The sequence below is a fragment of the Entelurus aequoreus genome, linkage group LG04 (genome assembly GCF_033978785.1).
Source record: "Entelurus aequoreus isolate RoL-2023_Sb linkage group LG04, RoL_Eaeq_v1.1, whole genome shotgun sequence".
NCBI classification, from domain to species: domain Eukaryota; kingdom Metazoa; phylum Chordata; class Actinopteri; order Syngnathiformes; family Syngnathidae; genus Entelurus; species Entelurus aequoreus.
Window position 1 is genome coordinate 74,101,256 of NC_084734.1, and position 144,179 is coordinate 74,245,434.

Here is a 144,179-nt window from a genome sequence, read left to right on the forward strand (position 1 = left end):
TTAATGCAAAATGGTGACATTTGTCGTATAAAATTCTGACATGTATCACAATATTGCCAATTTTTCTGTTCTTGTAAAATAGTGACATTTTTTTTGTAAAATTATGACTTGTCATATTTTTCCCAAGTAAAATTCCGAATATTATTATAACATTGCCAAAATGTTAAAGTTTTTATAAAATGTTGACTTTTGTCGAGTACAATTACGACTCTTTTCATAAAATTGTCAGAATGTAAAGCTTTGCTTGTAAAATTGCGACTGTTATTGAGTAAGATTCCAACTTTTATCATATTGCACAAATGTTCAGTTTTTCTTGTAAAATGTTGACTTGCGTTGAGTAAAATTACGACTTTTATTATAATACATGCTAAACTTCTAAGTTTTTCTTGTGAAATTGTGACCTTTTTCTTGTGAAATTCCAACTCATTTTTCCCAACAAGCTTTTTTATATATTTGCGTAGTATGTATATATTATTAATGTTGTAAATACAAATCGTTATATGTCTAGAAAGGGTGGTCCTAAAGAGGTGGGCATTTTTCGGAGGTCTCAAAAAGGTAAGAAATGTGCATGTGTGTGTGTGTGTGTGTGCGTGTGTGTGTGTGCTTGTATTTCTATCCTTCTTGAGACACCGACAAGGAAAAGTACCGTCCATATGAGGACTGGTGAACAAGTTAGGACCCAAATCACGGTCCCAACTGGCAACACTAAAATGGTCCCTAGTGTGTGAATGTGAGTGTGAATGTTGTCTATCTATCTGTGTTGGCCCTGTGATGAGGTGGCGACTTGTCCAGGGTGTACTCCGCCTTCCGCCCGAATGCAGCTGGGATAGGCTCCAGCACCCCCCACGACCCGTAAGGGACACGCGGTAGAAAATGGATGGGATGGAATACGGAAAACCATTGCATCCAATAGAGAATGTCTCATTTGCACCCCCGGTGGTGAAATCTATCAAACTTAAGGTGGTCCCAAAAAGGAGGGATTTTTCCAATTGACTGTATGTCGGTTTTAAAAGTGCTCCCCCTCTGGTCAACATATGAAATAACAAGTGTGTGTAAAAATTTGAAGTGCTCCCCCTGTGGCCAAAATATGTAATAACAAGTGTGTAAGAAATTGAAGTGCTCCCCCTCTGGCCAACATATGTAATAACTAGTTTGTGTAAGAAATTGAAATGCGCCACCTTTGGCCAAAATTTATTTTAAAAAAGGTTTTATAAATATGTATATAGAGCATTGGTTCTTAACCTTGTTGGAGGTACTGAACCCCACCAGTTTCATATGCGCATTCACCGAACCCTTCTTTAGTGAAAAAAAACAAAAAAACAATTCTAATTCAAGACAAAGTTATATGTTTTTGGTAACACTTTAGTATACATATTCTAAGTAACAAAGACTTAATTTAGAGTTATTTGGTTAGGGTTAGGGTTAGAGGGTTAGGGCCAGGGTTAAAGGGTTAGGGTTATAATAAGGCCATGCCGAATAGGGCATTAATAAGTACTGAATAATGACTAGTTAAGAGCCAATATGTTACTAATTTGCATGTTGATAAGCAACTAATTAATGGTGAATATGTTCCCCATACTAAAGTGTTACCATGTTTTATTACTGGTGCACAAAATGAATCGTGCATGAACATCACCTTGTTTAAAGAACAAAACCAACACAGTGCATAAACTCACAACAAATTACACTTCTGCTGTTGCCGTATCCGTAATACGCCGATAGGGAGAAGTTTTTACTACACGATGAGTCGGGTGTGTCTTGACCTCCGCCGAACCACTGAGCCCGACTCACCGAACCCCTAGGGTTCGATCCAACCCAGGTTAAGAACCACTGATATAGAGACATACTGTAATAACTTGAAGTAAATAATGAAGATTAAAAACCAATTACAAACAAATAATTCAAAAAAAAAAAAAGTACTGTATTTTTCAGACTATAAGTCGCAGTTTTTATACTTTTTATACTTATACTTACTTATACTCAGGAGCGACTTATGTGTGAAATTACTAACACATTACCGTAAAATATCAAATAATATTATTTAGCTCATTCACGTAAGAGACTAGACGTATAAGATTTCATGGGATTTAGCGATTAGGAGTGACAGATTGTTTGGTAAACGTATAGCATGTTCTATATGTTATAGTTATTTGAATGACTCTTACCATAATATGTTACGTTAACATACCAGGCACGTTCTCAGTTGGTTATTTATGCCTCATCTAACGTACACTTAAATCATAAATAATAATAAATATAACTTATAAATAATTATAACTTATTCAGCCTGTTGTTCACTATTCTTTATTTATTTTAAATTGCCTTTCAAATGTCTATTCTTGGTGTTTTGGGTTTTATCAAATAAATTTCCCCAAAAAATGCGACTTATACTCCAGTGCGACTTATATGTTTTTTTCCTTCTTTATTATGCATTTTGGGCCGGTGCGGCTTATACTCCGGAGCGACTTATACTCCGAAAAATAACTAAAAGCTTACCTTTTTTTTATATTTGCATAGTATGTATATATTATTAATGTTGTAAATACAAATCTGTATATGTCTAGAAAGGGTGGTCCTAAAGAGGTAGGCATTTTTCGGATGTCTCAACTAGATAACCAATACAAGAATGTGTGTGTGTGTGTGTGTGTGTGTGTACAGCACACAGACCTCCTTCAGACAGTAGATAATTCCCAACCACACTGAATAATATTACTCTGCAGTCAGATGTATCTTTTTTTTTTTTTACCCATTAGGTTCAACTTAACACGCAGACGAGGTGCAGGTTTCCGTTTTAGAATCACATTCTGAGGAAAATGGATACGAATGACACCGAACGGGCCATTTAGGGAAGCCAGACGTCCGCATTAACGCCGGATACAAGCTGAAATAGCACTCAGATGTACAGCGCATGCTAATGACGTATTAAGTCATTCTCACCAACACGTACCGATTCACTTCAAGCGATGTCGAGGTCGGGATTAGTTTTAAGAACATTTTACGTGAATAACATGTTTTAGCAAAATCTACTAATCTACATTTCAACGCCAACACGGAATCAGCTCCCCACTTGACGGCGGCAGTCACTGCAACATCCAACTCATTCACACCTGGGTAAAAGAAGCACACACACACACACACACACACATGCAGACACACACTGTGCAGCACTAGTTACACAAGCGACAGATATTAAAACGGCTGCAGGAAGTGTTCAGCTGAAAGGTCAAGTAGGCCGCGGTTCTGCTAATTACCAAACCTTGCCAGCTGGCCGTTGATAGTCAGCTGGATAGGTTCAGTGAGAAAGTATGAATGAATGAATTGAATGAATTAATGTATTTATTCCGGCAGACATATATAGCAACACTTCATCACTCTTTCTAATTTGACAAGACATGCAACGGCACCCTCAAAAACAAAAATGGAGCACAACAGCGTTTTAACAATAAAGCGAAAATACACAAATGAGAAAGAATAAAATGTTTGTATGTATATAAAAAAAGAATAGATACAAAATATGAATCCTCACCCCAAAGATCTAAAACTTTTCCCTCAAAACTTGTGCTGTGTGTTAAAACTGCACATTTTAGGGTGACATTTTATAGTCGGCAGCCTAAGGCACACCTGTGCAATAATCATGCTGTTCAACCAGCATCTTGATATGCCACACCTGTGAGGTGGGATGGATTATCTTGGCAAAGAAGAAATGCTCATGAACACAGATTTAGACGGATTTACCAAATATACTTGAGAGGAATAAGTCTTTTGTGTACATAGTAAAAGGAAAATAAGGAAATGTTATGACTGGATTTGTTGCAACGGTGGAATCCTATGACAGTTCCATGCTGGAAATCGCTGAGAGTGGCCCATTCTTTCACAAATGTTTGTAGAAACTCTCCATGCCTAAGTGCTTGATTTTATACACCGGGCCAAGTGATCAGGACATTTGATTCTGTGCATTTGGATGTGTGGCCATATATATATATATATATATATATATATATATATATATATATATATATATATATATATATATATATATATATATATATATATATATATGTATATATATATATATGTATATATATATATATACATATATATATACATATATATATACATATATATATACATATATATATACATATATATACATATATATATATATATACATATATATATACATATATATATATATATACATATTTATATATATATATATATATATATATACATATATATATACATACATATATATATATATATATATATATATATATATATATATATATATATATATATATATATATATATATATATATATATATATATATATGTCTTAATTAGATTATCTCCCCAAAAAAAATAAAAAATAAATTAAAATAAAATAAATAGTGCTCGATACCGTGGTAGAGCGTAATATGTATGTGTGGAAAAAATCACAAGACTATTTCATCTCTACAGGCCTGTTTTATGAGGGGTTTCCCTCAATCATCAGGAGATTTGATGATTGAGGGAAACCCCTCATGAAACAGCCCTGTAGAGATGAAATAGTCTTGTGATTTTTTCCCCCACATACATATATATATGTATTAAAAAAATAGTTGCGCAGAAAGGAGTATGAAACATGCAGCTCCGCTAAATGATCTAAACAGTAACAAAGAAGAAAGTTGACCCTATTTGGCACTGTGCCACCAAAATGATCCCAGACTTCTACATTTCTTTTAGTTCCATTTAGATCGATGATGGAGACTAAAATTAATGTCATGAAGAAACACATCACAGTCTAACGACACAGCAGTTGTTTCGGTCACGTTTTTTTTTTTTTTTAAAGTGACACATCCACAGACACTGTATCACTTCCTGTGGTTCATAATGCATTGATGCTTCAGTATCGTTTGACCCATCACTAAAAAAGAGCAATACAATAATGGAGCTAAAAAAATAAATACAAATAAAAAGATTCACATCCAAATCGTAATTTTTATTTATTTCGATTCTAAATAGATTCAGTATTTTTGAAAATATACGGAGCCACTAAAGGGACATGGTTGATTTTTTATTTTAGATATGTATCTCGTGTGTACGCAAAAGTTTCTCGTACGCTCGAGATAGTTTCTTGTGCGCACAAGATGGGAAAACATTTTTTTTTAGATATAAAGAATTTCCCTCATGTCCCTTTAGGGGCTCCGTAAAAATATATATAATTTGTTTAAGACATTTTTTTTATTAAAAACATTTAACTACTATTGATATTAAAATTGATGCTGTTGCTTTTATACATTTTTGGTATTGCACTTACCAAAGACTATAAAAATGGGACCCATTACCTCCCTGCTTGGCACTCGACATCAAGGGTTGGAATTGGGGGTTAAATCAGCAAAAATTATTCCCGGGCGCGGCCACTGCTGCTGCTCACTGCTCCCCTCACAACAAGGGGATGGGTCAAATGCAGAGGACACATTTCACCACACCTAGTGTATGTGTGCCAATCATTGGTACTTTAACTTTTATCATAATATTGCACAAATGTAAATTTTTTCTTGTAAAACTGACTTGCGTTGAGTAAAATTACAACTTTTATTATAATACTGCTACAATTCTAAGTTTTTCTTGTGAAATTGTGACCTTTTTCTTGTGAAATTCTTTTTTATAAAATTGGGAACAATTTCTCCAATTCATTGTTTCTGTAATATTGCAATATTTTCTCATAAAATTATTACTTTATGTAAAATTATTACTTTTTAATGCAAAATGGTGACATTTGTAATATAAAATTCAGACTTTTATCACAATATTGCCTATTTTTCTGTTGTTCTTGTAAAATAGTGACATTTTTTTAGTAAAATTATGGACTTGTCATATTTTTTCCAAGTAAAGTTTTCTTATAAAATGTTGACTTTTGTCGAGTAAAATTACGACTCTTTTCATAAAATTGTCAAAATGTTAAGCTTTGCTTGTAAAATTGCGACTGTTATTGAGTAAGATTCCAACTTCCAACCTACTCAGTGGCCTAGTGGTTAGAGTGTCCGCCCTGAGATTGGTAGGTTGTGAATTCAAACCCCGGCCGAGTCATACCAAAGACTATAAAAATGGGACCTGTTACCTCCCTGCTTGGCACTCAGCATCAAGGGTTGGAATTGGGGGTTAAATCACTTTAACTTTAAAAAAAAGACATTTTAAAGCAAACACTGCATGTAAAAGTCGGACGTCAGCAGCCAAGAGCATTTGTAATTTATAACCTGTTTTGTAAAGGTTTTATTATAATTTATGTACAAAATAAGATTAAGAATCGTCACCCCAAGAATCGGAATCAAATTGAATCATGAGTTGCCCAAAGATTCCCACCTCCAATATAATCTTCACAGCTGAACTTAATTTGAGGTAATCCCTAAATTGACATGATGTAATGGTTATCATTAGTATGTTTAAGCAGTAAAACTTAGCTTTGACTTGCAATCGCTCACAAGGAAAGTGGTGACCTATGGCCAGCCATCTAATAACATTTTTCCCCAGAGGACCTTTATTATACAATCTCAAATCACGTGGAAAGTGAGACAATATTATGCAATCGGCAAGAGAACGTTCTCTCTCTCTTTCCACGGCCTCTGCGTTACGCTCGGAGAGTAACAATCAGTGGTGTCTTGCAATCATGAAACACATTCTTTTGTGTGCTGCTGCAGCACCGCATCCTTGAGTGTACTAGGAAAGAGCACTTGGGGAGGATGGGTTTTATTCAATTGTTTATTTATTGAGATAGAAAGCAGGCACATGATCTCGGAACAGTGTGCGCTAACAGGCTAGCTATCAAGAGCAAAAAAAACAAAAAAAAAATCCACAGCAAAGTTGATTACTCATATCTTTTCCAAGCATAAAACACTGATGGGGGAAAAAAAACATGAGCGAATTGGTTGTGCAGCGAAGAAAATGTATTATGTACTTGTCGTCGGTACATAAATGCCCGTATGGGATTATTTTACTAGTGTCAAACGGGCACAGAACCAAACAGGAACATTTCCAAAGACACATCATTTTACTGTTATGTCTAATGACATGTTTAAAGCTTTAATGATGTAGGTGGTGGAGTAGTGTTTAAGCATAAGGACAAGGGGAGAAACCCATTTATTTATTTCCACACCTGCCTCCAAGGCTGAGAGGAGAAAAAAATAATGATCCCTCCATTTGGACCCAGTCTTCAGTTGTGGAGGTTGGTCTCATTGACAGTAAATAAACGGCACCCGGTTGGACTTCAACTATGCGGCGTTATAGTACACGTATCGTTTCTACGGCCAAAACAAAGTCCGAGTAGTAAAATACAGCATGTGTGGTATAGCCAGATGTGAGCGAATACAAATATATACTAACTTTGGTTTGTCACAGCTGGTCCAAAACATATTCATATCTCACTTAGCCATACGTGTTTCAAACATTGTTGCAATAAGGCAGTTTGCATAGTCTCTATTTGTAGTGCTGATGTTACTTGGTCATAGTCAGACATCACGGGGGAAAACAAAAACCTCAGCAGAGTATTACAAAGTAGGTTAAACAAAAATACAAAAACGATCACATGAATTCATACATATAAAACTAATTTTCTACCATTAACATGACAGAAAAAAGTGGAAAAAATAGAGGAAAAATTACTGTGCCTGATGCTTCTCTATTTTCCACAGAAGACGGCATCAAGCTAACCAGATCTGATGAACTTGAGATCGATCACTCACTCACTCGTGCACACACACCATCTATGAAAAGATCTTCAAAAATATGTTAAAAGCTCTTTTAGATAAAATGCAAAGCTTGATCTCTATATAAACAAAAAGAGGAGGATTTAAATGCTATCCATAGCTTTGAACTCGCTCAGAGCCTGCACAGGGTTGATGTGCTTCTTTTGAGAAGATCTCTTGACCCGGTTTGTTTGGCCATCATCCTGCTTCTCCCTCTTCACCAGGGGCTTCTTCTCAGGTGCCTTCATCCTCCACGAAATGGCGGGCATATTTAGAGCCTCCATTCCTTTGTTCTTGTGGTATTTGGTGGAGGCGACGTAGGACGCTTTCACGGTGGACACCACTGTGTTCATCAGATTCTTTGCCGCCTGAATGAGGGACATAGCGCTGTCCAACTGTTCACGTGAGAGAGGAAAAGAGCAGACAAAATGTTTAGCCTGTGAAAACAAAGGCGTCTTTGTTTGTGTCCAATAATCAACAACCTTTCCACGTTTTGACATATAAACATATGCAGGAATTCAAAAAAAGGTCAGTCTAATTCAACCTCAGCGGTTTAAAAGCCTGGAGACGCTGGTGACACTTATGCTAAGTGTTGAAAGCTTGGTCTTCTTAGCCCTGCGGAATAGGGGGGAGGAATTCATTATTTCATGCACCCAGAGCGTGCTATTACAATCAGGTTGACTGGCAAGTGGCTAATTACCGGTAATGCTTTAACGGGCCTGTAAACATGGCCCTGATTGGAAAAAGAAAGTGGGCATTTGGGCAATATTTCAATCATAAAAATACATTATTTTTGTTACCAGGCAATTAACAAATATCTACATTAGAACTTCTGTACGGAGAGAACTTCCCAAACGTATTATATCATCTGATCTCAAGCAAGCAGCGCTCCCTATCAACAGTTTTGTTTACAAGTGTGCCGTGGCATAACCAACTTTAGAAACTCTCTTTTTAGGATTTAAAACCTCTGCTGTTTTCGCATCTTCTCCCACTCCTTCCCAGGATTCAGTCTCGTTACCTTTGAGACTTCAACGCTGTCATCTTATTCCGTCCCCTTCAGGAGTTGTCAAAACATTTCACCAACAGTTAGGCTTATTTCATACGTCATTTACCACCCCTTTTTCAACTACTCTACTTCTTCTGCCTTGCTTTGAAGAGACTAAATTATAGATGCCTCCCCGGTGTCCGTGATTAAAATGATGGTGAACTTACCCCCGAGACAACCAGCTCTCCTCCCAGATTCTGAACTTCAGCCTTGACTTTGCTACAAATGTTGAGCTGGTGGCAATACAAGGCAATACGCTCCAGGTAGGCAAGCAGGTCCTGCTTACAGGTCGAGTCCGGGCACTGCAAGACACAAAGACCTCATGTTAAACGAATCCATTTGTATGTGGAACAATGGGCAGTCGCAATTTGTGCTTGTGTTTTTTGAACAGCTCGTGGCGGCGCAATGAATCAATTTTGTCACTTGAATTATTTGCTGGCACTTCTCAAGCTGGATATTTATGTTATTATTCTTCCGACACGGTGATCTCGCACTTTATCAAGATGACTTAGCGACAGCATGACAGAGGTAAGGTAGACACCCACATTAGGAAGGTGCTCAGAGGCAAAATGACAAACACCCGCAATGATCATTGTTTTTCTCAGCGGTTAGTCAAACCACATTGAAATGCAAATTACATCACAAGGCAAACAGTACCACAAATTAGAGAGGTGCAAATAATATAGTAGCAAGTGGATTTGAATACAAATAATTGTCACTACAGTTTCGTCTGTATTTATGTACCATTCTGATAAAATGAATAGTTGTATTTGTAATCATGTTTTTCCCACAGGAAAATGCAACTTATGTACAACATTGTAGTAATGTGGTAGAATAAATACTAGAGATGTTCGATAATATCGGCCGATAAAAGCTTTAAAATGTAATATCTGAAATCATCGGTATCGGTTTCAACCTCCCGATTTTCCCGGGAGGCTCCCGAATTTCAGTGCCCCTCCTGAAAATCTCCCAGGGCAACCATTCTCCCGATTTCCACCCGGACAACATTATTGGGGACGTGCCTTAAAGGCACTGCCTTTATCGTACTCTACAACCTGTCGTCACGTCCGCTTTTCCCCCATACAACCAGTCATATAATACAAACCCCGTTTCCATATGAGTTGGGAAATTGTGTTAGATGTAAATATAAACGGAATACAATGATTTGCAAATCATTTTCAACCCATATTCAGTTGAATATGCTACAAAGACAACATATTTGATGTTTAACTGATAAACTTTTTTTTTTTTCAAATAATCATTAACTTTAGAATATGATGCCAACAACACGTGGCAAAGAAGTTGGGAAAGGTGGCAATAAATACTGATAAAGTTGAGGAATGCTCATCAAACACTTATTTGGAACATGCCACAGGTGAACAGGTTAATTGGGAACAGGTGGGTGCCATGATTGGGTATAAAAGCAGCTTCCATGAAATGCTCAGTCATTCACAAACAAGGATGGGGTGAGGGTCACCACTTTGTCAACAAATGCGTGAGCAAATTGTTGAACAGTTTAAGAAAAAACTTTCTCAACCGGCTATTGCAAGGAATTTAGGGATTTCACCATCTACGGTCCGTAATATCATCAAAGGGTTCAGAGAATCTGGAGAAATCACTGCACGTAAGCAGCTAAGCCGTGACCTTCGATCCCTCAGGCTGTACTGCATCAACGAGCAACATCAGTGTGTAAAGGATATCACCACATGGGCTCAGGAACACTTCAGAAACCCACTGTCAGTAACTACAGTTGGTCGCTACATCTGTGAGTGCAAGTTAAAACTCTCCTATGCAAGGCGAAAACCGTTTATCAACAACACCCAGAAACACAGTCGGCTTCGTTGGGCCTGAGCTCATCTAAGATGGACTGATACAAAGTGGAAAAGTGTTCTGTGGTCTGACGAGTCCACATTTCAAATTGTTTTGGAAACTGTGGACATCGTGTCCTCCGGACCAAAGAGGAAAAGAACCATCCGGATTGTTATAGGCGCAAAGTTGAAAAGCCAGCATCTGTGATGGTATGGGGGTGTATTAGTGCCCAAGACATAAGTAACTTACACATCTGTGAAGGCGCCATTAATGCTGAAAGGTACATACAGGTTTTGGAGCAACATATGTTGCCATCCAAGCAACGTTACCATGGACCATACTTGCCAACACTCCCGTTTTTAGCGGGAGAATCCCGTTATTCAGCGCCTCTCCCGACAACCTCCCGGCAGAGATTTTCTCCCGACAAACTCCCGGTATTCAGCCGGAGCTGGAGGCCACGCCCCCTCCAGCTCAATGTGGACCTGAGACTGAGTGGGGACAGCCTATTCTCACGTCCGCTTTCCCACAATATAAATATGCTTGCAAGTTCCAAAACGAATGGAAACAAGAATTTCAGTTCATCCAGGACAGTTCGAAGGGGAAGGTGTATGTTGCCTGTAAATATGTAGAACAGACTTCTCCATTGAACACGGTGGCCGAAATGATTTCTCAGTCATGAACAGAGAAGTTAAACAGGACAATACTGCCAACTAATGGATAGATAATTCAAGTATTTCTTTTATGTAAATAAAATAAATATATATATATAGCTAGAATTCACTGAAAGTCAAGTATTTCATACATATGTATATATATATATATATATATATATATATATATATATATATATATATATATATATATATATATATATATATATATATATATATATATATATATATATATATATATATATATATATATATATATATATATATATATATATATATATATATATATACACATATATGAAATATATATGGAATACTCCAGTTGGTGAATTCTAGCGGTAAATAACCACGCCCCCCTACCCCCCACCTCCCGATATTGGAGGTCTCAAGGTTGGCAAGTATGCCATGGACGCCCCTGCTTATTTCAGCAAGACAATGCCAAGCCACGTGTTACATCAACGGGGCTTCATAGTAAAAGTGTGCGGGTACTAGACTGGCCTGCCTGTAGTCCAGACCTGTCTCCCATTGAAAATGTGTGGCGCATTATGAAGCCTAAAATACCACAACGGAGACCCCCGGACTGTTGAACAACTTAAGCTGTACATCAAGCAAGAATGGGAAAGAATTCCACCTGAGAAGCTTAAAAAATGTGTCTCCTCAGTTCCCAAACGTTTACTGAGTGTTGTTAAAAGGAAAGACCATGTAACACAGTGGTGAACATGCCCTTTCCCAACTACTTTGGCACGTGCTGCAGCCATTAAATTCTAAGTTAATTATTATTTGCAAAACAAAAATAAAGTTTATGAGTTTGAACATCAAATATCCTGTCTTTGTAGTGCATTCAATTGAATATGGGTTGAAAAGGATTTGCAAATCATTGTATTCCGTTTATAATTACATCTAACACAATTTCCCAACTCATAAGGAAACAGGGTTTGTATATGCAGCTTTTACACACACATAAGTGAATGAAATGCATACTTGATCAACAGCCAAACAGGTCACACTGAGGGTGGCCGTATCAACAACTTTAACACTGTTACAGATATGCGCCACACTGTGAACCCACACCAAACAAGAATGACAAACACATTTCGGGAGAACATTCGCACCGTAACACAACAAACACAACATAACAAATACCCAGGAGCCCTTGCAGCACTAACTCTTCCGGGACGCTACAATATACACCCCTGCTACCACCAAACCACGCCCCCTCAACCCCCCCATCTCCCTAATTCGAATTCTCAAGGTTGGCAAGTATGCTCTAGTATACTCTGGACTGAAGCTGTGTGCCTTCATTGTTTTTGTAGCTGTTGTTTTGAGGCATGTTTGAAAAAAATATATAATAATGCACTTTGTGAAAATCAAAGTATAGTATTACCCATAGTTGTAATGGGTATTAGGATTATCTCAGGGAGAGCATGTCCCAAATTCCAAGCTGCTGTTTTGAGGCATGTTAAAAAAAATAATGCCCTTTGTGACTTCAATTATAAATATGGCAGTGCCATGTTGGCATTTTTTTCCATAAATGGAGTTGAAGTTGTTCTCTTATTTTGGAAAACCTTGTTTTTGATTGATTGAAACTTGTATTAGTAGATTGCACAGTACAGTACATATTCCGTACAATTGACCACTGAATGGTAACACCCGAATAAGTTTTTCAACTTGTTTAAGTCGGTCGGGGTCCACGTTAATCAATTCATGGTAAAGTTACATTGTTTAATGCATCCAGCGGGGCATCACAACAAACTCTGTATATATCACAACTGTATACATCGGTAGATATCAGAATCGGTAATTAAGAGTTGGACAATATCGGAATATAGGATATCGGCAAAAAAGCCATTATCGGACATCTCTAATAAATACTAAATGTTCCCTTAATTATGGGGAGGTGTTACGTTTCACGAATTATGGAAGAAAGTAGTTTTACAGTTTATACAATATGCATTTAACAAAAGCCCTCCACATATCTTTCACTTAAATACTTCTTATACTCTTAAAACACATCATACACTCTAAAACACATTTTAATTTATTTAATATAAACGTCAATGGGTACTCATATCTCAATGTAGTCAATTATATTTTAAAATCTGAGACTGACACCGCAGTAGGGGAATCGCAAAGTGGTGAGGGAACAAGCTATATTAGATTACAGCCTCTATCACACACTTAACAGTAATCTCATTCATATATTTTCTGAACACTAAATGATTGTGTTTGTCCCACATTAACATATATTTTTCTAAAAACTCCACTTAATTGTCCCCCCCTCCAGCAGATTGTGCACTCTTCGTGTGAGCAGACAATGTTTCAGCATTTGTCTCTGTGCTATATATTTAAGCATAAAGTTGAGCTTTACAGACTCCATGTATTAATAGTAGTGATTTCCACTGCCACGTGGAAGTAATGGCAACTTGTATATAACTGGTTGTCTGTATTTTTGTTGTTGTTGTTCTTGAGGGAGGTAATGCGCCAATCTGTGGTAAGGCAAGTATTTATTTAAGTGGATGGTGGACCTAGTGGTCCAAGTGTCTATTAGGAGCAGAAGCAATTATTTGACAATTTACTGTTACTTAAATTGGAACTCCCCATTTTTTTTGGAATGTTGCCTATTATTCACAATCATTGTGAGAGACAAGACCATGCGTCCTTTTATTATTATGATTTTAAAGATAATAAAAGTCACCGTTGTAGCCTTCAAAGCCCTCTAAGACAACTTAAAAACAATCCAACGTTTTGTATACACACTGCAAGTCTATACATAATGTAGTAACTGACACGTTCATAACATTATGTAATATGTTCAATATTTACCGTATTTTGGTCATTTTAATCAATGCCGGAACTAATTCTTCAAGACAATGACACAGTAGCAAGCAAGCAAAACCATGGTTCCAGACAAACAGAATTCAAGTAATTAAGTGGCCAGCACAATACCCGGACCTTAACCCCATAGAAAATGTGTAAACTGACATGAAAAAAGCTGTTCATGAAGCAAAACCAAGAAATGCAGAGGAATTATGGCGCATAGTAATTGTCCTGGGCAGCAATACCTGTTGACCGGTGCCAGAAGTTGGTCAACTTCATGTACCACAGATGTTAAGCGGTTATCAGAAACCGTGGTTATGCAATAAATATTAGTTTATGATTCTCAGGAAAGTTGAATCTTCAAGCATATCTTAGTTTATACAGTACATTTTTGAGTTTGTGAAGAAAGACGTCAACACTGCTATTTTTTGGAACGTATTTCTTGACTTTCTGTAAAATATTAGCAAATTCAATTACTTCTACCAATTTTCTTGCTTTGAAACAGAATATGCAGTGTCCCCGATGTATTTGCATTCATTAAAATACGATTTATTTGAATAATTTTTAAGGTTTACTTGCCTTTTTAAACACAATGCTATTATTATGAATGTAACTGTATATATTTATATACAGTATACATATGTACATAAAAAACAATACAAATATGATATAGTAATATATAATACAATATGACGAGTAAAATGCTAAAAATATTACAGACCACCTCAAAAAACTGAATGGAATTGAACAGCCTTTTTGCTGAATACAATAATGTACATGAAAATAATAACAAATTTCACCACATCTAGTGTGTGTGTGACAATCATTGGTACTTTAATCTTTAATGTAGGATGTGTAATATTAACTATGAAAGATAAAACACTGAATATTAAGAACATATGAACGTACCTCTCAGATGACCGTCTCGAGATCAATCTTTTACAATAAAGCAAAATGCATCAAATATGGTGAAACGTGAAAGCAAAGGACACATATGCATATATTAATAATCCATATAATATAAATTTTCTGCAGAACAGAACTTTGTTGTAGAAATCTGCTACTGTGTCCCTCCCTGACAGTCGAGTCTCAGGCTGGCTGCTGTAAACAAACCCCACCCACTTTGCTCGTCTGCTTGGAGCTGATGGGACGTAGGTTACCGTAATAACCCATAAATCACTCAAAAGCACAGATTCCAACCATTGGAATACTCTCTATAAAATATACTGCACATCATATTGGCAGCTCAAGTTTCGATGGTAAAGGTTTAAAAAATTATTTGGAGATGTCCGGTGGGCCGGGTTGAATTAAAGTGCCAGAAGAGTGGAAAAACAAGGTGACTTTATATGCTTAATTGTGTACGGTGTGCAAATGCTTGACCTTAAGTGTATATTCTCATGTCCTGCATTATTCAGGGCTTTATAGATGCCCTGTGACTAGGATTTAAAAGGAGTCTTTTATTACTATCTACTACTGATTAATAGAAATATGGGCCAAGTGGAGAGGAAGGATATGTAATAGTTGGCATTCCATTAAGTATAAAAGAAGATGAGGGGAAGGAGAGCTGGAGGGGATGATCATCGTACAGATGAGGACTAATACATAGAGGGTAGGGTGAGTAAAATGGGAACAAGAAAAAGGTTAAAAAGAGGAGAAGAACCCAAAAAAAACCCAAGTACTTTGAGAAAGGATAAGGATGAAGAGTAAGCCAGAGGGTAAACAGTATGGAGGAGTAAATAAGAGGGGGATAGCCAACTGGGGAGAAGAGAAACAGGAGGATTCAACTGCAGCTAGCACGAATACTGTGTGTGTATAAAGTTGTATGTGTGCGTGTGTAAAGATGCTCACATACACACTCGCGAAGACCTGCAATGAGGCTGAATGCAGCAGCCATGCTAATGAGGGCTTGAGGAAGAATTCAGACGGCTGAGAGCAGAGCGCTGTGAAAGCATCACTTGTGCTCGTGCTCAGCTGCTGACTTCACTCTGCAAGGCTTCTAGGACTGTGACAAGTGCATACATAAGTTGCGTAGAGAAGCGACAAGATCCTCTAAGATTGTTTTGATAATGCAAATACAGCCCTAATGTGATTACCTGTGCACTCTTCACAGGGCGTAGATAGTGGTCTCGTTACAACTATTTTATTGTGCTACATGCCTAGTACATGAATTTGCTTGATATAATTTCAATTACCATAAGAAACCTCTATTTGATCCTCATAGTAATGAATACAGAATAGACCAAAAATAATATTCCTAACAACTGGTATAGGTAACAATGGCTAATATCCTCCTGAAAACTAGAGTCCCCTGCAGTACACATTTGTTGTAGTCTATTTATTCTACCAAAACATATTTCAGAAAAATAGCCCTGTTGTGTATGTCCACAAATGCTCAGTTCTCAGAATGCTTGTTCTCAGGAGGATATAAGCCAATGTTAGTTATACCAGAGGGATGGAGGTATATTTTTCAAACGCAAAAAGATGAAAGCTATGTGGTCCACTTGATTGCTTAGCATCTACTGAAGGATGACAGAACAGGAAGCTGCACAGTAGAGACTGAAACTGAAATATATGTGTAAACCATTAAGCAAAAGATTGTTTGTCAATAGTTAAGGTAGTGCTGCCTACGGTGTATTTTAGAACTAGCAATAGTACTCTAGACCAAGCTTTCAAGGACTGTGCAAATAAAAACAAATACAACTGCATTTTTCTTGTTGTACAATAAAATGAGAGAGAGAACATGCGGTAAGATGAGAGCAGGATGTTAAACAAACGGATTCACAGTGACATACATTGGCTAATGTCCATGATGTAAATGATGATCAGGAAGGTCAGGTTCAATCATTAGAAATGCTAGGCAGTTACACTGAATTCTATTATACGGCGCAGGGAGAGGCAGAGACGCTGACCTTTCAGGATGCTTCACACAGACGAAATGCCAATTTCCAATATTTACTGACAGCAGCATTTTAATGAGTCACTGCCAACAAACTGTTGTCGAGTTCAACTTCGAACACTAAAGGGTGCTTCCTTGATCAGCTTAAAGTCAAATCAACGTAGAGCAAATGCAAACGAAGACTACGGCTTTCTCCCACCTCGAAAGACAGGCACCTGGGGACAGGCTGATTGGCAACACTAAATTGCTCCTAGTGTGGGAATGTGAGTGAGAATGGCTGTATATCTCTGTTGGCCCTGCGATGAGGTGGTGACTTGTCCCCCCGCTATCCCAAAAGGGACAAGCGGTAGAAAATGGAAGGATGGACTTTAGCCTAACCCAAATTTAATGTCTATTCTATGAAGATGTACCTACTTATGTGCAGAAAGCACTGCTTGCTTCCTCAGTTTTCCACATTAAAAAAGGACTGCAAGAAAAAAACAATTACATTGAACGCATTAGTAGTAATAATGTATCACACTAACAAACAATGGAGGATAACGGGACATTTAATTATTGGCAACGATTAGGAGAATGAGGACGGACAACTAAAAAATGACTGGTTTTGATGATGAAAAAATGTCAATGGCGAGTAAAGACAGCAGAGTGAATACCCTTCAGTCGAAAAAGGGAATAAGCATTAGGAAAAAAAATTCTGTTAGCAACAGAGTAACTCCGGGTTAGTAGCTAGTCTTATATTGCTCCCTAAGACATGTAAAACATTTGCAGATAGTCAACTGTGATATACATAAACAAAACAAGCTGCAGGGTGTATTTGATTTAGGGCTGGGCGATATATCGATATACTTGATATATCGCAGGTTTGTCTCTGTGCGATATAGAAAATGACTATATTGTGATATTCGAGTATACGTTCTCACGCAGTTGCTTTTAGCTGCAGGCATTACACTACAGACTTTTCCCACTCTTTCTAGTCTCTCCTTCTCACAGAGACTTAATAAACAAGCGCACCTTCTTACATACGTCGCATACGCGCTCGCGGAGCAGAGATGTAGCAGCATGGGTAACGTTAGCTGTGGTGCGAGTGGTAATACGAGAGAAAGAAGGTGCGAATCTGGTAACAAATGAAGGAAGAATTAATTCCCAAGAAAAACAACAAGGGATCCATCGTCTGGCGGTGGTTTGGCTTCAAGTGGGAATATGTCGAACAGACAACCGTAATTTGTCAAGTGTGGGGCAAAAGCGATGCTACAAAAAGTAGCATTACTGCTAATATGTAGCATCATTTGAAAAGTCACCTGCTAGAGAAAGAAGAGTGCTTACTCCGCATGTCAACATCTCTGTTCGGTGCCACACCAACAAAATGCAGAGGCAACCATTTCCACATCAAAACTGTATGAAAAAAATAGTCCACAACAGAAGGAGATAACGTCCGCCGGAGCCTACCAAAAAGCGAAGGACATACACTATTTGATTTCCTATTATGCAGCTCATTTTTATTTGACAGTTATTGAAATATCTTGTGTGACATCATGCACAAAAGTGCACTTTATTTGTTTTAAACTATCTTAGTGGCGTTCTGTACAAAAAGTGCACTTTAATTTAGTGTTTTGATTTGTCATCTTAGTGACATCATGCACAAAAGTGCACTAATAGCTTGTTTTAAAATGTCTCTGAAAATCTTGCACTTTCTGTTTTGAAATGACATGAATGTTTGTGCCACTGCTTAATAACTGTTTAATAAATACAGTTTTGGTCAATTGACTTAGTTGTGATTTCCCTCTCTGCATGAAAGTTTAAAATGAGCATATATTAATGCAGTATGAACAAGAATGTTTTAATGTAGACACATAGAATAATCATACTGCTGTGATTATATGCATCAAGTGTTCATTCAAGGCTAAGGCAAAATATTGCGATATATAGCGTGTATCGTGACATGGCCTAAAAATATCAAGATATTAAAAAAAGGCCATATCGCTCAGCCCCGATTAAACCTCAATGACGCCACAGGGTTGGCAAGGAGGATAGAAACAATGATATGCCTAACTAAAAAAACAAATGACATCTTAATATCAGTCAAACTTAATTTCAACAGAATGATGATCACCAGATCTTGTATCCACAGGGCATCTACTAAAAGGCTGCTACATAATGACAGAAGGTCAATTCAATCACGTTGGCACTTGGGAAAACTAATGTTGACATTGAATATGACAAGATGTAGGTATGACAGAAGAAGACGCAAGACAAAATGACTAACAGGGCTACATAAGGTCTAATCAAACAACCAATGTGTTATTTTTAACATTTATGCTGCTACTTTCAGGCATACATTTCACTAAACAGCAGCAAGTAGCAACTATTGGGGATGGCGTGGCTCGGGTGATAGAGCAGCCGTGCCAGCAACTTGAGGGTTCCTGGTTTGATCCCCAGCTTCTGCCATCCTAGTCACGTCCGTTGTGTCCTTGAGCAAGACACTTCACCCTTGCTCCTGATGGGTCGTGGTTAGGACCAATGTTCCCTCTAATTTTTCATGTGTGCGAGCAAACGCAAAAACTCCCTGAGCATTCAGTGGAGCCCATGTGAGCAACACCAGACGTGCACACTGTGGCTACATCAGCAGCACACCTGTCCCAAACCTGACTAAATAACAAGTTCAATCTCCATCCATCCATCCATCCATTTTCTACCGCTTGTCCCTTTCGGGGTCGCGGGGGGTGCTGGAGCCTATCTCAGCTGCATTCGGGCGGAAGGCGGGGTACACCCTGGACAAGTCCCCACCTCATCGCAGGGCCAAAACAGATAGATAAGACAACATTCTCTTATTATAATCAAATGACAGCAGTCATTTCCATGAGATGATTTTCTAATATAAGTGTTTAGGCCCACTTACAATGACAATAACAAAAAATATTGTTTTTCATGAACTGTGTACTTGTATTGTTTGTCTGGGTGGAGGTCCTGCTTTGGAAATAATTTGTACCCCTTTCAGACATTGCATTTAGTTTCCATTAAAACATTCACATGTTGCACAATGAGATGTAAGCAGGGGATCATGTGTACATTCCTGCAACTTCCTGTTTGTAAAAAATAGATTTTTATTAGTATTTATTTTAATATACTAACAGCATTTCATGATTGATATTTATAAATTAAGATCCCTAATAAATGACACTAGAATAAGCACACATTTGATTGGTAAATCATAGTGTAACAACCTGGAATGACACTTTATGTGTGGTGTTGGAGTTGTCCGACTTTTTGTGTGGCTGTAAACGCATCACTGGCTAATAAGTGCCATATGTGCATTTGTTGGCGCAAGTGAGAAAGGACAAGCGGCTGCTGTTGATATAACAAAGTTGCTTGTGGTCTGGTTTGTACTGCAGAAAATGACCAGTTTTGCTAGATACAATTTTTTTTACTAATGTTTTGGTGATGTGTTTGTGGCCGACAATAAAGAGTTTTGCTCAGTAAAATGATGGATGGAAGACAGACGTTACAATATTTGAACAATGATGACGAAAACAGTTTTCTTTGTCGTGTCCGTGTGTCGAAAATTGTTATGCGCTTATTTTTTTATTTGATTTTGTGCGTGGCATAGATTTGCCATGCGCAGAGGACGCTTGATAAGTGCGCAATTGCACAGGCGCGCACCTTAGAGGGAACGTTGGTTAGGACCTTGCATGGCAGCTCCCCCCATCAGTGTGTGTGTGAATGTGTGTGAGAATGGGTGAATGTCGTAATGGTGTCAAAGCGCTTTGAGTACCTTGAAGGTAGAAAAGTGCTATACCAGTATAACCCATTTACCATTAGGTACAATTTATTTTGGGCCCAACAGTTGTGATTTTTTCTACATGTAATACACGTCCTTGCGGTCCACATCACATGTAATCGTGGTTCTTTGGACAACATTTTGCATAGATTATGTTTTACATCTCTTTAAATGGCTTTCTGACCATCTCTTCAGAATGTGCAGTTTTGTGGGCAGTCTTATTTACATGCCTCCACTTCGACTGCGTCTTCTCCAAGTCAGCCATGTTGTAGTTTTAGCGCTTCCATATGGAGTCAAATATAAGTTCGAACTATATGCTCCTTTGTATTAGAAATGGCAAAAGTGGAGGATGCATGTGTATTTACGAGCCAGTCTAGCCCACAACAAGAGGATCGAGAAAAATAAGAAACGTATTGACATCATAGGACTACAATGGCAGACTTGCGCAAAGCTTTTACGGTAAAACTTTACTGTATATGGAGATATGCGCTGACGTCACCAATGGGGAAACATTACAAATGAGGCAAATTCCAAACGCCTCGTTTGGAGAAAGTATGAAAGTTTCCCTCATCGGGTGGCGGGGCCCTCCCTTAGAGATAGGGTGAGGAGCTCAGTCATTCCGGAAGAGTTTAAAGTAAAGCTGCTGCTCTTTCACATCGAAAGGACCCAGATGAGTTGGTTGATCGGGCATCTGGTCATGATGCCCCCGGACGACTCCCTGGGGAGTTGTTTAGGGCACGTCCGACCGGTAGGGGGACACGGGGTAGACTATGTCTAGCTGGCCTGGGAACACATCGGGATCCCCCGGGAGGAGCTGGATGAAGTGGCTGGGGAGAGGGAAGTCTGTGCTTCTCTGCTTAGGTTGCTGCCCCTGCAACCTGACCTCGGATAAGCGGATGGATGGATGGAATGAGACTGCCAACAAAAGGTTTCCGGACGGCGTTGTCGTCATCATCAAGGCTAACAAAGGGCTAGATGGCCAAGGACAAAATGAGTGAGTGGCTGAGAAGTTTGTCAAGAGACCAAATGGCTTTTTTCACAAATCTCCGTCCCTATTGATCAACGACTCCATGCGCTCGCATCCCACCGATACTGTCACAACTCAAGTGAAGCAAACTAATTCGGAGCTTGCCATCATTCCAGGTGGATTAACCAAAAAACTCCAACCGCTGGATATTGGTGTCAACAAGTCGTTCAAAGGTCAATTACGAGCTACGTGGGAAGATTGAATGACAGACGGCGAACACAAATTCACCAAGACAGGGAGGCAACACCACTATCTACCAATAGATTGTGGATGCCTGGTCTAATGTATCGGTCTCAAATGTCGTCCGAGCCTGCACGAAGGCCGGAATCATCACTGAACAGCTAAGAGCAACAGGACTGACTCGGATGATGACGACAGGAATGCTGGATGTCGAAATCGCCCAGCTGTTAAACCCAGACAGTAAAAATTAAGATTTTGATGGATTTGTTGAAGAGGAATGAATTGAAAAAGTGAGTTATTGTTCTGTATTTTATGTCACAACCAAATATGTTTAGAGCAGTGGTTCTTAACCTGGGTTTGATCGAACCCTAGGGGTTCGGTGAGTCGGCTTCAGGGGTTCGGCGGAGCCTCCACCACTGAGGTAAAGACACATCCGACTTATCGTGTAAATAAAAACTTCTCCCTATCAGCGTATTATGGACCCAACAATGTTCCCCCTAATTTTCCATATGATTTGCAGGTTGTTTGATTGATCGATTTAAACTTTTACTAGCAGATTGCAAAAGAAGAGAATACATTATATGAAACAGTACAGTTTACACAGTATACAGTACATATTCTGTACAATTGACCACTAAATGATAACACCCGAATACGTTTTTCAACTTGTTTAAGTCGGGGTCCACGTTAATCAATTCATGGTAATGTGTGTAAGGTGTGTAATTTGTTGTGAGTTCATGCACTGTTGGTTTTGTTCTTTGAACAAGGTGATGTTCATGCACGGTTCATTTTGTGCACCAGTAAAAAAACATGACTTTTTCTTGAATTTAAAAAAAATATATTTATTTTTTTTCACTAAAGAAGGGTTCGGTGAATGCGCATATGAAACTTGTGGGGTTCGGTACCTCCAACAAGGTTAAGAACCTCTGGTTTAGAGTTATTGTAAATGAGTAAAATAAAGTTTGTGTGCTTTATATTATATGAAAATCTATAAAATTGATGCGTTCGTCGACTGTGCGTGCGCCTTATAATCCGGTGCGTCTTTGAGTCCGAAAAATACGGTATATCAGCACGGGTGTGCGCCTTTCAAAACAATCAATTGTACATTGACAGACTTCCTCAACATGTAAGGTGAGCTGCTCTTAGCTGGAATGAACTTCAATTGGCTAAAAAGATTACCTTTGAACTGCAGAGCTGAGAATTTATGGGCTCATTGGGTGATTTTGCTTTTTCAGTGAAGTAGGTAATTTACAACTGTCTGCTGTTAAGAGTCTAGTGCCGGAGCCAGGATTAGACTCTGTCCAGCAACATAGCCCATGGATCACTACAAATCTCCACTGATTTAATGCAAATTGGAAAAGTACACTATGCATGTCAGTATACATCATTAGGATAAAGCTTGCTAGCGTGCAAACAAACAAACATTATTTCATGTGTTTAAGCTTATATGTTTACATGCATGTGTTTGAGCAGCAAGCAGGCACGAGGCAAATATTTATAGGTTACATAGCGACAAATATATTTGCGTTATAAATCTCAATTACATGGGATTATTTGTTTACCAGCCGGCTTGGATATATTTCTGAGATGCCCTGCATAGGGTCATAAATACTTAATAAACTGCATTGCAGACCCTTGTACAACACTGACCTATATAGTACAGCTCATATATAGTACATCTCAGTTATTCACTTATTTAATTAGTATTTAATGTTTCTCACAAACACTCATCTTGACCATATTCACCTACACGCCTCCAATCAAGGCGTGCACATGGAGAAAACTTGTGAAGGAGGATGAGGGGTGAGATGCTGTGCTATCAATCTGGGACCATCTGCTGATGTTTTATATGTGGAGTAAAATCTCATAGGCCCTCTATGCCAGAAGCACACAGCACAAATGATTAATATGCCTAGGTTAATGAGCAGTCCCAGCATTGCCTTTGCTCTGCTGTCAGTATGTATGAATCGTGGTGGTGATTCACTTAACTATTGCTACTGGAGTATGCAGACAGCAAAACACGCCATGCCTTTTGCTATTAGCAGGCCTAGGGCATCCCCATGCTTTGTTAAAGAAATGTCCTAAATATATACACTCTGTGAGTAAATACATGCAGCTTCTAAAGTGCCACCTGGCAATTATGCTGCTAATTAAAAGGGCAAAGCACGCTTAATGGATTCATCTCTCAAGAGGGATGCCCCTCTCTTTTCACAAATGCACTGCCCCTTATCTCAACATCTCCACCCATCAATCTCAAACATTTCCACTATGTGGTGTGTTATGGTTTAGCTTCACCTGGTTGCTAGAGATTTCATCCCTTATGAAAGTATAAAGGCTTAATGGACTGTTCAAAAAGCATTGCTAGAGTTCACATAACATAATAAACCCTATTATCAAAAATCCAAAACATACAGGCGGGAGTTACATCGATGTGCACACAAACACCTGCACAGTTGCCCATCTGTTTTCTTCAGGGGATAACACTGTTTTCATTAAAGTGAATAAGCATTTTCAAATTGTCAGAGAGGCAGAACAAGTGCTTGCAAAACACAACTCTTCTCTATACGGACGATTCGAATGCAATAGGGTCAGACGCATGTTAAGTAGATATTGCAGTAGATGTGGACCAACAATATTAGAGATTATACATCACAGTATTTAATATGATCAGGACTGTCCTTATGTCGGATTCTGTGTAAGACCGCTGCTAAAATATAAATGCATATGTTTATAATAAGCACTGGTAGGATTGAAACGTGACATCATGGCGCAATGGAGACAAATATTATCGCTATACTTTTACATATAATGCTTCCAAAGGAGCTAAAACTGTATAATAAGTAGATGATTTTTTGCCAAGTTTGTATGAGGAATGTGCCTCTCAAATGCTGTTCCCTTTTTAAAACAACACAAAGAAACATTGCTTAAATATTTTAAATTGGTCTGGTTTACATTCTATATTTGTTGTAATGTTTGCTTTCCTAAAATCACTGCTAATTTTCCCTGTTGAAATTAATTAAAATAATATGAATTTATCAAACATTTCCTAATGGCCAACCCCATTTGGTATTACATGATCTGGAACTTGAACCATCAGAACTTAAAATTAGAGCCTCTATACTGTGATTTATTTGTTGTGAAAACTGAAATACAGTGGCAGCCTGTTCACGCCGCCCACTTACTTCCTAAGTGCCTATATATTCTTGATAAACAGTGGAAGTTTGTACAGTGTACTCACTCAAGCAAAGTCTTGTAGCAAACATTAAAACTGTGGTGTAAAAATACAATTATATTGCAGACAAACAGAATGAGTCTCTGCTGAAGACAAGGCAAGTGAATAAGTTGGGGGACAAATCATGCACAGTGTCTCCTTGAGGAGTCGTACAGTGCAAGAATTTAAGTGAAATATGAAGCCATGGATAATTGAATGTGTGTTTCCCCTATGTCGAGGGCCATCGTCTCATGGGTAAGGAATATATGTTGAGAGATGATGGAACAGGGATTTGGGGAGTAATAGCAAAAAGCCCAGGAAAAGGAAATGAGTACATCGGAGAGAAATTGGTTAAGATTAGTAAGGATGTGTGATATATAATAAATCATGGCAACTGTTAACATATGTGTGAACTTTTTACTAAAGGTTAAGGCAAATGGTGAAAAGAAGGGCAACAATTAATGAAATTAATCAGGGTGTGAATGTTCGTCTCGTGAGCTACAGCGTCAGTCCCATATTCCGACAATTGAAATCAAATATTGACCCGACGAGCAGACGAGTTTAAATGTACATGAAAACCTTCGGGTTCAGGGGTTAATAGCAACTCACATTGTCGGCAATGGTGCGACCCAACTTGTCCATTCTTGATCCTGCCTCTGCAATTTTCTTGGCAGCACTGATGACATCAGATGTATTCTTCAATGGTCCTTTCCCCCTGGGGAGAAAATTGGGGAATAACTATTAGTTTTGTTCTATTGCAAAGAATTTTTGAAATAACAGGTTGTTTGGAAGGCTGCTACAAAAAAACTTCTGATGCCACAGGATGTTTATTCTATGTCATAGTACAAGTGCCACTTCTAAAAGCCTCGGTTCATGTTTGTAAACAGGTGAACAGTAAATCAACTTTTAAAAAGTTCTGCTATTTGAATACTGCTATAAGGTGATTACTAACAACTGAACAACTTAATTAAAAAAAAAAAGCGTCTTCTTTAAATCACTCAGAAATGCATTTGGTATTGTCCAATGGGACAATACCAAATGTGCATATGCTTTTACCAAGTTTGTTCTTGCAAGCTTTGAGGTGCACCTCATTCGTTAATTATTCATCTGAACGCAGGAGATTCAGCAGTGAAATCAGCTAAATAAAAAGACAATGTCACTTGAATAGAAGAACAGGCATCATTATTTTAGAAAGCATAATTATTGAATGAAGGAATTGAATGAGAAAAAAAAATGCTGGTAAATTTAGATTGGTTCAGTGTTAACCCACTAACAAAGACCAACAAAAGAGCCTTTTACATATCTTCATCTTTCACAACAATTCTTTACTCTACGAATAGGCAGACCTTACACAGGTGAACCGCAACATTGTGATCTAATTTACCGGAGCCATTTGCTATTTTCCTCCTGGGCCCACAAGGGATTTAGAGGCACAGTTGGCAAGAGACACAAACTGAAGTCAATGTAACTCTCGCTAGGATAAAAAAACAAAAAACATCTAACCCAGGACAGATGGAATTTTGTGTTCTGCTCACATGTTGTCATAGCTACGCTTCAATATGGGTCCCTCTGATGCACTGTCATAAAACAAGTCAGGGTCCTAGTGAAAGAGTCAACATGCCACAGCACTTAATGGCATTTGTCAAGGGATGAGACGGTTGCAGGAGGTATAGCTGCAAGATTTTAGAGGGCTGCTGTGTAAAAACAAACAGATATAGATATTTATTTTTATACAGTACATAAATGTGTCGAAATTAATGTGTGCATGATATCAGCTCTGTTTAGAGTACAACAATGGTAGCGCAGGAATACATGAAAACTACACCACAAATAATGCCTCAGTTGAAATAGCAACTTTGTCACAATGCAAACAGCCTGTCCCCCGATTGTGAAGATTTCCAGCCTCCGTGGAAATGTAAGCCTCTTGAAAAAGAAGACATACAATGCAACTGGAAAGTATTCACAGCACTTCACTTTTTCTACAATTTGTTATGTTGCAGCCTTATTACAAAATAGAATAAATTCATTTTTGTCCTCAAAATTTTACACACAATAAATACCCCATAATGACAATGTGAAAGCAGCAGCGCGAAGCAAGTGTGACGTCATGCTCGCTGCAGCTCGCTTTTCGTCGCACACATCGAGGCAGAAGTAGAGTCTCTAAACAAGAGTACATTCTATAATAACAGCAGGAAAAGATGCTAGTTTTGTTGCCAGTCGTTTTTAATTTAAAAAAGTCTCTAGACCAGGGATATTCAACTAATTTGTCTTGGAAGCCACATTTACAGAAAGCTAAGGACCGGGGGTCCGGACTTCAAACTTTGTATATTCCTGAGAACCAGCGTCTTCTGCAGAAGAGTTACAGGAGTGCTCTGTAACTCTGCAAAAATGCCGGTCAAAGATTATCTCTGTGACAGCATTCTAGTGTTTTTAGGAATCTGCTGGTTTTTTTTAACTAAACTCACAGACCACCAGTTATATAGCCCAAATTATGAAAAAGAGAGGACCTAAAATGGAACCTTGAGGAACACTACTAGAATAACTAAAGAAGTTGAACAAATGACTACTGACTGCATCTGAAGTAAACAAGTTACAGCAACACCTGTGTTACATAAATCACAATACGGGAAAAAATTGTAACTGCCAAAACAATAGAGGACTTAAAGCGGTGCCTTGAACGCCTCTGTTAAGTTTGGACCCCAATGTTCTGTTTGCTTGCAAGGTTAAAATGTAAATAAAAACATTCGCAAATGTGTTTACAGTGGTCCAAGCTCCTCTCTACAACAGAAGCTAGCTAGTGTTTTTAGGAATTTGCTGCTGCTGAAAAAATAGTTTTGAACTGACCTTGGGGCCTCCAGTTGAATAGCCCTGCTCTTGACACTTGAGAATTCTCAACCAAGTACATTGTACAATAAGCAGCAACAATTGAACATATAGCCAAATGATTTAATATAAATATATGGTAATACTAATCAATAACAAATTTGCTTTTAAATGTATGTATATATATTTCAGGCATTTTTAAAGAAAATTATATCATCATAGCTAATTATGCACATCATATGATGACATCATGGTAACCACGCCCCGTAGCCACACCCCCACCACCATAAGTATAGGATTGGCAAACTAGGGGAAAGCCTGTAGCTTGAAAGGTGCTGCAAAGAGGAATGGGCAAAACTGCCCAAAAATAGGCGTGCCAAGCTTGTGGCATCGTATTCAAAAAGACTTTTATGTAATTGCTGCCAAAGGTGCATGAACAACATATTGAGCAAAGGCTGTGAATACTTATTTACATGTGATTTTTTTTAATAAATTTGCCAAAAACACCTTTTAATATTGTCACTATGGGGTTTTGTGTGTAGAATCTTGAAGATACAAATGAATTAATTTAGTGTTTCCCACACATTCATTTATTTGTGGCGGCCCGCCACGAAAGAATTACGTCCGCCACAAATAAAAAATTAAAAAATATATATATATATATATATTTTTTTGTCCTGTCCAGGTTCTCAGGCAAATCATATAGTTGATGTAGATGCCCATATAGGCGGTTCAGATTTAATTTACAAAAGAGAAGTGTGGGATACTTCTCTTGTTGCCTTATTTGTATTTGACCACTACAGTTTTCTGTTTATTTGTTACTGACTGTGGCAGGACACCTCTGCCTCTGTTTCACTTTATGTTGCTGGTAAATAATATGGTTGTAGTAGTAGGCTAAAGTTAAATTATTTAGTATGCACTAATTAAAGGGGCAGAGCTTTAAGAGACATTTTAGCTTTTATATTTTATAAGATATATTTTTTGTAAGAACCACAATAAATATATTTCAATGAATAACTTATTGTTCAAATCTGTATATAAATATGTACATAAAGTGTTGTAATTATATTGTAAAATGGATGGATGGATGGATGGATGGATGGATGGATGGATGGATGGACGTTTAAAACAAAACTTGTTATTATTAATTAGTAAGTATACATTTTTTGAGCCTTTTTAGAGAAAATCATATTGTAGTGAATTATGCAAATTACTCAATGATGTCATGGTGACCACACCCATAGCCACGCCCCCACCGCCACAGGTATTTTGGCAGTTTATGGGAAACACTGTAATTCCATTTTGGAATAAGGCTGTAACATAACAAAATGTGGAAAAAGTGAAGTGGGACACAACGGTCAGATTTTAAGCCACACAGGACCGAGCCATCCAACAGGTACTTGGTGCTCTACATCAGGTGGCGCCCAAATATATTGCATGTCTCAAAGCCACAAATGCTTTATTCATAAGGGCCAACAGACAGCCATAAGCAATGCAGGAAGTCAACAAGAATCACTCTCACTCTACAGATTTGCCAGGAGAGAGGTCGAGATCAATTACCTCACTGAACATTAACCTTGGCAAGGCATTGTGCAAGTCCAAGGTTGAAGGGGTGATAATTTGGGCGAAGGTGGAATTAGCTCACAACTGACCTTCTGTATGCTGCTATAACATGCAGGCGTGAGGTAATAATATGAACATATATATTCATCCAGGCGATCGTTCATGTGTCCCCATCTGCTAGGTGATTCGAGTTTAGCTTTGTTCTCTCAATAAGGGACTTTGTTGATTTTCCGAGTACACCTGGGGTTATGTTTCACTTGTGTTCGTATGCAGGAAATGTCCCTGTTCGATTAAAAATCTATCTTAATATACTTAAGTCAGACAGACAATTTTGGGTTAATTGTCATGTGTGTTTTGGTCTTTCATGTTCTGTGAACCCTGTCTATAGAATCAACTTTAAGTTTTATTTTATCAGCAAAAGTATGACACTAATTTAAATCATTTCTGTCAATTTGTAAAACATAAGGTGTTAGGAGACTAAGTATTACGCTTATCTCTACTATAGATGCACAAAACATGTATCATTTGTGAATTGATAGATTTGAGTAAAACTCACCTGGTGAAGTCAGTCATCTCCATCATGATCATGCACATCTGCTTGGCCAAAACAATGATGTCATTGCCGCTGTCGTCCCACTTGGATACCTCAGCATCCAGCTTGCTCTTCTCCTCCTGGAAGCTGGCGACTTGTTCTGCAATCTTTGCCTTCTGCTCTTGTGGCAACTGAGCCATGATAGCCTAAAGCGAGAAAAAGCAGAAGAATTAAGGCACACTGTTGCTTAGGGCGGCAACAACTAATCGATTAAATCGATTAAAATTGATTATAAAAATAGTTGCCGATTAATATAGTCATCGATTCGTTGGATTTATGCTATGCGCATGCGCAGAGGCTACTTTTTTTATTTTTATAAACCTTTATTTATAAACTGCAACATTTATAAACAGCTGAGAAACAATAATAAAAATAAGTATGGTGCCAGTATGCTGTTTTTTTTCCCAATAAAATACTGGAAAGGATAGAAATGTAGTTTGTCTCTTGTATCAGATTATTAATCGATTAATCGAAGTAATAATCAACAGATTAATCGATTATCAAATTAGTTGTTAGTTGCAGCCCTACTGTTGCTGTACTTATCTTTACTCACTATGTATGGGTTATATGCATTTCTAAAACATTGCAAAGCTGCAAAGCTGTTTACAAGAAGGGCATGAGCAGACTCTTTTTCCTGAGGAAGCTTAAAAAAGCAAAGGCGGACCACAGGAGGTGCATAGAGTCCCATCTGTCCAGCAATAACTCACGGGAGGTGTGGCGGGGCATTCATGACATCACGAACTACAGAGGCTGCAATGTGACAACTGCGGATCAGAGTGCGACACTGGCAGAGGAGCTTAACTGTTTCTTTGCCCGTTTCGATACCCCCCAGCGACACTCATCTGCTCCAGCCCTGTCCCCGCCCCCACCGGGCTCCGGCACCACTCCACTCACTGTACAGGAGCACAGTGTCAGACGAGTGCTCCTGGCTGTGAACCCCAGGAAGGCTGCCGGACCAGACGGAGTACCTGGAAAGGTGCTCAGGGCGTGCGCCCACCAGCTCGCTCCCCCCCTCACCAGGATCTTCAACCTCTCCCTGGCTCAGGCAGTCATCCCATCCTGCCTGAAGTCATCTACAATAATCCCGGTGCCGAAGAAGTCTCCCATCACCAGCCTGAATGATTACCGACCAGTGGCCCTCACTCTGGTAATCATGAAGTGCTTCGAGAGACTGGTTCTCCAGCACATCAAGGACCATATCCCTCCAGACTTTGACCCCCACCAGTTCGCATACCGGGCGAACAGATCCACAGAGGACGCCATCGCTGTTGCTCTCCACTCTGCTCTGAACCACCTGGAGCAGCAGCAGAGCTACGTCCGGATGCTCTCTGTGGATTATAGTTCTGCCTTCAATACAATAATCCCGGACAGACTCTGCAATAAACTGGACACTCTTGGCCTCCCCCCTCTCACAAACGCCTGGATAAGGGACTTCCTAACGGACCGACCCCAGAATGTGAGACTTGGCCCCCACCTCTCATCCACCCGCACGCTGAGCATCGGCTCCCCACAGGGCTGTGTGCTGAGCCCCCTCCTCTACTGCCTCTACACCCATGACTGCAGTCCAGCCCACAGTGACAACCTTATCGTCAAGTTTGCTGACGATACCACAGTGGTCGGGCTATATCCAGGGGTGACGAGGCTGCCTACAGGGAGGAGGTCCTGAAGCTGACGGCCTGGTCTTCGGAGAACAACCTCGCTCTCAACACCAGCAAGACCAGAGAGATCATCGTCGACTTCAGGAGGAGCAGCACCGATCCTGCCCCCCTCTACATCAACGGCGAGCGTGTGGAGGGGGTCCACACCTTCAGGTACCTTGGAGTCCACATCTCTAACGACTTTTCCTGGACAGTCAACACCACAGCAATCATCAAGAAGGCTCAGCAGCGGCTACACTTCCTGAGAGTCCTCGGGAAGTACAACCTGAAGCCTGCCCTGCTGCTGACCTTCTACCGCTCGTCCATCGAGAGCCTGCTGACCTACTGTATTACAGTATGGTACGGCAGCTGCACTGCAGCAGACAGGGAGAGGCTGCAAAGAGTGGTCAAGACGGCTCAAAAGATCATCGGCCGCCCTCTCCCCTCTCTGATGGACATCTACACCTCCCGCTGCCTCAACAGAGCCAGTGCCATCATCAAGGACAGCACCCACCCTGGCTCTGACCTGTTCCACCTGCTGCCCTCTGGGAAGCGCTACAGGTGCATTAAAACCAAGACGAACAGGCTAAAAAACAGCTTCTTCCCCAGGGCCATAACCACCCTGAACAGACTTCCCCATTGACCCTCATAACTGCCTTCTCTTCGGTGCAATAACCCATTCCACCAACCACCCTGTTTCATGTAGATATTCATTTCACCCTCTGTATAGAGTGTACACTTGTTTTATCGCACTGTATGGAATGGCCTCAATCTCGTTACCCTGCGTAATGACAATAAAGCTGATTCTGATTCTGATTCTGATTAGGTCCTTTAATGTGTGCAGCAAGCTGTTGGAGATATTTTATCAGTCTGTTGTGGCCAGTGCACTGTACTTTGCAGTGGTTGGTTGGGGGAGCAGCGCCAGCAAAAGGGACTCAAACCGGATTGATAAACTGATCCAGAAAGCCGGCCAAACTATTGGCACACAGTTGGAGGCGTTTGTGTCAGTGAGGGACAGGAGGACACTGGACAAACTGCTGGCCATCATGGACAATCCTGCCCACCCACTCCACCTGACAATTAAAGGACAGCAGAGCTCATACTCCAACAGGCTCCTTCAACTTCCTTCCCGCACTGTGCGATTCAAGAACTCCTTCATTCCACACTCCATCCAGCTGTAGAATCACTCGCCATACAGCAATAGATGACATCTGCCTATTACCTGACACCTGAAATGTTAGCTACTTCTCTTTGTTTATAATGTTTATAATGTCTATTTTCTATTTCCTGCTGGATCTACTCTCTATTTTATGCTGCTGCTGTCACATATACTATAATATTGTACATGGTCATTGGTATATATTGTATATATGTTATAGACGTAATATATATTATTCTGTACACATATTGTATATATTCGTATATATGTTCGATTTTTTTATCGCTATATTAGTCTATTTAAACCTGCATTGTCCTTTCCATCCTTACACCTTCCATCATTGTAAGTGAGCTACTGTGTTGAACAATTTCCCTTGTGGATCATTAAAGTTTGTCTAAGTCTAAGTCTAAGTCTAAGTATGGCAGACCATAGATAAGATCCACTATGTCGAGATGGTTACCTACATTTTGTGTGTGCAGTGATTTCAGAGATTATATTTGCTTTCCTAAATAAGGTTGTTTTTTGTTTTAATGTAACATCCTAAGATCTCTGCACTGATTCAACGTTTTTGGATTATTTTGGCATTTTTCCCTACCAAAGATCTTGACCATAATTCTATATCGTATGGCGGGGGAAACTAACTCCTTGAAAAAGACTAGCTGCGACTGCCCACGATTGATAGCAAGACAAGCTAACCTCCAAACCATTAACCCCAACAACATGGGCAGAAAAATGGCTTGTGCTACAACAAATGCAGAGGAGGAGAATGTGGAAGAGTTGATAATCAGATAATCTTCAAAAAGTATTAATGTGAAAAAGACCTATGAGTACTTTACTATTTTTTTTTTTTTAACTTATAATGTTGTTACACTGTTGGATAAACAATGTGACGAGAAGCAAGACACGCGAGACTGCAAGCAGCAGTCTCGGCTCAGCAAAGGTAGTAGTCGAGGCTGGCTGACAGCATTTATGAGCTGGCCACATTATTACGTCTGTTAGTCTGTCTTGTCTCAAATGACGCACTGTTAAAAAAAAGACTGCAAAACACAGCGTTCACAGGCATCCAAAACGGCGTGGCATTGTGTGTAGAATATTGAGGACAAACATTTAATTTATTCCATTTTGGAATAAGGTTGTAACATAAAATGTGAACAAAGTGAAGTGGTGTGAATACTTTCCTAATGCACTGTAAGTTACCCTATTTTCTGAAGTAGCTGTATAATTTTCCACTAAACTAAACATACAGGATTATTTCACTGAAGTTACTTAAGCCCCTTCAACTAACAGAATCAAATATGGAAATACAAACAACACCTAAGATAAATGTGTGAATTGTTTGCAGGGTGACATGTTCCCCATTCTCCCCATTATCTGTTAACATTGCAGATTGAAACTCTTACCCTTGCACTCTGGCCAGCAATGAGCTGGTCATCTTCTGTCTGCACGCTGGTCCTGCTGCGAACATCAAAGTCTTCAGTTTCAAAGTCTGAGTCGTCCAACTCTTCTGGAGTCTGTAAAAGGACAGAATAGGAATGGGAATGCATAATAATAATGATATAGTGTATTTTTGCGATCTATTCCTATAAAAAGAGAAACTGTGGCATGTGAACATGTAGATAACTGCATAGGCCAAGTGGTTGGAATCATTTGGGCACCTCAAGATTTGATTACGATCAAGGGCTGCGATTCAATTATTATTTTTACATCTATAAGTATTATACTATATATCATATTGTATACTGTTAATATACTCTATTATTATTATTATTATTATATATTCTAAATATATTACAATTAATAATATGTCTACAAAACTCCTTTGGCCACTGATGTATGCATTATTGCTCCATTTACGGTTTTCAGATTTAGTGCGCACAGCATACATACATATATGGAAGACTGGATATGTTAGAACTGTAGTAGCCTAAATAAAAATAAAAAAATGGCCCCACTTGGCAAACAAGCATCTTAGAATTGTTTTCCCCTCTGATGTTCACTTTTGCCCCAGTCGCCATAAACTTGCAGCTCAAAGACGTGTCGTGTCGTCTCTCTGCTTCATTATATCTCCATGGCTGACAGTCGTGTTGCCGTACTGTGTAGATTTTATTGTCTCTTCTGACTTATTATTGTAATTGCTATTTTCGTCTTCTTAGCTGGTTATTTTCTGCTGTAACGTCGTTCCTATTAGTCTTTTGTTAAAATGTACAAAACATGTATTGTTTCACTACTTCACGTTCAAACTGGCTTAGCACTGCGGCCAGCGTAGCTTGTCCTTTCATCCTCTCCCCTCCGTGTGTGTCTGCGCTAACCCAGCTAGCATCCATCTATCCATTTTCTACCTCTTATTCCCTTCATGTAACGTTAAAAGCATGTTCGCTAATAGTTATTTCTTGGTTAGTTAAAACCAAACATAGAACCAATCCTGACAATAACTTATTTTAACATGAGCAGTATTGCCACATTTTAGAACCATCTGTATTACTTAATTTAACATACATAAATAATTGGACATTTGGCTATCGATTAATGAAATGCCCACGACCCAATTGTGATGTAGAAAATCGATAATTATCCCCCCACTTCTATACTTGAGCCTCCTCAATCCATTATAAAACCATTGATATTGTTCTGTATTTGCATGTGCTTTATCATATAATAGTGATCATTGAGACAATGTGCCTTCTTACAATGTATCCACCGCTGTTCACGCTTAAGTAATGTTCTCAATATTTTGCAAAACCATAATGGGTTTGGAGCAGTCCCATCTAAAACAAATATGAAATGGTCTTAGAAAATACATTTTGTTTTAAAGACTGTAAAGCTAGTTTAAGGTAAAAAGCTATACTGACTCACGGGCATCAGTTTCAAGTCAGACAATGCAGTCAGGCAAAGGTATCTTCTGCAGTGAAATGAGCAACAGATGAATATACAAGGCTTACAAATGATAACTTATGGTTGGCAGTCAAAAAACCCTATTTTTGAAAAACTTTGCTTTCTGTTAACAGAAATGGTTCTGGACTCAGTGTGTTGCATTCAAAACAAATAACACATTATCAAAATAAGTGACAAGAGAGCAATATATAATTCCACAGTGGTATTTAAGCTATATGAGATACTTCAAGTGTGACTGGAGTAGTTGACACTGGGAATTACTGGGAATTTTAATTCCTATCAAATACAACAACTGGAGCTCTACTTTTTGTCTGCAGTGAAATATAAAGATGTCTCTAAATAGTCAAGTGGAACAATGCTGGTGCTCTTTGTGCCATTTTTAGCATTATATAAAGTAAAGCAGCAATAGCTGCCCTACGTTTCTGGCTGTCAGCAGCTCTGCAGACTTATGATACTCGGATGTCTGGGGGGCATACTGTTTGATGTCACTGTAGGAGGGGAGATGGTTCAGTCCATCTGTCTAATAGTCTGAACTCCATCTCTTGTAAGGTACAGGTCTGTAGGGCAGAGGTGGCTAAGTCAAAGTCTGCTTAGCCATTACATTAGGGGGTATGGCTTCTGAATGTCTTTTTATTAGAGGTATTCTTATTATGTTTATTGCTTGCTTATATTGTGCAGGGACCTGAGTACATGTTATGTAATCTGCACTGAGGTGCGCACAATTAAGTTACAGCTCAAGAGCGCACGTCACGTGCAGAAAGCCTAGCAGATACCATGAAACGGCGAGACTCAACACCTCTGGCAGGTCACCGCAACAAATATGAGATATCCATCCATCCATTTTCTACCGCTTGTCCCTTTCAGGGTCGCAGGGGGTGCTGGAGCCTATCTCAGCTGCATTCGGGCGGAAGGCGGGTACACACCCTGGAAAAGTCGCCACCTCATCGCAACAAATATGAGATATTTGTACATTATTTTTAAACTCAACCCACACTTACATAGAGCTCCATAAACATCATGAATGCTTTTTCAATCGCCCATGTGTTTTATAAGGTGCACATTGAGTTAATTTGCCTCCTATATGTGACGTGAATATTGTACACTCAGATATTGCAATGCCAAAACGTATACTGTACACACATAGTTTGAAGTGTCTTTAAAGCAGAAGACAAATTGGATACAAAAAAACTAGGGATTTCTTTGAAACACCTAAATATTTTAAATAGATATTTACGCCATGGTTTGATTTAAAATCTTCCGGAGTTATGCAAATCCAAATATTACGGCTGTAATGGTATTGTAGATACCGTGGAATTGCAGTTTCAAAATCATCACAATAAAGCCGTGACACGTGACGGTATTAAACAAAAACTTGGTGAGTGTTGTTTTGTCTGGCACATTTGCTTTGGCGGGTCTGAAAATAAAACTACATCTTCCAGAATCCTCTGCGCAGCGCAGACCGCATTGTGGTGTTGTGTAAGCAAGAGAGAAGACGCAGGAAGTTATGTGTGTTCCACTTTGTAGTTGACAAAAAGGAATTGTTTTTTTCCAAATACATTTTTTTTTTAGTTATGTTGCTAACAAACAGACAAACAACGCCCGGCAAAAATATAACCCGTGTGGCGGAGTAATAAAGCGCCCCACGTCTGTCCCGAGTGTTCCAAGCCAAAACACTCTCGGTGAGGTCGCATCGTGCCAAGGGAAAGCACCGGCTGCACACCGAAGCTATTGGATAAGCTACCACCACCCAAAAAGGTTAAGCCAGCAAAGCTAAATGTCAATTTGTGAGGTATTTACAATATTAAAAGTTAAAATGAGAGTTAACTTTTCTGAGAAACTGAATTTTCCAAACTGTTAGAAAAAATGTGGCAATCAGCAAATATAGAACGTCTGCTTATATTCAGCGCAAGGATGCGGAATGGCAGCGGTGGAAATTGAACACATTGACTTGAATAAAGACAGAAACAGTCTGCTGCTGCTGGCGTCGCCGTTACGATGCTGTTACGCAACAAGTGGAAATCAAAGGTTACGAGGTGGCTGTCTAAGGCAGTATGTATTGTATGCAGCATTGCCAAGTATTTCATTATTTTTCCCTTAATCAAATGTAATAAACCATCCATCCATCCATTTTCTACCGGGGGTCGCTGTCCAAGGCGGGATACACCTTGGACAATTCACCACCTCATAGCAGTGCCAACACAGATAGACAAACAACATTCACACTCACATTCACACACTAGGGCCAATGAAGTGTTGCCTAACATGTATTAAAAAATTAAGGGTGTTAAAGGCCTACTGAAGCCCACTACTACCGACCACGCAGTCTGATAGTTTATATATCAATGATGAAATCTTAACATTGCAACACATGCCAATATGAATCGTTAGATTTGTAAAGTGCAATTTTAAATTTCCCGCGAAATATCCTGCTGAAAACATCTTGGTATGATGACGTTTGCGCGTGACGTCACGGATTGTAGCGGACATTTTGGGACACCATTGTGGCCAGCTATTAAGTCGTCTGTTTTCATCGCAAAATTCCACAGCATTCTGGACATCTGTGTTGGTAAATCTTTTGCAATTTGTTTAATGAACAATGGAGATAGCAAATAAGAAAGCTGTAGGTGGGAAGCGGTGCATTAGTGGCCGGCTGCAGCAACACAAACACGTAGCCGGTGTTTCATTGTTTACATTCCCGAACGATGACAGTCAAGCTTTACCATTGGCCTGGGACAACAGAGACTCTTACCAGGAGGACTTTGAGTGGGATACGCATGCTTGTGGAGATGGGACAACAGAGACTCTTACCAGGAGGACTTTGAGTTGGATACGCGCTACCGTGAGTACGCAGCTGCGGCTTCCAAACATTTGATCGCTTGCCCGTACGTGCGTGCCGCTATGTGCATGTCACGTACGTAACTTTGGGGAAATATATGTGCTCTATGAACTTTGTGGAGGTGAACGGTACTTTGGGCTGTGGGATTGAGTGTGTTGTGTGGGTGTTTGATTTGTATTGGCGGGTTATATGGACGGGAGGGGTGAAGTGTTTGTTATGCAGGATTAATTTGTGGCATATTAAATATAAGCCTGGTTGTGTTGTGGCTAATAGAGTATATATATGTCTTGTGTTTATTTACTGTTTTAGTCATTCCCAGCTGAATATCAGGTCCCACCCGCCTCCCACAGCATGTTCCCTATCTGAATCGCTTCCACTGCCCTCTAGTCCTTCACTCTCACTTTCCTCATCCACAAATCTTTCATCCTCGCTCAAATTAATGGGGAAATCGTCGCTTTCTCGGTCCGAATCGCTCTCGCTGCTTGTGGCCATGATTGTAAACAATGTGCAGATGTGAGGAGCTCCACAACCTGTGACGTCACGCTACTTCCGGTACAGGCAAGGCTTTTTTATCAGCGACCAAAAGTTGCGAACTTTATCATCGATGTTCTCTACTAAATCCTTTCAGCAAAAATATGGCAATATCGCGAAATGATCAAGTATGACACATAGAATGGATCTGCTATCCCCGTTTGAATAAGAAAATCTCATTTCAGAAGGCCTTTAAATTATTACATTAATTTCGATCAATTAATTACAATTATCTTTAGCACGTTATTTTTTTTAATTGCGTTAACCTATTTGTTTTTTAACTTTCTGTGTGTGAATTGCATTGCACTCTTCTTGTGCTTGACTTGTAGGGGGTGGAAATGGTCAGTCACACCCTGATGTTGACATTGATTGGCTGTTTTTGTGTTTGGGCGGGCAAATGGCAGAGTGGGGAGCAGCGGGGAGGAGACATGAAGAAGTTTGTCGGTCCAACAAATGTGAAACGTACTTTTTGAAAACGCCCCGATGGCACCATTGACAAAGGTAGAATTATTTGCTTTCTTTGAGAGGAGTTTTCTTACCACCAAAGCTGCTCGACCTCCACATTGCGAGTGTGGCCACTGCCAACGTTGGCAGCAAAAATATTACCAAATATGAAAGCCATACAACGGCTATTCAGCAGGCTTAACTGAAGGAGAACGCACCATGTATGACCAAGCACTCAAGAGCTCATGAAAAGCTGCCAGCCCTCAAATAAATAACCATGGCTTGTCACTGGAAGCGTAACAGCTCCGCTGCGAAACTTCTCCATACCCGGCTGTCCGTCAATACTCATCAGCTTTGTCTGTGATGTGCACTGACTGACTTGACTCGTGGAAACGTCCACTTTGCCTTGCAGAATGACTACTTTATTTTTGTATTTGTAGCAAGCAATTGCAAATCAGCAACAAAACTTCTGGCCAGCTACACACACTCAACCAATCAATCAAAGTTTATTTATATAGCCCTTAATCACAAGTGTCTCAAAGTTTTTAGCATCCTCTGCAGTGAACATTGTGGATTTTTTTTTTCTATCCATTTTCCAAAATTCGGAAACAGGATAAAATAACGCTATGTAACAGGAGCGCTGTGCTTTTTTAAGGACATACTGCGAAAAGGCTAGTCGAATATCATTAATATAACTCCGCTGCAGAAATTTTAGTCACTCCCAAGTTTTAGAATTGAACATGCAGGCTAGTCTGGTGTCATTCCCGGGCCGGATTTGGCTTGGAGGCCACTATTTGAAGAGCCCTGCTATACAGGATACCATTTTAACATAGGCACAAGGTACAGTGCAGGCAAAGTGTTCAATTGTATGAGGAAATCAATATGTGCAACTTACCCTGATCATGAGTACAGCTTTGCGAATGTCTCGAATGCCATCATATACGAGGCGGGAAGCATCAATGAACTCATTCTCATCGACGGGCTGCGAGGGGTTCGCGCTCAGGGCCTCCACTGCAGACTCAATTTGTTCTGTGAACCGTGGCATCACTGAGGGAGGAGATGAAAGGTGGGGGGAAAAACAATACTGAAAAAGCTTCTACACAGAAGGTGGGCCATTGCAACCACAGGGTAACCACAGACCAAACAGAATTACTAATCACACCCAGTGTCCACCAGTCACAACAGGAAAAAGACAAGCAATAGGTCACAAGTATATTTTAGCACAGGAGACGAGCTAGTAAATCTGCATCTATAAAAAGTTCCAATAAAAAGACAATGACACTCCACTAATTAATAATTGATAGTAAATCATCTTTCTCTTCAGAGATATAGCATTTTTTTTGGAGGAATCAGTCTTTACAAGTCTGTGATTTAAATGTTGAGACCCAGAGAGCTATCTAAATAAATGTTACAGTTCATGCTCGTCCATGTAAAAGATTAGTTTAAATGTTTAAGAGGAGAGAATCTTTGGGCAACTTACAATTGTTTTACCATTAAGGAGCTTTGATTTAATGGGGACGGCGTGGCGGTTGGGAGAGTGGCCGTGCCAGCAATCTGAGGTTTACTGGTTAAATCCCCACCCTCTACCATCCTAGTCACGTCCGTTGTGTCCTTGAGCAAGAAACTTCACCCTTGCTCCTGATGGGCCTGGTTAGCGGCGTGCATGGCAGCTCCCGCCATCAGTGTGTGAATGTGTTTGTGTGAATGGGTGAATGTGGAAAATAGGGTCAAAGCGCTTTGAGTTCCTTAAAAAGGTAGAAAAGCGCTATACAAGTACGACCCATTTACCATTTAATTAATTAATGATAATTTATGCAACTTAAATTGATGCCTGCATGGCGAACATGCATCCTTGTTCATTTATTCCAAAACCACAAAATGCCCAGTTGTCGATTTACATGCACCAAATAAACTACCATATTTTTTCTTTTTATAAGTCACAGTTTTTTTCATAGTTTGGCCGGGGGTGCAACTTATACGCTGGAGCGACTTATGTGTGAAATTATTAACACATTACCGTAAAATATCAAATAATATTATTTATCTCATTCAAGAGACTAGACGTATATCAGCAATCGTCACACACACACGTCAACCAATAAAAATTTGGCGGGGGCGGGTCATGGCCGAAGTGCATTGTGAAAAAAAAGATGCTACCTGCTACTACTTCCGTACCTTTGAAAATTGATCATTTCAACATTGGCGGTAACTTATAAAAACTGAGAAGGGCTGAACAAAAATGGCACCGAAAAGGAAATCATATACTGCAGGTTACAAGCTGGAAGTAGTGAAATATGCAGCAGAAAACGGCGATCGAGCAGCAGAGCAGAAAGAAAGTTTGGAGTAAGCGAGAAACTTGTAAGGGACTGGCGAAAAATTTCCCCCAAAAATGCGACTTATACTCTTGTGCGACTTATATACGTTTTTTTCCTTCTTTATTGTGCATTTTCGGCCGGTGAGATTTATACTCCGTAGCGATTTATAATACGAAAAATACGGTACCTGAAATAATGAACATTGCCTTAAAGCGGATTTGTAAAGCTTCTTAAATATAAAGTGTATGTGTTTATGCAACCCCTTTCTTGAGTATGCAATCATGTGAGATGTCAAATTTATTAGTCAGTACACTATGACATGTTTGTTTTGTACCTGTGTCAGTGAGAAGCTTGGTGGCCTCCAAGACCTTCTCGGTGTAGATCCCAGGTTCATAGTTGTCCATTTCAGAAGTGACCACATGGACCACTCTGGCAGCACGGCCTCGAATTGCCCCTGCAGTGCGATCCAAACCATCCACATCTTTCTCTTGCAAAGCGATGACACACTTGTTCACATCCTCCAAGATATGGTTCTCTGGGGGACACAATGTGGTTGTAGTTAGTGGAACACATAACAAATAGGGCAATATTTGTAATACCGTAATTTCCGGACTATAAGCCGCACCTGACTATAAGCCGCACCAGCTAAATTTAGGGGAAAATACAGATTGCTCCATATATAAGCCGCACCCGACTATAAGCCGCAGGGTTTTGATGTGTAATTACCGTAGTATATAGGGTTTCCTGCTACCACGGAGGGGATTGTCAGGACAGAGATCACTGTTTGGGAACGCAAAGCGTCCCATTTATTAACAATAAATCTTTCAATCATTCAATCAAACTTTCACATCTTTGACATGGCGAACAGCATTCGTGCAGAGTACAAATAATACAACGGTGCAGAGTAATACAAAGTGCTCGCCTGTACGTTATCAAAATAACCAGCCTACCGGTATATGAAAAGTCAGTCTTTAATCATTGTGTCATCATCTTCCTCCTGCGTACTAAAACCACCGAAATCCTCCTCGTCGGTGTCGGAGAAGAACAGGCCGTAAATAAGCCGCACCGTTGTATAAGCCGCAGGGACCAGAACGAGGGGAAAAAGTAGCGGCTTATAGTCCGGAAATTACGGTAGTTATCCCATATCTTAGTATAAAGTGTGACCAACCACTCACCAGACACACAAAGGAAGTCATCGATGGATGTTATGTCATCAACAGCATCAGTAAGGACTCTGACCTGCTTCTCCCATTGATCCTTGAACAAATCCATATTGTCTTGGGCAACCTTACTGTTGGGTTTTGCAGCTAGGGCCAAAGCTGCATTTATCACCTGCAATCATCCAATTACTATATTTTAACAAATCAAGTCTCAATTATTTTAATTCTGACCCATGTCGACTCAGTAGGCTTTGTCAAACACAGTTTTAAAACAACAATGGCTTTCTTTAAAAGTGTGTGTCAGCAGCAGTTGTACCTGAGGACAAAGAGTTTCCAGTTGGGATGCGGCCATTCGGACCAGCTTCACGCCCTCTTCGTTGTTAGAAATGGAGCATGCCAAGTTGGCCACCTTAACAGAAAAAGAGCACACAGGGAAAAATAAATTAAAATAAAATATTAATAAGTGAGAAAGTTAAAGGTTTTTCTTCAAGACTGCAACGAAATAGGCACCCACACAATAACTTCTAAAAGTATGTTTACATCTTTCAGAGAAACATTGTGCTTCCTCAGAAAAATGTAGGCCAGAGACTTTGTTGTTAGGCATATGCTGGCAACAAAGCAGAAGGAGAATGTCTGGGTTAGGAGGAACTGCGCCAAAGTGGGATTATCCAGAGAGTAGTGTGCTGAAATGTAATCTATTACAAAAGCCAATACGACCTGTTACTAAACTTGAACAACAGGAAGAGAGGTTACTTGTTTCTGAAAAAATAAATATACACCAGTTGAATTAATGAAAAGTAAATATTTTTGAAAAGATAGTGGCTTTGTTTAGATGGACTCTGATGAATGTGGGTCAGTCATAATGTTGCTTTTAAACAAATGTGTACAAACCAATGGAACATATGCCTTTGGGCCATTAACACGTGTGCTCATTATACAATACGAGTGGAATGGTGCAACGCTGATAGTGTTTTTGATCATAGACAATGTTTGGCGCATGATTTTCAATAATTAATTTTTATACACCTAACATACATTTTTATGGCGGTCTATTTTCGCTCTTAAATCCTCACTCTAAGCCAATCACAGTGAAGCTGGAGCCTATCCCTACAGAGAAACCTGTCTACACGGGGATGTTTTAAGTGGGAACAGCAAAGTATTGTTTTGATAGTTTTTGAGAATGGGCTCCAGAGTGGGAAAGTCTGATAATGCGACCTTGTCGTTATCGTGTGGACAAAAAAAACACTACTTTTTGATAATGATGACGTCCCTGTCAAGTCACATGATTGCAACAGCTGTTAAAACAACATATATGTTTCTGCTGCAGATGCTATTAGGACTAGGGATGTGAATCTTACAACTCACAATTTAATTTAATTCAGATTCTTGGGGTGACTGACAATTCCATTCAGAATTGATTCCTAATTCAAACAAATTCTCAAAATATATGATTTGTTTTGTAAATTATAATAAAACCTCATAGAACAAAGCCTCATTCATCCTTTATCAACTAAGTTGTGCAACAGAGACCAGTGCTTTAACCATTGTATGATTGATACCAGAGTGGTTAGATCAATATTTACAATTTTTGCAAAATCACATTTTTATCGTAATTACGAATGTTTACAATTTCAGATAATTCTCTGGAAACAGAAATACTTTGTAAAGGAGAATTAGATCGTTTGTAAAGGAGAAATAGATAGTTTTCGCTTTTGTTTAATTATTGTGCACTATTGACTTTATTTTGCTCAAACACTTGTATATAATTAAAGGGAAGAAGGAGCCAGTTTAAATATTGCTTTGATATTATTACAATGCTCTACTGTGTTTTTTTTCTGGTTATAATTATGGTTAAAACTTATAGGTAATACATGTCATCGGTATTAGTCGATGTCTCATGGATGCTTGGTATCGGAATCTGCAGCATAAACCCTGATTAGAACATTCCTATTTATAATCAGTTTTCTGATCCAGTCCTTTTGATTTTCAAATTAAATATTCAACATGTAACTCAAGTTATTTTAAACTGAACTGAACTGAATTTTCAATAAATGTATTTTGTTTATTTTTTTAAATTACAATACATACAAGTTATACTCAACAGAGGGGACAGCCGATGCAGCTTGACTCATGGTCATCCGCCCATGGGGAGACGTCCCATTTGAAATGTCAACGTTTGACGCTCAGACACAGGCATTCAAGGAATTGAGTGAAAGTACACTAATGAGGTCAACTAGTGCTGCCTCTGGCTTGTTGCTGCTCTTAAGTCATCACTTTGCAGTGTCTCGTCTTTTTGTGTTCTTAAGAAAGGTATGATTACTGAGAACTTGCTTCTAGAAGATTAAATACAAATTATTTCTTACATTTAGATTTTTTAGATAATTGATTACATGGTGTTGGTAAACAAGTAAAGGTAATGATATTTTGTAGCCAAGATAAGGGCCAGTTTTCTTGTCTTCCCTTATATAGGTAATTTGTTTCTTTAACTATATGTTACAACTGCTTAACAGTCTTAATTTAAAAAACATTGACTGTCAAATGTTGTACATTACCTCGATCAGCTTGTTGGCATGCTCACGGAACACCTGTGCATACTCCTTGACTTCCTTCTCATTGCCATTCTTTGCAGCTTCGATCAGAACCAGAAGGGGTACATTGGTTTCCAAGAATGAGTCGGAGACATGGTCCATTACAGCTTTACGTAGCTGTGGAATAAAAAATAAAAAAAATGGTAACATTTTCCAAGTGTGTATAGTATGCTTTGTATTTAACTTTTACACTAGGGATGTACTAGAAGAAAAATAAAGTTTGAAAACCACACAAGATTACATCTTTTTATAAAAATGTTTAAAAAAATGTTTTTTAAAAATACAATATATATATATATATATATATATATATATATATATATATATATATATATATATATATATATATATATATACACAGTGTTTCCCACACATTCATTTATTTGTGGCGGCCCGCCACGAAAGAATTACGTCCGCCACAAAAAGATTTTTCGGCTTTTTTTTTCTGTCCAGCTTCTCAGGCAAATCATATAGTTGATGTAGATGCCCATATAGGCTGTTCAGATTTACTTTACAAGAGAAAAGTGTAGGTTACTTCTCTTGTTGCCTTATTTGTATTTGACCACTACTGTTTTCTGTTTATTTGTTACTGACTGTGGCAGGACACCTCTGCCTCGGTTTCACTTTATGTTGCTGGTAAATAATATGGTTGTAGTAGTAGGCTAAAGTTAAATTATTTAGTATGCACTAATTAAAGGGGCAGAGCTTTAAGAGACATTTTAGCTTTTATATTTTATAAGATATATTTTTTGTAAGAACCACAATTAATAAATATATTTCAGTGAATAACTTAATTGTTCAAATCTGTATAAAAATATGTACATATAGTGTTGTAATTATATTGTAAAATGGATGGATGGACGTTTAAAACAAAAACTGTTATTATTAATTAGTAAGTATACATTTTTTTTTAGCCTTTTTAGAGAAAATCATATCATTGTAGTAAATTATGCAAATTAACTCGATGATGTCATGGTGATCATGCCCATAGCCACGCCCCCCCACCGCCACAGGTATCTTGGCATTTTATGGGAAACACTGTATATATATATATATATGTATATAAAAAAAACACCTGTCTGCGAAGGTCTCTTGTTTTCTTTGTCATCCTGTCAATGGCTGTGTTCAGAGCATCACTCCTGTCCTTTCTGCCGGCCTGAAAAGAAAATATGAGAATCATAGGCTGCATTGAAATGACTTTTGTTTTGCGAGATAATCCCACTCAAGAACAATAAGAACAACCACTAATTGATAAAACCCCTTAAGGACGATTATGTATTATACACTCAGGTATTGAACATGCTCCATAATCAAATCAGACGCACAACTTGGGATCCTGTCAGCATGCAGTAAGGAAGTTATGCGGAAAAATACCTCAAACTGACATCTTGGCAGTACTCGAGTACCCAACTCGTCCACATTATCAATAGCCTTCTGTCGCATGATGTGAAGAAAACCACTCTCTGGCACATGGTACAGGCAAAGAGTTCTACAACCATTACTATATAAAATTGTACATCCAGGACTATGCTTAGTTTTTAAGTCGTTTTAAGTCTACAGTCTTTAAATTATGTACAGAAACATTCCAACACTTTTGGCAGAAATTGCTAAGCAGTAGTCGTACTAACCACTGTTCCCCATAGAGCAGACATGTTCAGTCTCATTCTGCAAACTGCTCAAATGGAAGTTACACACACACACAAACACACAACACAGCAAGACAGAAGACAGAGGAAGAACATTAGTAAGGTTACAAGAAAATAAGATGGACACAAAAGGGCAACAAAGAACTAGTTAGGTTCCGTTCTTTTCACTTTATAATGTGAAAATCAGGTGCAACACAGCACCATGGACTTTCCCCTTCCCGATTGCCCTTTGCCCGTTGAGAAGAAGGGGGTTGTGTACACAGAGGCAAGGGAGCTCCCACAGCATTAATCCTCTGATTTTTTTTTTTACGGTTGGATGCAGTTCTGTGGTAGGCCTTGAGTCTGCTCTGCCGCTACTCTCGCAATCCTATTTCATTCATGCCTAGCCTATATTCAACTTCCAAATCAGAGGGTTCGAAAGCACTTCTTCAGGTGCTTATTATGGAGGCAGTTTCTCTATGGCATCTTTATGGTTCTCAAGTGACTCTCTATCCATCTCTAAAGACAGACTTAAAAACATCCCTTCTCCACAGAAACACTTCACTGCTGGATTACGGGGTAAAAAGTACGCTCCGTCAGTAAAAATCGCTTGTCTAAAAAAATGTCTTTATCCCTCAATGAAATGTGTAGCGCCGCATCTAGTCTTCTATTCTGCAGTGGCATCTTAGCGGGTGGTTATCACAGTCATTTTGAAGAGTGACAGTTACATGCTGGTCACCAGACAGGGAAAGCCACAGTAAGGGAGGTATTAAAATGCCAACACACACAAATGAAATCAAACTGACAAAAGGTTTGATGAGTACATAAGTTGTGTGTTGACATACAACTATTCATATATTTTTAGAGACAAATTCCTGAATGTTCTGAATTCCTGTTTTAATGTCGTACTGAGCAGATGACTCTGGTGTGGCGGACGTAGCTTGACTTCCCAAACCTGACATTCTTTAGACAGCAAACTAGTTTATCAACAACTTGGTTGCAGTCAGATAAACTAAATTTTTCCACACTTTGCGGGAAGACGTCCAATTTCACAAAATCCATCCATCTACTATCTATATCGCTTGTCCTCATTAGAGCTGCTGAAGTCTATCCCAGCTGACTTCGTGCGAAAGGCAGTACACTGTAGACTTATTGCAAGTCAGTAGGAGACCTAGTGTTTTAAAAAATCATAATGAAATTCTTAATGATTACGCTCATCTGTAGTGCTAATCGACAATTGTACAAAATGCTATAAAAATCTAGTTAAAGGGGATGTTGGCAACCTTATCTGTCTGCCTAGAGGACGCAAACTTTCAGAAGTGTTGAAAGCATTATATTCAACCCTCTTCCGGCTTTGTGCATGTAAAGTATGCCCAACGTAAAACACATGTGCATTGGTTGCATTGGTCAGCTAATCTAATGATAGCAGTTTTGTCAAAATGTAGCTACCAGCATTGGCTGTCATGTATTGCCCATCGTGACAAAAACATGACTGCAAATAGTTAGTAGCTTCGCCGGGACTGCTTTCGTCTATGTGCACGCGTTTTAGGTGTGCACGTGACAGCAGTAAAAGACAGCCTGAAAGACAGACTGTTTCCTTGGGCTACCAAGCAAGCAATTTTATTCAATAAAATTAGCAATTGTGAAAAATATAGATATTTAAATATATATATATATATTTATATATAGATATATGTTATGCTAAACCACTAATGGTACGGTATATAGGCTAACTAGTGGTGGTGGTAGGGCTGGGCGATATGGCCTTTTATTAATATCTCGATATTTTTAGGCCATGTCACGATACACAATAAATATCTCGATATTTTGCCTTAGCCTTGAATTAACACTTGATGCATATAATCACACCAGTATGATGATTCAATGTGTCTACATTAAAACATTCTTGTTCATACTGCATTAATATATGCAAATTTTAAACTTTCATGCAGAGAGGGAAATCACAACTAAGTAGGGGTGTAACGGTACACAAAAATGTCGGTTCGGTACGTACCTCGGTTTAGAGGTCACGGTTCGGTTCATTTTCGGTACGGTAAGAAAACAACAAAATATACATTTTTTGGTTATTTATTTACCAAATTTGTAAACAATGACATAACATACATATACACACAGGGTCCATTGCCAGGGTTAATGTGGTCAACATATATAAAATAAAAACTAAATAAGATAAGGCTCAGAATGGTTTCTTAACAAAACCTTTCTACATATAAAGTGCTTTTTATGATTGATTGAGACTTTTATTAGTAGATTGCACAGTACAGTACATGTTCCGTACAATTGACCAATAAATGGTAACACCCCAATAAGTTTTTCAACTTGTTTAAGTCGGGGTCCACGTTAATCAACATTAAACTGCCTCAAGTTGTTGCTCAGATGAAATAAAATGACAAAACTTTCTTCTTCATATAAAAAGTGCAACGTTAAACAGTTTCAAGTCAACTCAGCCTCAGATTAACCCTCCCCCCCCCCCCCCCCCCCCCCCCCCAGCGTGGCTAACTTGGCAGTAAGAGGATATATGGGCTCATTGTTCTTCCACCATAGAAGTGGGTCTAAATCTAGTTTTTAATGCAATATGGACTTATATCTGCTGCTATAAGAACATTTGTTATTGCTTTAGCCCTGCCTGACTCGCCGAGGACAAGCTGCTTGGAATGCGGTGGTGACGCTTCAAATGGGTTAGCGTGTGTTATGAGAGTAGCACATGTGTGTGTGTAGGCCCTTTAATATGTGACAGCATGTGAGGTGAGTGTGTGGGCGAGCGAGGTGAGGGAGCGGTAGCGTGAGTGCGGGAGTGGCTAGTGTTTTGTTGGATTGGCTGTGTGCAAGACTTTAATAAAGCCACGATTTTCAACTAATCGCCGGACTCGTCATTTACCCTGGAGTCTGGAGCTGTGGAGACTCACTGCCGGATAGAGTGAAGGGTGTTGCCCCCGAGAATACATCGGCCCTGGAGGAGTGTCTCCCATTGCGCTCCTCGACTACGGTCTACGGTCCGAAAGGTGCAAAACATGTTTGACGTGTTGTCAGAAGCAGCTGCTGAACAATGTCGGCAAACCTCCGTCCTCCATAGTTGTATCACGCAGCCAAAGTGTTCCCAAACGGGAGATCTTAACGAGGCAGGAGGGTCTTCCAGCTCTGGCTTTTACATGTTGTCTTAGCCCGGTCGCTGCTAGCATGTGTACTCGTTCGGTACACCTCCGAACCAAACCGAAACCCCGTACCGAAACGGTTCAATACAAATACACATACCGTTACACCCCTACAACTAAGTCAAATTACCAAAACTGTATTTATTAAACAGTTATCAAGCAGTGGCACATTCATGTAATTTCCAAAACAGAACGTGCAATATTGTCAGAGACATTTTAAAACAAGCTATTAGTGCACTTTTGTGCATGATGTCACTAAGATGACGTATCAAAACAACACTAAATTAAAGTGCACTTTTTGTACAGAACGCCCCTACAATAGTTTAAAACAACTAAAGTGCACTTTTGTGCATGATGTCACACAAGATATTTCAATTACTGTCAAGTAAAAATTAGCTGCAAATCAAATAGTGTATTTCCTTCGCTATGTGGTAGGTATCCTGTGGACGTTATCTCCTTCTGTTGACAATTTTTTTCATACGGTGTTGATGTGGAAATGGTGTTGATGTGCAGGTTGCTTCGGCATTTTGTTGGGTGAGGCACCGGCCGGAGATGTTGACATGTAGAGTTTCAAGCACTCCTCATTATCTAGCACGAGAAGCTAAAGCAAAAACTTACTTAGGACAGGAATACTAGAAGCTAAGGTAACTTTAGCACAGGAATCATGAGCTCAAAAACCAGAATGCCAACATAACTGTTGCAAATGCAAACAATGAAGCCACGACGAGTGTCTGGAAAAGGCAGGCTTATATAGAGTCTCTGATGAGCAACAGGTGCGCGTACAAGGCAGGTGAAAATCATAAGTAACCATGGTGACTAAAACAAACCCCCGAAGTGCACAAAACAACTAAGGAAGTCAAAACTAACAGAACATAACTAAACAAAACATGATCCGACCACATCATAATACATCACAGTTTCATATCATTTCACTTTACAGGAGTAGGAAGAAGTAAAGCGTATTTAATCCTACCCCTTTCCCACTTCATACAAATATATACATAATTTACTGACCTTTTTATAATAAAATATCTGTGAATTAGTATATACAACAGTTTTGTAATATGTCAATAATTAATTCAGTCATTATTAATATACTGAGATGAAGAATATCTTATTTTCAATAAGGTTGAAAGTATTTCTCATAATTCTTCTTTTTTGTACTTTGTAAGCAATATTCATTTGAACAACCTCTTAAACTGGATCATATCAGTACAATGTTTAACTTCTTTACATAATCCATTCCATCATTAAATTCCACATCATTTTAGCTGTTTGCAATTTCACCAAATCGAACTTTAATATTTTTGACTCAATAAATAAAGTGTTTGTATGTTCTCTATATCCAACATTATGTATCAGTCTAATTAATTTTTTTTGTAACACGGTTAACGAATGTAGCGCGCATTTGTAGTTATTTCCCCACATTTCTGCACAATAACTCAGATATGGTAATACTATAGTAGCGAGCAGTAGAGAATGTGAAGTGATTTGTTAAACCAAATATTGTGTTTTTTCCATATACCGGTACAACAATCTATCTGGACTCGATAAGAGAATCGATAAGGAATCGGTTCGATAAGAGGATTCGATAATAGGCTCGAACTCGATAATTTCTTATCAAACATCATCCCCAATAGTCATTTTCTATATCGCACAGAGACAAACCCGCGATATATTGACTATACTCGATATATCGCCAAGCCCTAGGTGGTGGTATATTTTTTTGGTTAAAGAACTGAATCAGAAAGTCTAACTTTGCATCCTTGGTCTAATGGCCAATCAAAAGTGGTTAGACTAGCAAACCGCAAATGTATTACTGTATGATAGCTGCAAAAAAATGTTTAATGGTGACGGTGTAAAATGGCTGAAGGAACTATTCCGGTGACAGGATAACGCCTGTCAACTTAGTTTAAAACCGGTGGACAACAATGAGGTTACAGCATGCGACAAAGGACGGTGTAAGCAAACATAGGCGTTATACACATAACCCCAAATATTTTTGAAAGTAGTTTATTCCATAATGCTGTAATGTGTGACAACTTTAGACAAAAATATGTTAATTGACAGTCTAAAAGTAACATGACTTCCTTAAGACATAATTTTAGCAGTTTTATGTATCGCAATTTTTGAAAAATTTGTTTTTACTTAAAATCGGGCAACCCTATTGTTGACATTCATGCTCTTGCCGTTATTTCAAGTGACGTAAAAATGATATATCGCAAAGCAGCAGCGTGTCTACACTTGCATTACCTGCAACCAGGATGTTAAAATTACAATATAAACAATAGATAATTATATCTTACATTAGACATTTTTTGTTTTACCATGATATATAAAACAATCAAACTATATATAAAACAAATCAATTTGTTGAACAGCATTTTAATTATTCGATGTCACATTGTGGTACTTGGGTTGTATATTTAGCAATGACTGGCACATGTTCTGGTCTTCTACTAATTATAGTTGTACACCTCATGCCAATGCTTAAACATTACAGCACTGTAATTCAAATATGTAAATTATGAATAAAAACTTGACATTCTACTGCTATAATGTACTTCAGTAGTGACATGGAATAAGAAAATCCTTGCTCACCCATCGTTGGTTTTTGTAGTTGAACGACTATATTTAGCATCAATGTATTTTTTTTTTATAGGTAGCAGACGTTTGTATACTATGGATCAAGACTTGCGATGAGGCATTACTTAGATTTACAGCTGTGGTTAATTTCAATACCAGGCTACTGCAACACGTTCAGGATATCAATATTCTGATCGTGACAAGCCAGTGGGAGGAAAGGGGGATGGAATAGGGAGTTAGAGGAGGACTGGAGGTACACAAGCGGTGTGGTGTGTATGAGGCAGAGTGCAACTGACTGAGCAAGAGAGAGCAAGAAAGAGGGAGAGAACGAGAGGGTGTTTGTGTGAGTGGGAGAGAAAAAGAGAGAGAGAAACAGTAGTGATGGTCGACGCCAGGCTGCCACCACTCTGTAGCAGTGAGTGGCTGCAACAAAAAGCACAGAATAACATCTCTGGCTCCCTGCTCGCCTTTTTCTCTCTCTCCCTGTGCGTCTCCGCAAGCAGATGAGAGCTCTGCTTACAGCTCTGCGGAGGCTATGCTGGGACTTAACCGGCATCAGAAGCAGAATCTTTGGATGCCATCAACAAGTTAGGGTTGGAAAACTATAGCCATGAAAGAGAAAACCATTGGATCTTCAAAGTAAGTGATTGGGTTGACATCTTTGCAGTGGAAAGAAAAGGGTAACGAAAGGAGGAAAAAGAGGAAGGAGGAGGAGGAAAACCATCGGAATCACTGTGACTGCACCTGATCAAGTTGGAAATTATATACGTTATACGTCAAGGATTTTTTTAGAAAAAGGAGACAATTCAAATCTATTCTGGATTTCATGGGACAGACAATGTAAACAAGAAAAACATCTTGGGACATGGAATTTTATATTTTGTTTCATTTGCGTGGGCTCACAATTGCTTCATTTCAAAAGCGACTGGTGTATTTCGGGCTTTTTCGAAGGGTTTTTTTCCCTTTGGATTTTTCTTCCATGTGGTTGCTCAAAAAGTCTGTGGAGAAGGACAGTTGAATGCAGCTTCCGATGTGCACAAAAGAATGGGTAAGTTCGCCTCTTTATATGGCAGGTCTGGATATGAATAGGCAAGACAAGTAGGAGTCAGTGAAGCAAATAACCGAAAGCTCTTTAGCCCAATCTACTGCAGCATGCCTCATTTTTCCTTCTTCACTAACACAGACTGTACTTGCTTGACAATTTATTGGTACGAACAAATGACCATCGTAATTGACATGTTATCCAATGACATCACAAAGATTATTCCTACATGAAGCAATTATTTCATGTTTACAGAAAGTGACATTGTATAAAGATTCATTTGAAACAAGGAGGAATTAATTAAATGGCTCTGTTTTCTGGTACTGGATTCCTTGTTTCAACAGAGCTAGGTGTTCCTTATGTTCTGAACACCTCATCTATTCTAATAGGTTTGGAACAAATATTTAAAATGTATTCCCACACAGCAACCTTCCCAACAAAATAAAGTAAAAATAAACATAATCTGCATGATGAAAGAACTTATAGCTGAGTGAGGGTTTGTATATTACTACATATGATATCTAAGGTATCCCTAAAAATAATAAAAGGTACAACATGAAATGCACATGTTGAATCTCTGTTGTGGAAATAACATACCTAATGTGCAGAGTGAAATATAAATTCATGAAAGAGAGTTCCAAAAGAAGTTATAATATAAATTAATTAAACATAATTCAGAGTAATGCAGCTCAATTATTGGCTTTAGATTGGATTCGCTTTCTCCCTATGTTCATTTTCTTATCTTTAAATCCACTCAGGTTTTCATTCAAGGTGGCCATTGGTGGGACCTGCACCAGCGGCTCTTTGTCTGTATTTGATCAGCATGCTCCTTGTGTGCCTGCTGCCTTCTGCATCATGCACAACCTGCCCTCAAAAATGCCGCTGTGAGGACCTGCAGTTCTACTGCGACACCCAGGGACTTCAGGCACCCCCAGATGGTGTAGACAAAGGGGCTCTGGGGCTTTCACTACGGCACAACAGCATCACTGAGCTCAGCCCTGATCAATTCTATGGATTCAGTCAGCTCACCTGGTTACATCTAGACCACAACCAGATCACCACAGTTCAAGAAGATGCCTTTCAGGGGCTCTACAAGCTGAAGGACCTCAATCTGAGCTCTAATCGAATCACCAAGTTGCCCAATACAACCTTCATCCACCTCATCAATCTACAGATTTTGGACCTGTCCTTCAATCAGATGACTGCTTTGGAACCAGAACTGTTTCATGGATTAAGAAAGCTCCAAATACTCCACCTGCGCTCCAATTTACTTCGTACCACACCTGTGCGAGCGTTCTGGGACTGCCGCAGCCTGGAATATCTTGGTCTGAGCAGCAACCGTCTACGGAGTCTAGCTCGAAATGGCTTTGCTGGGCTCATTAAACTAAAAGAGCTCCACTTGGAGCACAATCAGTTGACAAAGATCAACTTGGCGCATTTCCCACGCCTCGTTGGCCTCCAATTTCTGTATCTACAGTGGAATAAAATCAACAACATAACATGTGGGATGGAGTGGACCTGGGCGACTTTAGACAAGCTGGACCTAACCGGAAATGAGATTCGTGTTTTGACACCTGACATATTTCAAACGCTGCCAAATCTAAAAATTTTGCTGTTGGATAACAACAAATTAAGCAGTCTGGATGCCCAAGTGATGGATATGTGGCAGTCTCTAAGTACTATTGGGTTGTCTAGCAACCTCTGGGAATGTACCAAAAGGATTTGCTCTCTAGCCACTTGGCTGAGCACCTTCAAGGGAAGGTGGGAACATTCCATTCTCTGCCATAGCCCTGAATACGCCCAAGGTGAGGAAATACTTGATGCTGTGTATGGATTCCAACTTTGTCATAATTTCTCAGCACCAGTTGTGCAGACAATTAGTACAACCACAGACGCTACTACAGCTGCAGAGATGACAAGCTCCTTGTTTGGAATAATGCAGCCAACCCCTACACAGGACTTTGCAGAGGATTTTGGGAGCTTTACCACAGCCACAACCACAACAACCACAATACAAACACCTATTATTTCTCAAGCAACCACTACTGCAATGGAAGAGGCAGCAGTAACAGATGACTTTTCCATAATGGACAACACTATTATGACTCATAGGGTTATCATGGGAACTATGGCTCTTCTGTTTTCATTTTTTTTCATCATTTTTGTTGTATATATCTCACGAAAGTGCTGCCCTCCAACCTTGCGCCGGATACGCCACTGTAACGCTATTCAAAACCGCCGGCAGATGAGGACCCAGCAGCGGCAGCCTATGGCAGATCTAGCTACACAGGTGCCCTATAATGAGTATGAGCCGAGTCACGAAGAAGGAGCACTTGTGATCATCAATGGCTACGGGCAGTGCAAGTGTCAGCAACTGCCTTATAAAGAGTGTGAAGTATGAACTCGTATTTATTTTTAGGGCATATGGTTTGCCATGTGACATGATACAGGGTTTGCTTTTTGGATTATTTTTTCCAGTTAATGTAAACAAAAACATACGGTAATTTCTACTTTCTGGGATTTGTGAAAACATGAAAAATGCTTATTGCTCCAATGACAGAGTGGACATGGCAGTACCTGGAGTGTGTGGGGGTGTAGAGATAGCCATAAATTTATTTTTCTATGAATGGAAGTTTGTTCGTACAAGGCAGGGGCAATCATTTTAAACAAAAAAAAAAAAAAAGTGTTAACTGTGAGATCTGTTTTCACATCGTCTCAAAATTCTTCAGCACAGAGCAAATATTTAGCCTAATGACCCTGAGCTACATTATGTGGAGAAACATTATGACTTTCTTTTGAAGGTATTAAAAATCCCTTCTTACCTACACATGGGCACTGCAAACATGTCGGCATTCACTCATTTGGAACCACAAATTGACTAACATGTAATGTTTGGAAATATAAGTGAATTTATTCACTTCCAAGAAAGGCAGACCTTGTTTTGTCAGATTATAAAATTGTTTTTCCTGAGGAATTAATTAATTTAACAGGCATGAACCCATCTGTAAAAGTTTTTGTTTGTAGTCACGCTGATGTCCACTTCTAATTACTAGTCAGTATTCTTTTCTTAACAAAAATGATCTACATAAATGTTGAATACATGTACAATTCAAGGGAAGTAACCAACCACACCTCATGCCAGACATACTGTATATTAATGCAAAAGCATTTTCAAAAGATTAGCCTCTGACATTTTTCTTGCTTGCTGTTGTACAGGTGGGTGGTAAAGGTAACAAGGAAAGGGTAATGTATAGTGCAAAAGCCAGATTGGGGACCATTTCATTCTGAAAATAAAACATTTCCCGGTACTCCAGGCTTTTTACTTCTTACACACTAATCAGGACTGACAGCCAAGATTGAACCAATTAAGGCAAGGCAAAATAATCAAATATTCTGTCACCCACACCAGTGATCTGGCAACAGTTTGCTTGTTCAGACACTGAAATATAGTGCTATTACAGTCACCCTCTGTATCACAGTTTTTCTTTAGACATGAGATTTTTTTCCAGGCTAACAAAAAATAACACTATGACAGTTGTGTCAACCTACATTGCGGTCAATACTGAGAAAACAAATTGAGATCAAGTGATAAGCAAACAGCAAGCTTGGATTTGGATACATTTGTATGCAGGAGGGAGAAGATGTGCATTAGCATCAGACTAAAGCTGCTGCTGCAGCTCCGCACTTCTTTGTGCTCAGTTTGAGGGTGGGGGGCAGGGTTAAGGAGAGCACGATTGAGAGGAAAGACAACTAAGAAGCAATGTATTTGTTTATCATAACTAATGTGCATAATTCTGGTTATTTCAAGTAAATTGGACAAAAAATACAGAGTGACAACATATTTGATTTGCTTTTAAAACTCTATTTTCACTACTTTAAGAAGTAAACTAATGTTTAAATTTATGGAGAATTAGGGAATACATCTCAGTTCATAAAGTCAGGACTAATAACAGTCCAGTGTTCTAATACACTAAACTCAATCTAAGTCACACTAGAGACTGACAGGAGGCATCATTTGTGGCTTTGTGCCTGTCAAATTTGGGTTTGGTCGTTCCAAATAAATGTTTGTGTCAGCATATGGTCATGATAAGCCTACACAAGTCTTGAGTGTTTTTTATACACAAAAAATGGGTTAATTTCTTATTTGACTTAAAATGAGAAAAAATGCACTGCTCATACACTGATTTCCAAAGTTAAACTGGTCTGCTGTGTCTCTACTTTGGTTTACCTTCAGCTTCGCAATGTTATTACAAAAGCCCTTTTAACCTGTCTTGCATGTTTAAACGTCAAAATTTAGTTAACTGCTTTGTCATCCAGGAGACAGAAAGACATTTTTGATACAGCAAAAGAGGGGATTGATTATATGGCATTCCAACAAAGTTTTTGATCAATTATTTGACATCTCACTGTTAAACTATGGTTGTAACAAGTGACTGAAAAGCCACAACATTTGTAGAAATATGCATCCCTTTGCACTTTGGCTCTTTGTAAAATGTTTCTGTTTCCTCTTGTCATCCTCTAGCTCTGGTCCCTATCTTGCCTAAAAAATAAAAGGAAAAACAAGAAAACAGATCCCTTCCTCTCTTATGCAGCATTTTGTGCAAAATTAGTGGGGGGGGGGGGGGGGGGGTTGTATTGTAAATGTACAATTTCATATCTGTATAGTTGATTAGATGTGCCATCATGATATAAAATACTACTCAAAACAGAATATTTTATATTAAAATGGTTACAATTACAGGGTGTTTTGATGGACTGAAAGATGTAGCTGTAAACTGTATCACGATAGTGTTGACATCGGTCGATATCAATAATTTGATATATGTTATGACCTATTGTAAATAATGACTAAGGGAGAAATTTAATAAACATCCATCCATTTTCTACCGCTTATCCCTTTCGGGTTCGCAGGGGGTGCTGGAGCCTATCTCAGCTACAATCGGGCGGAAGGCAGGGTACACCCTGGACAAGTCGCCACCTCATCGCAAGGCCAACACAGATAGACATAATTTTTTTAATTTAAAATGTAACCTTCCTCTGATTATAATCCCCACAGCTATCAAGGCAGAAAGGAAAGGTAAAAAACCCCACTAAAAAAACACAAAAACAATCAATGTAAACAAAAATTATTTTTAAAATCACATTGAAAATTCTTAAAATGAAGCTTTAAAATTAAGGAATTCATAAGAAATGCTGAATACATCTCAGTGTAACAAAATAGTGCAAAGTGTGAAAATGTAAAAAATAGAGAAACCTGAGAAGAACTATTTTCTTCAGGTTTAAATGACCAAGTATTCAAGAGAACACAAACATATCAAAAGGTAAGTACAACTTGAATAACATTTTTCAAATCTCTGTACTAAATCACTACTGATGGAATTAAGAAACGTGGCACAGTATATGGAAAGAAGCATTGAATTAGTACAGAAACTACAGGAATCAACAGATAGTAAATTATCGTGTCTGTGGGGGCAACGTTCTTCTGTACCAAATTCCTTCACAAATGCTTTTTCCTGGAGGTGCCATTTGTACCGAAGCACGACACAGATGCCCAGTGAGAATGGGCCCCATGTCTCTCACATAATCCACTCTTTGGATAAACTTGCAAATAATAATCTGTATTTTTTGTTACTCTGATTCTCTGAATAATTTTAAAGTGCAATATTGTTTAGCATATGTCCATAAAAAAATTGCTGGAATATGCAAAAAGTGTCAGATAGACTGAAGGGAAACATAGTGCACATGGACAAAGGTCTGCAGGGAATGATCTGTAACCATTTGATCTGATTACATAAGGCATTAGATAGGGAGGGTGCTGCTGCCAGAGATAGTGGTTCATCCAAGTGCCAGCAGGAATGCCTCCCTGATCTCCACTGTAAAGTTTCCCCTCTGGAGTACAGAGAAGCTACAGTTAAGGAGTGTATACTGGTCACCTCTTGGAAGCTGAGCCAGGCAAAATAAGTAAGTATGAGGGAAAATTTACTTTGGCTTTTACCTTGGGATTTTGTTTACTAATGGCTGTAATTTTTTATATCGAGAATTGACTGAAAGTAACACATTTGGAAAAATGAACGTCCAACGATGAACAACTGATTCCAAAAAATGCAATATTTTATTCAATGATTCTAAGAACTTTAGTGGTCCATAAGTGTTAATTGAACTCCTGCAATCAAAAACATTTTGCACCATATACGAAATGTCTTGAGATTCAGCTCCCTATGTAAAAAAACACCAACATGTAAAGTGTTCATATGACAACCAACCTTTTTTTAAGTGATCTGAAAGTTCAGGTACACAAAATGTTTTGTTGTACCGTATTTTTCGGACTATAAGTCGCTCCAGAGTATAAGTCGCATCGGCTGAAAATGCATAATAAAGAAGGAACATTTTGGGGGAAATGTATTTGATAAAACCCAACACCAAGAATAGACATTTGAAAGGCAATTTAAAATAAATAAAGAATAGTGAACAACAGGCTCAATAAGTGAACGTTATATGACGCATAAATAACCAACTGAGAACGGGCCTGGTATGTTAACGTAACATATAATGGTAAGAGTCATTCAAATAACTATAACATATAGAACATGCTATACATTTACCAAACAATCTGTCACTCCTAATCGCTAAATCCGATGAAATCTTATACGTCTAGTCTCTTACGTGAATGAGCTAAATAATATTATTTGATATTTTACGGTAATGTGTTAATAATTTCACACATAAGTTGCTCCTGAGTATAAAAAAAACTGTGACTTATAGTCCGAAAAATACGGTACTCAAATATATGTTGCTGTACTTACAGTGAAACTCAAAAAAATGTAATGTTGTGAAATGGTATGTTGATACCAGCAAGTAAATTTACAAGGTGAAACTAATATGAAATAGGCTCATAACATGCCACTGAGGATATTTCAAGACCTCTTCTCATATAATTTGGATGATTATCGCTTACAGCTCATGAAAACCTCAAATGGAAAATTTCAGAAAAAAACTGTAAACCACAATAATCAAAAGTATAACAAATAAAAACTTGACATATTTCACTTTGTACAGTATGTAATGAATGTATATCACATAATAGTTTCACATTTGAAGTTGAATTGCTGAAATAAATGTACTTTTACACAATATTCACATATTTTGAGTTTCACCTGCAATCCAGATCAGGATCATCCCCAAAATCAAAATGTTCTTCATCCCATTACTGACATTTCCTGAACAATTAATCAAAATCTGTCCATACGTCTTTGAGCTATGTTGCTAGCTAGGTAGCTAACTAACTAAACAAAACCCAGCAAATACACAGCATCCTGGCTTTGTTGGCTGGCGGATTGATATTCTTTCCATAATCTATTCGGACTTAAGGGATAATGTAAAGATTTTGCACAGGCAAACTAAGAACTATAAAGGGTTTGCACTATTTTGGTACTAAATCAATTGAAGGTAAGTTTGCAGGCTGTAACAAGCAACCACACTGCAACTTTGAACAAGTAGAACAAAAACGACAAACCAAAAGCGAATGAACTGCTTAGCAGATAAGAGGCAGAGTGTTAAAGCAACTGAGACGAAGAAAGGGGGTCAAATTGCAAAGATCAGATTTGCCTTTTAAAAGTGATCGGCAAATGACATTTCTGCAGCTTAATATATAAACCAAAACATAACTTAAAAAAAACCTACATACACGGAGAGCTAGAGATGCATTATTAATAAAAAGTGACAAACATTTACACTCAACACATGCTATGCCAAACTGTCATGAAAATATGCAACAATTGAGGTCATACTATGTGGCATGCCAGGGCAACAATGCCTCTCACCACTTGTGGGTGAGTTAGTCACATTGCATAACCATCATTAACAATGTACACCATTGCATGGAAGCATCTTGTGAATCCAATCAATGCGCCTGCACCCACGCAAAAAGTGTGACAACTAAACACTTAACGTGCTTTAATATTGTGGTCAGAACACTGAAAATGTGTTGTTTTACCATAATTCCAGCACATTTGCTTTTGAAGAGGTAAGTAAGATATTTTAGCATTTTGTCCCTATGGTATATTTCCACAGCAGATTGGAAGTGCAGATGGCAAAAAGATGATGGGAAACAATGAAAAACAATGCTTTGGCTTCAATAAACACGCTGATGCAGTCAGACCGATTTAGGGAACAAGTGTTATAAATACATTTTACCAGACCTTCAGGATTGTGTGATGTTGTGCAAATTCAACCAATCCCTGTGAATTATGGGCAGTGTCACAACTCTGTTTAATCCTTGCAATTTCTCCATTTTGGCAAATTTGGCAACAGTCAGAATCAAATATGTCCCTGCATTGTCCACTAAGGTTTGTCAAAAGTATCGTAAGTATTGTATTTTAAAACGTATTCGGATAAAATACACATTTGTACAAGTATTGATATTATACACCTCAATCCCCCAATCACCAAAAGTACCCAACACGGCCAACGCGGTGCTTTACTCTCCTTTAGCAGCAGCAGGCAGGTATGCACGCTCAGTACTACGTGACGCAAGCAGTAAAAAAATAACTAGAAAAGCACTCCGATCGTAGACCCCTGATTACCACCAAATTCTAATCACTTGTGCCTCATCCAATTTCTACCAAACTGAAGCAAAACATACTGTATGAACTTGTAAATTGCTCCTTGTTTTACTGGGAAATCCATGTGAACACAGACAGAACAAAGAGTGTAAGAGTGCTGGTCTCTGGATTACAAAAGTTAAGACACATCAAGCAAATTGAAAAGTGCGAAACAAGATGCCACTGGAAACCCAAGCGCAGAAAGAGATGAACCCCAATATTAATAAACTAGGAATGGGTGTTTGACTTTAAATCTCCTTGATCTACATTTTAAAAAATTAGGACTTTAGTGGTGGGATGAGATTATCTCTCAAAATTAAAATGTTGCAATATTTTTTTAATAGAAACATATCCGTGTGGCCGTGCGCGAGGGATCGGAAACACACATTGTGTGTTTTGCCAACACAACAGAGAGCTAGCAAACAAAGCTATCCTTGGTGTTCTCCGTGGAAGCAGCACAGCATCTTGCCCGCTCACCCTTTCATTTGAATTCCACAGCAAACATGCTGCGCCGTGTGTATGTCCAAGCAGGCTTAACTGTCATGGAGGTCAAGTTGCGACAGAAAAGCACCCCTGACACATTGGATTGCTTCCCACAGCAGCAAGACACCACTGCAGCAGCCTAGAGATAAGACTAAACATCCAAATCATTGATACACTTGACAGCTGCGATATCAGAGATGCAGAAGACCAAGCAAAACGCCTAAAACAGCCTTTCCAATTTTGTCTTTTTAGATTTTAATGTGTTTACAACTTCCAAGTGTACCTGCATTATTGGTGATACAACCAAATAAAAACATGTTTCCTTCCCAGCCATATACCTTGTTATAGTACCGTAGTTGCCATTTCAATTGTCCTAACACTACCACACTAAATGGCACCCCTGCTTAAAATGAATGTTAAAATCTCGTTTTGTCTCGTTCTTGTAAACCCAAAATCGTGTATCGTCTCATGAGATGAGTGTATCATCACACCCCTGTAAGATTTATATTCTTGACTACTTGTTAAACAAAAACTGTGGATAAGGCTTTTAATTGTCATGCTAAAACACTATATAAACAAAAAATGTGGTGGTTAATGTAAGAATTAATTTACTTTTAACAGTGATTAGATTTGTAATTGGAGTATGCAACCATTTCTTTAAAACATTAGAACAGGAAAAGTGTAGTATGTCATAAAATGGTGCACCCGCTCTTTGAAAGTTACTTGTACCCATGCAAACAGTGGAATGATATGTTCTGGAGCCCAGTAGTGCTTGCAAGAGAAAGAAAGAAGACACTCACATTGCCCATGTACTCAGACAGCAGATCCTGAAGAGCCTGGCGCACCGAATTGCATTCAGCCACAATTCGCTCCCTGCGGTCATCACGTGTGCATGAAGAGTCGGCCATGAGGGCAGCACCACTGATGATGCTCTCAAGACGTTCCTCCAAGGATGGACGGAAGCGCTCCTCACTAAACGCCAGAGGGTCCACAATGATTTGTTTCTGCCGGGGAAGATCAGGAGGAGATTAAAAATGTTATAAAAAAAACAGTTATCAGAGTGCACTTGAATACATTTTTTCAGAATTGATGTTTATTATGCACAGCCACATCCATCTATTCTGACCTCTGGTTCTGCGTCATGTTGCCATGGCAACAAGCACGAGAGACACAAACAAGGGGCGAAAAAAAGAGTAAGATATAAATGGGCGTGAAGTGCTGTAGATAGGAGCACAGACTAATTTTGCCTCGCACTTGAGGCCTGGTTTCATTTCACCTTTCACATGCCACCACTGATAAATGGCATCAACCTGAACTTGTACATGCCAGGCAGGCATCAGTCCATTTCTGTATACAAACACAATACGCCGTTACAATGCAATAAACATTAAATGTTAAAAGGCAGGAACTACATTTATAAAAATCAGTGTCACTACTTCACAAGTGTGGACAGATCTATTCCAACTACGTAAAACGGCTACTCAAATAAAACTGCTGTATGTCACGCATTCAAATCTTTGGGGTACGCACATGCGCGGGAAAAAAAACAACAACGCCACGGAGCAAGGAAGATGTTTGTAATGATTTATTGTCTTACTCACCTGCTTAAACTGTGTGCGGTGACCATTGCATCCTTTTTTTTAATGCTTCGTAAAAAAGATCTCTCTTCTAAATCATCACCATCAGTGTGTGAATGTGTGTGTGTGAATGGGTGAATGTGGAAAATTGTGTCAAAGCGCTTTGAGTTCCTTAAAAAAAAAAGGTAGAAAAGCGCTATACAAGTACGACCCATTTACCATTTACCATAAATGTGCGCGTGTAAATGAAAACCGATCAAAGCCAACATTTAATTTGGACTGTGTGAAAGTGTTTAACAAAGTTTACAAGTTTAACTTCTAACTGTGACAAATATAGACATTTATTTATTAAATATGTTCTGTAAAACCTGGTAACATAAGCTAGCCGGTAGTGTTCTTGTTATATTTTTTTCATATAAAAAACGTAACTTTAAACAAGATTTTTCTTGTATATTATTGTTTTTACCTTTTTGGTGAGGCACACATTTCCAAGATAACTCGTAGGGATGAGATTCCTTTACTTGTGAAAGTGTATATTTTTTAGATCGCACAAAGAATAAGTTTACTTAACAGTTTAACAGTGATGTTTTACATTAAACCAAATGGCACATATGTACTGTATAAAGATGATAATAGACCAACTTTTGGTAGAGTCGAGGTACATAGGAGTGTATTTTATAATAGGAATCTGAAAACTGAACTAACTTCTTGAACATTAACAGTGATTACAGTTGTGGACATGTGAGTTATGAGTGCAACACGGCTTTCCAATAAACACCTCTGCAATGCCATAAGTAATTAAGCAGTTTGTCATATTATAGCTATGGGTATGTAAGCGACAAGCAAGCAGTTTAGATCAATCAAGAAGGTAAACAAATGTCCCAGTGGGAGCGCCTCAGCAAGTTGCTGAATAACTCAACATAATCACCACATGCAAAATAAAATGACTAAAAAAACCAGTAAAATTAATTAATTTTAAAATGCAATGATTATACAATAATTATCAGAACAACCTACTTTAAAAATACTGTGTAATTAATATAATGCCTGAGAATCGGTTGCAATTATCACCCCACACAACATTGTGATGATGTGTTATCCTGCTGTTTTAAGATTTAGTTTCATGCCAATATTTTGATTATTTACAATCTTAGCTTTGTACTATTGGTACTTTTGGAAAAAAAAGTTGTTGTTAAAAACAACACTGATGAACACAAGCAGATAAGGCTGTCAATCTGCAACCATTTATACTTACATCAAAATTGTTGAGGGCATATGCCAGTTCTCCGCCTCCCGGCGGCTGATTGAGTGCAGAGTCTTCAGTGGTTGTGGCCTGAGCAGCATTAGAGATGCCAGAAACGGCATGTTGCAGTTGCTTGTATATCAGGTCACGGTTAGCCTTGTAGGCGGCCACATCAGGGTGCTGGAGGCAGGCACGGGATGCCGTGTACAACATGGGAACGTTCTTCTGTAGAACGCCGCGAGCTGCAGCCATTTGGTCCTTGTGGTGGGAATCTTTTAGCTCCTTGATAGGTGCATAAAAAGTACAATTAAAGGCTGTGTGGGCGAATTAGTTAAAATATTCAGTGCTTATTATTGGTGATGCACTTCATACTGAATTCAAAAACAGTACTGTTGTGTCCTTACATTATGTGTGACATAGTTTGTTCTGGACGACCTAGTTTTTGTATGTCCCCTGCGGTAAAAACGCACTCATAATCAGGCCATTATAATACGCCCTTAAAATGCAATGTATTGCTATTGAGACTTAAGCCCCATGGTCAAGTGATAACAATCACTGGCATCGTTAAATGGAGCATCATGGAAATCAGAACAATTTCCAATATATTAAAATGCAGTTGACCATACAAGAACAAAAATTTTGTATAATAAGCATCTCATTTTAAATTGCGTCAACACATTGTATCAAGTTCACCAAGGTGTACTTTTTGGTTGTCACAGTCAGTATTTTTTCCATGCACTACATTAGTCTAACACTTTAGTTTCTTTTATTTTCACACCTATATGTGAAGTCCCAGTTTCCCTGCTCTCTACTGTAATACCATTGCCTTTTGTACCCTCAGGGGTTATTGTGGTAATTTCAGCTTGTTTAGCTATGTGGAAATGTAAGTAGAAAAAGAGAATTAAAGGGGTCATATTAGGACTGGGCGATATGGCAAAAAAAGTTCACGATTACTTTTTTCATATCAGCCGATCTCGATAAATATCAAAAACTTTTTTTAAAAATTATTATTAAAGCAGATTGTCCCGTGTTGTATTATAGCGAGTACCGCATCCTTACTGTTTACTACTGCAGTACCTTGTAACAAACATTTCCACCATGTTTGATGGAGGTAATATATGCTAACAGCTGACAACTGTAATTTTTTCCATCTGTATAATTGTGGTTACTAGAGGTGTAACGGTACAGGTAACCCACACTACGGTTCAAACCCGGTTTTAGGGCCACGGTTTTGCTTATTTTTCGGTACGTTTTGTGGGGGTAAAGGGAACGGGTTTTTTTTTTCTTCTCAAAGTTTTTTTTTTTTTTGATTGTCACTACACACATTCTGCAGTAAACAAAGTATCAGTGGTGTAGTGAATAAAATAAGACTTATTTCAAATTAACATTTACAAAACACTTTCAAATAATAAATTATTTGTATTCTTGAATTACTTGTATCCATCAGTGCTTCTCACCAGTGCTTTTTTAAAACTGAAATTCTGTATTTTATATTGAATGAAAATAAATTAAAGTGCAGTTTGAATTTGAATTACCGGTACTGTAAAATAATGTGAACCAACACTTAAAACAAATGTAATGATTATTTCAGGAACAAAATGTTTTTCTATCAACAAACAAAAGTCTGCGGAGGTTTTTTTGTACATTTTCTATCAGATTGGAATCTTTGCAGACACAATCAAAAAGTCTGATTGGAAAATATTTATGCCTTTTCTGACTAAATTAGTGGGTGTGTTGATTCTCCCAGTCGGCACCAATACAATCACATAAACGTTTTTCTGAGTGCCTGCAAGTCCGCATTCAGGGCAGGATTACTGGTGAGCTGCAGCAGAAGTAACTGCAACTAAAGTAAAGACTGTCACTATAGTCGCTGCTCCTTTTAAATGTTGCGTTTCAACGTCTATGCTAGTGTTAGTCATATTTCTTTATTTTGTTCTTTTGGGCTGCACTTCCAGCTGTTTGAGGCGGAAGAGATACAACGCTGATTAAACATTCATTACGTCGTGATGGGGCCGACTTTCACAACGGTAGAACGGGATGGTCGCACACACACCGAACAAACATTTTCACAAAAACACACGCAAACATACACAAGCACACACACACATTCACAGACACACAAAGGATTAAGGACAACAAAGGTGGATTGTTCCCTGAATTATAACAAGCATTGTTGCTTCCCTACTGCTTACTACTGTGATAATTTCTAACAGAAATTTCCGCCATGTTTGATCGAGGAAATATGCCAACAACTGATCACCGTGATCAAACTCAAATTAATCGCGATCAACGATCACGATCACGATCAGCCCTAGCCCAGTCCTAGGTCATATTATGCAAAAACAACTTTCCTTACTTATTGGCACCTGATTTTGTGTATATGGGATCCCCGTAACTCCTGAAAATTGAAATCCAAACCATGGAGGCATAGCGGAGATATTTCTAAAAACATTTTGCCTCTTTTGACAAGATTACATCAGAGGATATCTCAAAATATGGTAAGGCTATGCTCAAGTCTGCCATTTTTATTTAGTTGTAGTCCAAAGTTGTAGGCAACAAGTTCTTTATTTTTCTCTACCCTCTTGTTGTGGGGGCAGACTGTCTGCAGAGGTTTTTAATACAAATTCTCTGCTGTTGTCATTTATAAAAAGTAGCGTATAGTTCTAACTTATCTGTCAGTATACTGCTAAAAACTACTGAAGGAGTGGAGACGCAGTCGAAGAGGGCTTGGCCTGGAGGAGGGCTTCAACGGGTAAATAAGACCACCCACAAAACGGCGCATTCTGAAGACAGTCCAAATGCGGCTTAAAGATGGTCTGTAAAACAACATATATGCAACAATTTGCCCAAAGCACCGCCATTACATGTTATGTAGAACACGAGAAGTGTTTGAAATGTAGAAAAAAATCATATTATGACTGACCCCTTTTAAGAGAAATGTAGATTTTTATTACCAGACGGTAAATACATTTTGTTACGTTTATGCCATATTTCGGGGTTAATAGTAACTTAAGTAAGGAATTGTTTACTTTCATGTTAAGCGGAGAGCAAGAATGCGCAATATGGATATGATATAAATATTTAAATTTGGCCGATGATAGATCTTTTAATACTATCATTATATCGTTCGTAATATTGCATATTGACACACACACACACTCTTACATACACATTGGGGCTGCAACAACTAATGAATTAAATCGATAAAAATCGATTATAAAAATAGTTGCCGATTAATTTAGTCATCGATTCGTTGGATCTATGCTATGCGCATGAGCATTTTTTTTAATTTTTTTTTTAATAAACCTTTATTTACAAACCGCAACATGTACAAACAGCTGAGAAACAATAATCAAAACTATGGTGCCAGTATGCTTTTTTTCCCAATAAAATACTGGAAAAGATAGAAATGTAGTTTGTCTCTTTTTTACGATTATCAATCGATTAATCAAAGTAATAATCGACAGATTAATCGATTATCAAATTAATCGTTAGTTGCAGCCCTAATACACATATATACATACATACAGTATATCAATATATATATACATACATATACACATGCATGCATACATACATACATACAGTACATATCGATATACAAACATACATACATATCAATATATATATATATATATATATATATACATACACACACACACACATGTATATATACATACATATACAAATATATATATGTATACATACATATACACACACGCACCTCGATCAAACATGGTGGAAATGTCTGTTAGAAGATACCGCACTGGTAAACAGTAGGGACGCAGTGGTGCTCAGTATAATCCTGCACACATCAATCGACTTGTAAAATTGTTGCACAGCAGCTAAATTAACACTTAGCGTCCAACAATCTCTGTGAACCATTTCAGTCCGGTTTCAGGACAAATGACTCTACAGAGACAGCCCTCGCAAAAATGACTAATGATCTATTGCCATCTATGGATGCTGATGCGTCATCCATAGGGATGATACTCGAAACCGGTTTTCCCGGTTGTTTGATAAGAAAAGAACCGAGTCCTCGGACTCGAATCCCTTTTTGAGAACCGGTACCCGTTATCGAGACCACTATAGTAAAGGAAAAGAGTTGATTCTTTATTCGAATCCCGTCCTGACCAGAAATGCTCCGTAGGGACATCACAATAAATGACGTCACGTAGCTCAGTCATTAGGCGCAGATAGCGAAAGCAGGAAAACAATGGACGGGAAAAAGCGCTCCAAGGTGTAATAAAGTTAAAAACAAAAGCTATAATCCATCAAATAACTTTACTGAGAGATTTTAGCAGGGTAAAACACATGACGAATAACTTTACTGAGAGATTTTAGCAGGGTAAAACACATGACGAACACTTTTACGACCAACCGGAAACATAGCAACGCACCTCCTTTACGGCAGCTGTCGCAACGTTCTTAAAACAACCGCAGCACATACATATATATACAACATATCTCCCTTTTTTAACTTTTGTTTTTCTTTCCTTGTAAACAAAACAAAATCACACTGTTGATGTGTTGTCTGTCTAATTATAAATAATGCAGACGAGGCGTGTTGGCTGAGTTCTTGACGTTTACTTTCACAGCGTGGCAACATGCAACACTTTTCGGGGCTACCGCGCATGCTCGTAACTCCCGTTGCATGCTGGGTAGTGTAGTTGTTATATTCTCTAGCTCATAACATTGTTCCCCCATAAAGAAATAATGTTAACTCAATAAAGTGTATTTCTTTTTTTAGCTTTAACTTTTCATTTATTAGCATTGTAACCACATTTGCAAAGAACTTTTCTCTTCATAGAATGTTCTTTCAATAAAGAAATAAAGTGCAAAAATGTCAAAGCATCATAACAAACAGTTATGTCAAATAGCAGCAGAAGTGCACTTTTTGGAGAGCTGTATTATTTTCAGTTTTGTGCCCAAGGGACTGATTTTATTTAACACTATATTATTATTTATACACCTATAGTGATCACAGAGACAGGTTGTTTTTGTGTTACTGTATATATTTGTTTCTCTGAAAAATCCCACTTAATATACTTTGGGTAACAACAGTCAATATTTATTTATTTTATTTTATTTTTTTAGGTGGGTAACAGTCAATATTTATTTATTTATTAGATTTTATTTTTTTATTATATAATAAAAGTGAGCTTTTGTTAAACCAAATATTGTGTGTTTTTTTCCATATACAACAACCTATCTGGACTCGATAAGAGAATCGATAAGGAATCGGTTCGATAAGAGGATTCGATAATAGGCTCGAACTCGATAATTCCTTATCAAACATCATCCCTAGTCATCCATGTTGCTGCTACTTGATCTTAGCGCTGCTTTCGATACTGTCAATCATAACTTTCTATTAGAACGAATCAAAACACGTATTGGTATGATACTTAGCCTTTACTTGGTTTAACTCCTATCTTACTGACAGGATGCAGTGCGTCACCCATAACAATGTGACCTCGGAGTATGTTAAGGTATCTTGCGGAGTTCCACAGGATTCGGTTCTTGGCCATGCACTCTTCAGCATCTACATGCTGCCACTAGATGACATCATACGCAAATACGGTATTAGCTTTCACTGTTATGCTGATGACACCCAACTCTACATGCCCCTAAAACTGACCAACACGCCAGATTGTAGTCACTTGGAGGCTTGTCGAAATGAAATGAAACAATGGCTGTAGGGGTGTAACGGTACGTGTATTTGTATCGAACCGTTTCGGTACGGGGGCTTCGGTTCGGTCCGGAGGTGTACCGAACGAGTTTCCACACGGAAATATTAAGTAGCGTACCGCACGTTGTGTAAACAATGCACACCGAGGCACAACACACAGCATGCTAGCAGCGACCGGGCTACGACATCATGTAAAAGTCAGAGCTCGAAGACCCTCCTGCCTCGTTAAGATCTCCCGTTTGGGAACACTTCGGCTGCGCGGTGTGGAGGACGGAGGTTTGCCGACATTGTTCAGCAGCGGTAAGGCATGCTTCTGCCAACACGTCAAACATGCTAACCCATTTGAAGTGTCACCACCCCCAAGTGAACATCGCTTCAACAAAGAGAAAGTCGAGCAAATAGCTCCCACCTCTTACTGCCAAGTTAGCCAGGCTGGGGGCGAAAGAAAAGTTAATCTGAGGCTGAGTTGACTTGAAACTGTTAATGTTGCACTTTTTATATGTAGAAGAAAAGTTTTGTCATTTTATTTAATCTGAGCAACAACTTCCATCCATTCATCTTCTTCCGCTTAAACGAGGTCGGGTCGCGGGGGCAGCAGCCTAAGCAGGGAAGTCCAGACTTCCCTCTCCCCAGCCACTTCGTCCAGCTCTTGATTAACGTGGACCCCGACTTAAACAAGTTGACAAACTTATTTGGGTGTTACCATTTAGTGGTCAATTGTACGGAATATGTACTGTACTGTGCAATCTACTAATAAAAGTCTCAATCAATCAATCAAAGAAAGCACTTTATATGTCGAAAAGTTTTGTTAAGATACCATTCTGAGCCTTATAATATTTAGTTTTTATTTTATATATGTTGACCACATTAACCCTGGCAATGGACCCTGTGTGTATATGTATGTTATGCCATTGTTTACAAATTTGGTAAATAATCAAAAATGTATACTGTATTTTGATGTTTTCTTACTGTACCGAAAATGAACCGAACCGTGACCTCTAAACCGAGGTACGTACCAAATCGAAATTTTTGTGTACCGTTACACCCCTAAATGTATGTCCATCAAATGTTTGCATTTTAACGCTAAGTAAACGGAAATGCTGATTATCGATCCTGCTTGACACCGGCACCTATTTAATAATACCATCTTAATGTTTGACAAGAAAACAATTACACAAAGCGACTGTGTAAAGAATCACGGTATTATCTTCAACCCAACTCTCTCATTTGAGTCACACATTGAATGTTACTAAAACAGCCTTCTTTCATGTCCGTAATATCGCTAAAATGTGTACCATTTTGTCTACAACTGACGCTGAGATCATTATTCATGTGTTCTTTACGTCCTGTCTCAATTACTGTAATGTATTATTTTCGGGTCTCTCTATGTCTAGCATTAAAAGATTACAGTTGGTACAAAATACGGCTACTAGACTTTTGACAAGAACAAGAAATTTGATCATATTACGTCTATACTGGCTCACCTGCACTGGCTTCCTATGCACTTAAGATGCGACTTTAAGGTTTTGCCACTTACGTACAAAATACTAAACGGTCTAGCTCCATCCTATCTTGCTGATTGTATTGTATCATATGTCCCGGCCAGAAATCTGCATTCAACGAACTCCGGTTTATTAGTGATTCCCAAAATGACACTTGTCAGCTATTAGCATATATTACCTCAATCAAACATGGCGGAAATGTCTGTTACAAGATGCCCGGTACTCAGTATATTCCTGCACGGCACAAGCAGACTTAATTAAAAATAAAAATAAAATTGTAATATTAATAGTGATTGAATGATCCGAAAAAATTACTGGGATAATTTTTTTCTGCCATTTCGCCCAGGTCTATAAGCCAGTCTGCCACACAGCAAGAGGATGGAGAAAATGAAGGAGCTTATTGCCGACAGCGTCATACTACAATGGCAGACTCGTGGAAAAGTTTTCTGGGTACATTTCTATCATACTGTATAAGGAGATATTCGCTAACATTCTCTGAAATCACAGGTCAGAAAACGTCACAAGTCAGAGCAAATTCCAAAAGGCTCGTTTGATAGAAGTATGACGAAAGGCAAAATGATCTTATAAATATCTCCGCAATGGTATACAGCAGTGGTCCCCAACCTTTGTGTAGCTGGGGACTGGTCAACGCTTGCAAAATTTGTCCCACGGACCGGGAGGGGGAGGGATTTTTTTATTTTATTTTATTTTTTTCATAAAGAAATACAATCATGTGTGCTTACGGACTGCATCCCTGCAGACTGTATTGATCTATATTGACATACACATACACAATATGTATATATTGTGATTTAATTTAAAAAATTAATGTAATTTAATTTAAAAAATAAAATAAAAAAATTCTTGCGCAGCCCGGTACCAATCGTACCGGTCCGCGGCCCAGTGGTTGGGGACCACAAATTTTCTCAAAAGCTGACAGTGCGGCTTATAACCCGGTGCGCCTTATATATGGATTAATATTAATATTCATTTTCATAAAGTTTAGGTCTCGCAACTACGGTAAACAGCCGCCATCTTTTTTCCCCGTAGAAGAGGAAGCGCTTCTTCCTCTACGATAAGCAACCGCCCCCATAGAAGAGGAAGCGCTTCTTCTTCTACGACAAGCAACCGCCCCCATAGAAGAGGAAGCGCTTCTTCTTCTACTGTAAGCAACCGCCAAGGTGAGCACCCGCCCCCGTAGAAGAAGAAGCGCGCGGATATTACGTTTCATTTCATTTGTGTGTTTCTGTAAAGACCACAAAATGGCTCCTACTAAGAGACACGCGTACAAGGTTCCACTGACTTTTGATATTCCTGTGAACCGCACTGTGGATACAACAGGAGCACATACGGTGAATTCGCACCACAGGGAATGAGAAGTCGTCCTTCACTGTGGTTCTAGCTTGCCATGCTAATGGCCAGAAACTTCCACCCATGGTGATATTCAAAAGGAAGACCTTGCCAAAAGAGAACTGGAGCTGCGCCAAACGGAATGACAACAAAACAAATAGTGATTGTACTGACACTTCTACTTACTGCTCTCTGTTCAACAACCCACTGTTCAAGTTTGTCCTCCAACTGTAGCCATCTCGCTTTGTTCCCTCGGAAACTCTGTTTAGTCTTCTTTACTTGGCGCAGGTCATCATGTTGCTTCCTCCACTTCCGCAACATTGATTCGTTAATGTTAAATTCTCTGGCTGCTGCTCTATTCCCGTGTTCTACTGCGTGACTGATCGCCCTGAGTTTAAACTCTGCGTCGTAAGCGTGTCTCTTAATAGGAGCCATTTTTGGGTCTTTACATAAAGTTTAGGTCTCGCAACTACGGTAGGCAGCCGCCGACTTCATTTTCCCCCATAAAAGAAGAACTTCTTCTTCTTGTACGGTAAGCAGCCGGCGACTTCATTTTCCCCCGTAGAAAAAGAAGTTCTTATTCTACGTATGCAGCCGCCGACTTCATTTTCCCCCGTAGAAGTTCTTCTTCTACGTATGCAGCCGCCGACTTCATTTTCCCCCTTAGAAGAAGTTCTTCTACGGTAAGCAGCCGCTGACTTCATTTTCCCCCGTAGAAGAAGCAGCGCTTCTTCTTCAATCAATCAATCAATCAATGTTTATTTATATAGCCCTAAATCACAAGTGTCTCAAAGGGCTGTACAAGCCACAACGACATCCTCGGTGTCGAGTGGGTCTGACATAATATTGTGAAAGTCCAACACATCAGCGAAAGTCCAGTCCATGGTGGGGCCAGCGGGAACCATCAGCAGCGTAGAGATGTCCCCATCTGATGGACAGGCTAGCGGTCCACCCCGGAGCAGAGTAGAAAAGAAAAGAAAAGAAACGGCAGATCAACTGGTCTAAAAAGGGAGTCTATTTAAAGGCTAGAGTATACAAATGAGTTTTAAGATGAGACTTAAATGCTTCTACTGAGGTAGCATCTCTAACTTTTACCGGGAGGGCATTCCATAGTATTGGAGCCCGAATAGAAAACGCTCTATAGCCCGCAGACTTTTTTTGGGCTCTGGGAATCACTAATAAGCCGGAGTTCTTTGAACGCAGATTTCTTGCCGGGACATATGGTACAATACAATCGTCAAGATAGGCTGGAGCTTGACCGTGTAGTATTTTATACGTAAGTAGTAAAACCTTAAAGTCGCATCTTAGGTGCACAGGAAGCCAGTGCAAGTGAGCCAGTATAGGCGTAATATGATCAAACTTTCTTGTTTTTGTCAAAAGTCTAGCAGCCGCATTTTGTACCATCTGTAATCTTTTAATGCTAGACATAGGGAGGCCCGAAAATAAAACGTTACAGTAATCGAGACGAGATGTAACGAACGCATGAATAATGATCTCAGCATCGCTTGTGGACAAAATGGAACGAATTTTAGCGATATTACGGAGATGAAAGAAGGCCGTTTTAGTAACACTCTTAATGTGTGACTCAAACGAGAGAGTTGGGTCGAAGATAATACCCAGATTCTTTACCGAGTCTCCTTGTTTAATTGTTTGGTTGTCAAATGTTAAGGTGGTATTATTAAATAGATGTTGGTGTTGAGCAGGACCGATAATCAGCATTTCCGTTTTCTTAGCGTTGAGTTGCAAAAAGTTAGCGGACATCCATTGTTTAATTTCATTAAGACACGCCTCCAGCTGACTACAATCCGGCGTGTTGGTCAGCTTTAGGGGCATGTAGAGTTGGGTGTCATCAGCATAACAGTGAAAGCTAACACCGTATTTGCGTATAATGTCACCTAGCGGCAGCATGTAAATACTAAAGAGTGCAGGGCCAAGAACTGAACCCTGGGGAACTCCGCACGTTACCTTAACATAGTCCGAGGTCACATTGTTATGGGAGACGCACTGCATCCTGTCAGTAAGATAAGAGTTAAACCAAGACAAGGCTAAGTCTGACATCCCAATACGCGTTTTGATACGCTCTAATAAAATATTATGATCAACAGTATCGAAAGCGGCGCTAAGATCAAGAAGCAGCAACATAGATGACGCATCAGAATCCATCGTTAGCAATAGATCATTAGTCATTTTTGCGAGGGCTGTCTCCGTAGAGTGATTTGCCCTGAAACCGGATTGAAAAGGTTCACAGAGATTGTTAGACGCTAAGTGTTCATTTAGCTGCTGTGCGACAATTTTTTCGAGAATTTTCGAGATAAACGGTAGGTGGGACACCGGCCGGTAGTTCACCATGAGGTCAGGATCGAGGTTAGGTCTTTTGAGTAGAGGATGAATAACCGCTTTTTTGAATGCTAGAGGAACAGTACCAGAGGAAAGTGATAGGTTTATAATATTTAACACTGATGGACCTAATAAAACAAAAAGCTCCTTGATAAGTTTCCCAGGAATTGGGTCAAGTAAACATGTTGTTTGTTTTGTCCCATTTACACATTTTAACAATTCCTCCAATGTTATTTCATCAAAGAGAGAGAAACTATTTTGGAGGGCAATGTCCGTCGTATATACCGTCGTATTTGTGTTAATAGAACCCAGCTGTAGCTGAGATGCATTGTCTTTACTCTCTTTTCTAATGACTTCAATTTTCTTATTAAAGAAATTCATAAAGTCATCTGCTGAGTGGGTGGAGCTACTGGGAGGAGTACCCTGTTGGGTTAGCGATGCTACTGTACTAAACAAAAATTTAGGATTATTTTTGTTGAGGTGGATGAGATTTGAGTAATATTTAGCTTTAGCTGAGGTAAGCATGCGTTTATAAGTTATTAAACTATCACTCCATGCTTGATGGAAAACCTCAAGTTTAGTCGCACGCCATTTGCGTTCCAGCTTTCTACATGATAATTTCTGGGCTTTAGTTTCTTCTGTAAACCATGGGGTACGCCTTTTAGGGGCCCTTTTTAGCTTTAGCGGTGCTACACTATCAATGGTGTCGCGCAGGGCGTCGTTAAAGCTGTTAGTGAGGTTATCAATAGAGCCCACATAATTTGGGAATGGTGCCATTACTGAAGGCAATAGGTCAGTAAGAGTCGTCGTTGTGGCAGTATTAATGTTGCGGCTGCTATAGTAGTTATTATTATTATTATTATTAGTTTGTTGACAATGAGTCAGAACTTCGAATTTTATAAGGTAATGATCGGACATTACTTTAGTGTACGGGAGTATCGTAACTTTAGAGGTGGTGACACCCCTGACAAGCACTAGATCTATCGTATTACCGTTGCGATGCGTGGGTTCATTTATTATTTGTGTAAGACCACAGCTATCAATTATAGTCTGGAGCGCCACGCATGGAGGGTCCGATGGGGTATTCATATGGATGTTAAAGTCTCCCATTATGATTATATTGTCGGCGTGCGTCACTAGATCAGCAACGAACTCTGAAAATTCATTGATAAAGTCCGAATAGGGCCCAGGGGGGCGGTAGATGACAGCCAGGTGGAGAGGCAGCGGTGTGACAAACCTCACAGTAAGCACCTCAAACGAGTTATATTTATTATTTAGGTCCGAGGTAAGGCTAAAGTTTTTGTTGTATATTAGTGCAACACCCCCACCCCTTTTAATGGGGCGGGCAATATGCGTTCCCGCATAGCCAGGAGGAGACGCCTCACCCAGCGCAAAAAAATCGTCTGGTTTGAGCCAGGTCTCGGCTAGACCAACGACATCAAGATTGTTGTCTCTGATGACTTCATTTACTAATAACGTTTTGGAAGACAATGACCTTATGTTTAAAAAGCCCATATTATAGGTAGTGGGCTGTTTTGAGGAGTTTTTGTTGAAAGTATCCGTAGTAGCAATATTAATAATGTTACGTTTATTATGCATAGTGCACTTTAAATAATTTCGACCATATCTAGGAATTGATATGACAGGAATTTTTAGATTGTTTGCCACCTCAGTAAAATGCATGTCCACCTCTGACGCAGAAAAAACATTATGTGAGTTGTATATTATTCTAGAAGAATTGCTATGTGTGCAGGGATTATCCAGCCTGGCTAGTTCTATCTTAACAGACTCCTTATTAGCGCTTCTTTGTGGATTAGCATTTAGCTTTTTCGTTAGCCCCGCTAACAACAAAGCATTTAGCTTTGTTGTTAGCCCCGCCCGACACCCCCGCTTCTGCTTCCGAGCGCATCGCTTACGTCTCTTTCGCTGACGGTCTCCGCTGGTAGTCGACGCCGCTGCTTCAAAGGCCACTGCTGGATGTAGCTCGCGAAGAATTCCCAAGCTAGCGAGTAGGTCCATCGTACACGCATCTATCAGCCCAAAATGGCCCGATCTCTCCACATCCAGAATCGTAAGTCGGTCGTAAGTGATCACGGAGTGAACACGCTGTGAGCCAGCCATGAAATTGACTGAATTGAGGGGTATTTTTGCCAAATCGGTCTACACTTCCAGGAGCGCTCGCACGAAGCCGCTGCTCAGCAGCCGTAGAAGGGGGAAAATGAAGTCGGCGTAGTTACCGTAGTTGTGAGACCTGTTGTGGCTCAATATTGGTCCATATATAAGGCGCACCGGATTATAAGGCGTACTGTCAGCTTTTGAGGAAATTGGAGGTTTTTAGGTGTGCTTATAGTGCGGAAAATACGGTAATCATTTTCTTTGAGACACTTGTGATTTAGGGCTATATAAATAAACATTGATTGATTGATTGATTGAAATAATGTACCACAGTGTTAATATTAGAAACTTAATTATTAATATGTATTAATCTGCCACAAATACGCAGTCTTTCCCTCTCACATGTTTCCAGAATAACCCACACTCAGTACTTTGAAGAAAACATCACCTTATACTGATATAATTGGTATTGTTTCATAACTAAACCTAGTCAGAAATTTTTTTAAAGTTTGATAAACCATACCTGTTGCCTCTTGGCTGCCATGATGTTTAGCTTGTCTACCTCTGGTTTTAGGGCCTTATATTGGATCCCGAGGTCCTGTTCTGTTCCTGCATTGCGCACTTTCACAAGATTTTCCTCCACCTGAGACAAGTTTATGGACAAAGTTAGGCAATGCTTTTCAAATGTCTGTCAAAATGAAATATAGAAAAAAGGCTTTGTACAACACGTGGTCTGCCTACAAATCAATGTATTCCTTCAGACACTACTATAAATAGTTACTACTTTACATGTAAAAATTGCTTCATTACAAAAGACTCCTTCAAGCACCCTAAAAAACTAACCATAAAAAACAGCTTCTGCCTTAACAGGACATTTTTACATATTCAAATAAATACTCTTTAAAAACTATTTGAAATGAAAATGTAAAAATTAGATGTAAATGCAGTAATAATTGATACGTGACAATAACCAGAAGACTTCTAATATCTGGTGATTAAATATGCAATTTTTTCAAGGTCCTTTTCATGTATTTTTCAACAAACAAGCAATAAATCGATCTGTATTATAATAAACAATAATAATATTCTTTATAATTAGTTAATTCCTATAAAAAATACATTTATAAATGTTCTAAATACTTTGACTTGCAGTCTTGTCAGCACAGCGTTTTTGTTGTGAAGGTCCAAGGTGTGTTCGTGTTTGAGCTCTATTTTGACTGCTGTAGTGTGTGATGGTGAGATGAAGTTGGATGTTAATAAACTGACTCTCAAAATCATAGCTGTCTTCTTTCCTTCATGTTGAGCTTTCACAGCATCAGCGATCATCTTTGTAGGCCCTCACTTATTTAATACACCTGTCTGTGGTCGTGCTATGCTAGCTAGTTGCACACGGTGTGCACTCCTCAGCCACTCAAAGGCATAGAAAGCTTGCTGCCGAGGCTTTTTAAGGTTGTCTTTAATGCTGCTTCCATCACAACTTAAAGTGACACAATACAGTCGGACATCCATTTACGAACGCTTCTATTTGCTTCTGTTTGCTTCTGTTTGCGAACCTTTACATCATGCCAAACATTCCTCTGTGTGCGAACCATGTCTCGGCATACGATCTCTTCATTCATTGATTCATTTTGCATGCCGCTTGCAGCTATAGGGGGCTGCCATTTAGAGGACATCACTTACTGTACATGCGGGCATAGCCCTTTTGAAGATTCTGGCCGCCTACAGCACATCCTGTTTGCATCCTATACACACGGGCGCGGCCATTTCATTGGCGAGCGGCACTTCTGACTTGTTTTCACAATTGTCGTACCTTGCGCCGGTAAAAGCTTTGTCAATCTGTCTTAGAGATCACTTTGTATGATCTGAAACACTATTTTCACAATTTGATTATCAAACTCAGTTATTTAACCACACAAAACAATACAGTGTTGACGTCACTCCCTCCTCTGCTCACTAGTCACACGACCAGTCAAACTGTACAGTGGCTTTGCGGTTAGAAAACCGCGTTTTATCATATCGCGATTAAATTGCAAATTCAATCAATTGTTCAGCCATGTTACAATAGCAATGTAATACTCAGATTTGTGAAAGTAAGTATTTAGTAGATAGATTTATTAGGGGTGTCTCTCACCAGTTTCAGCTGCAGCAGAAGTTTGTAGACATCAGACATATCTGCCAGTACCAACAGATGTGTGACTGCTGACAAGAGGGCTCTGGCGGCACGAACCATATTACCCCTCTTCACAGACGAGCAGGGGTCTTCAGCAAATTCTCCAGAAGCCTGCCTCATTGAATCGCCTGGGAATGTAAAAAACATCTGTGAGAAAATGTTTACTTTGGTAACATTTTAATTACACTTGCCAACACAGTAATTGGTGCCATCACAAAGGTAATTGTACAAAATTGATATGAAATCAACCACAACTGTCTAGTCTAGTTAGGTCTGTCTTCAACTAAGGATTTTCATAATCAAATCTGATTTGTTTGATTTTGCCCATACTCGAGGATCAGTCATTCATGGCGCCACTGTTTTTTTAAAGATAGAAATAAACAGATTGTTATGATATGCAGTACTGTATTTCGACTGGGCACTAAGTGTCATAACATCAGATGGATGTATATCTAGTCACTTGAAGAAACTTATAAAATCAATTGAAGTTAACAAAAAGATCCAATTTGCAACTTTTTAAATAAATAATAAACCATGTTGATAAACAAACACAGTTCAGATTGGATTTAATAAAGTTATTGGCGCACCGCAAAGAAGACAAACCTGACTTAATAGAGGAAGTAAAAGTTGCAACAAAGTTCAGTATGTGAACCTGCAAAAAGTTAATTTCCTTTTGCAGAAGGAGAGCAACACAAAGGTTAGAAAGCGCATTCTCACGAGGCCCGCATCCACCACAGCGACCTCTCTGAGGAAGAATGACGAAACTGTAAGCACTTACTCTTAGAGTATTATATGTCTGCAACTCTGCACACAAGAATCCTTTGCGAATTAGTATAAAGACACACAAACGCAATCGATTTATCCTCTCAACACATCTGCTGTACGCGGGTGACCTACTTGAATGTTAGCATTTACCCAGCAGCATAAGAGTCAACATTTATCCTGTATAGTTGCGTTGCCTTTTTTTGTTACAAAGTGCAGCCTGTGTTACATTGTAGTGTTAAATAAGCAAAACAGCAAAAACTAGCAAAACTATAATATAACAAAAAAAATGTGTTTATAAGACCAACACAGATTTGTCTTTAAATACCGTAATATCTGGTCTATAAGCTGCTACTTTTCTCCCACACTTTGAACCCTGGGGTTTATAGAATGCTGCGGTTCATTTTATGTTTCCTTGTTCACAAGCTTCACATGCCACCAATAAATGTAGCCTTGTCACATCAGACCAACGAAATTGCAGAACTGGTCACAGTGGACCAATGAAATGGATCACATTAAATCAAACACCTTTACACAATAATTCAGTCATTTAGCGTATTGGACTCACTCTCAAAATTATCTTGGAGAGGACGCGACTGTGCACACGATGCAGCCTCGAAGCCAAAAACGATCGACCTGGCCATTGTGAAAAGGAAACAGCCATCGCACGGAACGGAAATCCACCACTACTAACGGGCCCTGAAAGGCCGGACTGCCGCACAGAAGACAGCGAAGACCGCTTTAGTGTGAAAGAGGAGGAGAAGGATAAAAACTGCGCTGAACGACCTCTTTGGTAGGCTGTACTGTATGCCGTGTTACAGACACTGTCTTTTGTTTAATGTGAAAGAACAATCACCTGCGTAAATATTTCATGTTTTAATGAAATGCATCTTTTAGAATTCAGGGCTTCCTCTACATGGCAACGCCATCGCAAGATAAAATGCCACCACACTTTCAAAATACATTTTTTTTATTTTATACATAACACTTTACATGAAAATAAATGTAAGTGATATCTTCTATGAATAGATATATGCATATAGTCTATTATTTAAACACTATTGGCCAAAATAAGTTTGAACAACATCTGAAATATCAAAAACCTTCCTCATTGCTTTAGTTTGGGGGAAAAATAGTGCATCTAAATCGCGAGCACGACAGCTGGTCACGCACCAAGGTGTGGGAAATTGTCCACTTTGAATGGACAGGTTGATCAAATGTGTGAGGGGTTTTGCGAGAACATTTGTTTCAGAAAATCTGCATTCTTTTGATAAAATATCTTTACTGTGACTTTAATTAATCTGATTTATAACTTGGAGCAATTCCGCCTCATCAGTCTGCTACAATGCAAAGGATGTGTCACATCCATCCATTTTCTACCGCTTGTCCTTTTCAGGGTTACGGGGGAGTGCTGTAGCCTATCTCAGCTTCTCAGCTGCATTCGGGCGGAAGGCGGGGTACACCTTGGACAAGTTGCCACCTCACCCTGATGTGTCACATGTTCCATGAAATTCAGTGTTACATTGACTTACTGCCATTTGCGGAGAGCAATTTGATGTTTTTGATTTTAACTGCTGCACTAACCCTTCCACTGAGAAAACAAAAACATTGTTGAACACTTTGGCTACTTATTTATTGTCTCTAATGAGAGTGTCATTATTTTTAAGCTCATACACCATTGTTGTTTTGCCTAATGGTTTTATTATACTATTTATTTGTTTCCCCAGTGTGAGAAGGCTTCCTTTAGCTTCAGTTATTGCTGAGATAATAATAATCTGCTTGTGCATTTCTTAATATTTTAATAACACGATTTCTTGGCTTTTAAACATTTTTTTTAATTATTATTATTTTTTTAAATCAACATGATACGAGCCCAGCCAGCAGACACAGCGATCTATCCAGATAAGGCCGCAGCTGCATCCTCTGCATCGCCGCCAACTGCAGCAGGGACTGCCTGCGCTACGTGCGCTCCCACCGCTGGCGGCGGTTCCTGGCTGCAGCTCAGGACTAGGCCGAAAGCACCTGTCAGCTCCACCCCATCACAGCCAGAGCAGTGGACCTTGGTCAGGAGATCCCGAGGACGCCGGCCCACAAGTTCCCCTCCCTCCATGTCGTCGGAGAGCGGATTCAATCCCCGGTTGGATCCTACAGAGTTTCCTCCTCTTGCTGGTGGCTCTGATCACCTTACAGTAGGCACTTTACCTCCGCTGGAACTTTCCCATTTACCCGAGTAAATAAAGTTCCCCCTGTGTTTCCACCAAAAAATACCCGGGTAGATTTAGTTCTTCAGGAACTTTTCCGAGTTCTTGCCAGGTAGAAGAGACTTTTGAAAAGCTACCGGAACCTTTTTGGGGGTGGGCTGTGTTGTCGAACGCTGATTGGTTAAACATAAAAGGGGGCGTTCCTAAAACTGTTTTTTCAAACACACACCCACCATTAGAATATGTGCGGCAACTTGACAACGGAGAGAAAAACGAACTTTCGACTTGCAGGAACTTTTTTGGGGCATCTGTGTGCTTAAGAACGCTGATCAGTGGCACTATCTTGCAGTGTTTTCACTCAGCCGTAGTCTTTAAACGTTTTGCAGTTTATTGTTTATTTTATTTATAAACTTTGAAAAATGGACAGACTCTTTTAAATGTATTTACAGAAGAGTATGAAGCCAGACTTTAAGCATTGAACTCAGCTGCTTACTACTCTGACTTTTTTGGATAAATGTGAAATAAAGGAGGCAGTAAACCAGAGGAATGAAAGTAAATTACGAAAAAACGAAAGTAAAGGCGTTCATGTCGGTGAGGGACAGGAGGACACTAGACAAACTGCTCGCCATCATGAACAATCCTGCCCACCCACTCCACCAGACAATTGAGGGACAGTGGAGCTCATACTTCAACAGGATCCTTCAGCTTGGTTCCCACACTGTTCGATTCAAGAACTTCTTCATTCTGCACTCCATCCAGCTGTATATTCGCTCGCCATACAGCAATAGATGATATCTATCTATTACCTGACACCTTCTATGTTAGCTACCTCTCTTGTTTATGTTTATTTTCTGCTGGATCTAGTCTGAATTTTATGCTGCAGCTGTTATATATACTGTTGGCACTCAGCAACAAAGGGTTGGAGTTGGGGGTTAAATCACCAAAATGATTCCCGGGCGCGGCGCCGCTGCTGCCCACTGCTCCCCAAGGGGATGGGACAAATGCAGAGGACAAATTTCACCACATCTAGTGTGTGTGTGACAATCATTGGTACTTTAATCTTAATCTTTAATCTTAATCTTAATATTGTACATGGTAATTGTTATATATTGTATATATTATATAAAAATATATCAGTATATATCATATACTGTATATATAATATGTAAATATTACATATATGTTATATTTTATATTGCTATTACGGTACATATTTAGTTTACTTTATACCTGCATTATCCTTTCCATCCTTACACTTTCCACCCTTTGTAACTGAGCTACTGTGTGGAACACTTTCCCTTGCGGATCATTAAAGTTTGTCTAAGTCTAGATGACATCAAACATTAACTATATACTTTATTACATTTTGTATAAGTAGTCAGTGACACTATTAGTGTAATTCTTAGCCCCTACCCGAATGAACAGAAAGCTAATGCTAACAAGCTAACAGTCAAGCTGATGTATTCGTGTTGTCGGCTGACATTTATTCTTTATATATTGTTATTTACAGCTGAAATTGATCAAAAGGAATAACCGGACCCTCATGAATTCATCACTTACCGAGAGGATGACTTTCTGACTGTTGGACATTGCGGACAAAAGCCTGACTTTTTATAAACATTTCGGTAAACTTTATTTTTTAAATCATATCGTTTTGTATATTATTACTTTGTATTTCATTTACTTAGACTTAAGAAAATTACTGTTCTATTTATTTACAATATATTTACTGTATACATATTTTTTATCTTTATAATGTTTTACTTTTACTTAATCCTTTATACCAAAGCTATAGAGAAGCCGCCACATCATAAAAATGAGAGTCTTACATGGAAGTAATACAGTATATTGTATGAATGGATATATAGCCTATTATTTATGCACAAATGACTAGTGATGCACAGAAAGCGTGGCCACTGAAAAACCTTGATCAACCACTTTGATCATGACGCACGAGAGTGTCTGGAGCCTTGGCTGTAATGAGGTTCCACCCACGCCGCCGCTTTGTGGAGTGAAGTGAATAACATTTACATAGCACTTTTTCTCTAGTGATTCAAAGCGCTTTACATAGTGAAAACCATTTCCTACATCTTTAAGCTACATTTAAACCAGTGGGGGTGGCATTGGGAGCAAATGGGTAAAATGTCTTGCCCAAGGACACAACGGTGGTGACTAGGATGGCGGAAGCGGGAATCGAATATGGAACACCCAAGTTGCTGGCACGGCCACTCAACCAGTTGAGCCACGCCGCACCTTGGCTCTGGCGGCTGAGGCGATGGGCCGACGACTCCTCCAACCACAGCAAACGCAGAGCCCCGCTTAGCCTGCAGCCAGACCCAACCAGCCTTAGAGGCAATCTTTGTCCAGAAGTTGGGGTGTCACCACCTCCAAAGTTACAGTACTCACGTACACTAAAGTAATGTCCAATCATTACCTTATAAAATTTTAAGTTCTGACTCATTGTCAACAAGCTACTAATAACCAATGCTTTAGTAGCAACATTAAAGCTCTCACAACTACGACTCTTGCTGGCCTACTGCCTTCGGTAAAGGCACCATTCCCAAATTATGTGGGCTCCATCAATAATGATAAATAATGATAAATGGGTTGTACTTGTATAGCGCCTTTCTACCTTCAAGGTACTCAAAGCGCTTTGACAGTATTTCCACATTTACCCATTCACACACACATTCACACACTGATGGCGGGAGCTGCCATGCAAGGCGCTAACCAGCAGCCATCAGAGGCAAAGGGTGAAGTGTCTTGCCCAAGGACCCAACGGACGTGACTAGGAAGGTAGAAGGTGGGAATTGAACCCCAGTAACCAGCAACACTCCGATTGCTGGCACAGCCACTCTACCAACTTCGCCACGCCGTCCCCAATAACCTCACTAACAACTTTAACGATGCCCTGGGCAACGCAATTGATAGTATAGCACCGCTAAAGGTAAAAAAGGCCCATAAAAGATGTAAAAGAAGAAAACAGAGCTCTCAAACTATCATGTAGAAAGCTGGAACGCAAATGGTGTGCGACTAAACTTTGTTTTCCATCAAGCATGAGTGATAGTTTAATAACTTTTAAGCACGCGCTTACCTTAGCTAAAACCAATTAGTACTCATCCACCTCAATAAAAACTATCCTAAATATTTGTTCAGTACAGTACCATCACTAACCCAACAAGTGACTCCCCCCAGTAGCTCCACCCACTCGGCTGATGGCTTTATGAAATTCTTTACCAAGAAAATTTTACTCATTAAAAAAGAGATTAAAGATAACGTGTCCCAGCTCCAACTGGGTTCTATTACCTCAGATACAAACGTATGTACGACGGATATTGCCCTCCAAAATAATCTCTCTCTTTTTGAAGAAATAACAGAGGAAATCCTGTGACTTTACTTGACCCACTTCCTGGGAAACCTATCAAGGAGCTGTAATATTAGGATCATCAGTGCTAAATGTTATTAACTTATCACTTTCCTCCGGTACTGTTCCCCTAGCATTCAAAAAAGTGGTTATTCATCCTCTGCTCAAATGACCTAACCTCGATCCTGACCTCATGGTAAACTACCGGCCGGTGTCCCACCTTCCCTTTATCTCGAAACAATGGTTGCACAGCAGCTAAATGAACACTTAGCGCCTAACAATCTCTGTGAACCTTTTCAGTCCGGTTTTAGGGTAAATCACTCTACGGAGGCAGCCCTCGCAAAAATGACAAATGATCTATTGCTATCTATGGATGCTGATGCGTCATCCATGTTGCTGCTACTTGATTTTAGCGCCCCTTTCGATACTGTCAATCATAACATTCTATTAGAACGTATCAAAACACGTATTGGTATGTCAGACTTAGCTTTTTCTTGGTTTAATGTGTCTCCCATAACAATGTGACCTCGGAGTATGTTAAGGTAACGTGCAGAGTTCTACAGGGTTCAGTTGTTGGCCCTGAACTCTTTAGCATCTACATGCTTTCGCTAGGTGACATCATACGCAAATACGGTGTTAGCTTTCACGGTTATGCTGATGACACCCAACTCTACATGCCCTCAAAGCTGACCTACACGCCAGATTGTAGTCACCTGGAGGCGTGTCTAAATGAAATTAAACAATGGATGTCCACTAACTTTTTGCATCTTAACACGAAGAAAACCGGAATGCTGATTATCGGTCCTGCTAGACACCCGCATCTGCGGTCCCTTCCAAGGTTTCTTGTCGTTCCCATTGGGTTGAGTTTTTTATTGCTCTGATGTGGGATCTGAGCTGAGGATGCTGTTATAGCTTGTGCAGCCCTTTGAGAAATTTGTGATTAAGGGCTATATAAGTAAACTTTGATTGATTGATAGAGAAATTACGGATCTGACTTGCCGACTGCTTTTACCCGCTTTCTTTTAACATATAAGGTGATTGGTAAAGACTGCAAGGGAAGTTCAGCCACGGCTAAAATATCACAAAAAAGTGGTCAAATATGTTCTTTTGTGTTTGCATTTCATTGACTAAATGCGTTCAATTTGTTTAAAATTAGCTACTTTGGCGACAGCTGGCGCAACTTTTTTCATTGATATGGTAACGTCACAGTGCTGCAGCCAAACTTCACAATTATTGGATAAATGCTTAACTTTGTCCCACCCATGATTGCTAAGCGAATTAATAAAAATGATTGAAAGGCGCTGGGCTTCCACATGATAATTGAATGAGCTGTCTGGGCTTAATCCCTTTTTGATTGACAACAAAATGAGCAAGTCAGAATTCTTGAAATATAAAGCATTGCCAAAGCATTTTTCAACTTTCATTCCGTTGTTTCTGTTGATAGAGAAATGTATAATTGTTAAGTGAAGTTTTACTCGTAAAATCTAGCATGTTTATATGTTTTATCTGTTATTTGAGACTGTACTCATGTTTAAAGAGTAGCTAAAAAATGTATTCCCTTCGTTGAAAGATTAACAGCTGCCACTGGTATACAGCCTGTTTCATTGTACAATAATAATTATACAAATGGAGCTGATATAGGAAAATATGTTAATACTAAATTACTAATAACACAGACTTGTTTTTAAACTTTGTAAATTAGTTTTAACATTCAAAAAATGTGTGCATTAACATTTAGGAAAATTTTATGGTGACGTCACATTAACCACACCCCTAGCTGCGCCCCCACCGCCACATCTATATTTGCAAGCTGGGGGGAAACCAGGTTTACGATGTCATTTTGACACAGCCCCCCACCACAAATTGATTGCCGATCTGTAGGAAACACTGCGTCATTATGTCACCTGCCTCCCTTCCCTCAAAACCTACCGCTGCCACAAGTAGATTGTGGAGTTTTGCGGGCACAATATATTTTACAATAACAAAGGACACAATGCAATATCACTTGAGAGTTTAAGTGTTCTCTTTTCTTATCATACATATACAGTTCCAAGTACACTAAGCAGAGCAAAGCCTTAGCAAAAGGACTGCAATCTTGTTTGTCCAGCACCATTATTTGTCCTACATTGGCCTATACGGTTGACTTGGCACATATTGACTTCGTCCGGCTCACATTATGAACATCAGCACATCGGTCAATAGGTTCAAGGACTAATAATACCTCTAGTGACTCATTTTATTAGGTACTACTACTTTCAAGTAGTCATAATATATTCCCATTGCCCAAAGCAGGTAAATATTGATGCCAAAATTGCCATAAAAGACAAAAATGGCAAAGGTTGAGAAGAGTTGTCTTAGAGTGGCAAACATATTTCTCTTTCAAAAATTGAAAAAAACATCACATCAAATCGCTGGTATAAATAATCAATGCCATTAGATGTGTGTGCACAAAAGGTGCACATATCGTCTATCAATTAAATATTATTTTAACATCCCACTTTGTTTATTGTAATACAATTCAATTATCCTTTAAAGCAAGAAATACTATCTTTTGGTTGACCATTACATCAATTACTGCACTCTAAAAGAAATTCTGCTTGGAAAAAAAAATCTACTAGCACATTAGATGATTAAATCAGGAAAAATATAAGGCAATTGGCTACTGAGTGAGTAGAGCTTCTATTGATAGTGAGGGCCATCTTACTCCCACAGAGTTAAAGCAGGTTCTGCATATGAGCAACACAGAGCTCAAACACACACTGCACCTTCAGACTATTATCACCCCCTGTGAACCAAACCAATAAGGCCATTTTCAAGAAATAGATGGCTATCAGTTCTCCTTTAATAAAGTTCTACCTTAATAATGCTCACCAGCGGCCAACCAAGTGCATGATGAACTGATTAAAATTTACATCACACAGTAAGCCTGCATAACAGCAGGACAGGAAAGACAGACAGGGAGAGAAGGGCAAGACAACAACAAGGACATTAGCAAGAAAAAAATGTGGAGAGGAAAGAGGTTTAATGTGTTAGCAAGGTACCAGCAATCATGATTAATCTTTAATCAATTATGATAAATATTCAGACAACTAGTGGGAAAGTAAGTCATTTTTAAGACGTAAAGTCAGAAAAAAGAAAAAGAAAAATATTAAATTGAAAAACCCTTGATACATGTGCAGAGGCATCACTGATAATGTCATAAATGTCTCCTTAAATTTAAACAGCTGCAAGTCGCAGGTGGGTGGAAAAGGTTACATGAATCCAGGGGATGGAGGGGATGTTAGCTTTCTCGATGGTCACATTATCAGTCCAGGCACGCTCCACTGAGCAGCATAGCATAGCTGACAGCCAGCACGAGGCACCGGCACAGTGCTCGCATTCCAGCCCTGTGACAGCCCTACTGCAACTACAGTAACAACAGAGTGTCGCAGAGGCTATCTAACCACATGTCAGAGTATGCGGCGCAGAGCTCGAAGTGGGGGCATCTAACTTGCTTGGCATCTTACGAGAGAAAAGAGACACACCAGCACAGCCGTTACCTCAAATGGTGACAGCAGCTGTCCACAATTTATCAACAGCAGCTAGTAGATAACCAGAGAATAGAGGATACATTTAAGTTGGAAGTGAATAATGCAACTTTCTAAATTGGCTTTCATAGATTGGGGGATTCCCATCTTCAAATGTGTGTGAAGCATGGAACTAAAAAATAAACTGACTAGTTGCACCAAGTGGGGTTACTATTTTTCTTTTCAAATAAGCTAAGGGGTTGTTCACACAGAAATGTTTTCAGGTCATAATGGTAAAGCGTAGTATAACGTATACTCTCACGTCACGTAACTTGCATAGACGACGCAGTCTTAGCCCCTTCCCCTGCGTAGCTTCCTGCAAGGCTTACATGCAAAAAAATCCTACGCGATGCAAAATGCAGAGCTGTGATTGGTCCGTTTTTGCAAAAGAGGGTCTCCAAACACACACGAGCACAAATTTTGTGCTTGAAATGCACAAATTAATGTAAGAAATAAAACAGTGATTAAACATTTGCATGAAAACTGATTTTGTGTACTTAATATTGCGGTGCGCTCTAAAATATTATGTATATGTCGTTTTTCATCTTATTGTGTTATTGTTGCGTCCTGAAGAAGTCACAAAGTACGACACTATTTAACATTTATTGACAATCTTATTAACACCAGGATATTGTTAACTTACAATAGTTATGTAACAGTTTTGTTTATTTACAATTACATGATCGCTCTTTCTTGTCCCATGTCCTGAACGTCAGAATAGCTTTGCCGTGAATAACTCTGCCGTGACGCATTCAGGCGTTGCATAGTCCATCTTCAAAGGTATTTTCCTCTAGTTTATAAGTAAAATGTCTATTACACGTAAACTGATCATGCTGAATGATTAGTTCCAGTGTAGAGAAATGTCGTCACTCTTCACAAGAAGGAAACAACTAAATATTGAGCACATCCAACAATATTATAAGAGTAACAATAACCGTGACATTACATTTTTATATTATTCCCTAGGACAATGACAACAAAAGTGTAGCTGAGTATGGGAACATTTCACTCTAAACACATCAAAGACATGAATAACTTGCTCAATTTGCACAGTGACCATTACTTTGCATGACAGTACGTCTATGATGCAGGATCATTTCAAAGCCAAAACTTTTCAGACATTTGCACAATATAGTCTCTGACACTCTTCTGTAAGATACTTACAGTAGCTTGTTCCCTAGCTAGCTAACAACTAGATTCTAGCTGTAACTATTATTTTAGCCAAAGTTTTCCATCTAAACACATCATCACAAAAAAGCTAGATAGTTTTGATTATTCTGAATGATGTAATCATCTTTGTTAGCACATGCCTAAAAATATCTTAAGCTGAATTAAAAGGTACATGGTTAAATTAGAGCCACTCAATAGGTGCACACTTCCTAATCCAATTAGTTGACAAATCGTTAAGATAGTCGCTGACTTGTCGACTAACAAAATAGTCTTTAGTTGCAGCCCTAATGGCAATATATTGTTCTATTCTTTTATTTATTTATTATTATTATTTAGAGCCGAATAGGGGTGTAACGGTACGTGTATTTGTATTTAACCGTTTTGGTACGGGGGTTCCGGTTCGGTTCGGAGGTGTACCGAACGAGTTTCCACACGGACATATTAAGTAGCGTAACGGACGTTGTGTAAACAATGCACACCGAGGCACAACACACGGCATGCCGGACATTTGAGGCATTTAAGAAACTCCGCCCTGACAACTCCGCAAAAGAGGACATGTCCGGTGAGAAGAGGACGTGTGGTCAGTCTATCGTAGCCCGTTAGCTGCTAGCATGCCTCTCACGGGCTGCGATAGACTGACCATACGTCCTCTTTTCACCGGACATGTCCTCTTTTGCGGAGCTGTCAAGGCGGAGTTTCTTAAATGCCTCAAAATTCCCGGCATTTTGAGTTAGGGTTGCGTGTATTTTCAATGTACGTTCAGGGTTAAGAAGGGGTTAAAAACAAAACAAATGGTGCGCACAGCAGCATTCGTGAGGGAGGGGCAGAGACAGAGAGAGTGAGAGAATTATGATAAAGGCGCATGCGTCGCCAGGCTCTGCTTTTCATCCATAGATTTATCAGATTTAATTTTTTATTATCTATAGCAGGGGTGTCAAAAGTGTGCCACGGAGGCCATTTGCGGCCCACAGCTAATGTTTTAAAGGTCCATGGTACATTCTAACAATACTATTAAAATAAACAAAAACATAACAAAAGTGAAATAAAAAAGCTTAAAGGTTAAATGTAATTTAGAAAAAGTTGCAATGTTGACTAATAAAACAAAGCTTTTTTTTTTTCTTTCAAACTGTCATTGCTCAAAACATAATATTGAATCAAAATCAATGTTATTATGAATTATTGACCTATCCAAGGTTCCGATTACTTTACATCAAATATTCCACTAAGAAAAATATTTTTGATGGAAGATTTTGCAAATTTGGTAAATAAATAACCCAAAAAATTATATTTTGTTGTTTTCTTACTGTACCGAAAATGAACCGAACCGTGACCTCTAAACCGAGGTACGTACCGAACCGAAATTTTTGTTACACCCCTGGAGCCAAACTATTTGGGTAATCGGACTAATATAGTGCATGGACACGTACTGAGTGCATGGCTGAGCAGTGAGCACAGCACAAGCTGCAGCAGCAACAGAAACACAGGAGAATCTACAAAAGTTAGTGAGAAAAAGAAAAGTTATCTTTGATGGATTTGAATGGGAATCTATTGATAAAAGCAGGCCAAAAAAATGGATACATTCTTGGGAAACAAAATATCAATATATCTCGCAAGATCAAAAAAATTGCCTCGCTCTACATGATACCAAGCTCAAAGTTATGACTTACATGGCAACTGGATTGTAAGGCTGCAGCTAACGATTATTTTTTTATCGATTAATCTATAGATTATTTTTTTCGATTAATCGGTTAATCTATAGATTATTTTTTTCGATTAATCTATAGATTATTTTTCCTTTTACCGATTTTTTTTTTTTTTAAATGAAGATGAAAAAATAAATGTAGGCCTGTTTTTTCAAAAGGCATGGCTTTTATTTACAAAAAAAAAGAAGTATGGCCACTCAGTCAACATTGACAACAACATGACAAAATATTCTGTAACAATGTAAACATTTAAAACTTTTAACATTTAACAAAATTAAAAGTAGCTTATTTGCTTTTTAATGTTCAAATATAAAAGTAAACATCCAGTGCAAATCTTAATATTCTGCAATAGTATAAGCATTTCAAAAGTAAAAGTATTGCTTATTTTGCTTTAAAATGTGCAAAAATAAAGATAAACATCCAATACAAAAAAGTGCCAATCTAAATATTCTGGAGCACTGTAAACATTAAGTATTGCTTTTAAAATGTGCAAAATAGACACCCAGTCCAACACAGTACACAATAACCAATTCTACTCATTCCAGTGAGTGACTAACAGTTGTAATGAAGAAAGGTTAGCATGTCTACATGCTCTGGTTCTTTTCTTGTTTACAATATTCCCAGCAGCTGAAAATAGGCGCTCAGAAGGGGTCGATGTGGCTGGAACTGAGAGGTAAATAGCCTTCACCTCAAGCCAGGACTGCGAGTGAGCTGAGCTCCAGTTTATATTTCTAGAAGGTCAACGGGCTCATAGTGATGTTACTAGTAGTTGACTGGGAGGTGTTTATTGTCATTTGGGGAGAGTCCGCTGCCTGATGCTCACCTGCTAAACACCTATCTGCTCGACGCTGAAGTGCTGACTACATGCGCTCTGAATACGCACTGCTGATTGGCTGATAACGCTTTGTGTGTACCAATCACATGGTTGTGTGGGTGGGACAATGCTGCGTGCTGAGACAGAGGCAGCCGCAGAAGGAGCAAAGCAGTTTGTTAACACTTTAGCAGCTAAAGTTAGCTTTAGCTTAGAAACTCGTTCGGTACACCCCCGTACCGAACCGAAAGCCCCGTACCGAAACGGTTCAATACAAAACACGTACCGTTACACCCCTGGCAGATACAAATGACACATTCATGTTTTTGTGTAATGATGACAACGTATACTCACGCGGACGATTGACTAGTTGATGGTTTTCTTTTCAAATGTTCGTTCATAGCCGTTGTGCTGCTATGATAGGCCATTTCCGCTCGACACAGTGTGCATACAACAACATTATTAGGCCGTGTATTGAAATACTCCCACACTTTTGACCACTTTTGGCGTGATTTTTTTCCCCCTCGCTCGCACAGTCTGCTTTGCGCTCCGCCATGACAGTGTGACGTAAATATGCGACGCGTCGACGCACAAAAACGGCGTCGACGTATTTACGTAACCGATGACGTCGACTACATCGACGCGTCGTTTCAGCCTTACTGGATTGCGACATATCTGCACACATTTTCACAATCAGTATTCACCACAGGAAATATTGCCCTCTGAATGTCTCAGGGTAGGTCAATGGTATAGTGTGAAACGTGGCAATGAGTGTTACGATCAGGTACTCAAAGATGAGCATTAGAACTGTGCTAAGTCCTTATTATGGTGTCTGTGTTTTATAGTGCTTTTGCATTTATAAGAGAATACTGCAGATATAACCTTTGGAGGATAATGTTGTTCTGCAAACCATGTTTAAGATTTATTTGACACACTCTTATCTTGTGGAGCATGCAGAGACAAGAAATCACACTCTGTGGCATTGAGTACTTCCAAAATACCTTGTTTGCGGACATCTTCCACTGCTGCAGTCAGCTCCTCCTTGAGGAACTGACTCTCCTTTGCAATCTTTTCTCCTTTTTCCAAAAAGTTCCGAGTCGCAGTCTCCACAGACGCTGCCAGGACATGAGCCTTCTTGGAACGTCCCTTCTTCTTGTTGGATGGGCCTTTGTTACTAGAGTTCACCAGAGTGGTTACCTATGGCAGGTAAAAAAAAAGGGTTAAAGGTGTTGTTTCCAGTGATTTAGCTGGTTACGATATAAGTCCTTAACTCATCATTAATTAGAACTTTTGTTTTATTTCAAATCATTGAAACATTTAAACAAACAACAGGGGGGCCCACGGTACTCAACTACCCTCCCTCCCTCAAAGAAATTAGGGGGGTTCAATGTCTGATAAAGTTAACTTCCATGTTGTTGTCGAATCAGACTTTTCTGAATCAAATTGTCGAATAGTTGACTATTCTAAGACACCCCGACAGACTACATCTACTTATGTCATTAATTCCATTGGAACAATTGTGAAATACTATCAACGTCCCAGACTGAACGGTGTTGGACCTCAGAAGTTCAAATTGTATAACATATGATACCAATACAGCCACCTAGATTTTCCATCAAACAAACAACAAAAGAGACAAAAAATATTACCTGTGTGACCAAGGGCTCCAGCAGCCTCTCCACTGCTAGAGTCCTGATCTCCAGACTCTTTGGGTCCCATTTGAAGTTAATGTTAGCCGTGTTGATGTTTGTCATTTCTAGAATTCTGGAAATGAAAACAAAAAAAAAGTCACTTCACAGAATGCAAAACTGCAACACAAGTCAGTGTTTCCCAAACATGTACTCATTTGTGGTGCCCTGGTAAAAAAAAACATTTGGCCTCCCACCATTCCGGGCATATTGGGTTGGGACTTATGAAAACTAACATTACAACTGTCCTGCAAATCCCACCCATCACCACAAAAAGAAGCGACAGAATAAAGCATGCATTTTCTAAACTGGTGTGCACCAAATTTTCGGCAACAAAGAAGGTTCTACTGAAAAATGCCCCTAAATTGCATTTTTGGCTTTCGACTGAAAGACTTTGATCATCAAAACAAAACTGCTTAAAACCGTCCGTTGTGATGACATAAGCAAAAAGTGTGTGCTTATATAGAGTGGACGCAACATGCCTGCGGTGTGGATGTACATATCCAAGAAAAGGCCGGCGGACAGTGTTAGTCAGTTTATTTCGAACATGCATTCAATTACAATGTAATACATTACATATTTGATCTGCAAAAACGTCCAAAGTCGAAATATCAAGAAGAGAATCTTCTGCAAATACATTTTCCACGTCGGATGTAATCACCTGAAATACAAACATGAAAGGGAAGTACACTCCGAGCGCGTCCACTACGTCTGTGGCACCCTTAAGTATTTGGCCTATACATTATTATTGTTCTAATACCAGTGATGAATCAATATTTGTATAAGTTTACCGCCGTTTTATTTTGGAAGGATAACTTAATTTGTGCAATTGAAATGGCTTAATTTTAGTGAGGTTATTACACAATCATAGCCATTTATGTAGATTAGATAAGAATGTCACTTAGCACCCCACCCTATAACCCATCACCAGAGGTAGACTGCAGTCCTGTGGGAAGCACTGCCAGTCACTTCATGGTAAACGGGCCCATTAAAAGAAGCTCTCAATCCGGAGAAAAACAAAACTGCAAAACATAGAATTCCCGAAGTGAATAACAACATTTTAACATCAAATTGAAACATCCTTGCAAAGAGCTTATATGCATGCCTCAGAAAATGTCCTTTCCTATTTCAATGACTTGCAACTCATTGATTTGCCATCAGACATGGACTGGCAACAGTCCGGAAGTCCTTGAGGCAAAGTAGCTTCTACATAAAAGTTTGTCACCTATAGCAGTGGTCCCCAACCTTTTTGTAGCTGGGGACCGGTCAACGCTTGAAAATTTGTCCCACGGACATAAAGAAATACAATCATGTGTGCTTACGGACTGTATACCTGCAGACTGTATTGATCTATATTGACATAAACAATATGTATATATAGTGTTTTTATGTTGATTTAATTTAAAAAAAAAAAAAAATATTAATTTTAATTATTTCTTTTTTTTTATTTTAATTTCTTGCGCGGCCCGGTACCAATCGGTCCGGTGGTTGGGGACCACTGACCTATAGCATGGGAACAATGTTATTGCCATTACCCTTGAATAACATCTGTATAATTACTGTCTAGTGTTCTGCTAGAGCATGGGTGTCAAACTCTGGCCCGCGGGCCAAATTTGGCCCGCCGTGTAATTTCACTTGGCCCTTGAGGCGATATCAAATTAACACTAAAGCTGGCCCGCTGATCCTCCCGGGAGCCAGCCAGCCAGCCAGCCAGCCAGCCCAACGAGTGCTGGCCCAGTCACATATCATGTGCAGCTTCTGCACGCACACACATTAGAATGCAACGCATACTTCATCAACAGTGATACAGGTTACACTGAGGGTAGCCAAATAAACAACTTTAACACTGTTAGAAATATACGCCACACTGTGAATCCACACCAAACCAGAACCCTTTGCAGCACTAACTCTTCCGGGACGCTACAAGGTGTGTGTGGGGTTGGGGGTGGGGTTTGGTGGTAGCGGGGGTGTATTTTGTAGCGTCCTGGAAGAGTTAGTGCTGCAAAGGATTCTGGGTATTTGTTCTGTTGTGTTTATGTTGTGTTACGGTGCGGATGTTCTCCCGAAATGTGTTTGTCATTCTTGTTTGGTGTGGATTCACAGTGTGGCGTATATTTCTAACAGGGTTAAAGTTTTTTATACTGGCACCCTCAGTGTAACCTGGATGGCTGTTGATGAAGTATGCGTTGCATTCACGTGTGTGTGCGTACAGAAGCCGCACACATCGTGTGACTGGGTCTGAACGATGTTAGAATGGATGAAAAGCGGACGTGACGATAGCTTGTAGAGGACGTTAAAGGTTAATTTGTTCAACCTTGGCCCGCGGCTTTGTTCAGTTTTAAATTTTGGCCCACTATGTGTTTGAGTTTGACACCCCTGTGCTAGAGTGTTACTTATCGGCAGGATATGATTTCAATGTGTGGCCAGATTAACTTATTAATACATTCATTCATGGGGCATGGCTCGGTTGGTAGGGTGGCCATGCCAGCAACTTGAGGGTTCCAGCCAGATCCCTGCTTCCGCCATCCTAGTCACTGTTGTTGTGTCCTTGAGCAAGATACTTTACCCACCTGCTTCCATTGCCACCCAAACTGGTTTAAATGTAAATTAGATAATGGGTTTCACAATGTAAAGCGCTTTGAGTCACTAGAGAAAAGTGCTATATACATGCAATTCACTTCATTCATAATAATTCACAAATGTATTGTTTAGGGCAGAGGTGTCAAACTCAAGTACAGAGAGGGCCAAAATTTAAAACTGAACAAAGCCGCGGGCCAAGGTTGAACAAATTAACCTTTTAATGGGGACCCAAACAAGTTTTGCATTAAATATTGAACAAGCAAGGCTTATATAACTTTATAGTGACATGCAAAATCGTGTTTCAAATAATAATAATAATTAAAAAATATCAATGGCATAACAAATACAATTTAAATAAAAATGGAATGTCTCTTTTCTATTTGCAGCCTTCTGAGGTAAATATCAACATTAACTTTTTCCACAGGCTCATACATTTGAAAATAAAATAATGAATAAACCAACCATTCAGGACTTTAAACGGCTCAGTTTGCAACACACTGATCTAATCTGATGTGGATTTTAAAGATGATAAAAATGCTTGAAAGATGCGGCTATAAGGAGTCACCGTTGTAGCCTTCAAAGCCGTCTAAAATAACTTCAAAACCCTCCAGTAACATTTGATATACACACTGCAAGTCTATATATAATGTAGTAACAGACACGTTCATAACAATATGAAATGTGTTCAATATTTACAGTATTTTGATCATTTTATTCATTTCCGGGATTTATTTATTCCGCTTTCCGCGCATTGATTTCTGTTTCCATAGCAATGCACGTCTGACTTCTGGCAACAAAGGTGTGTTCCTACTTCTGGATTCAAACACTAGTGTGTTCTAATCATGGCCGATTTGGTATTATTTGCACAGCTATGTTATTTATTTAATGTAGAAAGAATATTTTTCTATTTTATTTATGTTACGTAATTCTGTACTACTTAAACAGTTTCTTTTATGTGCTGTTAATACCGATCTTGACTAACTGGGTTAATAAAAAAGCCACTGACTGTTTACAGTAAAGTTGTCATTCACTTTAATTTTACTAAATATCGCTAAAAATTAATATTTTTTATATGTATACTTTCACTGAAAAATATATCGCGATACATGTCGAATATCGAGTTTAAGTAAATATATATTGAGATATACTTTTTCGTCTATATCGCCCAGCCCTAACATTACCAATTGTGCACATTCCAAAAAGCTCATTTGGTGGAAGTAAAGCAAGATTCTTTTATAAATTACTCAATGCCTCCAGGGTTTGATTTCAAATTTTGAGGACTTGTGCAAATCCTAAATACACAACGGAAAGTACCAATAGGTAAGAAAAGTTTGTTTTGCATGAGTTTGACACCTGTGCCTTTATGATTTCAAAGCGAGTTACCCATTAATCTTTATGTAAAACAATTTAATATTCAAACGCATAGGCAATTGTACATTATCAGGTGATCACTGTTACAAGCGGCCCACTGAAGGCAACCGTCACTGGGATGTGACCCTCAATTAAAATGATTTTGACACCCCTGCTTTAAGGGAATCTTCGTACTAATCAATGTGACCCATCTTAATCCAAAACGGGTGGTGGGGCTCTCCCGTTGGAAATAGTGTGAGAAGCTCTGTCATCCGGGAGGAAGCTGCTGCTCCTCCACATCGAGAGGTTCGGGCATCTGGTCAGGATGCCACCCGAACGCCTCTCAAGGGAGGCGTTTCAGGCACATCCGACCAGTAGGAGGCCACGGGGAAGACCCAGGACCCGTTGGGAAGACTATGTCTCCTGGCTGGCCTGGGAACGCCTCGGGATCCCCCAGGAGGAGCTGGACGAAGTGGCTGGGGAGAGGGAAGTCTGGGCTTTCCTGCTTAGGCTGCTGCCCCCGCGACCCGACCTCAGATAAGCGCAATAAGATGGATGGATGGATTAAAGTTATGGTTAAATATATGTTTTTGTGACCATGTTTACATTCTCTTACTGGAAAGTTATGAGTTTGCTGAGAGGTTACATTCCCTGTCAGTCCACGTCATTGCAGGCCTACAATATAAAAAAAACATACTAGATGTGTAAGCCATTTACGGTGAAACCGTCAGTGTTCGGGGCAATCAGTACTGATGCGGTAGTCGTACCTAGGTTCCATTCTAGAGGCTAATCTTTCCTGTGATAAAATGGCAACCAAGGTAATCAGAAAGGTCAACCAACGAACGAGATTACTCTACAGAATCTCCACTCTGGTCAACAAAAGCACCTTGAAGATTTTAGCGGGAACTCTTGTTCAACCCTTTTTCGATTACGCATGCACCTCCTGGTACCCTAGCACCTCCAAAACCCTTAAATCTAGACTCCAAACATCCCAGAACAAGCTAGTCAGGTTACTTTTAGACCTCCACCCCAGATCACACCTCACTCCAAACCACTTCTCCAAAGTGGGCTGGCTCAGGGTGGAGGGCAGAGTAAAACAACTTGCACTGAGCCTTGTCAATAAAATCCGCTACACCTCCCTGATACCGAAGTACATGTCAAATTACTTCCTTAACGTAAATGACCGCCATAACCACAACACCAGGGGGAGTTCCACAAACCACGTTAAACCCAGATTCAGATCTAACAAAGGTCTTAACTCATTCTCCTTCTATGCCACATCAATATGGAATGCACTCCCAACAGGTGTAAAAGAAAGTGCATCTCTATCCTCCTTCAAAACCGCACTGAAACAACAACTCCAGGCAACTTCAACCCTTGACTAACACCCTCCCCGGATTGTAAATAACCAAATGTAAATAATCAAATGTAGTTCTAATGTATATACTTGTTCTTATGCTATCTGAACTCACGTTGTTCTCTGCTCGCTGTGCATATCCTACCAAGTCAGACCTACACTGTTTCAATGCCCATTTCTCTGATGATGCAATTGTTGATGACTGAAGTGCTGTTATCAACCAAACCCTCCTCATCCCACCCCCCGGATTGTAAATAATGTAAATAATTCAATGTATATACTCTGATGATTAACTTGTGTGATGACTGTATTATGATGATAGTATATATTTGTACCATGAATTGATTTACGTGGACCCCGACTTAAACAAAACGTAATCGGGTGTTACCATTTAGTGGTCATTTGTACGGAATATGTACTGTACTGTGCAATCTACTAATAAAAGTTTCAATCAATCAATCAATCGATGGATGGAAATAAAACTTCAAGGAGTATATCGCAACATTAGCCTTGGAGTGTCCCCACACTTTATGTTTCTGTTCATTGCGTTCCCAGCCAATGCAGAACAGACGATACTCCCCGACACAAACGGTTTAAAAGCCAACGTTCTTTAGTGAGCAACAGGGTGGCCCAAACTACTAAAAAGCTAACAATTGGGGGAAAATAGCTTAAAGTTACACCTGTGCGACTTTCGAACACCAAAAGTGAGTTCATTTGGATTTCCTTTAAAGTGGATAATTTAACTCTAATACGCTAAAAGATAAATAAAAAAAACATGCTATTGTATAATCCCTGCCTACATAGCTTACCTGCTAACGTACTTTGCCGAAGACGACACCTTGCTAAAGCTAATGCTAACAGACGAGCCGGTAAAGTATTCCGAATTAAACACAAAAGTGACGCTTAGATGGTTACAACACGCTCTCTAACAGTATCGCAACAATTTACACGTCATACCACCAAAAAGCTCAATGGAGAAACAAAGTGTAACTTACCAATAACAATTCGTTCGAAAAGTTTCAAGATGGAGGAAAGAGAATGGTATGTTTGTCCAAAGTTGCCTTCACGGAAATGGTATTGTTCCCTCTCTAGTGCTAACTTGACCGGATGTCTGCCCTCAAAGAGAGAAAAGAAAGGATTTAGTTCAAAGAGCCTCGCTCTAGACAGTTTCGGTAAAGTTTGTTTCGGTGACGACGGCTATTTCCCCACAATAGCAGAAGCGGAGGAGGGATAGGGCGGTGACCAACTTCCTGAACTTCCAGGCAGAACGGAGACCACAGAACTCACAGCCGGGCCCGCAAATGACGACTTGTTTTGGGCGTGGCGGGAGCGGTGCCTGTCCATATATGGATTCTGGATCCCAACCTGCCAGATACTTTGTTTTCGTTTAAAACTAGAACATTTAAGACACGCAACAATCGATTTTAAACCTTCTATGTCGTTTTAAATTGTTAAACAAATATTTTATCCGCTGCATAAATTTGACCCATATATAAGATGACCCTACTGTAAGAAAACCTCTCTTTTTGTTTTGTTTTTTAAATTAAAGAAAAATAGATATTTGAAAAAAAACATGTTTTAAAACAAACAGGTTTAATAATAGTTAAATCACAGTGTTTTTTTCCCCTAAAAAGCACAAAGAATGAAAAAAAAAAAATCCTAGTGTGCATCGCCGACCAGGGCAAGTTGGCTTCATTGCCCTGGCCCACAATGCTGACAGTACTATCCATCCATCTATCCATTTTCTATCGCTCGTCCCTTTGAGGGTCGCGGGGGGTCGCTGGAGCTTATCTCAGCTGCACTCGGGCGGAAGGCCGGGTACACCCTGGACAAGTCGCCACCTCATCACGTTCACTAAGGTGGGCACTATGTTTGACACATCAACTTAATGTGTATTATATTTATCCATGAGAGCATTTTTGCTGTAAATTGTGAGGTGTGTCTGTTAAAATCATGGTTGTTTTTACAAATGATGACAGATGTGAACAAGAGCATGTATTGTCTTTGTGTGAGGATGTAAATGAGGTGTGGTTGTATTGTATTTTAAGTATGTGTCAATGAAAGGGCATTTTATGACTTTTCTTAATTTGATTACATGCTATAATATGATTTTATTGTCATAATTTTATTGCATGATTTTTGTATCCCTTTAATTTGCCAGGGACTGCAGGTGGAAATTAGCTATTTAGCTATAATCTGGTACAGAGCATATCTGTCTTTGAGCTTAATGTTTCTGTGCATTGTCCCTTCAAATAAAGACTAAACTAAACAGGGCCAACACAGATAGACAGACAACATTCACACTCACGTTCACACACCGGGGCCAATTTAGTGTTGCCAATCAACCTATCCCCAGACAGTACAATCGTTACAGAAATAGCGCTATACATTTTTATTTTGTCATCTAATATACATGTACACTACCGTTCAAAAGTTTGGGGTCACCCAAACAATTTTGTGGAATAGCCTTCATTTCTAAGAACAAGAATAGACTGTCGAGTTTCAGATGAAAGTTGTTTTTTTCTGGCCATTTTGAGCGTTTAATTGACCCCACAAATGTGATGCTCCAGAAACTCAATCTGCTCAAAGGAAGGTCAGTTTTGTAGCTTCTGTAACGAGCTAAACTGTTTTCAGATGTGTGAACATGATTGCACAAGGGTTTTCTAATCATCAATTAGCCTTCTGAGCCAATGAGCAAACACATTGTACCATTAGAACGCTGGAGTGATAGTTGCTGGAAATGGGCCTCTATACACCTATGTAGATATTGCACCAAAAACCAGACATTTGCAGCTAGAATAGTCATTTACCACATTAGCAATGTATAGAGTGTATTTCTTTAAAGGTAAGACTAGTTTAAAGTTATCTTCATTGAAAAGTACAGTGCTTTTCCTTAAAAAATAAGGACATTTCAATGTGACTCCAAACTTTTGAACGGTAGTGTATCACATTACAAATGATCAAATGTATGATTTATTAGGTTATTTTTTTGCTGGAAACTGAAAGTGTTACCAGCATGCCTTGCGGTGCATGCCTCGCCATATTTGATCTACAACATCTTCACATCAAACCATAACCTAATAAATTGCTTATTTGATCATTTAATAGTTTGTAGTGTAAAACGTGTATATTAGCAGCTCAGTGGCCCAGTGGTTAGACCACTCACGACCTCCCAGAGACTGGGAGGTCGTGAGTTCATACCAAAGACTACAAAAAAATGGGGCCCACTGCCCCGCTGCTTGGCACTCAGCATCAAGGGTTGGAATTGGGGGTTAAAATACCAAATGATTCCCGAGCGCTGCTCACTGCTCCCCTCACCTCCCAGGGGGTGAACATGGGGTTGGGTCACATGCAGAGGACAAATTTCACCACACCTAGTGTGTGTGTGACAATCATTGGGACTTTAACTTTAAATGATAAACTAAAAATATAGTGTACTCATGTGCAGGGTTGTAACTATAAACAGTAAGCCTTGAGGTTAGAGTGTCCGCCCTGAGATCGGTAGGTCGTGAGTTCAAATCCCGGCCGAGTCATACCAAAGACTATAAAATTGGGACCCATTACCTCCCTGCTTGGCATTCAGCATCAAGGGTTGGAATTGGGGGTTAAATCACCAAACTGATTCCCGAGCGCGGCCACCGCTGCTGCTCACTGCTGCCCTCACCTCTCAGGGGGTGGAACAAGGGGATGGGTCAAATGCAGAGGGTAATTTCACCACACCTAGTATGTAGTATCAGTGGTACTTTAACTTTTAACTTTAATAATGGATATGTTGATCTTTATTGTCATTGCACAAGTACAACAAAATGTTGTAATATAATGATAACCACGGTAAAACTGCCGACGGTTAGTGTTACCATTTTAAATTAAAATGATCGATGACTGATAACAGGTTGATAAACTCACAAACTGAGTGGCACCAGCTTTTGCTGTTGCTAATGTGGATCCGAATAAACAAACATAAATATCGGAATCATACACATGCACAGATTCAGGGAGCGCATGAATTCCAATGGAGAACATAACATATCTTGCCAGAACATTGGATGTCATTCATCAGTGATGAACTACACTGTTTGGTTTGTCTTAGAAGACTCTTTGCCTCTCATCCAAGTAGGCTTCATCAGTTCGTGCTCATAGACTTAGATTGGTCAGATCTAGTCTAGCGGCTGGTGCCAAAACCCCAAATATTTATACTCCAAAACCAGGAGGATGTGCCTGGGCAATGATGGTTTCACCCTATTGTGGTGAGAAAAACAACTAATTTTCTACTGTTTCCTAACAATCCTACTGTCAAAGCCAACGACAGTCGTTGAAGTGTAATTTCCCCTCGTGAACATTGAGGTATGGTGTGGCGGAATGATCGCTGTGGATCGACTACTACCAGTCCAAAATAGTCGGAATCCCCCACGTAAACATTCCATTCAGTTGTTAACAAATGGCATTCTAGTCTCAGAAGATTACCAGAATGTTTCTAACTCCTGTTATTTGTTGGAGACTAAATTGCAGAGTCTTTTAGGAATGGTTGAAAGGACAGTGTTGTATGTGGGAGACAAGTGGTGTCACAGACCACCTCCTCTGTTCAGGGATGTTTTTTGAACCTTGACATAGATGGCTTCCCTCACTCCTCTTTTGTACAATCCGTCCTCCCTCTCCAGAATCTGTGCATGTTTGTTCTCACAGAGTACTGTTTTTCCCTGAGGTGCAGGTAGACAGCGGAGTCTTGGCCTGAAGAGATTGCCCGTCTATGCTGTGCCGTACGTCAGCTTAGTGGTTGTTTTGTTTCCCCAATATATGAATCAGAATGCTATCATTACACTGAATAGCTTACACCAGATTGTTTTTGTGGGTGTGGGGGTGTCCGGTCTTTAGGATGCACTAGTTTCTGTCTCAGGGTGTTGCCTGGTTTGAAGTGTACTGGGATGTTGTTTTGGTTAAACATTATTCTCAGTTTCTCAGATAGACCTGATACATATGGAATAACAATATGTTTGCTTCTGTCACCTTTTTCCTCCTCATCCACTCTGTTCTTGTTATTTGGATTGTCGACAATAAACACCTGGATGACGTTTTCACATATAACCACAGATTTTGAGGGCTTCCCTCAAATGCTTATGCTCTTTCTCTAAAAAAAAGTCTCCCTTCAACTGTCCTTCCCAGACCTCCCATGAAGAACATCATCGAGACAAGGATGAGTCTCATAATAGTGAGCATTATATATTTAAAAAAAAGTATGATTTCTTTGAAACATATGATTCTGAACTTGGTGTGTGTTTTTTAGTCTTGAAAACATCATCCCATCAATTTTGAGCAATTTTAGTGCATGTGCCTCACAATACGAATTGTGATCTTTCTGTGTGGAGTTTGCATGTTCTCCCCGTGACTCTGTGGGTTCCCTCCGGGTACTCCGGCTTCCTCCCAACTCCAAATACATGCACCTGGGGATAGGTTGATTGGCAACACTAAATTGGCCCTCATGTGTGAATGTGAGTGTGAATGTTGTCTCTCTATCTGTGTTGGCCCTGCGATGAGGTGGCGACTTGTGGGGTGTACCCCGCCTTCCGCCCTAATGCAGCTGAGATAGGCTCCAGCACCCCCCCCCCCCTTGACTCCGAAAGGGACAAGCGGTACAAAATGGAAATTTGTGATTCCCATTTTTGCAGAATCGTGAACCCCTATGACTAAGTGTAGTTTTTGTTTCTCACGGCGGACCAATTGCAAATGCTTTTATGACAATAGAAAACTGTGGGCTTTGACCTTGTGCATTTTTTTGAAGTCTTTATTTTTTATTATGGAAAGTGATGGTTACCATTTATAATAGGCGCAGAGCGACAGCATTACAGTCATCCTATGACTTGGCTTTATTGCGTCCCTATGTCGGTGTTTCATTTTATTTTATGCGTCATATTTCTTTTTTTAACTTTGCCCTATTGGTCACCAATGTCTCAAATTTAGCATCAGAATTATCAGGGGCTAACTGAAGCTGCTTTCATCTTTTGTTGCATCGATAGAACTCTATAGAACCCGAATATAAGACAACCTGTCTTTTTATGTGTGTGTCAAATGGGTATTTTCTAGGGTGTGACGCGATCTTGTGCCACTATATTAAACCGTGATGATAGTTCTCTATTTTCGGGAAAAGCTGTCTCGGGTGCACAGTGCAGAAGCCTCACCCACTTTTCAGATCTCACAAAGGGGCAAACACAGCTGAGGCTTACAAGATAGATAGATAGATAGATAGATAGTACTTTATTTAGGAGTTTGTTTGGTGATCAGCAAATATTATACATACATGCTTGCAAACACAGCTGAGGCTTACAAGATAGATAGATAGATAGATAGATAGATAGATAGTACTTTATTTATCTATCTATCTTGTAAGCTTCAGCTGTGTTTGCAAGCATGTATGTATAATATTTGCTGATCACCAAACAAACTCCCTGCTGCTTTTTCTCAAAGCTCAGCATCACACAGTTGTGAACTGAATTCCACTAACGTTTTATAATGAAATATTGCCTGCAAGATTTTGACTACTGTACTCTTACGAATCAAGCATAAAAGCTGAAACAACAATGTCTTCCCTGAGGCCGACATCATAGATTGTTTTCATCCCCCCCTTCAATTCGTCTGCAATTGTTATCATACTGTTGTTAACAATTTAAAGGTACAGGAAGTGAACCTGGCCATGCTCTTTACACATCCATAAAGGTCGTTAGTGGAATTGTCTAGGTTGCAAGTCTGCTGCAAAGGTCAAAGATCTTAGGTAGGACACTTTATTTTGACCAGAACAACCAAACATATACTCTCAATGTATACCATTTAAACAAATACAAAAAAATGTCTAAAAAAGGAGAAGGAAGAAGCAAAAACAATGTCCTTCCCCATCACTCAGATGTAAAAATCTGATTCTTTATCAACAACAGAATACATGACTTTATGTAACTATATATATATTATATTATCACAGGAAGCATAACATATATGATTACATTCATGAAAACGCAAAATAAAATTAAGAAAATAAAAACACTCGTCATTTCATGAAATGTAGCTCATATAAATAAAATATAATCATAAGATATTTTATGTTTCCTTTTCTTTATTGTACCTATTTTTTGTAAGAGTTGTGTTTACACAAGACTGCTTTAAATTAAATGTACCCTTTAAATTATATCTTATATCTCTGTCTTTGAATTTTTTTTGGATATTTGGCGGCAACAGTTTATTTCTTGCTTTAAATATGTGCTTTTTAAAATTTCACCAGATCCATAAATGTAATGATTTTCCAAACAATTCTGGAGCCATCCCTAGTGTCATGTAGCAGGGTTGGCTACTGGAATAAACACTATATGCAGTTTGTTAGGGTCACAACCTCTAGGGGACCACTTGATTATGGCACTTTAGTAGTTGATCATCATCGTGGTGGTCGTGTTTTACGGGTGTTTGCATGTTCGACTTTGATGGACTGAATTGCCTCATGGCTACAATTATACTTTGTTTTGTCTAAACTTCTATTCAGTGGTGAGTCAACCTGTCCTTTGTAATAGTTTTAGTTTGGTTTAGCAGCATTTATTCAAATGCCCATAGAGATAATTGCTAATTTACCATCGTTTGAGACACCGTCATGAAAAATTTACGTCCGTTTTTCTTAAACGACCGTACTATTTTAAGTTTATATTGTAGCCAAACCTTTCCCCCCAAAGATATATTGTTTTACCATGAATTGATTAACGTGGACTTAAACTTAAAGAAGTTGAAAAACTTATTAGGATGTTACCATTTAGTGGTCAATTGTACGGAATATGTACTGTACTGTGTAATCTACTAATAAAAGTTTCAATCAATCAATCAATGACAAACATGAGTTTTTTTGGTAATTTTTGCCCATTTACTGTATTTTGTTTATTTTTCAATTAATACCAAAGCAGCACAACACTTTTGAAGTGGAATTGGTTAGATATCGAACACTTTATTTCCCCCTTTTGCTAATCAATCATCTTTTTTTTACATTTTCATATTAACTTTGGACATTAAATGGAAAATAAACACGACTATTGAACATTTTGGATTGAATTGTGGTTGTCATTGTAGTCTTTCTGTTTATTGCTCTTATGTGATTATCTATAGTAGATACAAATCTTTGCATAACTTGTACAATATTAACTACATTATTTCCATAAAACAGAAGAAGTTTGTTCCAATTTTCTGAACATGCATACGTAACCTAACCAATCAAATTGGGTTGATATTGAACAGACATTATAAACATTTTTCTGGTCATACTTTGGTGGCGCACGTTCTGCTTGCCCCAGTTGTGCTTGATAACACTTTTCATAACCATGTTCTAGAACCAAGTATGTACTGTAGTGGACCCAATGAGGTGGGAGAGCTTTAAATAGATTTATCTCAAGAGGCTCTCGCTCACCCAGACACACACACACACACACACACACACACACACACACACACACACACACACACACACACACACACACACACACACACACACACTCTTGTATTTGTTACCTTCTTGAGCCCTCCGAAAAATGCCTACCTCTTTAGGACCACCCTTTCCAGATATATAAAGATTTGTATTTACCACAATAATAATATATACATGCTATGCAAATATAAAAAAGGTAAGCTTTGAATTATTTTTTTTTATTTTTTATTTTTTGTTGGTTATTGGTTTTTAATCTTCATTATTTACTTCAAGTTATTACAGTATGTCTCTATATACATATGTATTTTTATTTATTTAATTAATGTTGGCCAAAGGGGGTGCATTTAAATTTCTTACACACACTTGTTATTACATATGTTGGCCAGAGGGGGAGAACTTACAATTTTTACACGCACTTGTTATTTCCTATGTTGGCCAGAGGGGGAGCACTTTTAAAACCGACACACCGTCAATTTGAAAAATCCCTCCTTTTTGGGACCATACCAATTTTGATAGATTTCACCACCAGGGGTGCAAATGAGTCATTCTCTATCGGATGCAATGGTTTTCCGTATTGGGACCATGATTTCGGTCCTAACCTGTTCACCGGTCCTCATATGGACGGTAGTTTTCCCTGTTGATGTCTCAAGAAGGGTAGAAATACAGGAACACACACACACACACACACACACACACACACACACACACACACACACACACACACACACACACACACACACACACGCACACACACACACACACACACACACACAGACACACACACACACACACGTTGTTTTACTTTGTGGAAAACAGAAGTCACAGGAAACCTCTTGATAATTTACATTTATTTTTGTTTTGGCACCTTCTTGTTGCTGTATGCGTTCAGCCAATTCAATCACATGTGGAAAGCAAAATTGCTCAACAAGATGTGGGCAAAGCTTTGCTGGCAATCAGCAGAAGCCCAACAAAATGAACATTAAACATAACTGCAATTTGTTTGGCGAGCAATGCAAATAAGAAAGTAGTTGGCTGGAGTAGGGTTAATTAAAAATCTCCACCAGGGCAGCAAGCAGGGCCACTCCTGGACTTGTTGTTGACGCTAAACAAGATTTTGGTCGCTAAACAAGATTTTGGTCGCTAAACAAGATTTTGGTATTTAATATTACTTGTGTAACACACTAGGGGCTATAAGGCTGACTGTAGCCTAGTGAGTTTTGTAAGACAGTGGTGCACATCGCGCTTTGAAGTTTGCGCCTTGTAAAGGTGACTATATGTTATTTCATGCCTAAAGCGCTTTCTTAATGTTAAAAAAAACATTTAAAAATTGTTAAACATTTGTTTATTGCCCTACCTAGGAATATATTACATTTACAAATAATATTTGTTTCCTGCAGCAAATCTGTCACGATGACGGCGTTTGAAGCTATGCTAAATAAGCAATTCATTCTATGGCTTTTGAATGGACGCTGCTATTCAGAACAAAAACTATTACAAGGCACATGTTAACAGAACAAAAGTTTATGAGAGACAAAGTGTAATCTATCAATGAGGCAATTCTATCCATGAAATCAGAACAAGCAAATACCTGCAGAACAAGACAAAGGATGGCAATCAGCTCCAGAAATTGCGTAATCATGTGGCCCCCTAATGCCCGAGGCCCTGAACAACCGCATTTAGTGTTTTTGCAAGGGGTTGGCCAAGACAGCAGGAATTATAGTCCTGAAAAGATTTACCTGGCGTATTATTCTTAAAGTTTAACATATATTTTTATCTGTAGGCTGCCCTTTGTCACCGATTCTGTTCATAACTTTTATGGACAGAATTTCTAGGCACAGTCAGGGCGTTGAGGGGATCCGGTTTGGTGGCGGCAGGATTAGGTCTCTTCTTTTTGCAGATGATGTGGTCCTGATGGCTTCATCTGGCCAGGATCTTCAGCACTCGCTGGATCGGTTTTCAGCCGAGTGTGAAGCAACTGGGATGGGAATCAGCACCTCCAAGTCCGAGTCCATGGTTCGCCCAGAAAAGGGTGGAGTGCCATCTCGGGGTTTGGGAAGAGATCTTACCCCATGTGGAGGAGTTCAAGTACCTCGGAGTCTTCTTCAGGAGTGGGGGAAGAGTGGATCGTGAGATCGACAGGCGGATCGGTGCGGCGTCTTCAATAATGCGGACGCTGTATCGATCCGTTGTGGTGAAGAAGGAGCTGAGCCGGAAGGTAAAGCTCTCAATTTACCGGTCGATCTACGCTCCCATCCTCACCTATGGTCATGAGCTTTGGGTTATGACCGAAAGGACAAGATCACGAGTACAAGCCACCGAAATGAGTTTCCTCCGCCGGGTGGCGGGACTCTCCCTTAGAGATAGGGTGAGAAGCTCTGTCATCCGGGAGGAACTCAAAGTAAAGCCGCTGCTCCTCCACATCGAGAGGAGCCAGATGAGGTGGTTCGGGCATCTGGTCAGGATGCCACCCGAACGCCTCGCTAAGGAGGTGTTTAAGGCATGTCCGACCGGTAGGAGGCCACGGGGAAGACCCAGGACACATTGGGAAGACTATGTCTCACGGCTGGCCTGGGAACGCCTCGGGATCCCCCGGGAGGAGCTGGACGAAGTGGCTGGGGAAAGGGAAGTCTGGGCTTCTCTGCTTAGGCTGCTGCCCCCGCGACCCGACCTCGGATAAGCGGAGGAAAATGGATGGATGGATCTGTTGGCTATAATTAAGTTGAATAAAACAGATTTCATTTATATGTGTTTATAAATTCAAAGTGTATGTTTTTCCTTGAATGTATTAAATTGTCTACATTATTTGAAAACGCGGGGGATTAGACGAGGTGCAATTGTGGACTTGAATAATGACTGTTTGTGTAAGTAACAACTAGCTGGGGGGTCAGGTGTCGGGGGGGTGGAGGTTCATGTCCTTGAACTTCATCTTTTTGTACCTGCTGGATTCAACAAATGGTGGGAGCACAGCATGATATAAATAATTCCTTCTAATTATGAGGATGCGCACATGTTTGTCACACACTGCATGTATAATTGAGTACATGCAAATGAGTGTGAAGATGTGGGAGATCAAAACAATGTAGAATATTTGTGATTATTCATTTTGCGATGATAGCATTTGGTGCTGGTTATCAAAATTGTGATGGTAGTGGTGCTAATATGTCAGTAAATTGTACATATTTTATTCAGGTTTTTCCCCCCTAGCATCATTGAAACGCGTGCTTTTTCATCCATTGGACAATACTGGACTGGACCGGCCTAAAGGCACTTCCTGCCTTTGTTTGGGATAGGCAGTTATCCATTCATCAACAATTTATTTAATTACTTATGTTATTTAGTGTAATGTGTCTATCCCAACTGACTTTATGTAAAAGTGGATGACCGTACACCAAAATAACTTACCAACAAAACAAGTCACATTTATGTGACCTGTGAGCAGATGATTTTGCTTATTTATAAATAATACAATGTAGGCCAGATTCCAATAAAATCTGTGTATAATTATTGTATTTGTTTTTCCATTTGAAATCAACATTAAAAAAAATAAAAATAAGATTTTTAAAGTAAAGCAAAAGAACGAATTCCATTTTTATTATACAGTGAATAATAATAATAATAGCAATAATACATGTATTATTAAATCATTCTGTATGTGAAGAAAATTGATAACACACGTATTATTTTCTTTGGCAGCTTAGTCACGGAAGACCATGCTAATTTACGCTCTTGGGTCAGACACTTATTTTGATTTGATGTTTAATGTTCAATTGTATTTATTTATTTTTTATTTTATAATGGTACTTTAATTATTATTAATAATTTATTTGTATTATTTAAATATTTTTTTCATCCTATTTTAGTCAATTATTAGCAATATATGTTCAGTTATAATGATTGTTGTAATTATACAATACACTTATTTAATGATCATTTTCACATTTTAACTCGATGTTTTGTTGATAGGGTACGTTCATGTTTGTTGACAACACTTAGCATGGCTGTACAAGCCAATTCTTGAGTGACAGTCCCTGTTGCACTTAGTGCAAACATGTGGCGAGACCTGCTGTGCGATGGTAGTTGCAGTATGTTTCATCCTGTCTCTCTTCTCCTCTGCGAGCTGGCCTCTCCTCAAATCAGCCTCTGCAATACCCCGTCTGACCGCTTAACGCCAGACATTTCGGTTCTCCGCCTGTATCTCCCAGCTGTCTAGAGGAATATTACACGCCTTCAGATCTCTCTTGCATGCGCCCTTGAACCGGAGGGAGGGACGACCAACACGTCTGGAACCAGCAGCCAGTTGTCCATACATAATGTCCTTGGGAAGCCGTCCGTCCTCCATCCGCCGAACATGTCCCAGCCATCGTGTATAAACAATTATATCTGTACGTAAATTCACATGGATTTGCAATCGCAGGTAAACAGTCATAGAAGACAGGAGAATTATGAATTGGCTCAATGGCCTGTTTGGAGGTTGTTGCTGAAATAATTGCAAGTGGCTTTGAAAGCGGCAACATCCTGTGAATACCTATTAAAAAAAAATAATTAAAAAAATCCACTAAATGGGTGGTAAAACTTTTTTTTTAATACAAACTACTTTTTATTATTTTTTTAGCATTAATATGCTTTTTCCCTATTTGCTTAATTTTTATTTCAATAGATAGATACCTATAGGAAAAAAATACAAGCGTTAACTTGTCTTTGTTTGATCCAACATCAAAAAATACATTTTAAGAAAACTATCTTTCCATATATGCACTTTTGACTTCGATTCCAAGTCTTTTGCTTACATTTCCACTGTTCCTCTTCGTAATGTCCTTGGGATTTTTGGATTTATTTTCAGCATGTTTGTTGACCACTGTAATGAGACTATTTCTATACTACTATATTATACTATTTCATACTATGTTTAAACTATTCAACAAGACTGCAGAGAGCAAAAATACTTTTAACATCACTTTATTGAAGACTCTTGTTGGCAAAGGTGGCGATGAGCAAAGAGGGAGTTAGAGAGAGGAAAGCCACAGGGACGCCAACTTACGATGTTACTACAAGTTCTTTCTTGAATTAATTTAAGCGTTTCTCACCTTCTTTATCAACTTTCTTTTCCCCCCAACATTTGTACACACGTACAACACTTAGAACTTTTAGCATATCAGTGTGTGGAATTCAATTATGGGTTGGATTAAGCAAATATGTCAAATATTGTACTAATATGATACACATTAAGTAACTGTTCAAACTACAAGTGTTTATGAAGTACAGGGAAGAATTATGACAAACTTATTGAACTTCTTGAAAATGATATGTTGCTCATCTCATTATGTGAATCATAACTGACTTAACTATTTATGTAACAAACTGTTGTATTCAGAAGGAATTGATGTAAAGTATGTACAAATGAAGAACAGGAAGTGAACATGTTGTTACGGGTGGGTCGCATGTTAATAGAGTTCTTGGTGGCGGAGCTAGAGTCCTTGGGGGAGGAGCTAGAGTCCTTGGTGGCGGAGGTAGAGTCCTTAGGGGAGGAGCTACAGTCATGAACGGCGGAGACTGACCTGGTGATCTTGTTTGTAGGAAAATGTGAAGGTAGTCAGCTATTGATAATTGAATGTCCTTAATGGGAGGCTGACAGAATGAATTAGAAAAAATGCTTGCTGTCTGATGTCATTGAAATGCGCCAGCAGAGTGACGTCATCGGAGAGCGCCGCCAGAGTGACGTCATCGGCGCACGTATCCAACTGGCTAAGAGCCCAAGCGGTGAAATGTTTGGCGAAATGATCGATGGATTACCAAACATCAGCAGCGAGGAAGACAGAGCTGTTTGCGGCTTGCTTCGATCCGGAAGAGAAGCTTGAGGGCAAAAAGTCGGAGCCTTCTTGGATGGCTTCCGCCTATGCTGACGCGTCCGATACGGGCCAAACGGAGTCGATGGGGACCAGCGAACCTCCGGGGCCCACATTAGATTCTCGTTCTTCTCGGGAGAATAGCGGAGCGTCTCTTTAAGCACCATCCTTGTCCAGCGCCCCGAACACTATTTAGAGGCTGGTGAAAATAATCAGCACCCATGGCAACCAATAGACACAAACCCAGGGGTGCTGAAACCAAACTAAGAGAGTCTTACACTAAACAAACGGATCATCACACATGTGTTAGTACTGGAATTGCTATGAGGTAGAAAAGGGTTAGAATTGAATAAGCTCTGCTTCTTCCTACACCTTTTCGGACATGTTGTAAAGAAAAATTATAGTATATGATGTATCATACTGAAATTGTCTACATGTTCGAAAAAAAACTTCAACCAATAACCAATGGTGCCTTATTTATACCAGATCTTTGTTTGGGCAAGCGGATTTATTGGTTAGCAGTAGGAATGGATACTGAATTAGATACCTTAATTGGCATAGACTGAATTCCATCAGTACTACCAGGTATCGATTCACTTTAAAAAAAAAAGCGGTGCAATATTTCGATACCTTTGTTGCACGTGGCATCACATTCGGTTGCAGACTCAGCCGGCTCAACACAAGCACTCAAGCAGCACTCAGATGGGCCTAAATCGGACTCCCTCTCAGTAATGTTACCATTTTCCATGCCAACAAAGCAAGTATGCCTAATAGAAAAGGCCACACTTTTCAAAACGCACTAGCCCGATGCTAATTTACATTGACTTTTCCATAAAGATGCTGCTGATTAGCATTAGCGATTTTACGTTGCAATTTCAACAACTCCAAATTTGGTAATGAAAACTACAACTAAGATGCACGTCAAACAGCTGGTGTGTCATAAGTGCAAATCTTACTGTACAAACACTTTCTATGACACAACAAAAGACTACGCTGGCACATTCAGCCTAATGGCAAAAGCTACTCCTGATTAAGCAAAACACCATAGTCAAATACACTACCGCCATCTAACGTCTTGGAATTGCAACTGCATGCAAAGTCTACTATATAATACTTGCAAATGAGACTCGGGACCGTAAGAAATAAATATATAACCACTGGACAGCACAGTTATCCTAATTAGCTCACTGTGACCTACTCAGTGGCCTAGTGGTTGGAGTGTCCGCCCTGAGATCGGTAGGTTTTGAGTTCAAACCCCGGCCGAGTCATACCAAAGACTATAAAAATGGGACCCATTACCTCCCTGCTTGACACTCAGCATCAAGGGTTGGAATTGGGGGTTGAATCACCAAAAATGATTCCCGGGCGCGGCCACCGCTGCTGCTCACTGCTCCCCTCACCTCCCAGGGGGTGATCAAGGGTAATGGGTCAAATGCAGAGAATAATTTCGCCACACCTCGTGTGTGTGAGACAATCATTGGTACTTTAACTTTAACATAAAACGAAAAATAATAATAAACAAATGAACAATTATTAACACATACAAAAGTACCGAAAATTAGTATAGTTTTTTTGTTGCCAGGTACCGGAAAAATTCAAATATGAAAGGTATCTAACCCGATTTACGCAAAATGTGTGGCCATACAATAGCCGCATTTGGTACATAACCACCCGGGAAAATATTTAGCAAAATCCTTTATTGAAAATGTAATTATAAGAAAGGAAAAAGTCAGCTACACTGTGTAATACTGCAGTATCCAGAGCTAAGGCACAACAACAAGGCATTGCCTTTTGTATCCTCAGATGTTAAATTGACATTTACATGAAGATGATAACCCTAACCCTGTGGTTTAGGACCATAAACTACATGGTGTTGGCTTGACATGCCTAAAAATAAGACTGAAAATAGCGTGTCTAAAACCTGGTTTTGACAGTGACAGTAAATAGCGAGTAGAGACGTTCTGACACTATTAGGGAGTATTAGGAAGCAGTGGGAAATTCAGCTTTTAGCTTCATGCAACATGTCAGGACTGGCAATGCTGCATGGTGGAAGCAGCCACAGATGATCTTCTCATATTTCACAATTATAATTGCGTTATTACCTGCAGACATGGCCGTTGTTGTACACTACGGGTGCCAACATAATTCCACTCACTTTGACATTGACTGAATTGGAAGCGGCTTCACTGTAGGTTTTGTTCCTTGTGACTTTCAGTCTGCCCACATTCACCTGACTCATCCTGTCAGCCGTCCATGGAGCAGCATGATCTCATCGGCTGTCTGTCCCTTCCCCAATAAGATCTTGGTCCTCTGTGATAAGCAACTGGCATGGTGCAATTCAGTTGTCAGTCTACAACAATAGCGGCGAGGGGTCGAGAGGCAAGTCAATGGACTTGGAGCACTAAAAGTTCTTCGCAATTTGCTCTGACCTTCCCACACTGGTGAACAGAAACATATATTATCTCACGTACAGTCTAAAACTTGCCCGAGAAGACGCATCAGACATGTTTACAGGACGGCGTTGGGATGGTGATGTAATTGCTTCTGAAGGACTCGCTGTTTGATTGCACAATGGCAAAGGTCACAGTGCTTACGGGTTGGTGCTGAGCTGCACGTATTGGCTGCAATGCACTCCGAGTAGTGCAACCTTTTCTTGTCCATACTATACTTTGTACTAATATACCGTATTTTTCTGACTATAAGGCACACTTAAAATCCTTTCATTTTCTCAAAAATCGACAGTGCACATTATAACCCGGTGCGCATAATGTACGTAATAATTCTGGTTGTGCTTACCGACCTGGAAGCAATTTTATTTGGTACATGGTGTAATGGTAAGTGTGACCAGTACATGGTAGTCACACATAAGAAATACTTGTAGACTGCAATTTGAGGCCAGTAAACAACATTTAAACTTTAAAATGTTCCATTGAAAATAAAGAACATTACACACGGCACTGAAAAATCTGTCAAAATGTTTAAGTATGACTTTGAAGCCACACCGTTTGATGGATTGTTGGCCCCTTACGGCTACCGTAGAAATACAAGTATTACTATGGTGTGTGTATAAGGACCGCTAAGGACCCATTAGAAGACATATTATCTGGCGTTTTGTTTCACATTATTATTTAAAACCAACTTTTCTTACCTTCTGGTACCTGCGGATGTGTATTTGAGATCTGCGTAGGTCCTGAAAATTTGTGCACGTCCGCCACTGTAGTCCGTGCAGATGCCGTAGTCGATAAGCTTCTTCTTTTTCGCTATCTTCTTGTTATGGGACAGTCACCCTCTGCTGTTGCACTTTCTAATAAAAAGTAGCGTAAAGTTCTAAATTATAACTCGTTATGGAAGCGCTAAAAACTAACTGTGGAGTGAGTTTACAAAATTCACCCAAGGAACTTTAGTTATTAGAGAGTTCCGGTCGGATGGTTCTTCACGGGACACACTTCTAGCGTTGTTGCACTAGTGAGCCACGGATGAGGAAATGCTGCTCCGTGATTTATTTAAGTAAAGTCTGAATGTCATTAAAACAGGTAGCTCCATCTTTTGACACTTTTTCAACTCCCGTCCTTGCACGCTACACTGCTACAACAAAGATGACGGGGAGAAGACTCTGTCGAAGGTGAGCCACGTAAATAAGACGGCGCATCCTGAAGCGACTGTCAGAAAGCGACTTGAAGATGATCTGTAAAACATAATCTATGCAACATTTTGACCAAGGCACCACCATTACATGCTATGTAGATCTCAAGGAAATGTTTAAATCTAGAAAAAAAATCATAATATGACCCCTTTAATGCGCCTTTTGTATGAAAAAAGACCTGAATAGACCCGCTCATCGGCAGTGCGCCTTTTAATCCGGTGCACCCTATGGTTCAGAAAATACGGTACAACTTCTACACAACTATAAATCAAGTACTTTCAGAAAACTTTCCAAAGTTAAGTAAGTGCAATTTACAAAAGTAAAACCTGATGAACTCACGACTGCATCAAGAGATCCCTCCACTCCCCCAGAATGAAAATATAACCCCCAGTATGCCCGTCATCCTCCATAGACTAGGGAGGAAGTAGCATGTAAACTAACAGACGGGCATACAAACACAATAACAACATACAGGACGCTAACCAGTATTTGACAAATGCCGAGGTCAAAAACTGGTGGTCCAAGAGGAGCTTTGAAAGGCTGAAATTATGGGTATCGCAGCACCATATAAATAATATTACTTGAGCAACACAATGAACAAACCATATTCTTTTATTACTATACTGAAGTTTAACTTATTAAACCATTTAACATAAATAAAACATAAGTTTTAAACCAGGGGTGCTCACACTTTTTCTGCAGGCAAGCTGCTTTTCAATTGATCAAGTCGCGGGGATCTACCTCATTCATATATATAATTTATATTTACTTATTTATGAAATATATGTTTTTGTTAACAAGTTAAAGGTGTTTAATGATAATGCAAACATGTTTAACACATATAGTTAATATTGTTAATAAATTAAAGGTGTTTAATGATAATACAAGAATGTTTAATACATATAGTTAATATTGTTAACAAATTAAAGGTGTTTAAAGATAATGCAATCATGTTTAACACATATAGTTAATATTGTTATCAAGTTAAAGGTGTTTAAAGATAATACAAGCATGTTTAACACATATAGTTAATATTGTTTACAACTTAAAGGTGTTTAAAGATAATACAAGCATGTTTAACACATATAGTTAATATTGTTAATCCAAACTCGTTTGCACTTGCACTTGCATGGCTTAATCTTTGTTTACAAGTTAAAGGTGTTTAAAGATAATGCAAGCATGTTTAACACATATAGATTCCTTTCTTTCATGAAGACAAGAATATAAGTTGGTGTATTACCTGATTCTGATGACTTGCATTGATTGGAATCAGAAAGTGGTGCTGATAACGTCCGCATTTTCAAATGGAGGAGAAAAAAAGTCCTCCTTTCTGTCCAATACCACATGAAAGTCGTTGGTTTTTGGCATCTTATTTTTCCAGCTTCCGTACTCCTTTGTATACACTTTACAAGAAATACATTGGCGGCAAACTCTGTAGCTTGCTAGCTTGTGCACGCCAGCTTTCTGAGACTCTTATTTTGTTAGCAGGCAGGATGAAGCAGCGCTTTTATTGTGCAACTGTGCATTCGGTCTTTGGAGTTTTGACGACAGGTACGGCGCCAGAGTCTGTTGAAATAAAAAGTGTTTCTCGCCTTCCTGTCGGAAAATGTTTCTTAATAATGAGCTGGCAGCAGCCAGCGTAATCTCAGAAGACCCTCGGGTGCCGTGAATGTCAATCAAGTGACGAAAGTGACGTCATAGTGAAGATTTATGATCGCTCATTTTTAGGACTATTTTTTTTAATGCCTGGCTGGCGATCGACGGACACACCCTCCGTGATCGACCGGTAGCTCGCGATCAGCGTAATGAGCACCCCTGTTTTAAACCATCATTTCAACTCCGACATGGAATTGACATCACAAACTTATGCTTTGCAGTTTGTCACTGCAGAGTCACCGGAAGTGATTGGAAATTTTTCTCATGATTTTCTTATCAGTGACAGAACATGACGTTTGGGTCAAATTTCATATGAATCGCCTTGTCATTCAATAATTTACATTGGACATGTGCGTTTTCGTACAAAACAGGCCGTTCACAGATAGTAAAGCTCTACGCACAGCATGTGTTCTGCATTCAGGGCGGGGTTTGGCACCTGACAACAGTTTTATACCGACAGCATTTCACATTGATTTCATTCAGGTGAAACCAACATTAGTGACGTTAGCATAATTTAATGTTAAAGTTATGTTGCCAGCACATTTATGATCGGATGATGTATAAGTGGACTTCACTGTTGTCTGGAGTTGTAACGGGTTCAGTTGTGCATGACCAAAGATCGTACATTGAGAGAGGATGAGCTATCGCATTGTGATGTACAGCGCACACGTTGTCCTATACACAAAGTATATTTGCACTCAGTTATTTCGTGTCCGGGGCAGCACTGTAGTACAGGGGTTAGTGCTTGTGCCTCACAATACGAAGATCCTGAGTTCGATCCTGGGCTCAGGATCTTTCTGTGTGGAGTTTGCATGTTCTCCCTGTGACTGCGTGGGTTCCCTCCGTGTACCCACCTACAAAGACACGCACCTGGGGATAGGTTGATTGGCAACACTAAATTGGCCCTAGTGTGTGAGTGTGAATATTGTCTGTCTATGTTGGCCCTGCGATGAGGTGGTGACTTGTCCAGGGTGTACCCCGCCTTTCGCCCAAATGCAGCTGAGATAGGCTCCAGCACACCCGAAAGGGACAAGTCATCCATCCATCCATTTTGGATGGATGGATGGATATTTCGTCTTCTTCTTGTCACTTAAGAATATACAGAGGACATGACACCGGTGTCCTTAATAGTAGCTAAAGCCATGACGACATAGTCAGTAGTTCAGCTTTGGTGGAGGTCTGTGTTCCTCTGAGAGTCTTAGTTACAGCGTTGCTAAAACAGCATATCTACTGGTGGCCTAAGACCAGAGACGGGTGGTAACGTGCTACAATTACTCAGTTACATTGAACCTTAAGGGGCCCTTTAATTCTGACAACATTGAATCTCATAGATTTGGACCTAAAACTGATGTCTGCATGGTTTTAGCTTGTTTTCCAACACGTTTCAGCGCAATTCTGGAACACCCACTTTTATGTCCAAAATGTGAGCGGACCTCTATCAGCCTGCTGACGTCACCTACAGTAGACTGGAGGCAATTTCATATTGCATAGTTTGTGTTTTTTTAGCATATTCATCCCCAATCATGTTATTTTTGCTAAGAATATGAAGAAATTCAAAATTATAATTATAAAAGGAATTTGCTGAATAGACGATATGTCTAATATTTTTTATTTTTAACCATCCAAAATGTTGACACACACGTAGGACAGAGTATCCATTGGCTGCAGGACCAGTGCCGTGTGTAGAACTGTCGTCCTTTTGACACGTGCAAAATACTGATGTGTATTCCTGGTCTGGTCATCCTCGTCCGGACAGAAGGGTGACACGGCAGTGCGGCTGGATCAAAAGAGACGTCGGAGACGCTTTACTGAACCAAAAGTTGCTTTATTACAAGCGAGCGTCATTATATAGGACTGCAGTTCCTGGAGGAGCTCTTCTCAAGGATAGGGCTGTCACTTTTGCATTCGAAGTGATCCAATCCACCTGCGAATGTCAAACTAAGGGGCCTTATCTTATTATGTGCTCAAACTGAAATATCACTTTTTATTTAAACTTGGTGGTTTGCTTTCTTCAAGATGAATATGAACATTCACCATATGCAAAACATAATATGAGTTAATTCACTTCAATACAACACTGAATAGTGCTCGCAAAACAATGACGGGTGTTGATTAATCACACTGCGTGCACTAAATAATTATATTTGCATCTGCTCCATGTATAATGAGCGTTTTGATGATCAGCATATATATTTTGCTTATTAATGAAGACAGAGATGCCTTATTTTGCTAACAGACGCAATCCACTTTGCACACGTTTAGTAAATCAGCTTTGCGTGTGCTATCAAGTTTGCACGTGTTTTTAGTAAATCAGGCCCTTACTGTACCAAATGTATGAAAGTAGCCTCCACATTCTTCAGTCGCTGGAAGTAGTTTGGACGTACCCATGCTCTAAAGCAGGGGTGTCCAAAGTGCGGCCCGGGGGCCATTTGTGGCCCGCAGCTAATTGTTTAGCGGCCCGCTACACATTCTGGAAATGCCATTGCAAAAATAAAAAAAACATTAAAAAAGTGGAATGAGGTGAAATCTAACTAGAAAATGTTGCAATGTTGACACAAAGCTGCCATGCAGGCTGTTTTTTTCTTTTGTCTATCATTTATTTTCCTTTTTTTGCCATTGCTAAAAAAAAACAAAAAATCAATTATAATGAATTATTGACATCTTCAAGGCTCCAATTACTTTAAATATTTCACATTAAAATGTTTTATGTGAAAAAAATATTGCATATATTGTGTGGTTGCCATATAAAAACATCCAAGTTTTCTTTGACAAAAGAGCATAAAACAAACAAAATAATAGTTCAAACATAAAATCGACAGATATATCGGAAGTTGATCTCGTAACTTAAGTGTTGAAAGTAAAACAAATAATAATACAAAATAATCACTTTATGAGTGGGGTACCTTTTGGATCCCAAAGATATTTAGTGGGATTTTATTTATCTTTTCACTGTGATTAATCAAAAATAAAAATGAAAATAAAATCAATGGTGTCATGCATTATTGATTTTTTCAGGGCTCCAATTACTTCACATCAAACATTGCTTTCTGAATGTTTTGGGCGGTGGGGGAAATACTGCATATTTCAGTTTTACTATAAAAAACTAAGTTGTCTTTGACAGAAAAGGCATATATAATAATAGGCAATAATAATTTGACTTGTTTTTAAAATTTTAATGACTGAGACCCTTTACGGGCCCCAGGAGTCCTAAATGTTAAAAAAAAAAAATCTATATATTTTGTTATGGTTTGAAAATGAAAAATATCAAAATGGCCCCCGCATGCTTTAATTTTTCCGTGTGTGGCCCTCAGTGGAAAAAGTTTGGACACCCCTGCTCTAAAGTAACAGTATCCTTCCTTAAGTGCCATTTGTGTCTACTCCACCCACCTCTGCCTAAGACTTTACTGCAGCACTACATTGGGGGATCTGTGTTACTGGCACGCAAACTGCAGAGGGTTGAAAATCTCAATGATTACTCACAGAAATGCAATCACCAGCAAATCTTCAACTGACCTCGTTTTATTCCAAAATTCTCCTGGGAGCTAATGTCCTAATTTCTTGCTTTCCAAGTGGGATTCGGGCTAAAAGGAAGGTGAACTATGCGGAGGAAGCCACAAATTAAACGTGAGGCTGTAAATGAGTCACGACTTTAGTCACACTCTAATGTGCACTAACCAAATATGCTAAATATGCGCATGCCTGAGTGCTACAGAAATAGAATAGCGAGTTTACATTGATGCTCCTGCGCAGTGTGTAGATGCCACTCAAATTGGTGTTTCATATTCTGACACGATTGACGCACCGCAGTCTTTATTTATTATTGGGGATTGTCACACGCATATTCTGGTTATCAAACTTTAGGAAAGAGTCACAATTTAATATAAGTAATATTTACAATAACAGTTATGATTAATACTTTTAGGGCAGTCAATCCTTCACAACTGGACTGTTTGGTTTGCAACCAAACATTCCACTTGCGATCGATGGAATGCTCTGAGAGTGCACTGACCTGGATGAGTGAGAGCATCAATAGATATGATTAATACATAAATGCCCATCTGCCAAGTGTTTTTTGCCATTTAAAGTTACACCCCGCAGTCGTGAAAAAACGTACATAATGCCGCTCAAAGGAAGTAGATTCTTTAGTCTTGCCATACTTAAACTACTGTACTGAAGTTTGGGGTAACAATTACAAAAGTTCGTTACAGTCACTAATCATTTTACAAAACAGAGCAGTAAGGATCATTCACAAGGTCGGCTATCTGGAACACACCAATCCACTATTTCTACAGTCTAAATTATTAAAATTCACCGACATTGTCTCATATCAAACAGCAATAACTACGTACAGGGCTAGGAACCATTTGTTACCACTTAACATTCAAAACATGTTTAGTGAACGTGAGGGGGGGCATAGTTTGAGGAGAGAACTCAATTTTAAAATTCAGATGAGAAATTTCACCATGAAAAGTTTTCGCATTTCCATCACAGGTGTCAAGTTGTGGAACAATCTGAGCGAAGTACATAAGCAAAGTCCAAGCATCAATGTTTTTAAAAGAATGTACAAAAATATATTGTTCACAGGATATAGTGAACTGCACTAAGAGTCAGTAGGTTTGTATGTGTATGTATATGTATACTATGTATACACGCTGTTGTGTCAAATTCATAGTTACTTGTTAAATGTATGTTGTATATATATATATATATATATATATATATATATATATATATATATATATATATATATATATATATATATATATATATATATATATATATATATATATATGTACATACTTATATATGTATATGTACTTATATAACATAACATTTTTATATACTATTATTATTATTATTATTAAACATACAGTAAGTAATAAGAGGGGTGGGAGTTTTTACTTCTTCTCACTCCTTTTCGGATATGTTTAATGTTTATTTTCATATCTTGTTTCTTTTTGCTTTTTATTGTTACTATTATTATTATTATTATTATTATTATTGTTTTTGTTATTCATTCTTGAATGGCTTTTTTGTTGTTTTTTGCAAAATTTGTTTGTTTTTGTTTTGTCTACATATTCGAAATAAACATGAAAGAAAGAAAGAAAGAAAGAAAGATCACATCTGCCTTTGAAAGGGAAATGCACTTTTTAAAAAAAATGTTGCCTGTCGTTTACAATCATTGTTTTTCAGTTCAGTTCAGTTTCAGTTTGTTTCGAACATGCATGTGATACAATGTAATGCATCACACATTTCCAGTTGTTTCATTACAGCATGTCCGAAAAGGAGTAGGAAGAAGCAGAGCTTATTTAATCCTACCCCTTTTCATTCCATGGCAAATTAATCCCATTTCCTTGTTCTCTGTAACAGAACAGTGAATAAATAAATAATAAAAAAAATAATACACCATAGTAAGTAAACAAATATTAAATACATAAATTATATTGATCTCAAAAGATAAAAAGGCTTCAAGATGTTCATCATAATTATTGTAGTGTGTGTCATGATCCGTGACCCGGATCATGTTTTTGTTATTTTCTGTTAGTTTTGGACTCCTTTAGTTCCTGTTGTTGTGCACCCTTGAGTTTGTTTAGTTACCATGGTTACTTATTATTTTCACCTGCCTCTGATTGGTGTTTGGGACGCTCACCTGTTTCCCGAGCACTAATCAGAGACATTATTTATCTGCCTTTGCCGGTCAGTCCGCCTTCATGCTACTATTACGTGAGTATTCTTTGTCTTCTAGCCTGTGCTAAGTGTTAGCCTTAGCTTCAAATGCGATCGGCACGTTTTTCCTCTGGCTTGTTTTCCGTTTTTGGTACTTGTTTGATTTCGACAATAAATCATGTTCCTACCTGCACGTCCTGTCCGGAGTGGTCCGTCTGCATCCCGGGGGAACGAACCTTGCAGCAAGCTGCGACCCCCCACACGAACACTGTGTACTTTGTGAACACTTGTAGTCTCTGAACAGTCTCTTAAACGGAATCATATTGGTACTTTGTTTGATTTAATGAATGGTTATGAGAGACAAATTACTTTTTTAATTTATTTTAAAAATGTTAAAAAATGCTTGCAAGATGAGGCTAATATGAGTCACCGTTGTAGACTTCAAAGCCCTCTAAAATAACTTCAAAACCCTCCAGCAACATTTTATATACACACTGAAAGTCTATATATAATGTAGTAACAGACACGTTCATAACAATATGCAATATGTACAATATTCACCGTATTTTGGTCGTTTTCTGCACAGCTGGAACTAATTATTCGGCGCATTTATTTCCGTTTCCATAGTAGCGCACTTCCGACTTCCTGCAACAAATTTGTTCCTACTCCTGGAATTAAACGCAAGTGTGTTTTCTAATAATGGCAGATGATATTTTTTGGACAAATGAGGATTCACAACCTTATCTTTTTCAAACTAAATATACGGAGAATGCAGTTCCCCTTTAAGTCTTCAGAAAAATAAATATTAATGCAAGCTTTTTACCAAATACAGTCACGATCAAAAGTTGACATACACTTGTAAAGAACATAATGTCATGGCTGTCTTGAGTTTCCAATAATTTCTACAACTCTTATTTTTTTGTGATAGAGTGATTGGAACACATACTTGTTGGTCACAAAAAACATTCATGAAGTTTGGTTCTTTTATGAATTTAATATGGGTCTACTGAAAATGTGACCAAATCTGCTGGGTCAAAAGTATACATACAGCAATGTTAATATTTGCTTACATGTCCCTTGGCAAGTTTCACTGCAATAAGGCACTTTTGGTAGCCATCCACAAGCTTCTGGTTGAATTGTTGACCACTCCTCTTCACAAAATTGGTGCAGTTCAGCTAAATTTGCTAGTTTTCCGACATGGACTTGTTTCTTCAGCATAGTCCACACATTTAAAAAGTCAGGACTTTGGGAAGGCCATTCTAAAACCTTCATTCTAGCCTGATTTAGCCATTCATTCCTTTACCACTTTTGACGTGTGTTTGGGGTCATTGTCCTGTTGGAACACCCAACTGCGCTCAAGACCCAACCTCTGGGTTGATGATTTTAGGTTGTCCTGAAGAATTTGGAGGTAATCCTCCTTTTTCATTGTCCCGTTTACTCTCTGTAAAGCACCAGTTCCATTGGCAGCAAAACAGGCCCAGAGCATAATACTACCACCACCATGCTTGACGGTAGGAATGGTGTTCCTGGGATTAAAAGGCCTCACCTTTTCTCCTTCAAACATATTGCTGGGTATTGTGGCCAAACAGCTTAATTTTTGTTTCATCTGACATCACATGGACAAAGATAAGACCTACTGGAGGAAAGTTCTGTGGTCAGATGAAACAAAAATTGAGCTGTTTGGCCACAATACCCAGCAATATGTTTGAAGGAGAAACGTTGAGGCCTTTAATCCCAGGAACACCATGCCTACCATCAAGCATGGTGGTGGTAGCATTATGCTCTGGGCCTGTTTTGCTGTCAATGGAACTGGTGCTTTACAGAGAGTAAATGGGACAATGAAAAAGGAGGATTACCTCCAAATTCTTCAGGACAACCTAAAATCATCAGCCCTGAGGTTGGGTCTTGAGCGCAGTTGGGTGTTCCGAAAGAACATGACCTCAAACACATGTCAAAAGTGGTAAAGGAATGGTTTAATCAAGCTATGATTAAGGTTTTAGAATGGCCATCCCAAAGTCCTGACTTAAACGTGAGAACAATGCTGAAGAAACAAGTCCATGTCAGAAAACCAAACAAATTTAGCTGAACTGCACCAATTTTGTGAAGAGGAGTGGTCAAAAATTCAACCAGAAGCTTGTGGATGGCTACCAAAAGCGCCTTATTGCAGTGAAACTTGCCAAGGGACATGTAACCAAATATTAACATTGCTGTATGTATACTTTTGACCCAGCAGATTTGGTCACATTTTCAGTAGACCCATAATAAATTCATAAAAGAACCAAACTTCATGAATGTTTTTTGTGACCAACAAGTATGATTCAAAAACGATATTTTCCCGATTCAAAAGGATTCTCTATTCATTCAATACATAGGATTTCAGCAGGATCTACCCCAGTCTGCGGACATGCAAGCAGAGTAGTAGATTTTTGTAAAAAGCTTTTATAATTGTAAAGGACAATGTTTTATCAACTGATTGCAATAATGTAAATTTGTTTTAACTATTAAATGAACCAAAAATATGACTTATTTTATCTTTGTGAAAATATTGGACACAGCGTGTTGTCAAGCTTATGAGATGCGATGCAAGTGTAAGCCACAGTGACACTATTGTTCATTATTAATTTTTTTAACAAATGTCTAATAATAATGTCAATGAGGGATTTTTAATCACTGCTATGTTGAAATTGTAACTAATATTGATACTGTTGTTGATAATATTCATTTTTGTTTCACTACTTTTGGTTTGTTCTGTGTCGTGTTTGTGTCTCCTCTCAATTGCTCTGTTTATTGCAGTTCTGAGTGTTGCTGGGTCGGGTTTGGTTTTGGAATTGGATTGCATTGTTATGGTATTGCTGTGTATTGTTTTGTTGGATTGATTAATTAAAAAAAAAAAAAAAAAATAGAAAATAGAAAATAAATCAAAAATCGATTTTTTAAAAATGAGAATCGATTCTGAATCGCACAACATGAGAATCGCGATTCGAATTCGAATCCATTTTTTCCCACACCCCTAATGTTTACATCTCTGTAGGTTTGTCAGATAAATACTTGGAATTAACAGCCTTGAGGCAAATTGGGATTCTGTCGGTGTGCGAGACGCAACTTTCAAGTAGGGGAAATGACTTTCATCTGTAATGATGTAAAAACTGCATACAGATTGGCTCGGGTTGAAGTGATCCAAAGGTGATGAATAGGCGAGAATTGTACGAGGATATGTCAGCTCACTTATCACCCCCATTTACAACATATTTACTGTCATACAAATTGCTGAAGCTCTCTCGCTCATTATTGACTGCAGCATCATTGCAGTAGTAATTCAACGAGAACATCCTCTTACTCACCACACAGTTAAGGACGAGCAGAAAAGCAAACCCGATAACTCCAATGGTTGGTTTGCTTACTCGTGTTTATAGACTGCAATTCATGCGACTTGTAACTTGAACCTTTTTGGCTGAGAGAGCCATGAAAGCCAAATATTTTAAAATGTATTTCCGTGAGAGCCATATCATATTTTTTAACACTGAATACAACTAAATGCGTGCATTTTTTAATTAATACCAACATTTTTAGAGTATAATACGTCTCTTATTCCTTTTAATAACATTGTTATTCTGAAGCTAACCAATAATAAATAAAATACTTCTTACCATTAATGCGACTTCTTGAACAGGTGCGGTAGGAAACGGATGGATGGATTAAAATGCAATAGAATGTTTTGTTATTTTTAACACTGTGATTACCAGCGGAATTATTCATTACTTATCGTGTTAAGCAATGTCAGCTGAGATTTATCTGAGAGCCAGATGCAGTCATCAAAAGAGCCACATCTGGCTCTAGAGCCATAGGTTCCCTACCCCTGGTCTATAGTGAGGAACACACATTAAGCCCTTCTAAATGTGAGGAGATCTACAAAAACAACAGTTTGATTGTCATGTGTGTGGTGTTTAGGGATGGGTACCTTTCACATTTGAATCAATACTGTACCATTTCCTGATACCTGACAATCGTTACCGCTACCCTTTGTGTGTGTTCATGTGTTAACGTATGTTAAGTAATAAAATCGATCTTTTTTTTTTTTTTACATTTAACAATGTTTAAAAAGATTATGACAACTGTTGTCCAGTTGTTACATCTTGTTTTCTTACACGTCTGAGTCTCATTTGCAAGTATTATATAGTAGACTTTGTATGCAATTGCAAATCAAAAGACAATACACAGTAGATATTACTGTGTATTGCCTAGTCAAGGAGTAGTCTTTGCCATTAAGCTGTACCTAGTCTTATGTTGTGCCCTAAAAATACTGTAAGTATTGTAATTATTGAACACCAGCTATTTGATTGTAACGTTCATTATAGTTGTAGTTTTTATCACCAAATTTGGAGGTGTTACAATTTAAAACAAACGGGTTGATTTTCATTAAAATATTGCCATAACATTGGATGTTTTGCTGTTTTCCTTTTATGGATTTGAATTTTTACAGATAAACGCAAAAAAAATTGCTAAAATTCGTGTTTATCTGTGTGATGACAAATTTAACTGGAAGCAGTATTTTAGCTTTTCCTTTGCGTTTAGCATGTTTTTTGCACAACGGTAACACCTTTGTTCAGCAGGAGTCCTATTGAGTCATATATATAAAAAAGAGTCATTAAATAGTGGTCCAACTTTTGTTCCAGAAATGAAAATAGAAAAAACTAATGTTACCGGGCGGTATAACTCGGTTGGTAGAGTGGCCGTGCCAGAAACTTGAGGGTTCCAGGTTCAATTCCCGCTTCTGCCATCCTAGTCACTGTCGTTGTGTCCTTGGGCAAGACACTTTACCCACCTGCTCCCAGTGCCACCCACACTGGTTTAAAAAAATGTAACTTAGATATTGGGTTTTACTATGTAAAGCGCTTTGAGTCACTAGAGAAAAGCGCTATATAAATATAATTCACTTCACTACCGTTATGCTAAACGCAAAGGAAAGGCTAAAATACTGCTTCCGGTCCAATTTGTCATCAAACAGATAAACACGCATTTTTGCAAATTTTTTCGATTTTTGTGTTTATCTGGAAAAAGAAAAATCCATAAAAGGAAAACAGCACAACATACAATTTTATGGCAATATTTGAATGAAAATCAACTTGTGTTTGTTTTAAAATCTGCCATATATAATAAAAATTGAAAAACGGCCCTAATTTTGTTTTTTGATTTGTGTTTCAGAATTGGAAATAGAATAAACGGAGGCTCCATGGTGGTGGTATAGCTCGGTTGGTAGAGTGGCCGTGCCAGAAACTTGAAAGTTCCAGGTTCAATTCCCGCTTCTGCCATCCTAGTCACTGCCGTTGTGTCCTTGGGCAAGACACTTTACCCACCTGCTCCCAGTGCCACCCACACTGGTTTAAAAAATGTAACTTAGATATTGGGTTTCACAATGTAAAGGGCTTTGAGTCACGAGAGAAAAGCGCTATATAAATATACTTCACTACCGTTGTGCTAAATGCAAAGGAAAGGCTAAAATGCTGCTTCCAGTCCAATTTGTCATCACACAGATAAACACGCATTTTTGTACATTTTTTTTTTCTTAGATTTTTGTGTTTATCTGGAAAAATAAAAATCCATAAAAGGAAAACAGCACAACATCCAATTTTATGGCAATATTTGAATGAAAATCAACCCCTTTTTGTTTGTTTTAAAATCTGTCATATATATAATAAAAATGTAAAAACGGCCCTAATTTTATTTTTTGACTTGTGTTTCAGAATTGGAAATAGAAAGAACGGTAGGTACGTGGTGGTGGTATAGCTCGGTTGGTAGAGTGGCCGTGCCAGAAACTTGAGGGTTCCAGGTTCAATTCCCGCTTCTGCCATCCTAGTCACTTCTGTTTTGTCCTTGGGCAAGACACTTTACTCACCTGCTCCCAGTGCCACCCACTTTACCCACCCACCCAAAATGTAATTTAGATATTGGGTTCCACAATGTAAAGAGCTTTGAGTCACTAGAGAAAAGCGCTATATAAATATAATTCACTTCACTTCATGACCGTTGTGCTAAAAACATGCTAAACGCAAAGGGAAGGCTAAAATACTGCTTCCGGTTCAATTTGTCATCACACAGATAAACACGCATTTTTGCACATTTTTTTTCAATTGTTGTGTTTATCTGGAAAAATAAAAATCCATAAAAGGAAAACAGCACAACATCCAATTTTATGGCAATATTTGAATGAAAATCAACTTGTGTTTGTTTTAAAATCTGCCATATATAATAAAAATTGAAAAACGGCCCTAATTTTATTTTTTGATTTGTGTTTCAGAATTGGAAATAGAATAAACGGAGGCTCCATGGTGGTGGTATAGCTCGGTTGGTAGAGTGGCCGTGCCAGAAACTTGAAAGTTCCAGGTTCAATTCCCGCTTCTGCCATCCTAGTCACTGCCATTGTGTCCTTGGGCAAGACACTTTACCCACCTGCTCCCAGTGCCACCCACACTGGTTTGAAAAATGTAACTTAGATATTGGGTTTCACAATGTAAAGGGCTTTGAGTCACGAGAGAAAAGCGCTATATAAATATACTTCACTTCACTACCGTTGTGCTAAATGCAAAGGAAAGGCTAAAATGCTGCTTCCAGTCCAATTTGTCATCACACAGATAAACACGCATTTTTGCACATTTTTTTTTTCTTAGATTTTTGTGTTTATCTGGAAAAATAAAAATCCATAAAAGGAAAACAGCACAACATCCAATTTTATGGCAATATTTGAATGAAAATCAACCCCTTTTTGTTTGTTTTAAAATCTGTCATATATATAATAAAAATGACTTGTGTTTCAGAATTGGAAATAGAAAGAACGGTAGGTACGTGGTGGTGGTATAGCTCGGTTGGTAGAGTGGCCGTGCCAGAAACTTGAGGGTTCCAGGTTCAATTCCCGCTTCTGCCATCCTAATCACTTCCGTTTTGTCCTTGGGCAAGACACTTTACTCACCTGCTCCCAGTGCCACCCACTTTACCCACCCACCCAAAATGTAATTTAGATATTGGGTTCCACAATGTAAAGAGCTTTGAGTCACTAGAGAAAAGCGCTATATAAATATAATTCACTTCACTTCACGACCGTTGTGCTAAAAACATGCTAAACGCAAAGGGAAGGCTAAAATACTGCTTCCGGTTCAATTTGTCATCACACAGATAAACACGCATTTTTGCACATTTTTTTTCAATTGTTGTGTTTAGCTGGAAAAATAAAAATCCATAAAAGGAAAACAGCACAACATCCAATTTTATGGCAATATTTGAATGAAAGTCAACTTGTGTTTGTTTTAAAATCTGCCATATATAATAAAAATTGAAAAACAGCCCTAATTGTATTTTTTGATTTGTGTTTCAGAATTGGAAATAGAATAAACGGGGAAGGTACGTGGTGGTGGTATAGCTCGGTTGGTAGAGTGGTCGTGTCAGAAACTTGAGGGTTCCAGGTTCAATTCCTGCTTCTGCCATCCTCGTCACTTCCATTTTGTCCTTGGGCAAGACACTTTACCCACCTGCTCCCAGTGCCACCCACACTGGATTAAAAAAATGTAACTTAGATATTGGGTTCCACAATGTAAAGCGCATTGAGTCACTAGAGAAAAGCGCTATATAAATATAATTCACTTCACTTCACTACCGTTGTGCTAAAAACATGCTAAACGCAAAGGAAAGGCTAAAATACAGCTTACGGTCCAATTTGTCCTCACACAGATGATGTTTGTGTTTATCTGGAAAAATAAAAATCCATAAAAGGAAAACAGCACAACATCCAATTTTATGGCAATATTTGAATGAAAATCAACCCCTTTTTGTTTGTTTTCAAATCTGCCATATATAATAAAAATGTAAAAAACGGCCCTAATTTTATTTTTTGATTTGTGTTTCAGAATTGGAAATAGAATGAACGGAAGGTACACGGACCCACACCTGTAGCTGATTTTCATTAGTCTTTTTGTACCCGCTGCTATGCAAGCTCGTTTTCTGCACATGGCAAAGATACCACATGTTAGTTTGTACTTTACTATTTTTAGCACACCCAGTGTGTACCTGCCTGTTCTTTGTCTTCTCTTTAATCCTCTTTTGGCGGCATTGTTGTCATTGCCTGTGGATGTCGTCGCATGCGTTTGTCTAGCCCGTGTGCTAGGCTCCTTTTTAGACCAGTCAAAGTGCTATATGTGTCCTGACTTTTTGTCCTTTGAGCCTTGTTGCTTCCTAATTAAGGACTATTTCTGTTGACAACATTGTTTGCCTCGCATCTTGGGTTCCTCAACAATCTACAATGTTGAATGAACGATACAACCGCGTTTTGTTCAGGAGAGAACCCACAGAAGCTAATACAAATAATACAAATTGAAGAGATGGTTTGACAAAAACAGACTATATTTCTGTAAAACCTAAATATTTTTCTTCCCGTAAGAGTAGAAGAAAAAGTCAAACATAAATACAAATAGACAATGTAGATATTGACAGAGTAACACAAGTCAAATGTTTGGGTGTAATAAATATACAACCAAAGGTGGCAAGAAATATTGCAATAATGCGGGGGTCAGCAACCCGCATTATGGCTCCTTGGAGCATTTTTAATAAATGATTGAAAATTAAAAATTGAAAATGAAAATTTTTTGTTTTTCATATGTAGCCGAGCTAAATTTTATTTTATTTTATTTTAATTTTGTTCAATTATTCACATCATTTTTTGTTGTGAACTTCCCCAAAAGTGTTTCTCATTGTAAATAGGTTCCACTCTATTATTTTCCGTTACATACCTTTTTGTTTCCCTGGGGGGTGATTTGGCGTCGCACCTTTGTGACCAGCTTCAGTGAGCACTGACGCTCGGAGCTGGTAAGTCATGTTTATGTCTCTCTCCTTTTGTTTTTTTTATAAACTTTTTGGTTGTCGTTTTTAAAAGTGTTTTGTGGGAATGCACACTGTTTTGTGACTTGTTGGTGTGCATGTGTGTTGAATTCCCGAATGGCTGTTGAATTGTTGAAAAAAAACCGAACTTTTGTATGCTAAAGGATGTGTGGATTAGCTTGGTTAGCTTACTGCTAGCTGCAGTTGTTGTGGGGTCTCCTGTCTCATGAGTTTGTGCACGGGTCAGGGGCTCTGCTGTGTGTCTGTGTGGACATCTTGTGTGCCGCTGTAGCATTTATATGAGTGTGTATTTTTTTCTTTATTCTTTAGTGGAGAGAGATTTCGTTTGCCGTGGACTGTGTGTGACGCCCTGTTTTTGTTTTTTTCCAAAAAAAAGGTGAATAAATCCCCGTGATTCAACTCCGGTGTGTGTGCCTCACTAAGAAAATACACAACGCAGAACGCTGACTGTTACAAAATGGTGCCGTGACCCGGATTCTTCAGATCAGCTGCTGCAGATCGCCGAGGTTATGCTGTGAGCAAGTAAGCGTATCGTACAGCAATCAGAAAGGATCCGTTGATCGTTGAGACTTTTGATAAAAAGTGATTTTGTTTTACTGTGGCTGTGTTTTTCCACAATTTATCATTACGTTTCCTCACGTACAGTGTCTTTATACCACGTGTCTCTGTATAGTTAAATTTTATTTTAACGTCATATTTCCACTGTTATATTCATTGTGTTTGAAATATAATGGACTTTACACCATTTGGGAGGGGTAGAGGGTGGATGCAAGCAGGGACTGCAGAGCAAGCTAGGCAGCCAGGCTGTAGCAGCCCTGATGGTACCCCTGTAGCAAGGCAAATGTTTTCCACTCCCACCGTTGCTAATAATGACACCCTGGCACAATTGCGTGACCTTTTAGGGGAGTTGGGAACCCACATTGGTGACACTGTTGTTAGCCGCATATTAGCCAACCAAACACCTTTCCCCACTCTAAGTCGCCCACACCCCATGACACCACCCCCGCTCGAGCCCATACCCTCCCCAGTTGATTTGTCTCGACTGAACATCACGGTGAATGCAGCTGTCAAGGAACCATCGATGTTTAGGGGGGATGGCTCAGACAAATACACCGTACAAGAGTGGATAGATATGATGGACGCTTACCTGCATAAAAAGAATTGTCCGACTACAGAGCAGGCGGATGAAATCCTCAGTCATCTTTTGGGACGAGCTAAGAGTATCGTTAAAGTGGGGCTGAAGAGTAGTGCTGATATCAACACACACCCTGAAGTGGTATACGACATACTCAGAAGATACTTCAGTGACTCTCCCATGTCTGGCTTACCGATGGCTGATTTCTATTCTACACAGTCTGACGCAAATGAGAACCCAGTGGATTACTGGGTTCGGCTCAATACAGCAGCCGAGCACGCTGACCAGCATCTGCGGAAAAGTGGAGAGAAGATGGAGAACATGTCAGCGCAAATTGCTATGATGTTCATCAGGAACTGCCCCAACCCCGAACTCTCCAGTGTGTTCCGATGCAAGCCTATCAGCAAATGGTCAGCCGTGGAGGTGCAAGAAGCTATCGATGAGCACCAGAGGGAGCATCAGGCAAGGAAGAGGGCCATTAGAGCAGAGAAGTTGAAAATGGTGACAGCAGCTACCACTACCTGTCAACCTGTAGTTGAGGAGCTGACTGCAACGAGAGCGGGTGTTCAAGAACCTTCCACACAGACAAAGGTGAGTGCAGTCACCACTTCAGAAGCAGGGGCTTTAGAACAAGTACTAAGCATGCTAGAAGGCGTTTTGGCCAGAGCAGCCTCCCCTGTCCAACAGCCAACCCAGTGGACACGCCCCACTTCTTGCCGTGTATGTGGTGACAAAACTCACATCACACGTGAACACTGCATGAAAGAGAAGAGGTGCTTTGGGTGTCTGGAACCTGGCCACACAAGGAGAGATTGCCCACGGGCCGCTCCACGCCAAACCCAAGCAGAGAACCACACACCCAACCAGGGAAACTGAGTCGCTCACATCGTGGAGGGCAAAGTGTGAGTGCGTCATGTCAGACCCTCAAAACTGAAGAAGACATACATGCAATATATGAAGAGAGCTGCAAGACTGCACCGAATGGTAGTGTCATGATTTTCCAGAATATACACAAACTTGAGAAGGCAGATGATCTATTCTACACTGATGTGCTGGTGAATGACCAAGTTGCACTATATGCTATGCTAGACACTGGTTCAATGGCTTGTACGATGAGTGAAGAAGCAGAGGAGGAGCTCCACAAGGCAGGGTTGCTGGCAGAGGGTGCCCAGTCCACCAAAGACATTTTTCTGGTGGGTTGTGGTGGTGTGCATGTGCGACCCAAGTGCATTCACCAGTTAAAGTTGAAAATCTACGGACAAGAAGCAATCGTGCCCACACTAGTCGTGCCAGGCCAGCGTGACCAAATGATAGTAGGCACCAATTTGCTGAAACACTTGCTACGCCAATTCAAGCAAGATCCCAGCTATTGGCGCGTGATGAGTAAAGCTGACTCTACTGGTGAACCAGGCATCGAGCAGTTCTTGAGCATGCTCTCGGGCATAACAAGATGGAAAGGTGACATTATCCCAGACATCATTGGAACTGTGAAGCTTACTAATGCCGTGACACTGGTACCGAAACAGGAGCACATAGTGTGGGGAAAGCTTCCTGGAAAGGCTCCTATCTCAGAGGGAAGTGCCATACTGGTGGAACCAGCCAAATCACACTCCAACCGGAAGAGCGTCATGGTAGGGAGAACTGTGGCGTCAATGAGCGGAGACAGGTGGGTTCCTGTGAAGGTTGTGAACCCAAGTGACAAGCCTGTGACACTGAGGAGGAACATGAAGTTGGCTGATGTTTCACCATGTGTGGCACTTGAAGACTTTGACCTTGGAGTGGACTATGTCGCCAGCACGGAGCTAAAAGCACAAGGCCAAAGCGTAAGAGTAGACACTGACCATGTCCCTGACACCTCTGTAAGTCTCGCCCTTCAGGATAAGCTTGCTGATCTTGGATTGGACGACATAGACATCCACTCATGTGAAGTGTCCCCTTATTGGAAGAGTCAACTTGTGGAACTCATACAGAGGCATGATGAGGTGTTCTCCAAGGACAAGCTGGACTGTGGCCTAGCCAAAGACTTCGTCCACAGGATCCATCTGACTGATGAGCGCCCCTTCCGACTAGCATACCGCCGTGTCCCACCAAGCCAATACCAGAAACTAAGAGAGGTCCTTTCTGAGATGGAGGAGAAGAACATCATACGCAAGTCGTCAAGTGAGTGGGCCTCGCCATTAGTACTGGTTTGGAAAAAGAGTGGGGAACTACGCATTTGTGTGGACTACCGGTGGCTTAATGCACGCACCGTGAAGGATGCCCATCCAGTACCTCACCAAGCTGACTGTTTGGCTGCGCTAGGGGGAAATGCCATATTTAGCGCCATGGACTTGACATCGGGGTTCTACAATGTCCCCATGCACGAACAGGACAAGAAGTTTACTGCCTTCACTACACCAGTAGGCCTCCATGAGTTCAACCGAGTACCCCAAGGCCTGTGCAACAGCCCGGCAAGTTTCATGCGCCTCATGATGAGTGTCTTCGGAGACCAAAACTTTTTGACCCTGCTGTGCTACCTCGACGATGTTTTGGTCTTTGCCCCAAATGAAGAGGAAGCCCTCAAAAGACTCGAAATGGTCTTTAAGCGGTTGAAAGGACATGGGCTTAAGTTGGCTCCGAAGAAGTGTAATTTCCTCCGGCGAAGTGTCAAGTTCTTGGGCCACATCATTGATGAGAATGGGGTTTCCACTGATTCTGAAAAGATACAAGTCATTACAGACATAAGTGAAGCGGACTTGATGATGGAGGATGGAGTCACACCTTCAGCAAAAAAGATTAAGTCTTTTCTCGGTATGGTAATGTATTACCAGAGATTCATACAAAACTGTTCCAGTATGGCGAAGCCCCTGTTCTCTCTGACCGCTGCTGCGACTGGAAAGGCCAACGCAAAACGGGCTTCTCACTTTAAAAGGCTCAGCCCAGGGGATTGGGCTCAAGAACAGAGCGACGCATTCAACCAACTAAAGGCTGCTCTGTTGAACTCAGTTGTGTTGGCCCATCCGGACTTTGGTCGCCCTTTCATCCTCTCAACCGACGCTTCATTGGATGGATTGGGCGCTGTCCTCTCTCAAGTCCCTGAAGGAGGGAGCAAAGCACGTCCCATAGCCTTCGCAAGCAAAGCCCTGAGTCGCTCACAAACCAAGTATCCAGCCCATCGTTTGGAGTTCCTCGCTCTCAAGTGGTCAGTGTGCGACAAATTCAGCCATTGGCTGAAGGGACACTCCTTCACTGTTTGGACTGATAATAACCCGCTAACTTACATCCTCACAAAGCCAAAGTTGGACGCTTGTGAACAGCGGTGGGTGTCGAAGTTGGCTCCATACGACTTCAGTATCCAATATATCCCAGGCAGTAAGAACATCGTTGCAGATGCCTTGAGCAGGCAACCCTTCATCAAGCCACGGGTCAGCAAGAGACTTATAGCAGAACCATATGAGGCTCTGCTCGAGGAAGCGCAACATATTCGGGATGCCAGGATACAGGATGTGTTTCGGCTGAGTACCAACAGCCAAGAGGTAAAACTGGGCGGATCTGAAATGGCATGCAGTTCAATGAGCAGTGAAGAAGTGACGGCAGTCTTGGATGGTCAGATTGAGTGGGGTGAGGGACCCAAAGGGAGAGTGATCTCTTGGCTGGTAAATGATGTACATAAGATTGTTCCACCAGGAGAAAGTGCCTTACCCGTCTTCTCCCTTAAAGAGCTTCAAGACAAGCAACAGGAAGACACTATACTGGCAAGAGTCATTCACTATGTGGCACGTGGCAGGAGGCCATCGAGGAGAGAAAGAGTTAAAGAGCCTCTCAAAGTCCAGAAGACTCTAAAGCAGTGGGAGAAGCTCAAGATGTTGGATGGCATCCTATATAGAGTGAGCAAAGATTCACTAACTGGGAGAAGGCGGTACCAGTATGTTGTGGCTGCATCACTGGCCAAGCAGGCTCTGCAGGGTGTCCATGACGAGGCTGGGCATCAGGGACAGCATAGGACTCTATACCTGGCGAGGCAGAGGTTCTTTTGGATTGACATGGAACGAGACGTCCGTGAATATGTCAAGTCGTGCAAGCGCTGTGTGGTGAGCAAGACACCCGAACCCGAAGGGAGAGCGCCTCTCGAGAGCATCAAAACAACAAGCCCTCTCGAGATGGTCTGCATTGACTTTTGGTCAGCTGAAATCCCAAATGGAAATACTGTGGATGTCCTGGTCGTCACTGACCATTTCACAAAAATGGCTCACGCCTTCCCATGTCATGATCAGTCAGCAAAGCAGGTTGCTCGTCAACTCTGGGATCGATACTTCTGTGTCTACGGCTTTCCAGAGAGAATTCACTCCGACCAAGGAGCCAACTTTGAGAGCCAGCTGATCCGAGAGTTGCTGCTGATCTCTGGGGTAAAGAAGTCGAGGACAACAGCTTATCATCCCATGGGAAACGGTGTGGTCGAACGCTTTAACCGGACATTGGGAAGCATGATCAGAGCTCTCCCTCCAAGAGCCAAACAAAAATGGCCCCAAATGTTGCAGACATTGACTTTCGCCTACAACTGCACCGCCCATGAGTCGACGGGCTATGCCCCGTTTTATCTAATGTACGGGAGAATTCCCAGACTCCCAGTTGACGTAATGTTCCACAATGTGGAGAGGGACTGTGACATTGCTGACTATGATAAATATGTCCTCAAACTGAGGGAGGAACTAAAAGAAGCATTATCATCTGCCCAGGCCAATGCTGTCACCAGTCAGCGTCATCAAACTGAACTGTACAACCAAAGGACCAAAGGTCATGACATCGCTGAGGGAGACCAAGTACTCTTGTCAAACAAATGTGAAAGGGCACGCAAGAAGTTGTCGGACAAATGGGAGGCTGTACCGTATGTGGTTGTCTCAAGAGACCCAAGGTGTCATACCTACCGGATAAGGAACACTTGCAGTGGTCATGAAAGGGTTGTCCATCGCAACCGCCTCCTGTGTGTCAACTTTCTTCCACTTAATTTGGAGAATGAAGAGTATGTTGAATCATCATTCACTGAATCATCTGAGTCAAGTCATGATGAGACACAAAGTCGGGTTTCGGATGTGGTGACGAGAGATGTCACAGAAGACAGAACAGCCAGTTGGATTCTGGACAGTGCTTCTGCCAATTCGCCATCAGAATGTCTGGATGCTGATGAGGAGCTTGAAGACCCAGATCTGGATGAAAGTGCCAGCCAGAGGCCAAGGAGTGTGTCAAATGTGGTTGATAGGACAGGCCATAGCGACGACCCCCCAAGCACAGCAATCAGTGTTGTCTCCCGTATAAGAACGAGGGTGGGTAGGCTGGTGAAACCTGTAGATAGGCTAATTCAGAACATGACCCAGAAGAAAATATCTGTTTGAGTTACAAACCTCTGTAAACCATCAAGTACCATAAGATAGTTGTTTAATCCAATGTTTGGGTTGAACATGTATTACAGTAGCAGTGATAAATATTAGGTACTCCTTGTCTTGTCAAAGGTATATTTTTTTATTACCTTTGTAGAGTAATGTGTAAGGTGGTGTAAAAGGCACCTCTTTTTGCAAGTGTACCCAGGAGGGTTGCGCAGCCCTCCTTGGTCATTTTCTCAGTAATGTGAGTAACTAATAAGTTGCATAACGTGAATGTATTGGAGTACTCTGCTAAGTCTTGAAGTATTTTGGTGAAGTTCAGAGGGGAGTATGTAGCCGAGCTAAATTTTATTTTATTTTATTTTAATTTTGTTCAATTATTCACATCATTTTTTGTTGTGAACTTCCCCAAAAGTGTTTCTCATTGTAAATAGGTTCCACTCTATTATTTTCCGTTACATACCTTTTTGTTTCCCTGGGGGGTGATTTGGCGTCGCACCTTTGTGACCAGCTTCAGTGAGCACTGACGCTCGGAGCTGGTAAGTCATGTTTATGTCTCTCTCCTTTTGTTTTTTTTTATAAACTTTTTGGTTGTCGTTTTTAAAAGTGTTTTGTGGGAATGCACACTGTTTTGTGACTTGTTGGTGTGCATGTGTGTTGAATTCCCGAATGGCTGTTGAATTGTTGAAAAAAAACCGAACTTTTGTATGCTAAAGGATGTGTGGATTAGCTTGGTTAGCTTACTGCTAGCTGCAGTTGTTGTGGGGTCTCCTGTCTCATGAGTTTGTGCACGGGTCAGGGGCTCTGCTGTGTGTCTGTGTGGACATCTTGTGTGCCGCTGTAGCATTTATATGAGTGTGTATTTTTTTCTTTATTCTTTAGTGGAGAGAGATTCCGTTTGCCGTGGACTGTGTGTGACGCCCTGTTTTTGTTTTTTTCCAAAAAAAAGGTGAATAAATCCCCGTGATTCAACTCCGGTGTGTGTGCCTCACTAAGAAAATACACAACGCAGAACGCTGACTGTTACACATACATGACACAAACCTTCCCAATTGGTAGAAAGCCCACCGTTTAATGTGTCTGTGTGTATGCTTCACTGATGAGAGTATTTGGTGAACATCGTTTTGTCCTACTAATTTGGGCGGTTCTTGAACTCACCGTAGTGTGGACTGTGACGTAACAGTTTGTTTACATGTAAAAATCTTCCGCTCCTTCTTTGTCTCATTTTGTCCACCAACATTTTTATGCTGTGCGTGAATGCACAAAGGTGCGCTTTGTTGATGTTATTGACTTGTTGGAGTGCTAATTAGGCATATTTGGTCAGTGCATGACTGCAAGCTAATCAATGCTAACATGCTGTTTAGACTAGCTGTATGTACATATTGCATCATTATGCCTCATTTGTAGGTATATTTTAGATAATTTAATTTCCTTTACTTTTATCCTCTGTATATAATTTAGTTTTGCATGTCTCATGACACATTATCTGTATGTAATATTGGCTGCATTTCAGATAGTTGTTTGTTTGTCATGTTGTTCCAGACCACAGCAAACATTACCTAGCTTGCCAAAGATTGTAATAAATCTATTAAAAGATGACAGCCTACCGTTTCCTTTAACTTGAACACACACATCTATACCTTAGGCCATTAAAAGCCAGTAATTTCCAGGAGTTATCTCACCTTCTGCGTAGCCTCTGATTTACTAATGGTTTTTAATGTTGTAAAAATGTGTAGAATAAATATTACATTTTAACATTTCTGTCAACAAAGATTTGCTTCAGCCTGCGACACATAGTCATTTTGATAGTAGG

The 144,179-nt window shown here is 39.4% G+C and overlaps 2 protein-coding genes across 3 annotated transcripts; one reads left to right on the top strand and one right to left on the bottom strand.

The window, feature by feature from the left end:
* Window positions 1–6,744: 6,744 nt before the first annotated feature.
* Window positions 6,745–103,061, bottom strand: ctnna1 (catenin (cadherin-associated protein), alpha 1). Of its 2 annotated transcripts, XM_062045672.1 has the most exons (19): window positions 102,949–103,061; window positions 102,735–102,850; window positions 96,414–96,528; window positions 95,766–95,961; window positions 81,149–81,315; window positions 79,541–79,660; window positions 66,037–66,306; window positions 64,005–64,208; window positions 46,771–46,851; window positions 45,660–45,812; window positions 43,424–43,516; window positions 43,123–43,279; window positions 42,282–42,482; window positions 40,528–40,679; window positions 34,330–34,440; window positions 30,098–30,279; window positions 25,765–25,870; window positions 8,937–9,071; window positions 6,745–8,119 (listed from the first exon to the last, which is right to left on the bottom strand). In XM_062045672.1, exons 3-19 carry the CDS (start codon window positions 96,516–96,518, stop codon window positions 7,829–7,831), a joined length of 2,724 nt encoding a protein of 907 aa, XP_061901656.1. In that variant the 5' UTR covers window positions 96,519–96,528; window positions 102,735–102,850; window positions 102,949–103,061; the 3' UTR covers window positions 6,745–7,828. The 2 variants fall into 2 exon arrangements, with proteins under 2 accessions (XP_061901656.1, XP_061901654.1); XM_062045670.1 differs by having other exon boundaries at window positions 102,735–103,036.
* Window positions 53,393–58,687, top strand: lrrtm2 (leucine rich repeat transmembrane neuronal 2). Its single transcript, XM_062045669.1, has 2 exons — window positions 53,393–54,127; window positions 54,880–58,687. The coding sequence occupies exons 1-2, from the start codon at window positions 54,124–54,126 to the stop codon at window positions 56,520–56,522; spliced, it is 1,647 nt and encodes a 548-aa protein (XP_061901653.1). The 5' UTR covers window positions 53,393–54,123; the 3' UTR covers window positions 56,523–58,687.
* Window positions 103,062–144,179: the final 41,118 nt, after the last annotated feature.

Coding starts and splice junctions, on each gene's coding strand:
- ctnna1 (XM_062045672.1), bottom strand. CDS start 96,518: ATGACAAACATCAACACGGCTAACATTAACTTCAAATGGGACCCAAAG. Junction 79,661..81,148: donor TTCTGCTGCAGCTGAAACTG/GTGAGAGACACC, acceptor AACTTGTCTCAG/GTGGAGGAAAATCTTGTGAA. Junction 25,871..30,097: donor GAGATGACTGACTTCACCAG/GTGAGTTTTACT, acceptor TTTTCTCCCCAG/GGGGAAAGGACCATTGAAGA.